The sequence below is a fragment of the Mangifera indica genome, chromosome 8 (genome assembly GCF_011075055.1).
Source record: "Mangifera indica cultivar Alphonso chromosome 8, CATAS_Mindica_2.1, whole genome shotgun sequence".
Classification (NCBI taxonomy): Eukaryota; Viridiplantae; Streptophyta; class Magnoliopsida; order Sapindales; family Anacardiaceae; genus Mangifera; species Mangifera indica.
The window spans coordinates 7617044-7754121 of NC_058144.1; the positions used below are offsets into that span (position 1 = coordinate 7617044).

The window sequence follows — 137078 nt, forward strand, 5'->3', positions numbered from 1 at the left end:
TCAATATTTTAACAACAATATACCCATTTTAGAGAAATTTTAGGAGTCTTTGACGGTTAATAACCATTGTTATGTCGTGTTTAATTATTCATAAGAATAATTTTAATAATACAAAGTAATCAAATAAATATATTCTAATATTCATAAAATTATACATATACATTTTTTTTGATTTATAATCTTGGTACATAGATAATATATTATCATATGATTAGATAATTTTAAATTAAATATAAAATATCATTCAATTATATGATAACATAACTTTAATAATGTCATATAATTAATTATCCTCTTTCTGTTATATTAAATAATTTTAATTATAGTATTTATATATTAACAAGGTTTGTTAGTCATGGAGACGGTGGTGGATTTTTTTTTTAAAAAAAAAAAAAGGATGTGCTCTTAGCATATAAATAATTTTCTTCTTTTCTATGATAGTAGCTTTTTAAATAATATTTTGTTATTATGCTGTCTCTGCATACGGTGTAAGTTTATGTATTTTCAATTTCTGATTAATGTTTGTTTGTCTAGTTACATTTACACTGCAAGACTTGACTTATAGTGGCAGAAAAACTGCATGAATGTGATCCACAACAGTGCAAGCTAAAAGATTTGATTTTATCTTATAACTCTCATTTAATATTACAACTATACGAAGTGAGTCTATAATAATTTTAATAAAAGCTGCAAGACATGACTTCTCTGGTTACAAGCAGCTTCTTGGAAAAACTCATTTGTAAATTTAATAGCTCCATGATTTCCAGGATGACGAAGAAATAATAGAACTAGGAGGATAAATAATATGATTAAATTTATATACAAATGATATGATATTTTTATATAATTGATTAATTTTAAATTAAAAATAAAATAATGATATATTAATATTTATGTTAAGTTTATATTTATTATTTATGTATATAAAATTATTTTAAAAAAAAAATTTAAAAAACTTGGGACACCAATAATCAGTTGTCACTGGTTGCTGGGGACCGGACTTGACTTCTGAGGCATGGTAGAGCGGTGGACGGGCCTCGAGATTGATATGAGAGTGAGGTCAATTGGGTCGTTGTCATCCATGGAGCTGAAATTCCCAGTGGCTTTTTCACACGATGAAACCTGAAAAGGTCAACTTTACTACACAAATTGGGGTCCCGGCTTGGCATTTCTTACATCACTTTCTTCCGTATGCGATCAATGGAAAGCTAATAATTCAGGCAGGTGGGCCTCTTCATCAATGTCACTAATTAAGCCGAGGTCCCAATGAACCCACGAAAATATTTGGTTTCTCACGAAGGATATCTTGACTTATGATTCTTCCGACCTCCGATTGTACAGTTGACATCTAATAATAATATTATAGTACATTGGAAAATATGCATTTGGACGGTGCTCCATATTATATTTATATGAAGACAAAAAGAGTATGACTTTTGAGGAGCTAGCCCCAGTCCAATGTTAATGGCGATTGTTGATCAATTCAATTGTGAGAAAGGCATAACTGAATTAATTATAACCATATATTATAATATTAATGAAATCTAAAAAATCCAATACCATTTTCTTCACCGTCTAAAATGGGAAATTAACCCAAGATTTTGCACTTCATTTGAGATTACTTAATAGATATAGGATCATGAAGGCAGGCCTGCATGAATTTATTAAACACAAACTAGTGGCATTATCAAGTGCTCGGTCAATATTTATCTAATTTAATTCACTCCCACAATCATCCAATAGTTTGTGCACTTTTACCATCAAAACAAACTGCATTGGTGAGATACATAAATATCAAATAATAATTTAAAAAATGATATACATAAAGAATATATATATAATTTTGTATACAAATAATGATATGTTATTATATAATTGAATATTGTTTTATCTTTTAATTTAAAACTATGTAATCACATGGTGACATCTCATTATTTATATAGAAAATTATATATATTATTTATTCATATAACATTACTTATAATAATACGTCTGTGTAATAATGAAATACATAGGTAGAATATCTTATTTAATTTAGATTATAGGATATGTTAAATACTCTAAGTTTATGTTATAATTTCATTTTTATATTATTTAAATCATAAATCAAAAGTTAGTAGAATTATCCTTTTTTTTTTTTTAAATTATTGGAGTATCGGATTTAATAAATTTTTGACATTTTTAATCATATATCTTGACAAATTCTATAATTCTCGTTCTATCCCCAACTAGATTAAATACACAAACCTCAAGGATTATGGTTTTTTGTAGTGAACATGACATTTATTTTTTAGTGTCATCTAAGATGAGACTACAACATTCACTTAACCTCATAGAGATTAGTATTTAATTAACTAATAATATGATTTACAATTTTTATTTCAATTAACAAGGATATTTTATATTTAATTTAATGATTTTACCAATATTTTTATAGATATATATATATATATATATATATATATATATATATATATATATATATATATATATATATATATATTTTATAGTTAATAAGAGATACCCAAATAAAGGAGAAATTTACCGCCCTTTTGTTTTTCCATCTTGACAATCTTCCTAAAATGCACAAAAGTTTTTTACCATGACAATTCATCCATGCAAAATGTGATAGCGAGAACTTATGATAAATACTAAAAGACAAATGGAAAATTTTAAATAAAATGTCATTCATTGATTTCAAATTTTAGATATCAATCACCTTCGTTCATAAATGAATTCATTAAAAATAAATGTGTTTAAAATTATCTAATAATCAAATCAAACCGACATTTGAATGAAAAAATGAAATAAAAGATAAGTTATTTATAATTTCTAAATCAATTTAATTTTTATTTATAATTTTTTCCAAATAAAAACTTTGATTAACTTCAAATTAACGTCAAACCAATTTAGTCAACCACTTTTGAAAACTCTTAGTTAAAAATCTTGACTTTGAAACGTATGATATCAATCATAATGATGTTGTCTTTGTAAAGAAAGAGGTTGCAAATTTGCAAGTGAAATATAAGATAATTTGATAACATAAATACTTATTATTTTAATAATATTTATGCGGAATTAATTACTATGAGATATTTTATTATATTAGTATAACATTAAGTTTTTATTTTTATTTTTATAATTGTATCATAATTTTTTTCATTTTTCTTAGTTGATGACTTTTTAAATTTATTTCTTTTTTTTTTCTTTTTTATAATTGACATGCATCTACTATTAATAAGCACAAACAATATAGTAATATAATAAATTAGATTGAGAGAGAAATATACTATTTAGAAATTTAAATACAGTGATTATACTCATAAATAGAAGAATTAGACATATTAAATATTTAACATAGATGATGAACATTTTAGATTATTTATTAATAATTTATAATTAAATTACGATTATTGATAATTTAATAATTTTAAGTTTTATCAAACATTTTAAGATTGGATTGTTTTTTTAATGATTTAATAATCATTATATCTAACATTATTGGACGACAAAAAAAAGAGAAATTATAACCCAACACTTGGTTCCAAATGGAGCATCTTTTGACTAAAATGTGGTTTAAAAAGGAACAAAAGAAAAAGAAGGAGAAGAGGGACTTATCCAAGCACTTTCCTGGAAGAAGATACATACCTGTGATTGTGGATATCAAGATTCCATATTGGTGGCCGATAAGTGAAGAATGACGTTTTCCAATGACGAATTCTTGAGGGTCCCAGTGATTTCAACTATTTCTGTAAGTATCCTGTTAGATTGCGATCGCTATCTGTGTGTATAAATATAAACATAAATCTAAGTCTATGCAGCAAAAAGTTGGTAGTTTGAAATCTGATGTCATGGGATGTCTAATTCCGAACTTGGGAGGAAAAGAAATGGAGAGAAAACCAGGTTCTTCTTCAACAAAGATAGAGAGAAAAATCATTGAGAAGAATAGAAGGAATTATATGAAGAACCTCTACAACAATCTCAATTCCCTTCTCCCTCACTCCAAGGTTTCTCTCACTCTCTCTTTTGATTCAGAATTAAAGAATTTTCATATTTAGATGTATGTTTAATTAGGATGAAAGCATGTGATGTGTGTATACTAACGAACAATTAATCGGTGATGTGGGTGCAGGAAGCATTGTCACAGCCGGATCAGATAGATGAAGCTATAAATTACATAAAGAGCTTACAGGAAAAGTTGCAGAAATGCAAATTGAAGAAGGAAAATCTAATGGGAAGAAAAAGATCATATGCCTGCACAAATAGTACTGCTGCAAATTCGGCAGCAACTTCAAAACCACCCAAAATTGAGATTCATGAAATAGGTTCTACTTTAGAGGTGGTTTTGATAACCAGTGTAGATAGCCAGTTCTTATTTTATGAGGTTATTCGCATTCTTGAAGAAGATGGTGCAGAGGTTGTGAATGCCAATTGCACAACAGCCGAAAATAACATTTTCCAAGTAATACGTGCAGAGGTAACTAATTAACTACATATGATCTCAGCTCCTAAATTTGATATGTAAAGCTAAAATATTCCTGGGCTTGTTTTGTGCAGATGGGAGATAGAATGTTCAGTTTTGGAGCTGCAAAACTAACTGACAGATTGAACCAGTTTGTACTTGGATCCACTAGTGAAGTAGAGCTACTATCTCCAGAATTATGGGATTTTGGTGTCGATCCAGATTGTTGGGATTTCTAGATCCTCCTGCTATTTATTATATGTATTGAGGATAGAATTAAAATGAATAAAATGTTGGGAATTTCACAATATTTCTAGTATGCGAAGAACATATGTAAAAAAAATAAACCTGGTGGTGACCAGTTTTAGCTTGGAACCAGTTGAAATTCATCAACATCTTACAATAAAATTAACTGCCGTTCTTTTGCCTTTCCGAAAGGCAATCGGTGAATTTGTAATATGGTTACTATTATTGGTGTTGGATAGACATGTAAACTAATTGAAAACCACGGCCTTAACTTGAGTCTCTGATACTTGGATTATGTGTTCTGAAAGATGCCTTGGTAAAGGTACTGATTCTGAACAGTGTTTTGTCCAATTCTGTCATTTGAATGCTCAATTTATGCGGTCAATATTTGCTACAGGGCGACAATATTCCTCATTTCTATACTGAGAACTTTTCAAGAAAAAAGTTTGATCACAATTTTCTAACTTAATGTCTTAAATATTCTTTAGACCTTAATTAGTTTTGTTCACCCTTTTTCTCCTATTTAAGTTTTAGAATCAAAGTATCAATTTTAGCTAGTGTGAAATCTGAAAATAGAATTTTCTTTTTATTAAACAATCCATTTCAATAATTATGATTCAAATCAAAGTTTTATAAATGTGATAGAAGTTTGAATTTAGATTTTTTTTTCTAAAAAATCTAACAATCCATCAAATTTGCTAACTTGATTATGATAATTTGGATTTAGTATTTATGGAAAAAAAAAAAAATTTAAGATTGTAAAATAGATGATGGGTTTGCACTTAAACTAATGATGTCCTTTCTCGTGCATTTAATCATTTTTTTCTTATTTAATATGGTAAGATTAGATTGGGCTAAATTTGATCTTTGGTTAACTGGGCTTAATTGAGGAAGTAAAGTGTAGGCAGTTCCAGTAGATATTACCCATATAATCTTTCAAGGATGCCCACAAGTGAATGATTGAGTTGAATTTATTTTCTATATGATTCTGCATCCCGACAAGAACAACTGGATAAAATAATAGGCACCTTCAACTTACTTTTCGTGGGGAGCAAGTGGTGGTATCCATTGACCCAGAGCCATTTATTTATTTTTTGCTTTTATTAATTGATTTATTATGTTATTTATAATGCTGTTCCATGAAATAATTCTCATTCAACCGTCGATCTTAATACAGGTAAGTTACTCAAAGTCTTTTAGACATTTATTATGGTCTTACGTAACTATACTAGACATTTTACTTTAATGGTATTTGGGCAGTGACTTTTCAGAAGAAAGCAGGAGATTGATCATATGGGAACTGAATTTGTCCAGCATTCTCCATCAATCAATCTTGAAAGTGAACAAGGCAATACTGTTGAGATACTGAAAGAGAAGAACGTCCATCAATTCTATTTTATCAAGTGTTGGCCGTATGATGAGCAGAATGTGGAATCCAGAATTGAGGAGGCTGAAAAGCTGATTGAAAAGATTGATGAAGACGCATTTCATATCAACATTAAAAACAAGAAATTAAAGGTTCGTTTAAGAGATAATATTAGTCAGGGACATTTCAATAATAAACTTTTGTTAATGGATTTAAATTTTGAGCAGTTAGAAAGAGAGCATCTGTGTTTACAACTGCAACGGATATACAATCGCTTTTGTCGCATTAATAATACGGTGGGATGGAATACGGGCCAGCTGGGTCATCTGAAAGAACTTCTGAACCAGCTGACTTTGACAGAAAATTCAGATAGAAGAAGATTATCAAGAGAACACGTTAAATTGGTAAGAGTGAACACTAAAGGAAGCCAAACTCTAATTGTTTTGGTTGATATAATATATATTATTGAAAAGGCCAAAAGACTTATTCCCACCCAAGTTAAACGTGTGGACAGATCGGCCGATTTGTGTATCAGCCAAAAGACTTATTCACACATTAAATTGAAATACGTGTGTCTAGCTAATTTGTGCATCAGTTGATCCACACAAATTAGACGACGCACGGATTTGTGCAATGCATTACACAAACTTCGATCGACAAATCTTCCGTTGGCCTACGGTTGGCCAATGATTTGTTTTCTTATAGGAGATTAGAGGGCACACCGGTATGAAAGGTTGGGCAGAGCTTTGTTGTTGGAGAAAGAAAGTCAAAAAATAAAACTTTAAGAGGAAAATTTTTACTTTTCAAATTTTAAATAGAGAGAAATTGTTAGAGTTTCTAAACCTAGAGGAATATGTAATAAATTTTTAATTTTTAAAATAATTTTAGATAAATGGCATTTAATAGTGAATTTTAATATAGAAGTGAATATTTAAATTTTCAAAAGTTAATAGATATGAGTGGAGTTTCCAGCAAACCTTGGGTGGGAATTAGTCCTTTGGCCTATTAAAAGGTGTTCGGCTATTTATGTATCTTCTGGGGCTAGCTCTGTGTGGACACCACTGAAATAAATAATTTACATCTTGCATTCTAGATGCGGCACAATAAGAATAATTTGGCTACAGAAAGGCAACTCTTGAGACAGATGTGTGAAACTGAAAGCCAGCAGAGAGAAGTTGATTCATTTCCATCACCAGCAAGAGAATTCCGTCAGTTGAGCCAGCATGTAAGTTCAAATTTTAGCTTTTAGATTTTGTTTAAGCCTTCAGGGGAATTGAAAGAGTGACTTCTGGATGAATGATATTCGTTTCTAATAATGGTTAGCAATATCTTATTATATACTATATATATATTTTATGATATTATATAAATAAAAAATTATATATAATTTAATATATATCAAATTAATAAAATATTATAAATAATATATATTTTGTTAATAAAATATGATATACCATATAAAAAAATTAAATTTTGGTTATACAATATGTTTTATGATTTTACTAAATAGTAGTAATAGTTGTCTGCGACTTCGGTGGCAGGTTAAAAGTTTGCATCGTGTAATGCTCCGCGAAAGGAGGAGCAAGCATGTGGATACGACTATCCAATTGCTCCGACAAGCACGGGAAAAAGCAACATTATCATCTGCTCAGAAGGAAAAAAAGTGGAGCCTCGTAGATTTAAGAGACGCCGTACAAGACCATATAAGAGTACCATAATTCTACCTACCAATTGTCGTCTTCTTTGCTTACTGTTATTGTTAACTTTACTATTTGTTTATTTTCGTACAATATCTTATTGCAGTTGGTAGAAATAATACTAGAGGAATTAAAGAAAGAAATTGTGGAAATCAGAGCTGAATATGCACCACTCCGGAAATATTTGGAAGGTATAGATAAACATTTAAGTCCTGTAATGAAAAAATGTGATGAAATAGGGCGGAGAAAGGATGAAGTGAATCAGCACATTCTTAATCTGAAGAGACAACAGGCTGAGACGGTAATTACTTTCTTCTTCTCTCTCAAATCCTAATCTGGTCTCATTGACTGCAGAAAATTTTTGGTAAATAATATTAACATGTTTGCTGGTTCTTCAATCCAGAGATCCAGATATCAAAGATATGTTTCAGTCATGAACAATGCCAGAAAACTTTCTCAAAAGAAAGATGTGAAGGCCCTTGAGGAATTGTCTCTCAGACAGGTTAATTAGACCTGATCTTCATTAAAGTTGATTACATTAATTTTGAACGTACCCTAAACCTGATCTTCATTAAAGTTGATTACATTAATTTTGAACGTACCCTAATTGATTAATCAACTTAAAATCTTGTCACAACTTGCAGGTTGGTATATTCATGTCGAAATGGAATAAAAGTGAAGTTTTTAGGTGTAATTATGAGAAAAGCATGGTGCAATCTCTTCAGATCCGTCAATTATACTGGGATGGACGAATCAGAAACTTGGACAAGGAAGAGGAACAACAACTCCTGTTAAACTGCTAATATGAGTTGTTGTGCCAGAAAATGTGATTATATGTTTGTATAAGTTGCATTTTCTATTTTGGTTTTTTATCTTATTAGATTTTTTTTCTTATCTTAGTTTTGTTAACGTAATTATTTGTATACCGTGAAAATCTGAGAGATTATTATATAATATGATGAGTTCCTACCCTTTTGAGCAATCATATTATAATAGATTGGCGGTGGATATAAATAGCCCAACGCTTTTTCATTATGAGAGTCTATAACTTGATGCCAGAGTTGTGACTGGACTGAACGAATACAGAAGATTTAAATATAATGGACATTACAGCAGAACATGTTTTATTTGATTTCAATAATGCACTAATGGAAATGGAAGCACAACCAATTCTGTTAAGTTATTCAAGTTACAACTAGCAGTTACAGCCTCATTTTCCTTTTGCATGACGAAGAGAAGGAGAAGCCCATGCAGTAGATTGGAAGATGGTTGACACATCAATTTATGCCTACAAATCTGAACTTAAGAAGTCTCCTGATGAACCACCACTTCCGATACATCATCTTGAAGTTGTCGAAGAAACCTTGGGATTGGGGGTATCCCCACTTCTGAAAGATCTTCTAGAATTTGAACTACTTGCGCCATGTTTGGCCTATCCTTCTCATCATTTTGAATGCACCAACAAGCAACTTTGCAAGCTCTAAGAAGCTCTTCTAAAATGGCATTTCCTTCCAATCTGTGATCCAACAACATCACAACATTTTCTCCTTTGTTAACAGCATTAGCAACTCGGAGAGGAAAGTAGTTCTCAAATCCACCTCCTGACAACTCATTGTTTCTCCTTCCTGATATAATTTCTAACAGCAGCATTCCATAGCTAAAAACATCAACTTTGGGTGTGATAGCTTCACCTGAGATCCATTCAGGCGCTAGATAACCTATGGTTCCCCTCATGGTTGTCAAAACCCGGCTAAACTCTCGCCCAAAGAACTTTGAAAGACCAAAGTCAGCCACTTTTGGGTTGTATTCTGCATCCAACAATATGTTATCAGGCTTGATATCACAGTGTATGATGCAGTCTCTGCACTCTTCATGGAGATAAGCAAGTCCTTTGGCTGTCCCAATGGCAATTCTAAATCTACTCTGCCAATTTAGAATCTTGGGACCCTTTAGAAACAAAAGCGTTTCTAGAGAACCGTTTGGCATGTATTCATAGACTAAAAATCTTTTCGAAGCTTCAGCACAAAATCCATATAAGCGAACAAGATTCTTGTGTTGGATCATTCCGATAGTCTTCACTTCTGTGTGAAATTGCTTCTCACTTTGATTTAAACATTTGAGTTCCTTAACAGCTATAGCTATTGAATTAGACAATGTCCCTCTAAAAACATAACCAAAACCTCCTTCACCAATTTTTGCGGCGAAGTTCTTTGTTGCACTTCTTAAGTCCCTGTATTTGAAAAGCACCAAAGAATCCACCATTTTAAATGAATCAGCTGAAGCTGAGCTTCTCTTCCACAGAATTACCAGGACAAGGCCAAACAGAGTAATGCAGGCTGCAATTGTTGTACAAACAACCAAAGTGGTGTTTCTTTTTGCCTTTCCTCTCCTTCCAATCCAATCCGATGCTGCAATTCGAAGATATAAATCTCTTCCAATCTTACTATTAGATGCAAGCTGTTCTAGATTGTAGATATCTGCTTCCCAGATCAAACACCCATTATCATAAGCAAAAGCATTGCAAGAACAGTTGCTCAAACATGCTAATTCACATTCTGCCAGTGTGTCGACTCCTAAAGACTTTGAGCTCCCTGGGAAGCGTATGTTTGGTATCACAAGAAACTCATTTTTCTCCCCACCATCACACTGTAAAGGAACTCTCCTCCCACATCCATCTGTATGATCTCCCAGCGCCCAATCCTTTGGTATTTTTGGTTCAAATCCTTCTAAGCAATCACAAAGATAATCTTTCTGCTGATTGCAGATACCGTTAGGTCCACAGAAAGCATAAACCTCACACTGTTGAGTCGGCCGCGCCCAGAGCAGCTTCCACCCGTCAAAATTACTTCTCCATACAAATTGATTGTACTGTCCGGAGGCATTAAGCACAAATCTAGTCAAAGCATTGGGAATGGCAGACTCATATGTAAAATAGCTCTCATTCTCGTTCGAAACAAATGTGACATTTTTAACATAAGGATCCGTCTGTATTTCAGGAACTTGGGTAAAAATCTTTCCCGTCCACTCCCCACTAGTCCAATACTGTTTAGACTTATTCCACAGTAAGGAGTGAGTGTTTCCCCTTTGGTCTATATGAAGAGAAAAGAGTGAAGGTTCTGGATTTTCTCGGTTCCTCCATGAAACTAGGATTTGTTTTTCCTTTGTAAGCTTATTATACCCAACCTTCGAACCAGGGATCCAGTGATCAGTTGGGTGATCAAAACTCTGCCACAATACACCACCAGACGAATCCAGTGCATTTTTAAGAACAAAGTTTGCGTTATCTAGAAGCTGCGCTATAGAAGAATTGACAGAGTTGGAGGTCAAATTCGTAGACCATATTGTAGCTCCACTCTGGTTGAGCAGTACTAAGTTTCCATCTTCCAAGAGTTTGAATACTGAAGATGAAGGATCTGAGACGGGCGTTTTTCTATTTGCAACCCAAACAACTGTTTTGTCAGGAAATTTGTACCATATGCCAATATAATAGTTGTGAGAGTTCCCCGGAGTAAAGAAACCCAGTTCAAATATTCCACCGGCGGAGATTAACGTCTGGTTTCCTGAAAGAGACTGGCCTGGTGAAATTGTATCGGAACCTTGAGAGGAATGGAATTTGGAAAATGGAAACAAGAGAAGCATCAAACACACCGAAAACCATGTTTTCTTGATTAGTGTAACCATCACGTTGCAGGGAGCTACATCGGCTTCAATTTTGTGTGTTCAACATTATATTATCCTTTAGTTGTCTATGAATCTTAGATATATATTATAGGCCAAAAGACTTAGTCCCACCTAAGGTTTGTTGAATCTTAAATTGGTACCCATTAAATATTGAAAATTCAAACTCTTATTCATGAATAATTAAAATAGTTCCAACAGTAAAATCATTATTTAACCGATAATATATTAAAAAATAATACAATTTTATTTATTTTCCCTCTATGGTTTTAAAATACTACATTCCCCCCCCCCAATTAGGTTTCCATTTCTCCGACACTCTCTTCCTTCGACAACCTTCTCCCTGATAGATCGTCTTCGTGATCAGAGAGGAAAACATCAATTTATGAAGGCATTTTTGTTATTATACTACAAAGAGGTAAATTAGTAATTCACTATTAAACTAACAAAAATACAAACAAAATTAGATGATAGATGAGTATTTAGATTTTTTAAAATTACATTTAGATGTTTCAAAGTTACTAACAAAAAACATAAATAAAATTAGATGACAAATGAGTATTTAGATTTTACAAATAATAAAACTTTATCTCTTTTTTCATTTAGTTTAGAAAACTAATAATTTTTTTAATAATTAAACTTTAAAATGTTACATCTTCTTCACTAGGTTTCCATTTCTCCGGCGCTCTCTCCCTCTGATGACTTTCTCCCTGACGGATTGTCTTCGTGATGAGCAAGAAAAACATCAATTTATGAGAGTATTTTTGTTATTATACTACAAAGAGGTAAATCAATAATTTACTATTAAACTAACATAAAACATAAATAAAATTAAATAACATATAAGTATTTAGATTTTTTAAAGTTAACAGGTAGAACTTTTGTCAATAGTCTAAACCTTGGGGGAGAATAAGCTTTTTTGGTCTTTTTAAATATTTCACCTTAAGCTTTTCATATTATAAATTTTTTTCACTAGGATCCAACCGTGTATATTTCAAGGAGACAAGGCTACTAAACAAGACAAATATAGTTATTTCTCTAACTGTTTGATTATTTAATTTAGGAGATTGTAGTTTATAATAGAACGTGTGAATCAGAAAACTTAAAAAGTTTCATCAGGTGAATTTAGTCTTGAATTAGAAAAGACAAGGAACAGATGGTAGGAATCTTGGACGGGTGAAAAAGGCAAAAAGACTTTCAAATAAAGCAAAAACAGTCATAAAAATTCGGGGTCTTAAAATGGAAAAAAGAAGTAATGGAGTCTTTAACGGGGACAAGTCTTCAGAAAGAAAGACTTTACGAGTCTGATGTCAATGGAAGAAAGTCATGGGTGCACTATGTTGTTGTTGGTGTTGTTGGTGGCATTTGCTTTAATAAAACCTCATTGTATATATTTTAAAATAATTGAAGGGAAAGTTACAGTTTTACGAAACAATCAAATTTTGTATAGGTACTCTTTCCCTAGAGGAAGATCAAGCAGATAGTTCAATTGAGAGGGGCTATACTCCCACATCCATTCATCCAAGTCCGTTTTGGGATAATGATGTTAAAAAATTTTTTGATGTGTGCTTATAATTTTGGTTTTATAAAACTAGGTAATTGAATAGTTTAATAACAATTTTCAGATAAGTTTAAGTAATAAATAAAAATAAGTCCAATACAATAAAATGTTATGATCAACATAGATAACATTAGTGTACACCTTAAGGTTCATTGAACCTTTAATCGGAAGATTTATTAATCTACTATATATTAGTTAAATATCTATTATGAAATCAAGCAGTATAACTTTTCTTATTGAAAATTTTATTCAAAAAGATATCCAGAGTAGAAGACTAATCACTCTTATGTGGGTAATCTCGACAGCATAATAAATTTAGATTGCATAATAGTGTTCTAGATATTCTTATAACCTTAAATAATTGAATTCAATATTTTATATTTTTTATGTAGATTTTGTGGTATTAGAATTTAATCGGTGTTATTTAGTTCATGTACAATAAGAGTCAAACACATTAGGTTGTGAAATTTTAATTTTTTGGAATTAAAATTAAGACTATTTCAAAATAACTCTAATAGGTAACCTAAGATAATAAGTTTTTACAACTCAATTTCCGACACATTAATCAATCCTTCCTCTGGTAAGCAATCAACTCTATTGTAGTTCTTGTATATCAAAACAAATATGAAAACTACATTATGTGCCTACAACTAAGATGTGTAAAGAGAATAATTTATCTTAATAACAAACATACTTGAAGTTAAAATACCTTTCTTCTTCTTCTCTTTTTCCAAGAAAGCTTTGCAATGCCTCCCCTAGTGATTAGAGTTGCCACAAAAGAAATAGACAACTTTTCATTTTCGTACACCACCAAGTGGGCTGTGTATGCTAAGGTACTATATTAGGTTGAGATCATTATTCATTTGGTTGGGTGCAACAATTTTTAAAGAAAATTGTAAGGTATTGTGTTTCATAAAAGGCCAAACGACTATTTCCCACCCAAGGTTTAACGTTTTCTCAAATGTCCCCCCTTTAACTATGGAAACACCAAACACCCACCCACGACCGGATAGATTTAACAAAATCCTAACGGTAGTAAGGGTAAAATCGTCATTTTCGCTATAATATTAAAAATAAACTAAAATAGAATATAATTTTGTCTCCCCAAACTTTAAAAACTAAAATTTTCCCCTAGCCTAAGTTTTAAAAAATCGCAGTTTCACCCTAGGGTTTGGTTTTGAAATCTCCGACGACCTCTCCGGCTCCGTTGCCGATGGCCTCTCTCTCCCGAAGCAACCTCTCCTTCCGACGATCTCTTTCCTCCCATTTGGAGGTCCGATCGACGCCCGGAGACGCCGTGGGAGACGAAGAACTTTGTCGGGAAGACGAAGTTCTTCGTCTTCCCAGGCGAAGACGAAGCCGTCGTCTTCGTCTGGGAAGACGATCGTCGATCGGACCTCCAAATGGGAAAAAAGAGATCGTCGGAAGGAGAGGTTACTTCGGGAGGGAGAGGCCGTCGGCAACGGAGCTGGAGAGGTCGCCGGAGATTTCAAAACCAAACCCTAGGGTGAAACTACGATTTTTTAAAACTTAGGCTAGGGAAAAATGTTAGTTTTTAAAGTTTAGGGGGCAAAAAGAGATAAAATTTTTAGGAGTTAGGGTTCTGTTAAATCTAACCGGCCATGGGTGGGTGTTTGGTGTTTCCATAATTAAAGGGGGGACATTTGAGAAAACGCTAAACCTTGGGTGCGAAATAGTCGTTTGGCCTTCATAAAATCTTGATTAAGACAACAATGTATAGTATTATTGAAATTTATAATTTGTGAGTTTTTATGATGTTAATTGTCAAAGTAGTGCATTATTAAAGCTTACAAAATTTTCTATTTGGTAAGAATACATTATTTAGTTTTTAATGTATTAGGTAAATTTTAGAAATGCACTGATCGTGAATAACTTAATACACCCAAGATGGTGAGTTAGTTAATTACAGATGTTTTTTTATTGAGTAATACTATACATACTCATTTTATATACACAAATATATACATAAATATATACATATTTATACATGTTATCATATAATTACGTGTTGTTTTATTCTTAATTTAAAATTACTAAATTATATAATGATACATATAAGTGTATACATATTTATATTTTAAAAATGGGTATATATAATTTTATTATTTTTCATTAAATAAATGATAATAAGTGGTTTAGAAAGATTATTTATCCAAAAGTGATATTTAAAAAAAAAAAAACACACACACACACACACACACACACACACACACACACACACACACACATATATATATATATATATATCCTTAATGTCCTTGTTACGGCCTTAACCTTATGTATGAGATCATAATACCCTGTTATTTATTTTTGCCTGGAAGTGACTTAATTATGATGCACTAGGAATTAGGTGATGTGGATTGTACTAAAAAACAATTGGGGCATCTTTTATTTATTTATTTTTCTTCTGAATTATTGAGTTGAATTTATTTAGACATGATCGCGCATTTCCACAAGAATAAATGGGCACCTTGAACCTACTTTTCGTGGGAAGCAAGGGGCGTGGCATCCATTGACCCAGAGCCATTTAGTTATTTTTTACTTTTATTAATTGATTTATTACGACATTTATAAATTATAACCCTGTTCCATGAAATAATTCTCAAGCAACGGTCCGTCTTAATAGTGCTAAGTGACTTTTCAGAAGGAAGCAGGAGATTGATTATATGGGAACTGAATGTGTCATTATTCTCCATCAATAAATCCTGAAAGTGAACAAGGCAATACTGTTGAGAAACTGAACGAGGGGCTACAGCCAGATGAACGTGTTTACGTTGAGAAGAAAGTCCATCAATTCTATTTTATCAAGTGTTGGCCTTATGAAGAGCAGAATGTGAAACCCAGAAATGAAGAGGCTGAAAAGCTCATTGAAAAGATTGACGAAGACGCTTTTCATGTCAACAGTAAATACAACAAATTAAAGGTTCGTTTAAGAATGAATATTAGCCTGAAACATTTTGATAGACCTCCTATCAACAGGGTATACAAAAGAAAGAAAAAATCTGGAAACTGATTGACATCAGTGAGTTTCCAAATTTGTCCCCTCTTTTGTTTACCCTGTTGATCATTTCAATAATAAACTTTTGATGATGGATTTAAATTTTGAGCAGTTAGAAAGAGAGAAAATGTGTTCACAACTGCAATGGATATACAGTTGCTTGTTTAGTTTTTTGTTATTTTTGTCAGTTGTGACTTAGGCGAGCTTAAACTATGCAGGTCGATTTGACCCTTTTCTTCTTTGTCCATACATACTTTAGGCTCGGTTCATATATAGGCGACTCGAGTTCGGTTCGGCTCGGCTTCGCTCATTTTTCATTATCAAAACGACATCGTTTTTAATATATATTGATCAAAACGACGTTATTTTGTATAAATTTTTTTTTAAAAAAATCTACCGAGCCAGCTCGAGCTTGATAGAGCCGAGCTGATCCCGGCTCGTTTCGGACTTAATCGAGCCAAACTCGAACTCGAGCTGGCTCTGCTCGAGTCCAGCCCTACTTATCAAAAAATGATGTACAATCAAAGTTTTACAACTCAAATCCATACCTTTTCTTTGAAAATTCTAATATTAGTTTTAATTTTTGTATGCGACTTTTGAAGCAGATTCAATGTTTGGATTTTATAATGCATCGAGGGGCAAGTATAGGTATAAGACTATCCAATTGCTCCAACAGGCAAGGGAAAAAGCTACACATAATGCTCCTCAAAAGGGAAAAATTTGGAACCTTTCAGATTTAAGAAACGCCATACAAGACCAAATAAGAGTGTCATAATTCTACTTGACAATTTGTCGTCTTCTTTTCTTACTGTTATTATTAACTTTACTAATTGTATTTTCATATGATATCTTCTTGTAGTTTGTAGAAATAAAACTAGAGGAACTAAGGAAAGAAAATGTGGAAATCAGAGCTGAATTTGCACCACTTGGAAAATATTTGAAAGTTATAGATACATGTAAGTCCTATAATGAAACAATGTGATGAAGCACGGCGAAGAAAGGATGAAGTGAATCGCCATATTCTTAATCTGAAGAGACAACAGGCTGGGACGGTTATTATTTTCTTCCTCTCTCTTAATTCATAATCTGGTCTCATTTGACTGCAGAACATTTTGGTACAGATTTTTCCATCATTTGATCTATTTTTTTTGGCTCAAATCAATACACGAGTACTTAAAAATTATATGTTTGCTGCTTCTTGAATCCAGAGATCCAGATTTCAAAGATATGTTTCAGTCTTGATCAATGCCAGAAAACTTTTCTCGAAAGAAAGATGTGAAGGTCCTTGAGGAATTGACTCTCGGACAGGTTAATTAGACCTGCTCTTCATTAAAGTTAAATTGATTAATCAACGTAAAATGTTCTCACAACTTGCAGGTTCGTATATTCATGTCCAAGTGGAATAAGAGTGAAGTTTTTAGGTGTAATTATGAGAAAAGCATGGAGCAATCTCTTCAAATCCGTCAATTATGCAGGGAAGGAAGTATCAGAAACTGGGACAAGGAAGAGGAACCATTCCTGTTAAACTGCTAATATGAGTTGTGCCAGAAAATTTGATTATATGTTTGTATCAGTTGCACTTTCTATCCTTGGGGGCAAACATTGAAGGAAAAATATAACGACGTACATTTTGAAAATGCGATAGCACCTAGCGGTTGTTGCTAGCTACTGAAAGCAATTATACAATATAGCTTCCGACAAAGCAATTAACTAGCAGTTAAAATCCCATTTTCCTTTTGCATGACGAATAGAAGGAGAAGTCTATGCTGTAGATTGGAATATGGATGACAAATTAATTTATGCCTACAAATCTGAATTTGAAGAACTCTCCTGATGAACCACGACTTCGGATACATCATCTTGAAGTTGTCGAAGAAACCTTGGGATTGGGGTTATCCCCACTTCTGAAAGATCTTCTAGAATTTGAACTACTTGCGCCATGTTTGGCCTATCCTTCTCATCATTTTGAATGCACCAACGAGCGACTTTGCAAGCTCTAATAAGCTCCTCTAGAATGGCATTACCTTCCAATCTGTCATCCAACAACATAACAACATTTTCTCCTTTGTCGACTGCATTAGCAACCCGGAGAGGAAAGTAGTTCTCAAATCCACCTCCTGACAACTCACTGTTTCGCCTTCCTGACATAATTTCTAATGGCAGCATTCCGTAGCCAAAAACATCAGCTTTGGGTGAGGTGGCTTCACCTGAGATCCATTCAGGTGCTAGATAACCTTTGGTTCCTCTCGTGGTTGTCAAAACCTGGCTAAACTCTCGCCCAAAGAGCTTTGCAAGACCAAAGTCAGCTACTTTTGGGTTGTATTCTGCATCCAACAATATGTTATCAGGCTTGATATCTCAATGTATAATGCAGTCTCTGCACTCTTTATGGAGATAAGCAAGTCCTCTAGCAGTCCCAATGGCATTTCTAAATCTACACTGCCAATCAAGAATCTTGGGACTCTTTAGAAACAAAAGTTTTTCTAGAGAATCGTTAGGTATGTATTCGTAGACTAGAAGTCTTTTTGAAGCTTCAGCACAAAATCCATACAAGCAAGCAAGACTCTTGTATTGAATCATTCTAATAATCTTCACGTCAATGTGAAATTGTCCCTCACTTTAGTTTAATCGTTTGAGTTCCTCAATAGCTAGAGCTATTGAATTAGATAATGTCCCTCTAAAAACAGAACCAAAACCTCCCTCACCAATTTTTGCGGAGAAGTTCTTTGTTACGCCTCTTAAGTCCCCGTATTTGAAAAGCACCAAAAAATCCACCATTTTAAATGAACCAGCTGAAGCTGAGCTTCTCTTCCACAGAATTACCAGGACAAGGCCAAAAAGAGTAATGCAGGCTGCAATTGTTGTACAAACAACCAAAGTAGTGTTTCCTTTTGCCTTTCCTCTCCTTCCAACCCAATCCGATGCTGCAATTTGAAGATGTAACTCTCTTCCAATCTTACTATTAGATGCAAGTTGTTCTAGATTGTAAATATTTGCTTCCTAGATCAAACACCCATTATCATAAGCAAAAGCATTGCAAGAACAGTTTCTCAAACATGCTAATTCACATTCTTCCAATGTGTCCACTGCTAAAGACTTTGAGCCCACTGGAAAGCGTATGTTTGGCATCACAAGAAACTCATCCTTCTCTCCACCATCAAACTGTAAAGGAACTCTCCTCCCACATCTATCTGTATGATCTGCCAGCGCCCAATCCTTTGTTATTTTCAGTTGAAATCCTTCTAAGCAATCACAAAGATAATCTTTCTGCTGATTGCAGATACTGTTAGGTCCACGGAAAGCATAAACCTCACATTGTTGCGTCAGCCGCGCCCAGAGCGGCCTCCACCCATCAAAATTACTTCTCCATACAAATTGATTGTACTGTCCAGAGGCATTAAGCACAAATCTAGTCAAAGTATTGGGAATGGCAGATTCATAAGATAGCTGTCATTCTCGTTCGAAAGAAATGTGACATTTTTAACATAAGGATTCGTCTGAATTTCAGAATTCGGGTAAAAATCTTTCCCGTCCACTCCCCACTAGTCCAATACTGTTTAGACCCATTCCACAGTAGGAAATGAGTGTTCCCCTTTTCGTCTGGCTGAAGTGAAAAAAGTGAGGGTGCTGGATCTTCTGGATTCCTCCATGAAACTAGGATTTTTTTTTTCCTTTGTAAGTTTATTGTAACCAACCTTCGAACCAGGGATCCAGTGATCAGTTGGGTGATCAAAGCTCTGCCACAATACACTACCAGACGAATCCAGTACATTTTTAAGAACAAAGTTTGCATTATCAAGAAGCTGCGCTATAGAAGAATTGACAGAGTTGGAGGTCACACTCCAGAGACAATCAATTCTTCTATAGCGCAGATTGCCTTTTTTAATCATATTAATTAAAAGTGATATTAATTAAAAGTGTAGATTGCTTTTTTTAATCATATTCAAACCCCATATATAACCCCAACGCCGATCTTTAGATCCTATAAATAAAGCAAATCTATTTTATTTTAAGAATTTAAAATGTTTATATCATTTTTAAACATATCAATTTAAGCTTTTCAATTATACAAGTTTTCATTAGGATTCAGCCGTATATATTTCACGAGGCAAAGTTACTAAACGTGATAAAGATAGATATTTCTCTATTTGATTATTTAATTTATAATTTTTGCCTTATATGGTTGGGAAAGGCGGCGTCCTCCTCCTCCTCCTCCATTCATATAAGATCGATTTTGTTGTCCAAGTTTGCGGTTGCTGACTTTGACTCAATAGGTTAATAAGAACCCCAGCCTAGCCACATATGAGAAATGATGAAAAAACCAATAATGATATATAATAATAATAAATAAATAAGTCAATTATTGAATATTCAATGACCCTTCAAGTCTTCAATTGAAACTTCTCGCTACAAGTTGCATAAATATAATAATATAATGGCAGCCGAATAGAAGCACAAGCACAAAAAAAGGCAGAAGAAAGAGATTGTTGGTAAGGAAAACTAATTCCTCTCTCAGACATAAATGATTACATAACTCAACCATTCACACAAGCCACATATTACAAACGCTTAATCTTTTCTATTTAAAAATATTACTGGTTAACAATTTCTTCGAAGACTTATCTTTCTACATGTTCTCTTCATTTTAAGTGTTAGAAAATGAATTAAGATAAAAGAAACTGAAAAAGAAAATCATGCACATAGACGATGACAAATTTATCTGGCTTGACTGATAATTTCGATGTCTACCGTTGATAGTAAGTTTTTCATTATATAACACACTCAAAACAATCTTCCACTTGTACCTTTGCCACTTCATTGGAATCCAATAATCTTCTAGTGTAGTGCCTTCACATCACTAACCATGGAGGCTAGCTGAGGCAATGCATAGCCTCAACTTATCAGTGGCAACAATCTCAGTCAACATGTATGTTGGGTTCTTTAAGAATCTTCTTTAATGACAACATTACATCATTTTGTAATTTATGAATGTGATGATATATCAGTTTAATATATTTCAATCTTGCATGAAACTAAATACTTAGCAAGATAAATATTGTTCTAACTGTTACAAAAAAGTGTAATATTATCTTGTGTCTTGTACAACTCTTTCAAAACATTCTTTAACTAAATTATCTCCTTATCAATTTTTGAGATAACCATATATACTTTGTTTTAATGAGTGAGAGAGACATTCAACTCACAATAATACTACCCAAAGTAAAGACATAACTTGTAATACTTTTTCAGCCATAGAAATTATTAAAACTTGAATTTGCATTGAAAATACCTTGTAAAATGACACTACTTTTCTTGAAACAAAGTGTAATACCTGAAATGCCTTAAAAAGTAAGCGAAAGGTCACTTAACAATTTTCTATTGCTCCCTTCCTAGATCTAATATGTATCTACTAACAACTCCCACTATACATGCGTTATGCTCGGCCTAATACACACCATGACGTACATCTACCGGCTTGTGGCGCTGTTTTCAGAGGTTTCAATGGACAAGGATGTTTTGCAGTTTCTGTGGGCCGCCATTCAGCTTTCTATGCTGAACTTTATGCCATTATCTCAGCTATAGAGATTGCTCATTCGAAGGGGTGGCATTCGTTATGGATTGAATCTGATTCTTTGGCTGCAGTCTTATGTCTTCATAGTGTGCAGCTGATTCTTTGTCACATATTTACAGTACAGGGAAGATTATTTTTTTGCGTATAGGCCAGCTAATATTGGTCTTGAATGTAGTTCTTTTACTTAAGTGGGATTCTACTCCAACAGAAACGTGACTACCCATAGGAATGCTTCTAATCTTTGCATCTTGAAGACAAAACCTACTAAGCAACTTTTTTATGTATTTTTCTTGAGACAATTCGGAGATCCATAAGATCTAATTCTAGAGATTCTCATCCCAAGTATCTACTTAGTTGGATCCAAGTCCTTCATCTCAATTTTCTTTGTAAATTGTTGCTCTAACTTGTTAATCTCCTTCATACTGGACCCAATATATCATCAACATATAATAGCAGAATAATATAATAGCTATCAGATTTCTTGGAGTAACAACTATGATCCATCTCGCCTCTCATGAAATCATTGCCATACATGAATTGATCAAATTTGTTGTACCATTATCAATCGTCAATCAAAAGAACCAATACCTCCAGGTATTAAAATAAAAAAGCCCGTGATAAGGAAATTGCTTCATGGTCCTTCCTTTGAATTTCGTTAGTCCCCATAAGTATTCAAAATTTCTTATAAACAAGTGGCATTTTCTAGCTGACTATGCACATTTCTCAAATATGTCAGTTACATTGTCATGTTCATTTTCACAATATTTACTGCTTTCAGTACGGTTTATTTTCTGGTAATTTAAAGACTGGAACAGCCTACTAATGTTATTTTGTCTTATAAATTACTTTCAATTTCTTTTTATATTCCTTTGAAAAAAAAGTTTATAAATAACTAAGATAATTGTTATAAATATACTTAGCTTATATGGGAAAACTACAATTTTAAACTTACCTGATAAACTTTTCATATTTTTTCTTTTTCTTTTAAAAAAAAAACAATTCGAAAATATTAAGGACCATCCATCATATTATTTTGGTTAGTTTACTACTTCACTCTTTTATGATAAAATTATATTTAATAATTTACTAGTGAGAACAATATTTTAAAATTACACAACCATGCAACTACTTGCTAAAAAAAAATTATTTTTTTATTGGTAAGTTATTAACCAAATCAAGGATTTAGCCCGCAGTTTTTTTCATTTATTCTAATATTTGAAAATTTAAATGCGTGACACAAAGATACATGCAATTCAAATTATTATATTAATTTTATTTCATTATCTCTCTTGAATCTCATGTATATATATAAAGTTTGAATCAACAAACAAGTCAATATAATTATATTAAAGATGGGATTAAATTAATGTAATAAATCAATACTCTCACCCACTGTATCTTTTGTTTCATTTCTTCTGAATCAATCACAAACACGTTTTTTATTATGGATCTATTATAATACCTAATCTTAGCGCTGAATATGTATTACTGCGTAATCTCATTTTTCAATTGCTCAATCATTTCATTTTACCAAATTCAATGTTAGCTAGATTAGTCAACATTCTATGTTTCAATGTATGAACAAGATGTCACTTGTAAATTTCAAATCAAATTTCAGTTGGTTAAATTTCTGCTGGGAAGTATGGCTAGAATTATTTTGGGTATAATAAGTCTTACTACATTATTCTTATGTTAATTTAATATAAACTTATATTAAAAAGTCTTTGTTTATTTATATAACTTCCGGGGCTAGCTATGTGGACACCACTGAAATTAATCGTTTACTTCTTGCATTCTAGATGCGGCACGGTAACTAGTTTCTTCCTCTCTCTCAATTCATATTCTGATCTCATTGACTGCAGAAAATTTTTGGTAAATAATATTAACATGTTTGCTGGCTCTTGAATCTAGAGATCCAGATATCAAAGATATGTTTCAGTCATGAACAATGCCAGAAAACTTTCTCAAAAGAAAGATGTGAAGGGCCTTGAGGAATTGCCTCTCAGACAGGTTAAATAGACCTGATCTTCATTAAGCTGATTAAATCAAATTTCCACCTTAATTGATTAATCAACTTAAAATCTTCTCACAATTTGCAGGTTGGTATATTCATGTCCAAGTGGAATAAAAGTGAAGTTTTTGGGTGTAATTCTGAGAAAAAGCATGGTGCGATCTCTTCAAATCCGTCAACTATGCAGGGATGGACGAATAAGAAACTTGGACGAGGAAGAGGAACAACTCCTACTAAACTGCTAATATGAGTTGTTGTACCAGAAAAAGTGATTATATATTTGTATAAGTTGCATTTTCTTTTTCTTGGGAGCAACATTGATGGAAATATAGAAGAACGTATGTTTAGAAAATGTGGCAGCACCTCTCGATTGTTGCTAGCTATTGAAATTTGCACAATTGTATGTCCAAAGATTTGATAAATAAATAACTTTTTCCCATTCAAGATTTGGTTTAAAAACATTTTTTACCTTTAGTTGGCGGAAATAATACTTTTTATTCAAGATCAAATTTTGTTAATTTTATCATCTATTAATTTAAAGAAACAAAAAAATTCTACTAAATTCAAACGTTTCAAATATAATAATTTAATCTTTAAAAATCTTTTATATCTCATAAAACAATTTTTAAAATATTTTCAAACCCTAATATATTTTAAAACTATTATATGACCCAATAGTTGTAATATAATATTAGTATCTATAATTTGTTGTATTTTATTCAATTATGTAAGCTGAAAATCATTTTTGAAATTATTGGGGGCAAAATGATATTTCAAAAATTTTCAAAAGACTCCCAAACTTTTATATTTTATAACAACCCCCAAAATATTCAAAAAGACCCCAATATGTTTAAAAATTATAGTATTTCCCTAATATATGATTATATGACAAAAACTTCCTTACTATAATAAGAGAGATTAAAAGGGTGAAAGTGAGAGAAAAGAGAAATAAGAAGCTTATTATATGATTTGAATGTTCAAAATGCTATTTTTAATTTTTGTTAATATAATGTTATATGGTAATTTTGAAAAATGAAATAATAGTGATAATATGATAATTTTACTTTTTAATACTGTTATTTTATTAACTCAATTTAATTTTAGATGAACAAATGTTATTTATACTTGGTTCTGGATAGGAAAAAGTTATTTACATAGTCCAAACCTAGGGTGGGAAAATGTAATTCACTCATAATTCTTCTTGGCAAAAACCTTAATCCCCAATATTAATTAAGGTGACATTTTATTAAAAAGGAAAAGCTAAGGGATAATCAAGTTTTAATCCTAAAGTCTATATTATGAGACTTCAGTCTTGTAAATCTTAGAATTCTCCAATTTTTAGTGGTTTGTAGATGGTGACTTTCAGGGAAAAGCAGGAGATCAGATGGGAAGTGACTTTGTGCATAATTCTCCCATTTTCCAAACTGACGAAGGCTACCCTGGAAGCAATAATATTTTAACACAGAGACCCTGGAAAGAAACTCTATAAATGGCCCAACCACTTCATTTTAAGAACTTTTATCATTTCAGTCCATTATCACATCACAAAATTACAACACAGAATATGTTTTATTTGATTTTAATGACGCACTAATGGCAATGGAAACAAACCGATTCTTTGAAGTTATCCAAGTTATAACTATAGCAGTTACCATCCCATTATCCTTTTACAGGACGGACGAAGAGAAGGAGAAGCTTATGCTGTAGACTGGAAGATGGTTGACACATTTATTTATGCCTGCAAATCTGATCTTGAAGTAGTCTCCTGATGAACCACAACTTTGGATGCATCATCTTGAAGGTGTTGAAGAAACCTTGGGATTGGGGGTATCCCCACTTCTGAAAAATTTTCTAGAATTTGAACTACTTGCCCCATGTTTGGCCTATCCTTCTCATCATTTTGAATGCACCAACAAGCAACTTTGCAAGCTCTAATAAGCTCTTCCAAAATGGCATTACCTTCCAACCTGTCATCCAACAACATAACAACATTTTCTCCTTTGTTGACTGCATTAGCAACCCGGAGAGGAAAGTAGTTCTCAAATCCACCTTCTGACGACTCACTGTTTCTCCTTCCTGATATAATTTCTAACAACAGCATTCCATAGCTAAAAACATCAGCTTTGGGTGTGATAGCTTCACCTGACATCCATTCAGGCGCTAGATAACCTCTGGTTCCTCTCATGGTCGTCAGAACCCGGCTAAACTCTCGCCCAAAGAGCTTTGCAAGACCAAAGTCAGCCACTTTTGGGTTGTATTCTGCATCCAACAATATGTTATCAGGCTTGATATCACAATGTATGATGCAGTCTCTGCACTCTTCATGGAGATACGCAAGTCCTCTAGCAGTCCCAATGGCAATTCTATATCTACTCTGCCAATCTAGAATCTTGGGATTCTTTGGAAACAAAAGTGTTTCTAGAGATCCATTAGGCATGTACTCGTAGACTAGAGATCTTTTTGAAGCTTTAGCACAAAATCCATACAAGCGAACAAGATTCTTGTGTTGGATCATTCCTATAGTCTTCACTTCAGCGCGAAATTGCTTCTCACTTTGGTTTAAACGTTTGAGCTCCTTAACAGCTATAACTGTTGAATTAGGTAATGTCCCTCTAAAAACAGAACCAAAACCTCCCTCACCAAGTTTTGCCGAGAAGTTCTTTGTTGCTCTTCTTAAATCCTTGTATTTGAAAAGCACCAAAGAATCCACCATTTTAAATGAGCCAGCTGAAGCTGAGCTTCTCTTCCACAGAATTACCAGGACAAGGCCAAACAGAGTAATGCAGGCTGCAATTGTTGTACAAACAACCACAGTGGTGTTTCTTTTTCCCTTTCCTCTCCTACCAACCCAATCCGAATCCGATGCCGAAATTCGAAGATGTAAATCTCTTCCAGTCTTACTATTAGATGCAAGTTGTTCTAGATTGTAGATGTCTGCTTCCCAGATCAAGCACCCATTATCATAAGCAAAAGCGTTGCAAGAACAGTTGCTTAAACAAGCTAATTCACATTCTTCCAATGTGTCCACTGCTAAAGACTTTGAGCTCACTTGGAAGCCTATGTTTGGTAGCAGAAGAAACTCATCCTTCTCTCCACCATCGCACTGTAAAGAAACTCTTCTCCCACATCCTTCTGTATGATCTCCCAGCGCCCAATCCTTTGTTATTTTTGGTTCAAATCCTTCTAAGCAATCACAAAGATAATCTTTCTGCTGATTGCAGATACTGTTAGGTCCACAGAAAGCATAAACCTCACATTGTTGCGTCGGTCGAGCCCAGAGCGGTCTCCACCCGTCAAAATTACTTCTCCATACAAACTGATTGTACTGTCCGGAGGCATTAAGCACAAATCTAGTCAAAGTATTGGGAATGGCAGATTCGTAAGTAAGATAGCTCTCATTCTCGTTCGAAACAAATGTGACATTTTTAACGTAAGGATTCGTCTGAATTTCAGGAACTTGGGTGAAAATCTTTCCCGTCCACTCCCCACTTGTCCAGTACTGTTTAGAGTCATTCCACAGTAAGAAATGAGTGTTCCCCTTTTGGTCTGGTTGAAGAGAAAAAAGCGAAGGCGCTGGATCTTCCGGGTTCCTCCAAGAAACTAGAATTTGTCTTTCCTTTGTAAGTTTATTGTACCCAACCTTCGAACCAGGGATCCAGTGATCAGTTGGGTAATCAAAACTCTGCCACAATACACCACCAGACCAATCCAATGCATTTCTTAGAACAAAGTTCGCATTATCAAAAAGCTGCGCTGTAGTAGAATTGACAGAGCTGGAGGTCAAATTTGTAGACCATATTGTAGCTCCACTCTGGTTGAGTAGCACCAAGTTCCCATCTTCCAAGAGTTTAAATACTGAAGATGAAGGATCCGAGATGGGCGTTTTTCTATTTGCAACCCAAACCACTGTTTTATCTGGAAATGACTTGTACCATATGCCAATATAGTAGTTGTGAGAGTTACCCGGAGTGAAGAAACCCAGTTCAAATATTCCGCCGGCAGAGATTAACGTCTGGTTTCCTGAAAGAGACTGGCCTGGTGATATTGTATCGGATCCTTGAGAGAAATGAAATTGGAAAAATAGGAACAAGAGAAGCATTAAACACACCGAAAACCATGTTTTCTTGCTTACTGCAACCATCTTGTAGCAGCGAGCTAAATTGGCTTCAGTTTTATGCGTACAATTGTATATTATAATTTAGTTGTCTATGAATCTTAGATATATATTATACTCTTTCCAATTGAAATATGACTTGTCAGAAAAATATTCCCTATCATTCTCAAGCAATATGCTTCTTAAAGTCTTCTCTTATAATGCTTGATTAAACGTTGAGTCTCAATTGTTGACTTTAATTCTCTCTGGAGTGTGAGAAGAGAAAGATACTGGCTCACTGGCTCTACCATATTCATGTATAATTAGTGGTACAACTTTGAACCACCGAATTGGAAATAATTGATTGCTTTTTTTTCTGTCATATTTTAATCATATATAACCCCATCACTGATCTATAGATCCTATAAAGAAAACAAGTCTATTTTATTTTAAGAACTTAAAATGTCTATATCATTTTCAAGGATATCAGCTTAAGCTTTTCATATTATAAAAACTTTCATTAGGATTCGGCCGTAGATATTTCACGAGGCAAAGTTATTAAACGTGATAAAGATAGTTATTTCTCTATTTGATTATTTAATTTAGAATTGATCTCTTATGTGGTTGGTGAAGTCCTCCTCCTCCATTCATGTAAGACCGATCTTGTAGTCCAAGTTTGCGATTGATGACTTTGACTCAATAGGTTAATAAGAACCCCAGCCTAGCCACATATAAGAAATGATGAAAAAACCTATAATGATATATAATAATAATAAAATAAGTCAATTATTCAATATTCAATGGACCTTCAAATCTTCAACTGAAACTTCTTGCTACAAGTTGCATATATGTAATAAGAAAGAGATTGTCGGCAAGGAAACCACTTCCTCTGACGGACAACTGTTTTTAGATCACTCAACCTTTCACACAAGCCACATATTCAAACGCTTAATCTTCTCTATTTAAAAATTTTGACAGCGTAATAAAAGACTTAATCTTTCTACATGTTTTCTTCATTTTAAGTGTTAGAAAATGAATTAAGCGAAAAGAAACTGAAAAATGCACACAGACCACGACAGATTTTTCTGGTTTGGTTAATAATTTCAATGGCTACAGTTGGTATTAGGTTTTTCATTAGCCCTATCCCCTTAACCTTGGGTTGCAGAGGCTACACCCCCGATGACCCCCGCAACCCTGTAAACATGTCCATTAAGCATGATTATATACCACACTCCAAACAATGTCCCACTTGGAGAGTGATCTTCAAGAAACGTTGACATACTCTTATACCTTTGCTACTTCATTGGAACCCAATAATCTCCTAATGCAGTGTCTGTACATCACTAACCATGGAAGCTAGCTGAGGCAATGCATAGCCTTAACTTATCAGTGGCGACAATCTTGGCCAACATATGTGTTGGGTTCCTTATGAATCTTCCTCAATGACAATATTCTATCATTTACCAACTTATGAATTTGATGATATATCAATTTAAAATTTTTTAATCTTATATGAAATTGAATACTTAGTAAGATGAATATTGTTTTGACTGTCGTAAAAAAGTATATTGCTGTATTGTATCTTACCTAACTTTTTAAAAACATTCTTTAATTAAATCATCTTTTTACTAGCTTTTGAAATACTCATATGTTCTACTTTAATGGTTGAAAGAGACATTCAACTCACATTAGTACCATCCAAAGTAAAAACATAATTTATAATACTTTTTGGACTATTGAAAATATCACCACTTGAATTTGCATTAGAAAAACCTTGTAAAATGACACTACTCTTTCTGAAACAAAGTATCATACCTTAGGTGCCTTAAAAGCATATGAAAAGTCACGTTACAATTTTCTAGTTCTCCCTTCCTAGATCTAATATGTATCTACTAATAACACCCACTACATGTACTATGTCCGGCCTAATACACTCCATGACGTACATCTACCTTCCAAATCCTGAAACATATGTTATTCTGTATATGTTTATTCTCCTCTTAGTTGCTGTAGTGACTGCTCCTTAGAGACATTAACGTGACTACCCATAGGAGTGCTTCTACTCTTTGATCTCACCTCTCATGAAATCATTGTCAAACATGAATTGATCAAATTTGTTGTACAATTGTCCCTTCTTTAAGCCATATAAGCTTTTCTTCAAATTATAAAAAATTTGATAACCTTTTCTTCTAATATTATTTTAGATAGTCTACTATTTCACCCTTTTATGATTAAATTATATTTAATTATTTACTAGTGAGAGCAATATTTTAAAATTACACAACCATGCAACTACTTACTCAATTTTTTTTTTATTGACAACTAGCCCCACTACTGTTGCCTTAACGTTACTTGAAGTAAGAAGCCGTAAACTGCTCGAAGTTATTTTAAAAAAAAGTTAAAAACGATGGTATTGGCAAGTTATTAACCAAATCAGGGATTTGGCCCATAGTTTTTTTTCATTTATTCTAATATCTGAAAATCTAAATGCGTGACAAAACTTTAATAATGTAAACTATGGTGAGTGCTCGTTAAAAAAAACTATTTACTTAACGAATGCCAACAAATTTAATAATCACAACTTGTTCTCAACTAATTAAGATAAGATGAAATTAATAATCTTTCTATGTGACTCATTGTCTTACGGATCAATACTCTCCCCCACTATATCTTTTTTTTCATTTCTTCTAAATCAATCACAAACACTTTTTGATTATTGATCAACTATCAAAATTTCAATATGTAATCTTAACAGTCAATGTGTATTATTGAGTAATCTCATTTTTCAATTACTCAACCATTTCATTTTATCAAGTCATTCCTATGTTTCAATATATGAACAAGATGTTATTTTAAATTTAAAACGTTTTCAAACCAAATTTTGATTGTTGCCTTTTTAGTTTCATACAAAATCTTTCGACTATCATACTATTACAAATATTCAATTTATGGGTGAAATATATGATTTTTAAAAACCTTTTTTAATATTTAAGGACAAATTTTTTATTTTTAAAACGAAAATTTTCATCACTTTTTTAGGAAATTTGTTGAAGTGTCATATTTCAGTTGGTTCAATTTCCATTACGAAGTGTGGCTAGAATTATTATGAGTATAATAAGTCTTACTACATTATTCTCATGTTGAATTAATATAAACTTATATGTTGACTAATTTATAAGCCTGAAAATATAATAGGTTAAAAGATACAGTGTACATATACAGGGAGAGACGTAATAATGCAGACATTATTTTATTAATTTGTCCGAAAACTTATTAAGCACGATAAACTCCAAATCATAACAATAAGATATCATTTCGATTATATCACAAATCGATGAATTAATGTTGGTGTTATAAACTCTCTCTGATTTCGGTATAGCAGTGCCTATATTTCTTTCATATGACTAATAAAATAAGCTGATTAACGTGTTTTGACTTGATTATTATCGGACTAATGTATAAAAATACATAATAAGATATTGGCTGATGAATGCGGGGACATGAGTAGATCATCAACCAGACCTAACATAACAACTATCACATGCACATGTCTCTTTCTTTTACCAAGCTCACGTTCAACCTCTCCATTCCATGTCATCTTGCCCTCGGCTGTGACGTTGGATATATAAGTTTCCTCACATTCATAAGCTAATTACATAGGCCTATTTTGAATCTAATTAAGAGACCGCGTCAGAAAAATTCCATGTTTCAAAGTTGTGCACGTATATAGAATTCAATTATATAGAATAAATTTAAGTATAGAATTGGAATTCAGATGCTCAATATTGAGAATTGAATATTGTATCAAGTAATATTTATTTAATAGCCTATGGTGAATGAATATATTGCGTAGTATATGTTATCTTTCTCCCTAGGTGGTGCATGTATGAATTATTGTATATGGGCAGAATGTTTTCTTTGAATAAGATAGGTTAAAAAAGCCGAAGGAATAATTAACACATCAACGTGTCTCACTTGGGATTATAAAGGCAGTCGCTGGAATCAAAACTGTAATATGGAATTCATCATGAAAGAACCTCTAAGCCCAACTGGACAATGCTTGGATAGTTCAGCTCTTTCACTTTCAATTCTTGCTGTTCTTGAATTTGAAGTTCCGATCGATAATCTGCCGGTTATGTCGTTAATCAAGGATGTGTTTCTCCCCATCAACCCACGTTTCTCCTCCATCATGGTACATTTATGAACTCGTGGCGCTTTACTAATATATCTGCTTTTCTTTCAACCAAAGTACTGAAATTTTTAATTTTATGTACAGGTTGTAGACGAAAATGGAGAGAAACAATGGAATAGAGTCGAAGTTGAGCTCCGTAACCACGTAAAAAAGACCCATATTCCTCTCTAGACTTTCACCAGAATTTTATGATAAATGCTTTGATGATTATATCTCAAAAAATGGGATGGAAAAGTTTCCAAGAACCCGACCTTTGTGGGAAATTCATATAATCAAATACCCAACAACCACTGCAGTAGCTGTTATGATATTCAAACTTCACCATTCACTTGGCGGTGGCGTCTCTTTGATGGGAGCTTTTCTTTCATGTTTAAAAAGGGCTGATAATCCTTCTCTTCCCTTAACAGTTCCTTCGGTTCCCTTGTCCTCCAACATAAATGATTACACCAACAATAACAACATACTGAATAGAATGTATAAAGTTTTTTCTGTGATTTATAAGACAGCATCAGACTTCAGTTGGAGCGTTATAAAGAGCACTCTAGTTGAAGATGATAAATCTCCCATACGATCAGGAGGCGTTGGAATTGAGCTTCGGCAAATGACGATGGCAACAATGACTTTCTCTCTTGATCAAATTAGGCAAATCAAGACCAAACTTAGAGCGGTATGATTTATATTCTAGAATATCACATCAACACTGACTATACATTTAATCATCAAAGGAATTTACTTCAGACATTATATAAAATATATAAACTTTAGATTTCAATTATATTTTATGCTAAATTTGTGTAATATAAAAATATATTATTAGGATTTGATTTAAAAATTGCTATCACAAATCACAGCTACTTAATATACGTGTTTATATAAAAGATCAGATCATGGAAGCATGGTTGGTCAACCTTACAACTTTTTCATGTACGATATTTATTAATTTTGTACAGAATAATCTTTTTTTTTTTAATAATGTTATAATAAGTATTTCCATTACCACTTTAATGCTTTTGCGGTTCCTTTTTAATTAGTTTTGTCCAACTACCATGCAAAGAAGTTAAAAAAGTAGCGCAGTTTGATACAAGAATTGGTTCTGTATAAAAAATTCAAAAAGATTTTTTTTATATAAAATCTACGGTACTTTTATATTATTGAAATGTTGAGAATACTGATTAATTTATTATTTTCCCATATCATCCGTATCATATTTCACTTCATACATATTTTCTTATTTATTTAATCTTTGGGCATAGTTTAACATTGAGTTATTCGTAATTTGACGACAAACTGTTAATGATATTATCACAGGAATAATTTTCTTGGGGACGCATTTATACATGCAAGAGATGAGTGAAGAGTCAAGCGAAGCCCAATCTACAGCAGTGATATTGCTAAATACAAGGGTGTTTCGAGGGTATGAATCAGTAAAAGATATGGTCAAACCTAATGCCAAGACGCCCTGGGGGAACCATTTTGCCTTCTTGCATGTTTCCATACCTCACTTAACCGATGATGCCACATTTTCAAACACACTGGAATTTGTTTTGAAAGCACAACAAATCCTTAGTACCAAGAAAAACTCTTTAGCTGTTCACCTCACTGCTCAGCTTCTCGAAACCTTGAAGAAATTTAGAGGCCCTGAAGTACTTGTGTATATTATATAGTGTGGACCTTATATAAAATCTTTAAACTTTAAATGAATTTAGATTCATCTGAAAATTTGTTTACAAAACCAAACTAAAAGGTACTAAACAAATTAAAGTGATGCAAATTCTTCCAAACTAATGTAAAGATAAACTTTTTTTTGTATTGCAGGCAGCAGCTGGATTTATCCATGCAACTTTAAAGAATACGAGCATGGGAATCTCAAATCTAATGGGGCCAGTGGAACAAATGGCCTTGGCTAATCATCCAGTGAGAGGCTTGTATTTCACAGTAGTTGGAGTACCTCAGGTATATAAATATATATCTCATATTTCCACATTACTAGATCATTCGACAACTTAGCCATTTTAAGTTACTAATTCTATATAACATATATGGTTTTGATGGGATAAACCGCAGAGTCTTTGTATATCAATAGTAAGTTATACTGGAAAGTTAAGGGTTACTGTAGAACCCGAAAAAGGCTTTATTAATACCGCCACATTTAAGCGTTGCGTAGAAAATGTTTTTCAAATGATACTCATCGCTATTTCTGAAAGTACTTGTGCCCTTCAAGACGTTAGAGAATGACACAAAAATGTCTTCCCTATTAATTGGCTTCCTTATAAGCTAAATTAAGTTACCGTTGTATGATAAAATTTATGCCATTAGCAAAATAGTCAATTTAATGTTTACAAGTGTATTTGCCTTTGCTATTTATTGTCTTCTATCATGTCCTTGTAAGCTTGAATTTGTTGAATTAGTAAAATCGCAACTAAAGTAATGTTTGTCCTATATAAGAATAATCTTATCAATAGATTGTGAAAGTTGATCTAATTGTAAAGCCATGACCATCCAGATAGATGGAGACGAAAGACAAGTGTTAATGGTGCACATAGATGGGCTCCATTGGTGCTTTTTAATGGATCTGTTATTATAGGAGCTTCTCTCTCAAGTCAAAAGTATTTTACTCCGACAATAGATGGGCTTCAGGAATACCCATGGTTTATGAGATTCAGAAATTAAAGGTAGAACATAAAAACAGGATTTGAAAAGAAAAAAAAAAAAAACTCTCATTCTGATCAAAGCTATTTAGCCCGGAGGTTCCCTTTTTGGATTCTTTTCCATGACAACGATAATTCTTTAAAAAATGAATTTAACAATATTTAGTTAAATGACTATTGTACCCTTTTCCTTTCACGGATTTCATTAACTGGAACAATTTATGCGTGGGTTTTTGGCATTTACAAAGTTAGTGGGAGAGAATTTGTCAGTTTACTAAACCTTGGGTGGGAAATAGTTTTTTGTCCTTTAAAATATATTTTCTTTTATCTGTGCATTGCACTAGTTATAACTGACAAATTTAGTGAAACTATTCATTTTTCCTCAAACTATAACATTTATCTTAATTTTAACGCCTTACATCATATGCATAAATTTCAATGGAAAACAGAAATAGAATGTACCATGCAATATGCACAAAAATGTCTAAAATATGCGAATGGGCTTGGGGCCTAGATGACAAAAATCTTATGGAACATGATAAAGAATGTGTTGAAAGGAGCGACAGAAAGGGCCACTGTCCTTGTGGCTCATCCACCTCTTAGTTGGACAAAGTTGTAGGTCCAAATATACCAAACAATTTAAAGTCGGATGTGAAAATAGTTATTTATAGGGGGAGTAGCGTTGCAACCACCCAAAACATTCTTTTCAATCAGATTTAATGAATGATATGAAAATTAATAAAATTATATGTATTTATTTTTTATACTAAATTTATATATATTTATATGTATCATCATATAATTAAATGATTTTAAATTAATAATAAAATAACTTCTAATTATGTGAAAACAGATATAAATATCTATATAATTTTATACCCAAAATGAGCACACATAATATTACTCTACAAAAATTGATAGTAAGACTTTGAGATTGAATGTAACAACAACCAACTAAATGGATTAGTGTTGCAATCAAATTGATGAATGGTACTGACGAGTTTAGGTCCACCCATGATGTGTCTTCTAACCTATAAACCAATAAATAACTCATTTACAATTGAGAAAATAGATAGAGACAATTAGACACATATATAATATCCTAAAGATTGTCACAAGTTTATTCAGGATCACAAAAAGAATGTAAAGATTACATAATTCCTCTCAAAAAAATTTTTTTAATTGATTCTGAAATTAATACAATATAGTTACACAACATGTGTTGTGAAAGGTGATAATGGTTTGAATCAATTCATATGATAAAAACAATTCGGGTATGATAACGCTTCAAATCATTTATACAATAACTAAGTTTAATGTAGGGCGATTAACATTACAACCACCAAAAATATTCTTTTCCATTAGATTTAATGAATGATACAAAAATTGATAGTGAGACTTTGAGATTGAGAGTAATAACAACCAAAGAGATTTAACATTGTAACCAAATTGATGAATGATCCTGTTGGGTTTGAGTCCACCCATGAGGTGTCAACTTGACCTATAAAGCAATAAACTATCAATGACAGTTTGGGAGACAGTTGGAGATAGTTAGACACATATATAATATCCCAAAGACTGTCACAAGTTTATTTAGAAACGCAAAAAGAATGTGAAAATTATAGAAGCTCTCTTAAATTTTTTTTCACATAATCAAAAATCAACACTATACAATTACACAAAGTCTGTTATGAAAATTGATAATGTTTCAGATCAATTCATACGATAAAAACAATCTAGGTATATATACTTTAATCTGTGTTTGATAACTCTTCAAATGAATTTATATGATAACAAAGTTTGATCTGAAAATAGTTATTTATAGGGGTAATAACATTACAACCATTCAAAATATTCTTTCCAATAAGATTTAATGAATTGTACAAAAATTAATAACGAGACTTTGAAATTGAGAGTAACAACAAAACTAATGAAATTAGTTTGCAACCAAATTGATGAATAGTATTGTTGGGTTTGGTTCACATATAATATGTCGATTCAACCTATAAACCAATAAATTGGTCATGGTGGTTGCAAAGACAGTTGGAGGCAATTGGACGCATATAATATCTTAAAAACTGTCGTAAATTTATTCAAGAACGCAAAATGAATACAAAGATTACAAAGCTCTCTCAAATTTTTTTTTTCATAGAATCCAAAATCAACATATATAGTTACGCAAAGTGTATTGTGAAAATTGAAAACGATTCGGATCAATTCATGCAATAAAAACAATCCAGGCATCAATTCATACGCAAAGTGTGTTGTACAATTTTTTTCATTATTGGTTTTAGAGTCAGGCTGATGTGTGTGTGTATTATGCCTGCAATTTTTTATCAAGAAAAACTCTTTAGTTGTTCACCTCACTGCAGCTTCTCGAAACCTCGAAGAGGCCTTGAAGTACGTGTGTGTATATTATATAATGTGGACTTTATACGAAATCTTTAAACTTCAATTGAATTTAGATTCAACTGAACATCTGTTAACAAAACCAAACCAAAAGGTACTAAACAAATTAATGTGATACAAATTCTTCCAAACTAATGTAAAGATGAACGTTGTTTTTGTATTGGAGGCAGCAGTTGGATTTATCCATGCAACTTTAAAGAATACGAGCATGGGAATCTCAAATCTAATGGGGCCAGTGGAACAAATGGCTTTAGCTAATCATCCAGTGAGAGACTTGTATTTCACAGTAGTTGGTGTACCTCAGGTATATAAATACATATTTCATATTTCCCCATTACTAGATTGTTCGGCAACTCAGCCACTTGAAGTTACTAATTATATGTAACATATATGGCTTTGATGGGATTGACATGCAGAGTCTTTTATATGGTAAGTTATACAGGAAGGCTAAGGGTTGTTGTGGGAGCGGAAAAAGACTTTATTGATACCCCCAAATTTAAGCGTTGTGCAGATAATGCATTTCAGATGATACTCAAAGCTATTTCTGAAAGTACTTGTTCTCCTCAGCACGTTAGAGAATAACACAAAAATGTCTTCCCCATTGTTTGGCTTCCTTAAGGGCTAAATTAAGCTGCTATTGTATGATACAATATATGCCATTAACAAAATACATCAATTTATTGTTTCCACTTGTATTTATCTGTGCTACTTCTTGTCTTCTACCATGTCCTTGTAAGCTAGTATTTATTGAATTAATAATCTCAAATAAAGTAATGTTTGTTCTAAGAATTATCTTATCAATAGATTGTGAAATTTTATCTAAATGTAAAGCCAAGACCATCCAGATGGCAACTTTGGCAAAACACGTAACTTCACATCCAACTTGGGCAAATATATATATTAGTGGGTCATTTTTTATGAGCATATTGTCATCAATTTTGTTGAATACTCAATAAAATTTATAATAGAATTTCAGTTATAACAATGTAATGGAAGAAGCCGATAAATTAATATAAAAAGCGACTAAGTTTCATTTTCTAATGCACGACACAATATCTCACTCCGAATAGGGTACTTTTTTGCTTTAGAAATGTAGTAATGGCTTGTTAGTTGCTTTTAGTAAATCAAAGGATTTGGTTCGTTTTTTAAATCAAGTTGAACTCGAACTAAAAGATATTTGGCTCAAATTATTAAATCGAATCAATAGTTTAAATTTGTGACTCGATTCATCTTAAATTCATAGTTCAAACTAACTTGAATTCATAGTTTGAATTAGTGATTCAAATTTATGGCTCGATTCAATTTGAATAAAAAATTTTGAATATTATTTGAGTAAAATAATGTCATTTTGTTAATGAATCATAAACTTAAGCCATGAATCTGAGTCATACATTTAAATCATTAATTTAAACTATGAAATCAAGTTAAATTTGAATTTAATTAAATTGAGTTATTTTTTATCTAATCAGACTTCATTTTATTCCAATAAATTCAAATCAAATTATTTTGTACCCAAATTAAATTTGAATAAAATGGTGTTTAGCTTTGATGCAGTCCCTATCCATGAGCTTGGGGCCTAGAGAACAAAAGTCTCACGGAGCATGATAAAAGAAAGTGATGAAAGGAGCGACATAAATGAGCCACTGTCCTTGTGTCTCATCCACCGCGTAGTTGGGGAGAGTTGTAGGCCAAATACATCAAAGAATTTAAAGTTTGATGTGTAAATAGTTATTCAAAGGGGATTCAACTATGCTTCAACTATGCAAGTTGCAACCACTCAATATATTCTTTCCAATCACATTTAATGAGATTGAAGTAACAACCAAGGGGACGGAGACAACAAATTTGTTCCAAAGGAATACCTTGAACTATTTTAATTAACTAAAAAATGGTATTTATTTTGTTTTTATATATAATAGTTTTATTGAAAGTCTTTTTTTTTTTTTTAATAGCTCCAAGTCCTACACAATAGATGACACGTTTGAAATATTTACAAATATTTTGTTCAAATGCATACTGCTAATAATTATTTAGAGAATAAGTCCATTTTTTTCCATAATTAATTAATATAGGAACGTTTTAAAATAGTTTATGGTTAGTAAACACTGGTTAATACGTGTCACGGGCTGATTTTCATGGGCGCGGCACAGGCCGCCATAGAGTTGGTTGACTTAGCGCACATTACCACTAAGTACCATACAGGACTTTCACGTAAACGTAAACCTGTACATCTTTGGAATGTTATACATTTTAAGAAAATAACAATATATAAGAGAACAGGATTTTTGTAAAGGAGTCTTAGTTGTAGGATTGATTAATGTATATCTCTAAGGGGCCTTTGTTTAAGGGTTAATAAATATTACTTTAATAATTTATTTTTTGTTACTTACATTATTTTATCTAGTTTATAAAGGGTAACTTGATTATCATATTTACTTGAGTTATTAAAAGAATAGCAAAATAATTTTGATTTTATTATAATTGTATTCTTATTTATTAAAAGAATAGCAAAATATTTTAAAATAATTATACCCAAATTAATATATTAGTATTATTTTATTTATTTAATAATTTTTAAAATAATCTATTTTAAAGATAATCTTTTAATTTTGATAATAAAATATTAACCAAATTAGATGTCTTCTAAAGACATATCTTTAATCTCTTTCTCTTTAGGTTTTTCACATTTATAAAACTTGAGAAAATAAGATATATTCAAATAAAAATGTTTAAAAATTTAAATTTAAATATAATTATGGGAATTATTAAACTAAAAAATAAATATACTATAATAGAATTATCTCAATTGAAAAGGGGGACACAGTTTTTTCTTATTAGCACGAAATAAACTCTTATTTGAAAAAAAAAAAAAAAGAAATAGATTTACTATTGAATAAAGATATTTTCATTATTGCTCCATAAATAGCGAAAATTTGCTGGTGAAGTAGTTAGTACTTAGATATGATTGCTCGGATCGATCTATAGGAATGATGATGCTCTCCAAGGAGATTAGCTTGCTAATAATAATTAAGATTTCAAATTTGTGATTCAATTAATAGGAATAGGATAGTTAACTTCATAACTATTAAAATTAATTGTGAAATCAAACTTTATACACATTAAAGCTCATGAAACAAAATACATTATTAATTACCTATAAAATCCATTGCTAAATGTTGTTGTCGTTACCAAAATTAAAATTTTAAATTCTTACAATAAAAATATAGTAAAAGAAAGCAAGGATCATTCCCTTGAAGATTTTTTATTAGTACATTGTCATAAATCACTCAAAACAAATAAATAAAAGAGATTTTGAATTGAATTTGAATTATAATTAAAAATAGTAAATAAAAATTCAGTAAAATAATCTAAAACAAATAATTAATTAAACAAACCTTGGTCTACGGGCACATCCACCATTAGAACTACGATTGATCATCGACAACAAAAAATATCAACTTAATTATTCAAATATTCGTTGTGGTATTAATTACTTATCTTTCCTTACGATTAGTTAACCAGAAACATGTATTCCAGTTAACCCTTATTGATTAACAATTCGAATACGATTTCGAATTTAATTAAGCAATAGCATTAAGAATTAGAAAGACCAACGAAACAAGACAACACAAGCGTATGACGTTGCATTTAATCTAATTGAATATTTTCCCTAGGAATTACAGTTTCTGACGCAATAAATAATAAATCTCAGTTGCCACTTTGATTAGATGGATTGAACAATTACGGATTCCGCATCTTAACTAGCATGAGAGCATATTAATCAATAAACTAATCGCGCGCCTTAGCAATCAACTAATACAATCATAACAAATAATCCAGAAAAATAATCAATACTTGAATAATTAAAAGATGCATTAAAAAACAAAACTTAATCTCACAATTCTTGTAGTTCCATAGTTTTAGATCCCTTCAACTAAGAGAAAAGAGTTTAGGCACTGTAAACCATCCTAGGCCAGTGAAAATTCCAGAAAAATGTTTCTGCTAATTACAATGATAATCCTCCCAGCAAAATAAAAGTGTATATATATATATATATATATATATATATATATATATATATATATATTTTTTTTTTTTTTTTCCCCTACTCAGATCTGAAAATAAAAGGTAATAATAATCTTCTAATCCAGCCAAATAAATGTGATAAATATCTTTCCAAAAAAAAGGAAAAGATATATATTTTGATATATATCCTTTCCCCAAAAATATCTTTTCTTATCTATCTAAAATAATATAACATCTCTCCCCAGAAGTACTACCCACCGAAGGAGAAAAGTTATAAATTAATATTCGGAACGTCTATTTTTTTTTTTTAAATACTTTAAAATGAACGCATCACTAAAAGTGTTTAGAAATTATTCTAAGAAAATTGAAAATCTTGAAGCGAACAAAAGATGTATATATCCCATATGAAAACTCATCTGAAACATCTAAGATTATGGAGTAATCATATACATGCGCTTAGATACAACTATACAACTATTTGAATAGGGCCAAAAATCAACAGTATCATATGTATATAACAAAAACCATAAGTAACCAACCCCAGTCTAGGTCTATCTTCGTTGACCTGACCATGTCTCGTAGCTACCTTGATCACTCGTGCCTACAATCATGAAAGAAAAGGAAGTGAGAGATAAAAACACTTAGTAATGGGAAAAATTAAATAAACTATCTCCTTTCCTGTTCTAACTTACTCTCGGGATTCAATCTCACATCATAGCCTCTATAAGAAATCAAGGGGATAATCTAGTTCATTATTTACTATTTGGGTCATACTTTGTCTCATTTGGTGTCTATTTGATACTTTCTAGAAACTGATTACAGGGATTTAATACTTTTCTAAGCTCGAGCTCTCTTCCTTTCTCTCACTACACCATTTTTAAATCTAAATTGTGTTCTATTATGAGTATGTTCTACTGCGAGCAGACTTTACTGTGGGTCTATGTCCTACTATAGACGTGCTCTACTGCAGACAGTGTAGTATAAAGTGCTCCATCATAGTTCATAGCATACATGCGTGTCTTATATCTTACTAATTTTACTTCCATATAAAACTATTCATAACTCACCAGACCATACTCTTGGGATGACCCTTAAATCTTGAACCCCAAATTCCTTTTCTTGCTTTTCTTTATTTTCTTCTTCTTCTTTTTTTTTCTCTCCTTTCTTTCTTTCTTTCTTTCTTTCTTTCTTTCCTTTTTCTCCTCCTTTTCTTTCTTTCTTTCTTTCCAAAAACTGTGAAATACTATTCATGAGACTGTTTATTTGGTAGGGTAGTTTTTTATTCATATAATTTAATAGTTCAAACAGTCTCTAATTCATACAAGCTATATATCGTTGAAAAGAGAATTCAAAAAACTTTCTAACAAGTTATAATAGCACTATGATTCATCCGATAAGACAGTCAAAACGTAAGATGAAATTAATGACAAAACAATAAATATCACTCAACTCTTTGTCATGAATAAATTAACACACATAGTACTCCAAATGACAAAACAACATTTTTCAACTTCAAAATCATCATTTATAACATAGAACTAAAGAACCAAAAATATTAAACATGAAACATACCAAAGATAACACCATTTACCTTGTTTCAAGTCAAATTTTTGCAAGTTGGCTCTATCCTCTTTGTCTTCCTCCTCTTATCACCAAAACCACCTTAAATTAACATCAAAACACACTAACATATTCATATAATATGCATCAAATATATATAAACATAGGTAAAGGGAAAAGAGAGAGATCTTTTGGTTACTAAGGCTTTCAAAGTGCTTCCTCTTATTTTCCTTCCTTATTTATCTTCCAAAACTCTTTTAAATCACTTACTTTTCTTCAAAAACACAGCAAAAACAGGAAGAAAACTACCTTCTTCTGGAAGAGACGGGAGAAGATAGAAAAAATCTTAAAATGTTTTTTTTTTTGTCTTTTCTCTCTTTAGAGATATGGATATATATATATAAAAATAAAATTTTGCTCTCGTCATTTCACGTGCCCATGCCTAGTTAGCATCACAGATTTTGTTAACTAGTAAACTTGCTCAAATTTTAGTCTTCTAGGCCCAAATTCAACTCCGAAAATGTTCAAACTTCCTAAGTACAAAAAGATAAATAATTTCATTAGCTTGAATTAAATTTTCACACAACATAAGAGAATTAGAAATCAAAATAATAACAATTAACAACGATTGATCATCGACAAACTTTGGTCTACAGTCACATCCACCATTAGAACTGCAATTGATCATCGACAATAAAAAATATCAAATTAATTATTTAAATATTCGTTATGGTATTAATTATCTATATTTCCTTACGATTAGTTAACCAAAAACATATATTCTAGTTAACCCTTATTGATTAACAACACGGATACGATCTTGAATTTAATTAAGTAATAACATTAACAATTAGAAAAACCAACGAAATAAGATAACACAAGCGTACGACATTGCATTTAATCTAGTTGAATATTTTCCCTAGGAATTACAGTTTTTGACGTAACAAATAATAAATCCCAATTGTCACTTCGATTAAATGGATTGAACAATTACGGATTCAGCATCTAAACTAACATTAGATCGTATTAATCAATAAACTAATCGCGCACCTTAGCAATCAACTAATACAATCATAATAAATAATCCAGGAAAATAATCAATACTTGAATAATTAAAAGATGCATTAAAAAACAAAACTTAATCTCACAATTCTTGTAGTTCTATGGTTTCAAATCCCTTCAACCAAGAGAATAGAGTTTAGGCACTATAAACCATCCTACGCCAGCGAAAATTCCAGAAAAATGTTTCTGCTAATTACAATGATAATCCTTCCAGCAAAATAAAAGTGTATATATATATATATATTTTTCCCTTACTCAGATCTGAAAATAAAAGGTAATAATAATCTCCTAATCCAGCCAAGTAAATGTGATATATATTTTCCTAAAAAGAAAAGAAAAGATATATATTTTGATATATATCCTTCTACCAAAAATATCATTTCTTATCTATTTAAAATAATCTCTTTTTCCAGCTAATAATCAGCTATTTTCTAGGAAGCAAATATTGATTTTTGTGAAATATCTCAGCTAATCTAGACTTCCAAATTTGAATTTCGAATTTTGCTCTTGTCATTTCACTTGCCCATGCCTAGTTAGCATCACAGATTTTATTAACTAGTAAGCTTACTCCAATTTTAGTCTTCTTGGCCCAAATTTAGCTCCGAAAATGTTCAAACTTCCTAAGTGCAGAAAGATAAATAATTTCATTAGCTTGAATTAAATTTTCATACAACATAAAGAGAATTAAAAATCAAAATAATGACAATTAACAATGTTATCATCCATTTTACAAAAAAAGAATTATTTTCCCCTATAAAGTATGGTGCAAAGACAAATTCATATTTGTAGGATTTTAAAAATTTAAATATTCATTCATCTTTAAATTTTTGTTAGAATATTTTATTATATTTAAGAATAAAATTATCATTTTACTATTAAACTTTAAAACTCTAAAAATTGATATTACTTTGTCTCTTTGATTTAAAAAATTAATAATTTTTCTTATAATTAAGTTTTGAGAAATGACTATTTTTCTCCTAGGGTTTGGAAACTAATACAACAAATGAATGGCATTTGGATGACGAAAGAACTGCATTTTTTTATCTGACAAAAGAAACGTCATCTAGATGATGAAGGACAATGAAACATTGTCTTTTATCGTCCAAAGGACGTTTCATCTGAATTTGACAACAGTGGTAGAAGAAGAGAGAGATGATGATGACTTAGGGTGGAAAGAGACAATTACCAGAGACAAAGATGGTGGCCAGAGAAGTGAAAAAAATCTTAGGTTTGAGAAGAAAATGTGACTTTTTGAAAATTAAAAACATTAGACAAAAGTAAAATTATTAGTTTTTAAAACATAAAGAAAATGTAAAGTTATCTTTACATTTAACTTAAAATTCTAACAAAAGTTTAAGGACAAGTAAATGTTTAGATTTTTAAAACTTTATCATATGAGTTTGGCCTTGCATCAGACCTTGGGTGGTAATAAGTCTTTTGGCCTTAATTTTACTGTGTGGATTAATTATTGATACGTGAATGGAATGTGGAGCAGTGTTTGATAAAAGTTTGAATAGTGATAGTCCAAATTGCATGAGAAGTTACCTAAATTCATGACGTACGGGTTTGAAATATAACAAAGAGAATAAATCGATAGGTATATCACATGATTTCGTGAATAAAATTTTCATTGTATTTAAGTAAATACAATGGGCAACACAATAGAATACAAATAATATGTAATAAATTGATACGATCTCTGAGCAAAAATGATGCAACCAAATACAAAGTTCGAATAATTATGATTATTATTATTATTATAAATATTTTATTTAAAAAAAATTGTATACATCAACATAAATAATGAGGTTCGCGTACTGGGGACGGACTGACTCGACTTCCTGGGATTATAAAAGCAACCACGGGAAACAAAACTGAACTATGGAGTTCATCATGAAAGAACCTGTAAGCCCAACTGGACAATACGTGAGCAGCTCAGCTCTTTCACTTTCAATTCTTGGTGTTCTTGAATTTGAAGTTCCCATTGATGATCTGCCGGTTATGTCATTGATCAAGGATGTGTTTCTCCCCATCAACCCACGTTTCTCCTCCATCATGGTACATCTATGCACTCATGGCGCTTCATAAAATAATTTTCTCAACTTGTTACTAATTGCTCTTGAAAATAACTAAAATGTATATATCTGCTTTTCTTTCAATCAAAGTACTGAATTTTTTATATTTACCTACAGGTTGAAGACGAAAATGGAGAGAAACAATGGAAGAGAGTCGAAGTTGAGCTCCATAACCACGTAAAAATACCCATATTCCCCTCTGGGCTTTCACTAGAATTATATGATAAATGCTTTGATGATTATATCTCAGGTATAGGAATGGAACAGCTTCCAATAACCCAACCTTTATGGGAAATTCATATAATCAATTACCCGACAACCACTGCAGCAGCTGTTACGATATTCAAGCTTCACCATTCACTTGGCAATGGCGTCTCTTTGATGGGAGCTCTTCTTTCATGTTTACAAAGGGCTGACAATCCTTCTCTCCCCTTGACATTTCCTTCAGTTTCCTTGCCCTCCAACATAAACGATTACAATAACAATAACAATAACAACATACTGAATAGAGTGTATGAAGTTTTTTCTGTGATTTATAAGACAGTATCAGACTTCAGTTGGAGCATTATAAAGAGTACTCTAGTTGAAGATGATAAATCTCCCATAAGATCAGGGGACGTTGGAATTGAGTTTCGGCCAATGACGATGGCAACAATGACTTTCTCTCTTGATCAAATCAGACAAATTAAGACCAAACTTGGAACGGTATGATTTATAGCTTTTCATGCTTTTCTGGAATATCACATCAACAGGACTATAATCATTCAATCATCACATAAATTCAGTTCAGACAATATATAAAATCTATAAACTTTTGATTTCTATTATATTTTATGGTAAAGTTGTGTAGTATAAAAATATTATTAAAAATTTAATTTAAAGTTTACTATCACAAATCACAGCTACCCAATATACGTGTTTATATAAATAAAAGATCAGATCATGGAAGCATCATTGGTCAACCTTACAACTTTTTCATGTATGATATTTGTTTTTTTTGTACAGAATTATCTTAATTTTTACTAATGTTTTCGTAAGTATTTCCATTATCACTTTTAATGCTTTTGCGATTCCTTTATAACTATTTGTGTGACTTGTCTAACTACTTTGGAAAGAAGTTAAAAAAAGTTGTCCAATTAGATACAAGACTTGGTCTTGTATCAAAATAATTATTTTTGTATGACTGGTCACACGAATTCTTTTATATTATATGAACTAATATCACGTTTTCACATCCATGTCATATTATCTTGTTTTATAATAATATTATTACTTATTAAGTTAGCATACCATATTCTTTTGTATAAATTAATTTATATGAAGAGTTCTTTTATATAAGTAGTATTATTCAAACTAGACCTGATAATTCATATTAGTGGATTGTGTTAATTTAGATTTCGTATAATATCATATTTAATAATTTAAATAAATTTACGACTTCAATTTTAAAATAATATAATTAATAACGAATGAAATTAATAACTACTTGTCAAATATTTAAAAAATTTAATTTCTATGATAAATGTAACTATTATAAATATTAAAACCAATAAAAATATATGAATATAACATATCAAACATAATAAGTTAAAATTAATAGTACTTATAATATATCAACAAAAAAAACAAATAAACTAAAAATAGTTTTTTACAAGTCTGTCAAAAAAAGTTATTACATTATAATAAACATTTTTGGGTAATGCAAATTTCGTGTTGATTTATTTGTTGATTAGAATTAGGGAATAAAGATTTTATGGGTGGAAACTCTTTCTGTAAAATAAAAAATAAAAGATATTAAATATTTCTTACTGTTATGATGATATGCACTACCTGTATACAATTTTTGGGTTAGTTCAGGTCAATTCAAGTTGACTTTATATCAATCTAAATCCGATCTAATTTTCGGAGAGTACGCAAACTACTTTTTATGTCAAAAGTCAATCTTGACCCACTTATTTTCTTGTCATGTTATATCGAATTTAACAGACCATATTAGATTTTGTCAAATTTAATCCAAACTAAAGAAATGCAATTTTAAAATACCATATCTATACTTAGAAAATAACTGACTATATAAATTATATAATCTACAGTACTTTTATATTATTGAAATGTCGAGAATATTAGTTTATTTTATTTATTATTTTCATAGATCATCAGTATTTCATATAATTCATATTTTCTTATTCATTTAATCTTTGGGTCTAGTTTTAAAATAAATTTTCCGTGTATGACAGACTGTTAATGATGTTATCACGGGAATAATCTTCTTGGGAACTCGGTTATACATGCAAGAGATGAGTGAGGAGTCGAGCAAAACACGATCTACAGCAGTGATATTGTTAAACACCAGGGTGTTTAGAGGCTACGAATCAATACAAGATATGGTTAAACCTAATGCCAAGACGCCTTGGGGGAATTACTTTGCCTTTTTGCATGTTCCCATACCTCAGTTAACTGATGTTAGAGTTAAAATATATGTGAGAAGGAAGAAAAGCAGGAAAGGACCTCATGAGGAGACAACTGGCAGCATGCTGAAAGGGACAGATGGAAGAAGGCAAGAAAAAGAGGAGACAACAGAATATCATTCGCCCAGAAAAGGTATAATGCAGAAACGGTTAACAGAGGGGACCAACAACACACTAGGAGCTGAGATGGCAGTGCAAGATTGGAGAAGCATTTATGAAGAAAAGATATAAGGGAGAAAAGAAAGAGGAAACAGGAGAGAAGTGTAAGAAGAATCAGAGGGAGGGCCAGCTCCAGAGGGCTGGAAAGTTATTTGTTTTTTATCTGTGGTTTTGTGATCCCGATTGTATCGTCTTTTGCAATTTCTTACTTTCGTTGTATTAACTTTGCGATGGAACATCAATAGAAGACTGAATGTTATTTTATAATCAATTCCAGAAGAAACAATACAATATTTACTTTCTTTATTTGTTTCTCTACATCACATGCAATTTCACATTACATTAGTGCTACAACTTGTTTGTTGAGGGTTCTGGCTAAGACTGGAACCGTCTGTAGGCGAAATACCGCAACCGTCCAGGCAAGATTGATCGGAGAGGAAGTCCACGTGGATTAGCGCCTCTGAGATCACCAGGTACGTAACAACTGATGATGCTACACCTTCAAACCCATTGGAATTTGTTTTGAAAGTACAACAGATCCTTAGTGCCAAGAAAAACTCTTTAGCTGTTTATCTCACCGCTCAACTTCTCAAAACCTTGAAGAAATTTAGAGGCCCTGAAGTATGTGTGTGTGTATTATATTATAATGTAGCCATTATACAAAATCTTTAAACTTTAAATGTACTGAGATTCAACTGAATCTTTGCTAACAAAACCAAAATAAAAGGCATTAAACAAATTAATGTGATACAAATTCTTCCAAACTAATGTGAATATAAATGTTGTCTTTGTATTGCAGGCAGCAGCTAGATTTATCCATGCAACTTCAAAGAACACAAGCATGGGAATCTCAAATCTAATGGGACCAGTGGAACAAATAGCTTTGGCTAATCATCTGGTGAAAGGCTTGTATTTCACAGTGGTCGGCACACCTCAGGTGTATAAATATATATCTCATATTTCCACATTAATTAACTTATTAGTCTATAACTCGACCACTTAAAGTTTGTTAATTATCTGTAACATAGTTTTGATGGGATTAATTGCAGAGTCTTGGCATAACAATGGTAAGTTATAACGGAAAGATAAGAGTTGCTGTGAAAGCAGAAAAAGACTTTATTGATATCTCAAAGTTTAAATGTTGTCTAGAGAATGCATTTCAGAAGATATTCAAAGTTGTTTATGAAATTACTTATGCTTCTCAACACGTTAAAGGATGACACAAAAATGTCCCCATTAGTTGGCTTCCTGAAGGGCTAAATTAAGCTACTGTTTTATATGTCATTAGCATAATATTTTCGTCAATTTATTGTTTCCAAGTGTGTTTATCTTTTCTACCTATTCTCTTCTATTATGTTCTTGTAAGCTTGTATTTTATGAATTAATAATCACAAATGAAGTAATGTTTGTTCTATATAGGAATAAACTTATCAATAGATTGTGAAATTTGATCTAATTGCAAAGCCATGACCATCCAGTTGGCAAGTTTGGCAAAACCATGTAACTTTACGTGCAACCCGGGTAAATAAATAGATCATTGAGTTATTTTTTATGGGCATATTATGATCAACTTTTTTGAATACCAAAAGTATTTTATATGCAAAATTTGGGTTTATTAAGCTTGTAATGGAAGTGCACAATAAATTATTATGAAAATAGGCTAAGTTCTATTTCCCCATATATGCACCATGTAACATTTCATTCCAAATATCATTATTTTGACTGCACATAGAGAAAAAAAAAAAAAAACCAGTATAATGGTTGTGAAATGTTGTGCCATATATGTTAATATGAAAGTATGGATTTAAGTTTGTTTGAAACTTTTATGCTTTTGAATTTCTAATCAATTGATTAACAATATTCCTATGAAGATCTTCTCTATTACTTTAGAAATGTAGTCAGAAGAGATAACAAAAGCGGTTGCCGTTAGATGGTCCGTTAGTTGCTTTCAATAAGGCAGATGAAGTCATTTTATTTTGTCAACACGACTGATGTTTTCATTCTCCTCCTTCCTGAATCTAGTTGCAAGGGTTAGTGAAGGTTCTTTCTTGAGCTCTCTATGTTTATGCTGGAGTAAAATTTGATCTAACGGCTCAACGTGTGTACTTGTTTGTTTATGTGATCAGGATTGCCAAAGTGGATAATTTCTGAGTGCATAAAAACATGCAATAATATAATCATATGTTGAATATTGTTAAGTGAATAGATTTTGCTAAGTGTCCCATACACTTTACTTCAATGTCTGCAACTTTTGATGGGCGTTACATGTATTATTTTTTTTTTGTAATGATCTCGTCATCATACGGTGATGTTTAGACAAACACTAAGATGCAGTAAGAACCATTTGAATATTGTAGTCCACACATGTACAATGTGTTGTTTTCTATCATGTAGTAATTAAGCACCTTAATTGCTTGGCCCTCAAATTTTAAAATATAGGTGAAAATACTTATTCTCACCCAAAGTTTGTTGAGATGACAAAATTTTACTCATTAAGTTTAAAAAATTTACATGTTCATCTTATTATTAAAATTTACTATTAGAGTATAAGAAGGTTTAAAAAGTGACAATTTTTTCTTTAAAGTTTTTTTCTCCTCCTCCTTAGCGATCATCTTCTCTTTGGCCATCAACGTTTTCTCTCCCTCGAGACTTTTCTCTTTCTCCCAATCTCTTATATCGTTGCATAATTAGACAAAGTTGTCAGTCCAATACATCAAATAATTTAAAGCCTGATGTGAAAAAAGTTATTATAGGGGGAGTAATGTCGCAACCACCCAAACTATTATCAAATTTAATGAATGATACAAAAATGGATAGTAAGACTTTTAGATTGAAAGTTACAACAACCAACAAAGGGGATGAGCGTTGTAACCAAATTAATGAATGGTACAAAAATTAAATTAATGTGAGAATAGTTATCTATTTGTTTAAAAGGAATACCTTGAACTACTTTAATTAATGTTAAAAGTGGTATTTATTTTGTTTTTATATATTATCTTTTTTTTTAATTGCTCCTAGTCCTTCTCAATAGATGACGAGTTTGAAATATTTACAAATATTTTGTTCAAACTGCATACTGCAAATAATTATTTAGTGAAAAAATCTTTTTTTTTTTATCATGACTAATTAATATACGAATAGAGGTGTCAAAGTGGCTCGGGTTGTGGCCTGGCCTAGCCTTTAAGCCCATGGGCAAGCCCAACCAGGCATGATAATGTGTCTAAAATATTAAAATAAATAAATAAATAAAAATAATTATAATTATAATTATAATATAAAAATTATAATTTTTTATAAGAAATAAAAACTTTAAATTTAAAAAAATAAGTTTAGTTCTTTGAATCAATATGTGAGACAACCAAAATTTAAATTTGATTGAAATATGATATTGAACTTTTATTTATAATAAATGAAGAAAGTTAGTGTTTATATTTTTTTTAAATATATAATGCTTTTACAAAAATGCAATATATAAAAGTGCAAGTGTAAAAATATCATATCAGTAGTGATTATAATAATTTAATCATCACATCAATTTAGTTCTGACATTATAATAATGTTAGTGCTTCTTAAATTATCCTAATCATGCCATATTTTTTTGTATAAATTAATTTTAATGAAGAGTTCTTTTATACGAGTAATATTATTGAAATACTATATCTATAATCACAAAATAATTGATTATAGAAATTCGGTAATCTAGAGTACTTTCATATTATTGAATTGTTGAGACTATTGATTTATTTATTATTTTCATATTATTTATTTAATCTTTGGGTCTAGTTTTAAAATAAATTTTTCGTATTTTGGCAACAGACTATTACCGATGTGATCATGAAACTAATTTTCTTAAAAACTCAGTTATACATACAAGAGATGAGTAAGAAGGAGAGTAAAACACGATCTACAACAGTGGTATTGCTAAACGCTAGGGTATTTCGAGGCTACGAATTAAATCAGTAAAAGATATGGTCAAACCTAATGACAAGATCCCTTAGGGGAATCATTTTGCCTTTTTGCATGTTTCCATGCCTGAGTTAACCGATGACGTTGCATCTTCAAACCCATTGGAATTTGTTTTGAAAGCAAAACAAAACCTTAGTGCAAAGAAAAACTCTTTAGCTGTACACCTCGCTGCTCGACTTCTTCAAACCTTGAAGAAATTTAGAAGCCCTGAAATACGTACGTGCGTATGTGTGTGATATAATGTTGACCTTATACAAAATCTTTAAACTTTAAAAGAATTGAGACTCAACTGGACCTTTGTTAACAAAACCAAACCAAAAGGTACAAAGCGAATTAATTTAATACAAATTCTTCCAAACTAATGTTACGATAAATGTTGTGTTTTTATTACAAGCAGAAGCTGGATTTATCCATGCAACTTAACACAAGCATGAGAATCGCAAATCTAATGGGGTCAATGGAACAAATGGCTTTGGCTAATCATCCATTGAGAGGCATTCGGCAAAAATATGTAACTTTGCATGGAGCAAGGTCTCGTTTCAGTTTTTAAAAGCAGTTTAATTTAAGTTTTAATTATTTAAAATAAAAGGAGTTTTATTTAATTATGCGAATTCCACTTGCGAAACAAGGTTAGGTGGAATGGAACCAAATACAGGAAAGCCATAACTTATAACACAAATGTGGCTGTTACCAAACAGTCCAATTTTCGACAGTATCTTCACTAGGGCTTTAAGCCCGTTCCCTTTAAATAACAACGTTTCATGTTTTAGGAGCCAAGAAACTGTCTCATTCTCTCATCCCTGTCTCTCACGGGCAGTCAGTCTGTGAGTGAGTTGTCGTTGATTTGCAATGTACTATGAAAATGATGAAAGTAAAGTGCGGGTGATGATCAATTTCATCTGATCAAAATCATATATTTTCGCTACGTTCTTTCTGATTGATGTCTTTGATTACTTTTTAGTTTCAATTTTTACTTTTATCACGTGGGTTTGCTTAAAAATTGAGACATTGTGCCATCAAGATGATGAAAATGGGAAAATCTTAGGACACCTTCTGACACTGTTCCACCTACGGTGTGTGAGAAAGATTTTCATTTCTGATACTTGATGTGTTCTTGTCATTTCCTTTTCTGGGTTTTAAATTTCTTGTTGAAATTTGGTATTTCTGAATTAAATTATTGTTAATTGAATCAAGTTATACTCCCGTGAACAATATTGTCAGGTAAGATGACTTTGTTCCGGAGCATTGTTACCATTCCAACCTATGGTCTCTGTGTGTTACTGAAAGAACTGCAGGTATTTTCGATAACAGCATTTCAGTCAGTGCATTTTGACGCTCACAAGGTGCTTGACAAAATTCCTGCTAAATAATATTAATATTGCTGGAAAAAACACTTTAATTCGGCTTCATCTTTTTTTTCCTCAGCAGCTCAACAATACACATGTTTGATGTTTGTTGCTCTCTTGTTCTTTATATAAAAATTGTATCTTGTATACTGAGATATAAAGATGAAAATGCGGAGGAAACTAGTGAGGGTGACAAAGGATTTAAAATATATATCTTAAGTCCTTATATATTTAAATAATACGATGTCATTTCTTATTTATATTATAATTTAAATTTGAATATATAGATTTATTAAGTATTGCTATTTTGTAATGTCCTGTTGCCATGTTGTGATCATAAAAGCACGTAGTCTAATCAAGGGCCTAAATCCTAATTAGGACCAGTATTGACATTGACTTAAAATTACATGTCACCCTAATTTTCAGCCTGTGCTGTATCCGATTGTCAGCCTCGTATTTAGTCTGGTTCGATCACATCTGTTTTGTCTCCTTCGAAGCTATACACAAAATCTCTTTTAGAGTAATTTTGAATTATTTTTAATTTAAAATTATTTAATCATATAAAAATATATTATATTTAATAATTTATTTAAAATTACTTTTAAATAATTTTTATCGACAAAAAATATATTTATCATCATAAATTTGTAAATCATAGGAGTGACTTTGTCTTTCTTTTTAGTTTGGGGATTTTTTTTTCTTATAATTAATTAATTACTGAAATGTTACGTATATTATCATTATTCTTATCAATTTAATCTTGCTAAAGAGGATGTGGAAATTTCATCAAGATTTGATTATAAAATGGCAGTTCTTGTTCTTTTTTTGTATAAACCCCACAATTTACTGGTTAATGAATCAGGAAGCCTCTTATAATTAAGCTAATACGCAAAAGAAAGGTGTCATATACTCAAAGTCCTGTTCGAAGTTAATCCTTGAGAAGATTATCTTAGCGAACAACATATTAGCAACCAGTGACTAGTAAGAAGTTATTTGAAATTTAAAAGGTCAAAAACTCTAGAAATACCATCTACTTTCTGGAAGCCTAATAACCAGACATCCAAGACTACATATATTATAACCTTTATAATGAATAAATTTCCCATCATCACGATAACTGTCTCAGTCTATGACTACAATCAATCATGCCAACGATAAGAATCGTAGTCATATCTCACTGCCTTCGCTATTCCTGAAAAATCAACCATCCATACGGTTGTGGGCTACACATTGCACCACCAAAAGTGGCAACATAGATAGTTGGGCTTCATTTGCTGCTATCTGAGTGCTCACATAATGACTTAATAATGCTATCCTGGTAGCGCTGGCAGGGGCACTAAATCCTCCATAGGCAACTCATGAGAGGTCTCATGCCTCTTGTATGAACTCTTCATCCCTTCGAAGGAAAATAACAGGCAACAAATACAATGATAGGTTTGTCCCATGTCCGAAACGTTGTAATACCCACTTGTGCGTAAAACGGTCAATTATGTCTTTTCACTATAGTTTGAGCTAATGATGTTATATAATTAAGTCATATTTCAGCTAAGTTAAAGAAATTGTGTAATTAAGTTGTTGATCGGTTATGCATGAATATGATCATTCGTTCATAATGTGTCAAGTTGATGAATAAGATAATACGTCACGTCATATAGGATTTAATTGTCGAACTAACATTCACCAAGGCGAACATCTCGTCCAATGTTATTTGATTCATATTCCACAAAAGGAAGACACTTCCCACACTACTTATCCCATTTTAATATACGATACCACTTTCATCTTATAAGCGTTATCGTTTATGGCAACTGGAGAACCTTTTTGGTAAGAGGGCATGAAAGAAAATAGGGACTCCGACATTGAATCTTCTGATATCACTTTTATCTGATAAACATTATTTAAATTTAAAACTTCAGTTTGAAACTGTTCTCGTTGAAAAGTGCTTTGTCATTCTCTTGCTCGTTAATGAGTATTTCCACTTGCAGCTTGATGTATCATCTGAAAAGCATTTTCTATGCAAGACTTCAACTTGTGGGCGTCAATGAATCCTTTTTCTGCTCCCACAGCAACCCGTAGCTTTCCCATATAACTTACTATTGATATACAAAGACTCTGTAATTGATCCAATCCATTGAAGCAAGTAATGATAACGGGGATGACAACCAAATTACAGTGGTTAATTATAATAGTAAAATAATGAAAAATCAATTAAAAAAAATTACCTGAGGTGAGCCAACCACCGTGAAGTATAAACCTTTAACTGGACGATTAGCCAAAGCCATCTTCTCCGTTGGACCGATTAGGTTTGTGATTCCCACAGTCGAGTTCTTTAAAGTGGCATGAATGTATCTAGCGGCCGCCTGTGCCACAAAATATTTCCAGGAAACAAAATTCCTTCAAAATTAGTGTACATCTTCCAATCTCTACTTACTTTTTATAACATTATAACTCTTCACCCAAAATGAAACTCATTTGCCTAAAATTTAGACATACCTCAGCGCCTCTAAATTTCTTCAAGATCTCCAGAAGTTGACCGGTGAGGTGAGCAGCCAAGGAGCTTTTCTTATTACTCATAATTTGTTGTGTTTTGGTGACAAATTCCAATGGATTTGAAAATATAGCATCAGTTAACTGAGGAATAGTAACATGTAAAAAGGCAAAACGATTCCCCCATGGCGTCTTGGCGTCAGGTTTAGCCATTTCCTTCACTGACTCGTAACTTCGAAACATCCTAGTATTAAGCAGCACCAATGCGGTAGTCTGCGCTTTTCCCGAATCCTCGCTCATTTCTTGCATATATAACCGCATTCCCAAGAAGATTACTCCCACAACAACATCGTTAATCGTCTGTAAGTTACAGAAAAATCCTTGAAAATCTAAAAAATACAATAAAATCGAGAAGAAAATTTAGAGCTCGTGTTGACCATTATTATTACTATAGATGATTAAGATATTTTTCTTATTATATTATAATTAAGAAGGATGTTTCTAGCTTAGCTAGTTTATGAATCAAGAGCCGAACCATACCGCTCCATTGTTGGCCTTAATTTGCTTGATGTCGTCGAGAGAGAAAGTCATTACTGCTATGGCGATTGGCCGAAACTCAACTCCAGCATCACCGGATCGTAACGGAGTTTGATCATCTTCGACCAGGGTACTCTTTGTTAAGCTCCAACAAAAATCCGTCACAGTCTTAGAAACCAAAGAAAAAAACTTCGGCACACTCATCAGTATGCTGTTATTGCAGCTACCATTAATCCTGCTGGAGGCTAACCGAACAGAAGGAAATGTCAATGGAACAGTGGGATTATCAGCCCTCTGTAAACATGAAAGAAGCGCTCCTATTAAAGAGAAGCCATCACCAAGTGAATGGTGGAGCTTGAATATTACAACACTGGCTGCGTTGCTGGTAGGATAATTGATTATATGGATTTCCCATAAAGGACGGGATTTTGGTAACTCTTCCATTACTATTTTGGCGACATAGTCATCAAGATGTTTATCATAAGATTCCGGTGAAAGCCCGGCGGGGAAAACAGGCACGTTTACGTGGTCTGTGATCTTCACTTCAGCCCTCTTTCAGTGTTTCTCCCCGTTTTTATCTACAACCTGTTGATAAATTGTCATATATAGCTTATATATACCATAATGTATAATTTTACTTAAATAGTTTAATTTGTATGATGTTTGAAGGGTAAGTGCTTGAATATAATGGCGATAGAAAAGCAAATCAGTGGCATAATGGCCCCCGAGATAAAGAGTATTATTACCATGATGGATGAGAAACGTGAATTGATGGGGAGAAACACATCCTTGATCAACGGCAAAACTGGCAAATCATCAAGTGAGACTTCAAATTCCAGAAAAGCATAAACGCTAAGAGAAAGAGCAGAGCTGTTTAAGTATTGCCCAGTAGGGCTCACAGGCTCTTTCAGCTCCATTTCTAATTTTGCTTTCTTAATTATTGAGCTTCAAGTATGACTCCTGATTACTTATACACACACATATATATATAAAATAATCGCAGCCCCAAGTGGGTTCGCATTTACGACAATTTTTACTTTTAAAGATTTATCAACTTTTATACACTCAAAAAATCTATCAAGTTGTTTTGTCTGTCAACTATAACTTGCAAAGGAATATGTAGGGATTTTAGCGGTGTAAAAATAATAAAGATTTAGAAAGTGGATGAATTTGAAACTCTTTTATTTGGTATATACTTTTAGGACACTATCAATGTCACGTATATAAAATTAAGATTTCAAATTTGTGATTCAATATTCATAGGATAGTTAATTTGATAAGCTAATTTATTAATTATTTATAATATGATTAAAGGGCTGTCAATATCAATCATTCTAAATATTAAAATTAATTGTCATATAGATTTGGATTAGCATATATACAAAATAGAAATCCAAATATATATGCATATTCAAAACCCTAATCATGTAATGGTGATTGGTCACAGCAGCTCATGAAACAAAAGACATTAATTAATTAGCCATAAAATTGATTTCATTATATGGATAAATTACTGATATCATACATGTATTGGATGGAGATGACAGAAGACAGACAGGGGCATGTGATTGGTAGGTTTGGGAGATATTTTATTTCCGCATACAATTAAAGGCATCAGCTACTTTAATTGAGAGAAGTCGTATCGCATTTATGAGATTGGACTAACGCGGTTCAAAGAAGGATCCCTGCAAACAAACGCTTACTCTTCCCAATTTGTCACCGCAGGAAAGAGGGCCGTGTCTGTACGCCTTATCTACCTTGATCTCATTTTGTGGCTGATTCTCTTTTGACGTCTAATGGTTTAAATAATGTGTCCTTTTGGGTGACGACAACCCGTACAAAGGTATAAAGGCCGTAGGAAGGTGTCGTTTTGCATTAATGCTAATAGTAATTTGTACTGTGCCTTGATAAATATATAAACCAATGGCATGCCGTGCATGCTTGCAGAGATTAAACCTTTAGCGTTGCTATAATTATATGCATTAATTTATAGCTTGAAAAATGAAATTAATAAAGGCTTGTTTGTGAAATTGATTGTTTTTAAAATGTTTTTATTAAAATAGCACAACTAGGCTAGCGCATCAAAATTGAGGGTTTTTTTTGTGTGAATTACTTTTCCCACCAAGGTTTAGTCTTCAAACAGTAATTAATATAAATAATATATTTTCACCTAAAAATCAAGCATAAATAATAACTTCCCACCTAAAATTAGACTTTGACAATAAAATAGAAATACAAAAGAGTAAAATTATTATTTTATTAATATTATTTTATTTTTAAAATTATTATATAATTCTAAATTAACAAAAATTAAAAACAAAACATTTTATATCTAAAATTATCAAAAAATCATTTATTTTTTTTTTCTTTTAATCTCATCCTTTCTCCTTTTAGTGTTTTCTTCGTCCTAGAAGACAGACGGTTAAAATAAGTAAAACCTTGGGAGAGAGAGATTACCAGAGGAAGAAAAAAAATCAGGAGGGAAAGAATGCCAAAGAAGGCACTAGAGGGAGTGGTTGAAAATGAAAAATAAATCTTAAGGAGGAAATGTTACTTTTTAAAATTGGATACGAAAGAAATTGTTAATTTTTAGGGTTTATAGTAGAAAATAAGATAAAATTTTAGTTTCTCTTTAATATTACTAATTAAAAAATAATTTTACCCTTTAAACAAATGAATTTTATAACTGATAAATTAATATTTAAGTTTTGAAAGTTAACGATAAAAAGTTGAAAAAGAGTAAACCTTAAGTGAGAACAAGTACTTTGGTTTATAATAAACCAAAAATTTTATAATAATTAAGGGTAATAAAGTATTTATAATTTATGCATTTGAGTCAAATGCCTTTTGAGTTTGATTTTTAGCCAAAAAGTGTAATTTATGACAGTACAAAGGTGAAAAAAAAATTTTTTAATCAAACCTCTATGAGAAAATGTATTTTACTCTGTCATATTCATAGTTGCTCCTCGCCACCGCTCCCACAGACCCACTTGTATTTCTGAGGGGATGAATCTTCGCTGGGGTTTTAATATTGAAAAGGCAACTAGTACACCAATTTGACAAAACAGCTATATATATTACCATTAAAAATGGCTAACTTCATAAATCTGTCTAATGATTAACTCTTTTTTAATCTAATAGATAGTTTGAGTAATAAAAAAAGAGATTCTATATATATGAAAGTATGGTTTCAAGTTTCTTTTAACGACATAATATAACTAAACTTTTGATTTACTTGATTTAGTAATTATGAGATTGGTTACTGATCGAAGTTTATTTTATACGATTAAACAAAAAAAAGGGTTTGCCTTATTTGGTTTACCAAACAATAAAAAAAGATTAACTCACTCTTGCGTAAAATTAAGAACACATACCGCGGCTTGACTTCATAAATGGGTCGAGTATCTTCTGAAATGCATTCCCTATGTAAGACTTCAACTTCTTGGCATCAGTGATTCTATTTCTACACAGACATATTTTCTGTCAGGCCGATAAGGTTTGTGATTCCCAAACTCAAATTCTTTAAGGTGCCGAATGCATGTGGCATTCATAAAAAACTATTAGTAATTAGAGCGTGGTGATGGAAGCAGGACGCCTAACAGTTTAAACGTACCTCTAAATTTCTTCACTATCTGCAGAATATGGCCGGTGAGGTAAACGACTAAGGAGCTTTCCTTGTCGTTGATAGTCTGTTGAGCTCTCAAGACAAATTCCAGTGGATTTGAAGAAGCACCACTTTAAAGGAGGTATACGGATAAATGCAATGCAAAAGACAAAATGATTACCCCCAAGGTGTCTTGGCATTCGGTTTAATCATATTTTTCACTTATTCGTAGTTTCAATGTGAAATTATTGATCGTCCTTCTTTCTTATTTGTTTTTAACGTTTTAATTTCTCTCACCAAATTAATCCAACTTATGAGTAATAATATATTTAATATAAAATTTTATCTTATTTCCAAATAGTTTAAAAACTTTTAAAATACTTTACTAATTTTATTAACCCGATTTCATTTTTACTATAAATAAAAAAATAAAATTTTAAATAAATATTAAGAATAATTCAAGTAATTATAATTATATGGTATAACTATATGTAATATGCAAATATTTCAATTGGTGTTGATACTTCTCCTTTAACATTCTTTTAATTTGTTCCTAATAAATTCTATTAAAATAATATTTTTTTAAACAATCAAATTAGTTTAGATTATTTTCATGTCAATCCTAACACATACCATTTTAGTTTTAAATCGTGTCAGGTTAACTCAAATTAACTTTTATATAAAAAAATTCAATTATAACCTTTTTTTTTATATCATATTATATTAAATTAATAAATCATATTTAAAATTGTCAGCTCTAAAATATAGTTTAGAGAAGAAAAGTTTTTGATAATTACAAATTGATGAGTTGACTAATATGTTTTAAATTAAGAAAATTTTAGGGGTCCATGAAAGAGTTCTAGGAAATTTTATTATTTTTTAAAATTGTAATATTGGGAAAAAAAATAAATTAATGTTTTACCAGGTGGCTTCCCACCACAAGAACACGTAGTATAGATAAGCCTCAATGTATGACTTTGAGTATGAAAACAATGAGTGCAATAAGGAGAGAGTAAAAAATTTGAGCTCCTACGACGTAACTTAGCTTATAAATACGCCCCTTCTCTTTGTATTTGGTTCATCCGGAATCACTTCTCTCAATTAGCTTTTGCTCTTATTTCTTTCTCCTTTTTAAATCTGTCTCTCAAATCTTCTTCCTCATATATTTATTTTGTTATATTTATAACACGTTATCAGTATGATTAACTCAAGTATAGTTTAGTTATCTTTCAATTATATTATTATTTTGTTCGTATATTACAAATACAGATATCACAGTTATGATACAAACTATTGATGTTTTAATTCTCATTATCTTCTATTTCAGTTTTCATTTATATTTATATTATATTTGCAATCCAAAGTTGGTAAAATTATGAATCTAGACATAAAGTTCGGAATGTTATAAATCTAGATCCGAAGTCCTAAATATTATTTGTAACCTAAAGTTTACAAAATTATCAATCTGGACCTAAAGTCTTAAATATTATAAATTTAGATCTAAAATCTTGAATATCATTTGTAATCCGAAGTTTACAAAACCATGAATTTAGACTTGAAGTCGTGAATTTCAATTATAACCTGAAGTTTGCAAAAACATAAATCTAGGTTAGAAGTCTTGAATATTATTCGAATATTTATATTTATTATAATAATTGTATCTGATTTACAATCTGAAGTTTGTAAAATTGTTTTATATATATATATATGGGCTCGAAATTCTAAGTTTCATCAAAGTCTATATTTTATACTAATTATATCATATTTATAATCGATTTGTAGCTCAATTTAGCTCTCTACTAACTCGTCGCCACTAAACAGAATCAAACATATATTTTATTACCTATGTGGGACTAGAGATTTGAAATTATTTTATTCTGTCAAATCCCCTAAAAGTCCTAGTTTGATTAGATTTACAAATACTGATTATTTTTCTGACCCCCATAAGGTTTTTTCACATATATGATATATTTTTATTTATAATGACACAACAATATTCTAACTCCACTAAACAGATTTTGGTTGCAATGTCTTCAAATTATTTAGAGATTCTAGCACTACATGAAGTGAATTGAGAAAGCATATGGTTATAGTATATTATCCATTATATTTGAAATACATGCAGTCTTCTTTCTATAATAGACACTTTTTTCATATTATATGAAGACAATGTAATATATATTACCCAAATTAGAGGTAGATATATTGAAGGAGACAAAACCAAATATATCTCACCGAAGTTTTTTACACTCATGAGTTTCAATAGAGTAGAAAAATTGATATCAAACAAACATGTTCTAATGAGAATCTTACAGATTTGTTCACCAAGACATTACCAATATCAATATTTAAAAAGTTAATATATATCATCGATATGCAACAGTTTAACAAATAACTAAATTAATCTCATTATAAAGAGAAAGAACATTTATTAGACAAAATTTTGAAGTTTATCACATATTAGATAAAAATAGACACGTCAATTGGGCCGGGTTGAATGGAGGCACGACACGAAGCACGGAAAAAAAGCATGGCACAAGAAAGCCCGGTTTGGTACTGTAGCGTGCGGTGCTAGGCCCATGGGCCTACTGGGCTGGGCCTCGGGCTTTAATATTAAGCCCGTGGGCTAGCCCGGTCCGATACTGTCTAGATATTTTTTTTTTAATTTTAGCTAGCAGAATTTCTGCCTTTTGCCTTCTGCCTTGTGTTTCTGCCTTCTGCCGCAAGACAAAAGCCTTGGCCTTTATTTTTTTTAATTTTTTAATTAATTTATTTATTTTATATAAACCTATTTAATTTTTCTTCATTTTCACTTTCATTTACAAATCTTTAATCTCAATTATTTTATTATATTTTCAATCTCATTTTTTCTTGTTAATTATCTTTCAGAAGATATCTGAATTTATAAATAATAATTCTTTGTGTTTATAATTTTATTTTTATTTTTATTTTATCATTACAAAATATTACAAATAGATCAAGTATCAAATGAATTCAATCCATTTGAATATTATTATAATATATATTTATTTATGTTTTATAATTTGAAAAATAATTTGTTTAAAAATTTTAAATAATTTTTAAAAAAATATTTAAAGCCCGGCCCATTTAAGGCCCATTTATATATGGGTCGGGCCTTGGGCCTTCATATATTAATGGGCCGACCCGGCTGAAAGCCCATCACTGTTTAGGCTTTAGGCCCGACCCGGCACGTTAGCCTGATGGGTCGAGCCTGAGCCAGCCCGGCCCGGCCCATCGACACCTCCAGATAAAAATGTGCATTGTACTTTTTTTTTTTACTAAGTTTTATCCTACTGAATTTTTTTATTAAGATTTTTAATAAGGTAGTTTTAGAATGTCCAACCCCATTTTACAAGACATTAAATTATTACATTCCTTTGTTTTGGTTTTTATTCCATTGAGTTTTTTCTTAATAAAATTAATATAATTATCTATAAATGATAAAAATTCAAGAGAGAATGTTATACACTAAGGGGCTTCCCACCACAAGAACACTTGGCATGGATAAACCTCCATGTGTGACTTTGAGTATGAAAACAATGAATGCAATAAGAAGAGAGTCAAGTGGGCTCCTATGACAGTGGTTTAACTTATAAATACCCCCTTCTCTCTATATTTAGTTCATTCGGAAATCACTTCTCTCAATTAGGTTTTACTCTTTTTTTTTTTCCATTTTAAATCTATTTCTTAAATCTTCTTCCTTGTATATTTATTTTGTTATATTTATAACAATTAAAACCCTTTTTTAGCTTAATCGAGTTTAGATTTAAATTCTTCCCATTAAATGATTAGTGGGAAAGAAAATAATGGTAAAACCTGAAAAATTCTAATTATTATAAATATCATAATATATTACAACCTTTTTTAACTTCCCGTGATTTTTAGTAATTTCTAATATAAATGACATAAAAACTATTATTATAATCACCAAAATACTATTTTTCACTTAAGGTTTGTTGAAATGATGAATTTTCATATTTTAAATTTTAAAAAAAAAATTAATTTTTTGTTGTTTTCCACTTTTATTAATAAATTCCGGTAAGTGTAAAAATCAAAAATTTATTTTATTTATAAATTTTTCTATTTTCCTCTTTATTCATCTCATTCTTTTAATTTTCTTTTCTGCTCTTATTATTTTTATTTTTCTTTTCCCTTTATTGTTTCTATTTTCCCTTTGGATCAAAGGTTTAAAAATTTATCATTTTCATATAATCTTTAATTTTCTACCGTTGCTCAAGAATAGTAACCAGCACATGTCACGAAGCTCTTATCAATAAACAATACCGAAACATCGCAGATATCAACCTTAGCAAACCAATCGAGCCATGATGAGATACAACACCATGACCACCACCGACACTCCCAATATATAATTGTTAAAGATCTTTCTTATCTTTCCCACTCTCCAAATCTTTCTCCTCAAACGGTAGCCACAAGACAAACAAATGTTTCAACATCACTCTAATCTTTTTGTACTATTTAGTAGCATTGAAAGAGTCTGGCGTGACAAAAGTGGATAACTAGACTAGTTGTCGAGCTCCGAGTGGGATTGTCGACGGCAACGCATTAGATAGCTAAAAGCTTAAATCTTTGAAGAGTCATCATAACAATAGATAGAAACAAGAAAAATTTCAAACTGGGTGCTTAGAAAGGCCAAATGACTATTTCTCACCTAAGGTATGCTGAATTTTTAAAGTTTTACCCTTTATCTATAGAAACACTAAACACCCATCCATGACCAATTAAAATTAACAGTGGTAAGGATAAAATCGTCATTTTTTCTATAATAGTAAAAATAAACTAAAATAGAATATGTATTTGTCCCTCTAAACTTTAAAAACTAAAATTTTCCCCTAGCCTAAGTTTTAAAAAATGGTAGTTTTACCTTAGGGTTTCGTTTTGAAATCTTCGACGATATCTTCAGCTCTATTGCCGACGGCCTCTCCCTCTCGAAGTATCATCTCCTTCCGGCGATCTCTTTCTTCTCATTTAGACCCCCAATCGACTTCGGAGAAGTCGTGGAAGACGAAGAACTTCATCGAGAAAGACGAAGTTCTTCGTCTTCCCAGTCGTCGTCGTCTGGAAAGATGATCATCTTCCCAGACGAAGACAAGACGACTGGTCGTCCTCTGGGAAGACGAGTCGTCTTCATCTTGGAAGATGATCGTCTTCCTAGACGATGAAGACGAGATCGATCGATCTTATCTTCGTCATCTGAGAAGACTATTTCTCTTCTCAGACGACGTCTCTCGATGCCGGATAGGTTGGGGTGGAGTTGAGGGGGGCCGTCAGTGGAAGAGAAACCGTCTGGAAGGGGAGACGGCGGGCGATGGCATCGGAGAAAGTGAAAAGGTTTGGAAACTAAACCCTAGGGGAGGAATGCGATCTTTTCAAACTTAGTTTAGGGATAAAATGTTAGTTTTTAAACTTTTAGGGGGGAAAATGAGATTAAATTTTTAAGGATTAGAGTTCCGTTAAATTTAACCGATCATGGGTGGATGTTTGATGTTTTCATAGATAAATGGTGGAACTTTGAGAATTCAGCATACCTTGGGTGGGAAATAGTCATTTGGCCGCTTAGAAATCAGGAAAGAGAGACTTGGGAGTAAAGAAAAAGAGGGTGGCATTTGTTGAAGTTCTTATTTTTGTATAACAAAAATAGACACGAATAAAAATTTGACATTTTCAGTAAACCTTTGTAATTTCATCTAACATTGTGTGGGCTAAAATTATATGACCTATCATAAATGATAAAACAAATTTTTTATTTAGTTTTTTTTTAAATGACTTTTAAAACAAATATTATCATAAAAATGTCATTAGTGCTATGTTACATTTTTTGTGCACAATATTATATACAAAAAATGACATATTATTATATGATTATATAGTTAAAAATTAAAAATAAAATAATAGTTAATCACATAATGATATATTATTATTTATATATAAAGTTATGTACATTATTTATATAAATAATTTTATTGTTATTATAAATAATATAATATGTTTTTTTTTTTTTTTTGATTTCTCATCATTTTTAAATAAATTTAATTAAATATCATAAGAAAAAATACCATTAACTATTTTTTTATAAAATGGATTAAAAGGCTAAACTCAGTTTACTCAAATCATAAAATTGACAAAGAACAATACACTTACAAACCATCCCGTTCCCATTCTCAACTTCAATAATGAACGGTTCGATCATGAACTAATAATCTCCATGTTCACAAAAAATTAAAACACCCCCATTAAGCTACCCAAAACCACACTTGCTACAACACTAAATCCCAAAAGTGATCCAACAGAACTAGCTAAACCCACTGACCCACCAGACTTTGGTGGCTCTGCAGGAGTAGACAGCGGAGTTGGAGACACCTCTGGAGGTGACAAAGTAGGATGAGGCGCAGGAGATAGAGGTGGGGCTGCCGCTGGAGAAGGAGACGGAGGAGCATGGCGGTGGTGGTGTCTCACAGCCATAACAACAATGATAACCTTTTGGCCTTTTTTGCAGTTGTCAGCAGCATTGCCACTGATGAAGTAGTATGGACCAGAGCGATTGAGGTGGAAGATTGAGTCCCCATCTGATAAGGATTGTATTGGGTTTTTTGTGTTGCAAGAGTAGTAATCATGATTGTTTACCACCAACACAGAGTTTGATTCTTTGTTGTACTTAAAATCTACACAAGAAGCGTAAAAGCAATAATCAGAATAACCTAATTAAAACAAAGAATTGGAAACAACAGAAAGAGAGAGACGTGGGTCTTACAAAGAGTATCATTGACTTGAAACCTCATTCTTTCGGCCCAGTGATTGTAATTCTCGGAGGGATTTAAAACCCACCCATCTTTGCCACCAACATAGAACTTGTAACCCTGAGAAGAGCTAACCAAACCCAACAACATAAGAAACAAACAGCCATAAAATCTCTTAAACTCCATTTGAAATCAACTCAAATCGAACAACAGATAACTTTCTTTCAGTTTCAGTAGTATTACTTATAAGAGAAGCAAGCAACAGGAAGTGAAGAAGAGATGGAAAATAAGCGAGTGGTTAGTGTTGTATTTATATAGAAAGTGATGAGATGGTTAACGTTGCAGAGCATGCAAAAGGCAAAGAGCTTAATAAGAAAGGTTAGCTAGAAATGAGGTGTAATTTGTTCTTAATGAGCAGACGGTTTTGAACGAGGGAGAGTGAACCATAAGGGCCATTACACGTTGCGACCAGTGAGAGATGCAACGGTTATCAGCGTTAAAGAATCTTTTAATTATCATCATAAACGCCTTTCATGGCTGTTTGTTCTTGTTTTTCCATCGACTAGTTTGAATACAAATTGAATAAGGCAAAATAATTTCTGTGCATTATTGTTCATGTAAATGCAGTAATAGTAACAGATCTAATTTCAGATGGTGTTGCTGATTCAGTGGGATTCTGCTAGCCATATATATAATTTATAATAAATGGGTCAATCAAGGTAGAATTTCATTCCAATAATAAACACTCTTGTAATTTAAAGACTTACTATAATACACTACTACTGATTTTGTTTCTACTACCATATATAATTTGTAATAAATGAGGCAGCTAAGAGAGAATTTGATTCCTACTATTATAGGGACTCTTGTAATTTAAAGGCTCACTATAATAAACTACTATAGATTTTGTTTCCACTTATATTATTCAAGCACATATACATAGTAATATCAATTAGAGATTAACCTCTAAGAGTAAATTAAATATTAAAAGAGAAAATTTTATATATAAAGGAGTATGAATTCAAATTTTTTGTAGTGATATATTAAGATTAAACTCTTGATTTATTAGACTCGGGGCTTATTCTATTCATTGTAGTTGGTTTCCGCCCAATATGACGATCTCACTCTTGTGGGTTCCTTAAAAATTAAAAAAAAAAACTAAAGATTAACCTTTATGATTAAAGTGCGTGGTTAAAGTTTAGAAATTATACTATACCTAGTTTATCCAATAACTCCTGATTGTTTATTGGGATTTAATGATATAACTATTTCCATTGTTATTTGTTAAAAGATGTTAATTGTCTTAGAAATATTTTATCATCTATGCATAAATTTTTTAAATAATGTAATTCTAGTCCTTTCTGGTTTTGTTTGTTTAAAATTTAATTTTTAAGTTGTAATTAAGGTGGCCTTTGGTTGGTTTTGATTTTGAAGTTGGAGATTCTTAGGTTTACTCATTTAATTTCTTGAATCAAACAAATTAATGGTGCATTCGAATTGAGTTGAACCTAAATATAAACTATTTCAAGTTCAATTCAAATACATGATAATGAGTTCAAATTGAATTTAAACTGGTCGAAAACATTATTAGAAATTATCAAAGGGGTGTATGGTGATATTGATGGGATGAATGTGCTATCTATGCATAAATAGTATCATCTGCAAAATTGATATTAGCATCAATGAAATAAACAATATTATTAGAGAATTATTTGAATTAAATTGTCGAATTGAAACTCTAACTCAAATTTGACTTAAATTAAGTCAAATGTCAATCGAACCGAACTAATTAATTGAAGTCCACCACTACACCAACCCTTTGAACTATTAAATAAGACTAAATGACTAATTTCCACCCGAATTTTGGCAAACTAATAATTTTTCATTCTTAAGTATGAAACTAATTTTAAGGTACAATTATATTATTTGAGTTTGAACTTTGAAGTTAACATGAAACATCTTCCCTGTCACGTAATCTATGCAGAATCTGTTTTGCGTCAACCATCTTTCCTTAACTCACAAACCATGGACGGGATTTAGGCAAGAGATTTACTGTATTGCCAAATATAGAAGGGAAGAAATGGACAGAACCCCAAGCATTAACTTCTAACTAGTTGACGTCAACAAAGACATCCTATACCTCCACAATAGTAAAATGAGGAACAATCCCCTAATTTCTGATGGGCAGTCTCAGATATATACACTGAAACAAGAGTAATAACGGCCCTTGAAATCATAGAAAACATAATAAACTGACATATAACACCAACTGATTTAATCAGGTTGAATCCCAGTAGGCACAAAGCCACATACAAATGAAAGTTGAGAAATGGATTTACCAGTCAACACATTCTGAAACAAAGTCTCCAACATAAAATTTACCAAGTCTGATATGATCAAATTCAAGAACAACTAAATACTTTTCACATAAATTGTAGGATCAAAACAAGGCCTTTCCTCCCTAGCTGGAAAAATAACCTCACCAGCATGGTTCATCGAAGCCCTTCTTCTACCTATGAAACGGGCCCCTCTTTCATTCTCTAAAGAAGACGAAACTAATAGATGGATAACTATCCAATTTGCTGGCCAGTTCTATGAATCGGAATCTTGTGTTGGAGGGGAAAAAAGCCAATTGATTCGATTTCTAGAAATAAAAAAGAAGTCAAGGAAAGTAAACACGAAGAACACAAAAAAGGGTTGAGAAAGTGCTGAAGAGTGTGCTGGAAAATATACTTTATTGATTGTCTTAGCTTGTGTTACATGTAAGGCCTATTTATATACATATGCCCCTACTGATAAAAATCCTAGAAGAAGTATAGAAAAACCATTGTACATATAAATATCATTAGCCTGGAAATATCAGGCCAGCAAACAATTTCCAGAGGTATAAAGCAGTATGAAAGCAACTAGAGGTAAATAGAATTCTGTCTGTAACTCTTAGTTGGTATACAGCAGTTAATATAAAAGCTATGCAGCGGCTATAGTATAAAAGCAAATAAACTAATTCGAGGTTAATATTAAAGTTATGCAGCAGCTAATATAAAACGCAACCGCTTGGTCTCCTGTAATTCTGTCCGTAGCACTGTGACTTATGCCCCTCTACCTTTTCCTTCCCTGTCAAGCTCCAACAGGATAATGAAGTTTTCAGTTTTGCTGTTTTCTTTAATTTTGGATGTTAACATTGGAAATTCTCTGATAGTCTTGCAACAAAAGTCAACTGCTAGAGTTGCAGTGCTTACGTTATGCAAACCTTCACAAACACTTTTTAGGATAGTATTCAAAGCCAAGAGCAGGAGCATTCTTAATATTTCCAGTGCCCGAGAATAGCACCAAAAAGCTGTTATTTACATTTATATATAATGGATTTACTGTGTTTCCTCATATTTACTCGCAGGATTGCATTACAGTTAAGCAATCACCTGGAGCTTATAAAGCCTAACCCCACAGATGAAGTAGACAAACAAAAGAAAGACGCAGAGTTTGCCTCTGCTGCCTTAGGAGCTGACGTTGATTTGGTGGGAAGGAATGCTCAAAGGGAGAGTTTCATGGGCCTGAGTGATGTTATGCATTGTGGCAAAATGTGAGCCTCGGAAAAGTTGAATGTTTTCTTGGGGTTCAAAGGGTGACAAAATTCTTCCCTTTATAGTTACTTAGGTCATGTTCCAGAACTTAACTTATTTGAATCTCCTGTTTAAGTTTTACTGGAAAGATTCATACAAAAATTCTTATACTTAGGTATTGTTACCATTTTTCATAGAAAAGTAGTTGCTAGTATGAGTATTTTTCCTTTATGTGCATGCTATTGTGTTGACGCGACTCCATTTTTTCTCCCCTGAAGTTGAACTATTCTTTCCAGGATGTTAAACAAACTACTTGAATTTCTTGTGGACTCTAATTTCTTACTTCAGGTGCTTGTGATATCAACTCGAGCTGGTGGGCTTGGATTGAATCTTGCAAGTGCCAATCACATGGTCATATTCGACCAAACTGAAATCCTGCCCAAGATTTGCAGGCTCAGGACAGGTCATCTCGCTCTGGACAGAAGCGGCATGTTGTGGTATTCCACCTTCTCTCTGCCGGTTTTCTCGGGGAGCTTAAATATACTTGTCTGGTCTGGTGTACAAGCAGGAGTTGTCATATATTGCTGTTTCAGGGAAATTGGAAAAATGATATTTTGAAGAAGACCAGGTACGGTAATCAGTTCTTTTTTCAGTGGGGATGAGGATGAGCACAGTGGTGGAGGCATGGGGAACGTCTGTGAGCGGAAGAGTGGCTGATTTTCTCTAGCTTTTTTGAATTTGTGTTAAGATTTTTTTCATATTCTTGAATTTATGTGGTAACCCTTTTTCTCAGGATTCTAAGGAATTGCAAGGCAAAGCTATTTGGGTTGTACAATACTATAAGTACCTATTTTGAGTATATAAACAAATATATATTTATGTGTGTCATTATATAATTGAATGTTACTTTTCTCTTAATTCAAAATTATTTAATCACAAATCATATGATGATACACATAAAATATATACTTATTTGTATGCATAGTTTTACTGTTTGGGCTTTGCAATTTATTTCGTGATCTTTCAGATGAGCTTTGTACCAGTGCAATCATCCAGTTACATCAAAAACAGGGACAAGCATATGGGCAGTGTCCATTAGCAGACCTTTGTGATAAATTTTGAGACCTAATGGCTGCAACAAAATTAAAAAGAAATGACCATTGACATTGTGTACATGTGATGTTGGTTCTATGTTCAAAGATCTGCTGAGTGATAGAGAAAACCTTATTAGGACAAAATCAAATTTAAGATAAGCAAATCAACAGATATGACTGAATGTCGGTATGGAGCTTGGCTTCAGCACAATAATAAGCTAATAATGTTTACTAACAACCTGAACCTTCACATATTGTTTGTTTATGCTTATCATAATGAAGACATTGTCAATAATCTACCTGATATTCAAGAGGAATTAGAGCTGAGAGATAGCAGCTCAAGGCAGCTCCAAATACCCATTAAGAAGAAAAGAAAATTAGATGATGCAAATGGCAAATGATACAGCATAATTGCCCCGTTCATGGGTATGGGAGAGGTTGAATTTAGCTAGCAAGTGGGTAATATCTGCTAGTCCGTTGGAGAGGCAGAAAGTGCTTCAAGATTTCAAGAGAAAGAAGAGGATGGTATTCTTGCAGATTGTAAACTGAATTGTTGTAAACTCATCATTGTATATTATCATAAAGATGCAAATCTTTTTTTAATATATTTCAGTGTTTCTTCTTGCATCCGATAAAATGAAAATTTTGAAATAATGATTTAGTGAACAGAATGAAGATGTCAATCAAGGAAGCTACCCGCAGTTTTACGTCTATCCCAAATGGAATGATCTGAGCAGCTAAAAGGGAGGAAGAGGAAGGGGTTTCGAATTGTTTTGGTGCCACAGCTACTTTCTTTGCATCTTAAATCTGGAAACCGACATTGGAGGTTGGGTGCCAGAAGGTTGCAGTAGTCAAAGCCATGATGACAATTTGAAGTCAAAGATAAACAAACATCAACAATGTCAAAAATAATGCACGGGTAACCAATACGTTCTCTGTAATGGTATGCATATTGGGAGTGTGCCCTACAATTGAGCCTGTAAAAGCTTGCAAATAATAAATTATGTTAAAAATTGGTAAATTTCACATACTTGCATTCCTTTTGTTTCTTCATAAACTGAGGAACGTTGAAATCCCTGAGCTGATATAGGTAAAGGAAACACACCTTGCCACTGTCGAATCCTGCTTTGGAATCTGGGCAAACTCCTGTCAAAAAAGTGCGGTAAGGGAACTTGGAGGACTGGCCCTTAAACGCATGCAAGAATGTGTATTTATTATAGCAAACAAGATAATAACTTCTTGTTGACATAGAAATTCCAACAGAAATGTAATCATAAGTAGCCAAAAAAATAAAATCAATTCTCTTTCTTTCTAATTTCCCCTTGTTTACATAAACTTCAAATACCTCCTTTCTTGAGAAAGGTACTAATCCAACATTCTTTGTCTCTTCAGGAAGCACTAAAGAATTCTCAGCACAAATGGATTTCACACTGTGTGCTAAAGCTTTGCCGTTAGTCACGGCATCTGAAAGGGAGAAAACAAAGAGATCACTTTATCCATACACAAAAGCGGGAATGGTAACAACAGTTGACGTGCAAAATTATACAAACTAGCTCCCTAGTTTATTTCTAATAAGCAGTGAATATTATAAGACCTAGTTGGATTGTAATAGAATAAAAAATATAGTTTTGCAATCAAATTGAGGGATAAAACAACAATTTTAAATTAATGGGTACATTATTAATTAAATTCAAACTAGTTAACATTGTAACTTAATCATGTGGAAAATTGACTAAAAGAGGAAGAAACCAAGAAAACTGGTAAGTGGTGACATTAGAAAATCAATAAATCCATCACTCGCTTGAATAACTGAACTTGAGTCCAAACTTCTAAGCAAGCAACTAGCAGAAATTTGAAAAAAGCAAGAACCTGCCTGATTCAGATGTCCTGTCAGACTTTTCCTCCAGATATTCTACCCTTATCTTTACAAGACCCAACTGTGTTGAATAACAAACATTAACTACTAGTATAAAACGAAACAACACAAAAGCAACTGCTAACCAGTTTAGTCAATCCAAAAGGAAGTTGAAAATCGTCAAAACTAAATTCTATGATGATCAAATTATCAGCCTTCAATATTTTAATTCATATGAATGATTTGGGTTTCTGAGTGGTCTGATTGAGGAACATCTAATACATATTCATGCCTCAGAGTTGTTAAATCCTTGTTCTTTATAGAGTAGTGTCATCCATGCAAGTTAAGCGATGTGCTGTTTTCCTATGATCATTTAATGTATGCCAAATTGCACAATGCTGCTCCATTTTAAGATTCAGCAGTTTCTGCACTAGTTGTGATGAAGGTACAATATTTTGAAGCTTGGAATGCTAACTATAAATACAACAAGCCGTCAAAGCCGAAGGGAATTTTGTTTCCTAATTCTCTATGATCACATATCATCTAGCAAAAAAAAAATTGTGTATCTATGAATCATCAAAAGTCCCAAATGATATATCTATAAATCTAGCATCCTGAGTTCTTGAGACATTGAAGTGTTTGTTTCATGTGAGAATATGTTTCTATCAATCATTTAAGCACCCAAAAATAAACTATGTCAATGTAACAACACAATAGAAAGTGAAATTATCATTTCATCTTTACTATTTTATATTTCAAAATTATCATATAATTTTAAATTAACAAAATTTAAAATAACATTTTTAAATATTCAAATTTCCTGTTCATTTTACCATTGTCTTTTCTTTCTCTTTTTCTATATATAGAGATATTTTTATAGTATAGTAAGATTATATACCAAGTGGTAAACTATCATTTTTTAAAATATTAAAGATTTGCTTAAAAATTTTAAAGGGTTATTGGAAATTTAAAAAAGTTTGAAGATTTTTTTGAAAATTTTAAAAAATCAACCTATCACACTAGTTAAAAAAATGGCAACTGTAATCTAAAGAACTAAATATAATGTAACATGTAATGAGTATAAATATCATATTATAACTACTGAAATCTAGATAGTTTTAAAATATATGATTTTTAGAGGTTAATTTATAAGTTTTTAAACTTTTTTTAGTATTAAATTATTATATTTAAAATATTTAGATTTAGTAGAAGTTATATTGTTTTTTAAATAAAATTACTATTTTTTTTCTTTACATAGGTATTTTTTAATGAAGATACTATTTATGTGAATTAAGGGTGGAAAAGGTTTTTTCGCCAAATTTCGGGTGGGACAGTGTAATTTACTCTTTAAATTAATTAATAATGGTCTTACTTATTGGCGTATGAGATGCGGTACTGCGTGAAGCGCGTGTTTAACTTGAACTATTATTCGCCAAAGCAGAGTCTCCCTCTCTTGCACGCTGACCTTCATTTACCGAACAAAAGGCACAGGAACATGTCATTTTGTCAACGACGATCGACAAATTAAACAACCATAGCTTAGTTTGAGAACCAACTCCCCGAGCCCGCCTTCCGTGACAAAATATTTCATTGTTTATTAGTTAGTTGCTTATTAAATTAATAAGTTTTGAGTCAGTTGAGTTCTCACTTTCGATCATCTGACTCATGTTTTCTGCGTTTGTTTGATTGTTACTTCAAATGTTTAATTCTGCTTCAAGCAATACGTATTCTTGATAGGTGAGATTGCATCATTTTCTCCCGGTCTTGTTGTTCAAGATCATCAGTTAGTAAAGCTACGTACTGTTTCGGACTTGAATTCGTTTGTTTTTCAACTGGGGTTTGATATGGTTACCCGGCAAATTTTGGGTTCTATGCGGTATCAAAGGAGGAGGAAATTAGGGTTTTTGGTTCGGGTTCTTTTTGGATTATGCTTTGGTCTTGCAATTTTAAGTCCTGTTGGGGCTCTCAGACCGTTAAGGGAGCGAGCTCGCTCGTGGGGCGATGAGGTTGGTACTTTCTATATGCTTTATTTGGGATAGTGCTATATTTGTTTTCTGTCTTTTTCTTTTAGGAGAATTTAGGACATAGATCGTTAATTTCGATGTGAAAATGCAAATTGGTTAGTTTTGTTGTTGACCATGTCAAATTAAATGGTTTGTTTTGAGTTTGAATTTGAGTTTTTAAGTTTGCTGCCGTGGTGAAATGGGATTATACATTTCATTTTAACTTAATTTTGGGTATGACTGGATATGTCATAGCGGGCTGTATTTTATTCTGCATTTGTGTGAGTTTCTAGTTTTGATGCCATGGTGAAAATAGGGTATAATTTCATTTTTGTTTGATTTTTATGGGTTCAACTCGTTATGTGATAGTGGGCTGTCTCATTTCACATTGTGGAGTCTGGTAGTACAACAGCATAATTTTGCATTGATGCTTTTGGTAAGAATGGTGAGAGGTTGGTGAAATTATAGTTTACTTTCATTTTTTCTCTCATATAGTCTATTATAGCATCATTTCTATCATTCAGTATCACCTAATTGCTTAAGAAATTCCCTGGTTGAGTTGTGCAGCAAATAATGGTTGATAAATCTTATTTTTGGTAACGTTTTTCATTTGTTCATTGCTTTATTCACCAGTTATGTTTAGATTTTTCTATCTTTATGATAGCTGGAGGAAAACATCATTTGTCTGAGAAATCTGAATGAAAATAAACTCATTCTGTTACTTGCTGTTGATTCTTTTTTCAGTGGCTTTTTGTTAGAAAAGATGAAAATGAATTGGGTCCATTTTCTCCATGGAACATAACAGGAACTTACCGAGGTTTGTAATATATATACTTACCGTTCCTTGCTAGTCTTTAAATGTTGTTGAATACATTGTCTAATGAACTAGTTTTCCACTTTTTGGCATTGCATTTACATTTTCATCATAAGTTGCTTTTATTCAATTTCAATTCACTAGTAGAAACTGAAATATAATTTGTGTTTTTTTTTTTCTTTGAAATCCTGGATTTGGAAATCTGGGCTCAATATTATTTGATGACTTGTACAGTCATGAAAACATATTAGATTTGATCTTCTATTCTGCTTCATTCTTGATCTGACTACTTGTATATTTGCCCATATGAGTTTCAGGAGCCTGGAAATTTCTAGATTCTGCAAATATCTCTTCCAAGTTTCCTGATTTCAGGAAGTCAAATGGAAATTCCATCATTGAAATAGTTAGCACCCCGACAAAAATAACTGGTGTACATTATGTTCAGGTGAGGGAATTGAACCACTGCTTATGTTAACACATCATTCATGGTTATCATGCAGTTTATAAGTTTATAATAGCTCTTCCACATTTCTTAGCCATTCCATACTTTGAAATAATATTTTATTTAATGTTTGTACAAAACAATGATTAAAATGGGCCTTGCGACAGCAATTCGTATCATTCAGAAGCTGCCTTTGTTTCTTTGATATGGATATGATTACTAAATTTTATGTGTAACAATTAACCTCTTGGGCTTTCACAAACATGGATTTCGCTGTAATCATTGGATAAATATTGCTTAGTCTTTCGTAATTAAGAAAAAGGGGTCACATTACATGATGGAGACATGTTCTGATTATCTGAAGAAGTTGTGTTCTTTCAAACTCTTGCACCAGTTATACTATTATTTTTCATTCATGTTGTTACAGGGTGTAATTATATTCCATGATGTATTTGATAACGAGCATAACGTTGGTGGTGCTCAAATCAGAGTAGAAGGTGTATATATATGGCCTTTTAGACAGCTCCGAATGGTAGCGAACAGGTAAGTCACGTGAATTTTAGTAGATTATTAGCTTTTAATTTTTCAAGACAATGTACATTAAAAATCCATCCTAGAGCATCTATCAAATATTCAATGCAGGGTTCCCACTTTTCACTTGTCTTCCCATTAATTTAGTTATTTTAGGTGGTTTTCTAGTTGCATTTCAAACTCTAACATTCTACTATACACTATTGCAGTGGAAAAGAGGGAGATTTGTACCAAGAAGAAGAATATATTTTGTCAAATCCATATCATTTGGTAACATTTTTTATCAAGTCAGTGGTGATACTTGAAATTCATATTCGTGCTGTAGTATATGGTTTAGAATAACATACCTTGCAAAGGTGGTTGTGAATTGACCTTATGAGTTTAATTAATTTGTTTTGATATTACTAATTATCATAAACTGGTACTGCATAACTGGCATGCTCTGATGTAAATAGTACAGTGTTGAACTTGGGTCATATATATTTGGTGGTGTTGGTTTTTGTGGGATGAGTCTGTTTTTAGTGGTCTCTGAATCTGTTTTATGCTTTTTGTTTTTTGTCTTTCTGTTCTAGAATTTATGGGAATAGAGGTTTTGTTCTAAATAACCTACTGGATTATGGGCTATTCTTTCGAATCTTAGATCCTATTTGACAATACCTTACTTTTTGAGATGTTTAGATTTGATCATGATATCAGTATTTCTTTAAATATTTTTATTGATAGTGCTGCCAATTCTTTGAACAGCTTGGAGTTTTCTCATCTCAGGTGTTCCAAGAATCTCCGCGAGAGAAAATATGGAGAAGGAAAAATTGTAATACTTTCTACTTCACTTTGACTTTTATGCTTTATATACTACCACCTTAATTCTTATATGTTTTTGGTGCAGCACCAATTTATGAAATGGAGAAACATTGTAATGTGGAAATTGCTGCACAAATTTCACATATCTCATCCTCACAACATGGTATATGAGTTTCCTCTACATACGAATACATGCTTTACTTACCTTTTGAGGAAGAAATTGTGTATTGCACTCTGTTGAATGTTTTGAGTGAATAAGTACTAAGTCATTGTTATTGCTTACACTCTTACAGAGAGTGATCATGATCGTGATCGTTATCACATAGAAGGACTAATGGAGAGTCCTGCAGTGGATGATGATCGGGATTGCTTCTCACCTTTACTTATAAATGCTACTTCTGTCAACACTGAGGTCTACTATAACAAAGCAGTGAACTATACTTTAATGGTCACTTTTGTATCCTTTTCAATATCATTGCTCTTGTGGCTCATCACTGTGTTGTTCTCTAGTTTTGGATGAGTTCCTTGACATTTTTCGCGCAGGTTTCTTTCCTTCAGGTTCTTTTGTTAATTCGGCAGATGGAACATAGCAACACTCAATCTGTGAGAAGATTACTCTTTACATTTTTCAGTGACAATAATTTAGGGATCTGCATGATGTCATTTATAATAAGAATACTGCTTTTTTCATTATCTTGTTTTCTCATGGTTTAACCATGGTAATATGGTTCTGATCTGCCTTTATAAGGGTGCTGCCAAAGTTTCAATTTTAATGGTAGGGCAACAGGCTATCATGGATGCATATCTTTGCCTTTCACATCTGACTGCAGGAATACTAGTTGGTAAGTTAAGAAAATTAGCAGCGGAACTTTGTTGCTTTTTCTTAAAAAAACAGTACAATATCAGTTCAGCAATTCCATGGAGACCAAATATGTATTGGTAAAGATGAAACTTGTTCTTTCTGCTCTCACATAAACATTAGCTTAAATAATACATGTGTTGCTCTTTTATTTGTATTCATTTACTATTTTTTTTTCTTTAGTGCACACAATGAAGTTGTGGCTTCTGTCATTTCTCCTAATTTTTCCTGTACCTGCATACTAGAAAACCACTTATTATTTTCTGATTTGTTCAACTGATCATGGAAAATTTTTCTTTTGATCAGTTGTTGCTAATAATTGGTTATTTTCCATCAATTAAGTGGAACTTGTTTTTTGGCCTACAGAATCATTGTTTAATGCTTTTGCAACGGCTGCATTTTTCAAGTTTGTAGTCTTCTCAATTTTTGAGATGAGATATCTTCTTGCTATATGGAAGGCAAGTCGACCCATGAATAATGGCGAAGGTTGGGAAACCATGAGGCGTGAACTGTCAGTTCTATATAGTCGTTTCTGTAAGTGCTATCATTTTATTTGAAGTTTTATTAAGTTTTCCAATGCTACATGTAGGTCTCTACCTTCCACATCAGCTACTACCTGATTTTTGGACCAAGTTTCATTTATAACATTCAAAGTGTGATGGAGTGTTAAATCAAGAAGCCTCTCAGACATATTATTTAGAATGTTGAAAGCATTCACCCTTGAGCTCAGCCATAAGCATGAGAAAAAAAAGTCACCCTTGAGCTCAGCCATAAGCATGAGAAAAAAAAGTCTGTTTCACGACCATATTTAACTGTCTATATATACATTTAATGATCCAGGCATAAGGTTGTTTACAACTTATGTTGAACACTCAGATTTTAATTATATAAGTAGTAGCAGGTATACTTGACATTTATTTTCAAGCTTAAAATGCTGGACTATACGGGAGAAAATTTTTTATTATTATTATTTATGTGGCATTCTAGCCCTTTTATACAGGTTTTAGTTATAATTGGAGATCATAATGGAAATAAGTTTTTTACTGGTCTCCTGCTTATTTTTAACTACTCTTTCCCATTCCTAAACATTTTCAATATGTTGATTGAAATTCGTTGTATTAAATTGTCATGCAAATTTGATCCCACTGTTTGTTGCTATCCGCAGATGGGATCCTTTTGGGAGGCATTCTGGTTATGTACGAATTTCACAATTTTCTGAGACCTATTCTTCTCCTTTTGTACTCATTTTGGATACCTCAAATAATCACCAATGTTGTTCGTGATTCAAGAAAATTTTTGCATCCTCACTACATTTTAGGCATAAGTGTTACTCGGTTGGCAATCCCATTATATATATTTGGATGCCCTCACAACTTCATGCGCATTGAGCCTGCTTGGAATTGGTGTATCTGCTTGATTGTATTTATTGGGCTGCAAGCTTCAATTCTTCTTCTTCAGCACTGCCTTGGATCTCGATGGTTCATTCCTCGTCAGGTTGGAAGTAACTCTGGCTATTTTCCTCATGCAAAATCTTTCTTCCATTTCTTGGTTATCATTTTTTGTTTACACAAATATATGCATCAAGTTACTGTTTTTACAATGCAGCATAACTACCATTCAGTCCAGGTATAACGTAAAAATAATTTATTTTGTGCTCAATGGGTCCTTTATTTTCCATCATCCTTGGGGATTAGAACTCAGTTTTCCTTGCAAGGCAATTTTATGTGTTTGTTGTTTACACCTGTTTTCAGTTAAGGTGTGAGGTGTGCTTTTTTCCAATTAATGTTCTTAACAAGAAAAATTTTTAAAAAAATTAACTACATTGCTGTGACTTTCATAACTGCCTAAAGCTTTGTTCCATGATTTGCAGATCCTACCTGAGAAATATAGCTATTATAGGCGCTTTGATGAGAATTTAGATCATTCTACGGACTGTGTCATTTGCATGACTACCATTGATCTTACACAGCATTCCAATGATTGCATGGTATATTAGCAGTATTTTTATTCTATAATTAGTTGCTTTTGTAGATCTTTTTATTGTTTTTGGTAGTAAACATAAATTTGCAAATTCTCTAACAGGTGACCCCATGTGAACATTTTTTCCACTCGGGTTGTTTACAAAGATGGATGGATATAAAGATGGAATGCCCAACTTGCCGGCGTCCTCTACCACCAGCCTAGAGAGATTATTTCACTGTCTATATTTACATAGGATCAATTGTCCTGCACATTCTACTAACTTTGGTAAATTATTCGACACAAAGTCTTTCTACTATTTTTTGGCAATTTGGTATTGAATTTAAGGGATTTGTCAATTTGTGAGAAGTGAGTCAGTTTTTTTGTCTTTATTTTTCCCATAATTTGTATCTCATTTCACATATAAAATCTGCATACTATAACAATATCAAATGTAAATTTAGATGTCAATTAAATTGCGTTTTATTGATTTCCATGCTGATTGTTAGTCACATTTCTACTTTTTTGTTTTCAGGTTGGCGAAAAGCCCCACATTTTGCTGAAATACATGCTTAGAAGATGGGTGGAGAACTCCATAAGCAATTTGAAAGTCAGCATATCTTGTATTAATTGTATGATATGTAGCATAGGGATTTGTTTTCAATGAAATTTACTTTGACATGATTAATTTTTTCTTTCTTTCAAAATTTTTAGAAGAAACAAAATGTTAACAAGTTCATGTAGAGAGCCTTACTGTAAATAATAAAACCCATTTGTTTTAATCGAATATTCTTGATTAGTCAAACCTTGAAACAGGTTAAACTAACCACTTCTAACACAAAAGCCAAATTACTTGCCAGACAGGCGAACATAGGTGCAGCTGTTGGCATTGCTGTTGGAAGCAAAGCAACTGAACCCAAAAAGAGTCCAGAATTACTAACTCCACCGCCACCATTGCAGTGTTGCCCAAAGCTCTCAACAGGATGCTCAAGCACAGGCTGACATACTTTGTTGCTTTGCTGCAGCAGCGGTCTCTCTGGCAAACAGTTCCTGCCATCATCAAGCACTATATGTTTTGATGTCAAGTGGTTGCAAATTCTCCCCTCTTCACAGAAGTTAGAAGAAAATGAGAAGTTTGCCGAGTTTGGCAAAACACAGCTCCGTCTGGCACAATACCACTCATCATGTTATGAGCAAAATTTAGTTGCTCCGATTGAGCCAACCCTGCAATGCTATAAGGTCTAGGACCAACTAAATTGTTGAAGCTCACATCCTGCACTCCCAGTTTGTAGAGATAACCAACTTCTGGAGGCAAACACCCTGAAAAAGTAGTGTTGGCCACTAGCAGTTCCTCTAAAGTATCAACCAATCTGGCAATACTTGGTGGCAAGCATCCGCCAAAGTAGTTTGCAATAACCACAACAGTTGCCGAGTTGTTTGCACCAAAATTTGGTGGAATCACATTCGTCAAGCTATTGTTATCAACAAATATCGCATCAAGTTTCTTATTGGCAATTTAAAGAGGTAATGGCCCTTCAAACTCATTGAAACAGATGTCAGAGGAAAATGACCAACAAATCTGTTATTACTAGGGTCAAGCAATGTAGGAATTAAAGACTTGATAAAGTTTCCGGGATACTTCCACAGAAGCGATTGCTATTGAGATGGATACATGCAAGGTCAGAGAGGAGGCCTAATTCATCAGGAAGAAAACCAGCAATGTCAGCTCCACTAAGATCAATGCCAGCAGCGACTGGGATTTTGGGGTTATAAGGAGGAGCAGCACAATATATGCCAGTGTAGTTGTGTACTGAGTCAATAGGATCAGGGTGAATAACTGTTTTCCATGCTTGGATATCGATAAAAGCTTAGTGAAGTTTGCCGTTCAAAAATCAGGGAGGACTTGTGAGAGGAGCGGTGATGGTGATGAGTGGAAGAGTAGCTGTGCTTTGCAGCAGGATTGTTTGAAAAAGAAGAAAGGTATACATAAACTGAAACTACAGATGTAAGGAGGCCGTGGGAACTCAACTCGGTTCAATACATTATTGAATTATGCTAGAAGCGAGCATTGCCTAATTGCAAAAGAAATTTGCTTGATTATTATCAACAAATGAACTGAAAACTATGGTCTAGAGCACAAGCAAGAATACCCAAAATTCAAATAGTTATTTAATGACTATAACAATCTTTTTAAGTCAATTCCCTAAATAATGGGAAACATAAGAAACTCTATTTGCTCATCCAAAATTATTCAAACTTAGAGGAGCACCATCCCCAACCTGCATAAATACATTAACCACCACCACCTGATCCATATTTCTTGCCAAAAACAATGACCTGCAGCTTGTCATAACCAGCAAGTACACCAGCACCTGCAACAGCACGCAGGATGTTTGCACCAGCACCCTTGAAGAGTGATTTAGCACCTTCCTTCTTCAAAATCTGATTAAAGGCATCCAGAGAGCTTTTGTACTTGACAGCTTCTCCAGAGGTCATCATCATTCTTCTGCGTACTGTGTCAATGGGGTAAGAAGCTAAACCAGCTCCAATGGTGATTCCCCATCCCAGTAAAAAGCTAGCTAAGAAACTATCCTGTAATCACCAAAATTTACCATATGCACGCATACAGCTTAGCAAATAAACACAACATTTTGAAGTTCAGAGTGGAGCATATTTCTAGAAGCACCTGCTCTTCTGAAAATACATCAATCTCTAAGCCTAATTCTAACTAAAAATATGATCCGAAAAGAACCTATAAGCAACATCAATTAACATCAAATATAAGTAATAGTATCTGAAAAGTGACGAAAGGTTGATACGTATGATGCTGCAATAAGCAAACAAAATGAGCGATTCAAAATCTTTACATACCTGCAAGCCTCCAACCAGTACCACAGGTTTCAAAGAGTCATACATTCCAAAGTAGAGCCCACGGTACACAATAATCCCAACACAAGAGATGTTGAATCCACGATACAGCCCTGCAATGCCATCAGACTTGATTGTCTTCTTGTAGACATCAATCAAACCATTAAACTGCCTCTCACCCCCCTTCTTGGCTGCCTTAGCATCATTAGCCAGACGAGTTCGTGCATAGTCCAGAGAGTAAACAAAGAGAAGCGATGAAGCACCAGCAGCACCACCAGATGCCAAGTTGCCCGCAAACCATTTCCAGTACCCATCTCTGTCTTTCTTGAAGTTAAACAGTCTCTTGAAATAATCCTTGAATGCAAAGTTCAGGGCCTGGGTGGGGAAGTATCTGATAACATTAGCTGTGTTTCCTCTCCAAAGTGCAATGACACCTTCATCCTTCATAGTTCTGGCAAAGCAATCAGAGATTCCCTTGTATGGTTCAGACAGTCGTCCAGACTTAATCATCTCATCCTGATTCTGGATCAAAAGCTTAACACGCTCAATTGGAGCAGCTGCTGTCTTGGAAACAGCTGCAGAAACTCCTCCCATTAGAAAATCCACCATAAAACCATAGGCACCTTTCTCTGAAGGTGCTTGTACATGTACAGGAGAAAGAGGTGACACAAGTGCCAAGCCATTGCCCTGACTTGCTGTCTGAAAAGAACTTTGCAAACCTCCATTAAAACAACCAGTCACAATGTAGTTACGGGTGTGCAAATTGGCAGAGAGCTTGTTAATTAAGTAGGATTGTCCTTGAATTTTCTGAAACACCGATGGATGGTGTGATCCATCAGCCATGTTGGAAGCTCAAGACCGTGACCTGTAAAGGAAGATATGTTTAGAAAATTTTCACATCCAACAGAAAATTTTAATAATTTTTACACGGTGCACAAGAGTCGATCCATCACCAGAAGACATATATGGTCCATCCCCTTTAAGCTGGAAGGATGACCTAATAACACATTCTGGCTTGGATTAAATAATACCATCGACCCCTTATCAACAAAAAAAATTGCACTCAAAGGCAGGATTAAGATCTTTGTTACAATTCCTCCACACCTCCACCAGATCAAAGGCATTCAGGTTTGAAATGAATAATTCTATTCTCATCTGTACACATCATATTGATAAGTTCACTGTTTCAACAAACCGTGCAGGAAAGGATTTACGAATTACCAAGTTCAACAAATATTGTAGAGAGAAAATTTCATGGTCTCAAATATTTTGATCATCTCTCTCGTTAATTAAGCTCATCTAATGATCAGTGAAACTCACATTATGCTTGTAGTTTGCAAAATCCCCTACGAGTGATTAATATTCAGAATTTGGCTGTGGAGTTCACTTACAAGAAATTGGAAATTATTGAGCAGCTGCTTGAAATCCTAGTGCACGAGAGTTTTCTAGGCTACTAAAGTAGTTGTAGTTTCCCATAATTTCTAAGATATTTACAATTATTTCTCATCATTTTAACATTGGTGATAGATTATTTGGACAATAAAACTATGTGCACTTAAAACGAGTACCAAATTGAGTATGTCTCATTATATGATTGGGTGATCAAGGATGATGAAACGACCAGTCACACAGCGACTAATCATCATTGCTTAACAAATTTATCCTCATTATAACTTCATCTAGCATTGCTCATATTTGGATCAGAAAATCAATTGTTAGGATACTTAAATAAGAACTTTCACAGGTTCCAAAAAACAGAAATAGTGACACAAATTAATTATTTTAACTATCATAAAGGCAACCAACCATGATCTTTAGCTGATCATTTTCAGATCGTTTAATTTTCATCAATTTCCTCTAGTTTCTTGTCAACCAAACAAAGAGTAGTTGCAATATTAGCAGATAACTGTGACTACAGATCTAAACAACTAAACACAAAAAAAATAAATATCCAGCAGTGCAAAAAAAATAAATTGCAACGACTAACAGATGACAAGTTGAATATACACAAAGAACATAAAAACGGCATTAGATCTATAAAAATGAAAATGATTTAAAGAGTAAAATGAACCTGAGTAGGTCGCCCAGAGTGAAAACTCCTGAAAGTGAGGAAAGTAAAGCGCGAGATAATAATAGATATTTAAAGACAACATTTAGGGTTTTCTAAAAGACGGATTTCTCCCTGCTGAGGTTTTAAATTACTATTGTCACGTGGGCCGTAAAAAAAAAAAATTTGTATAGATACTGACATGAATTTCATTTCATTTTAGTTAGTAAATTAATATCCAACCCATGGTCTGGCAAAATTTGGTAATACAATAATTTTAAAATGATAAAATAGTTATAAATAATATAATAATTTATTTTTTTAATTTTTTTATTATTAGAGTTAAATTGTGGGTAAACTTGTTATTTACTCATTTTATTTTACTATCGTTGGCTGTATTAATGTAATGGACCAAGATCGCATAGCACAGAAGCAATCAAGAAAATATTTTCGTTTTCTACGTAAATGTGAGTACATTACATTTTAAAATTCTGACATCTTAACAAGGAAATTGCTCAATTCACGAAAAAATTATTCCATTCAGGGCCGTTTGGTTGAAAGAAATGAAGGGTTACTGAAATTGAATAATCTTCTAATACTATATAAAAAGATAATCTTATTTTAAAATTCTTATTCGATATTGAAATATTATGAAACAAATTTTGAAGTTATTATAATTCTATTTTGATTTATTAATTTTTATAACAAATAAATCTTCATTTTAAATAATATTTTAAACTAATTATACCTAAAAATATCTAAATAAAATAATATTTTAATATTTTTTTATTACATCTAATCAAATACAATAATTATTTATACATACTCATATTTATCTATCTTTCTACTTGATAATATTTTATTTTTAATAATAAAACATACCCAAAACTAATAGCCTTTATGATTCCTACCTCAATCATCCCATTGAAATTGGGAAAAAAGAAAAAAAGGGGGCAGTGAATAGAATTTACGATAAAACAATCGATACAAACCAACCTACATTCAGGAGGATGGTATGTCAGTTTCATGTACAAAAACTCAAAAAGAAATCTTGGTCAGACACATAAATGAGGTTACAACTTCTCCTACATTATTTGTTCACTTAGCATAAATTTTAGATAACATGTTTTACAATTAGCGATTAAAAGGAGTTCCAAGAATGCACATGTATATTCAGATAAAAAATTGAAATGCGGCGCTTCAGCTTCTGAATAGGTGAAAGAGTAATAATACCATGAAATGGAAGCTGAAAGATGATTAAGCAGAACACAAGGAAGCCTTCTGCCTTGCCAGTAACTCTTTAAGTTTCTTTATATGCTCAGTATTAGAAATCATGTAATCCTGGAAGGACTTCCTCAATTCCTGCAAAACTTTTTTGTCACGGCCAGGGCTCATGTTAAGTAGCTTTGAGAAGAGATTCTTCCATAGTTCAACATTCCAATATCTGAGATTTTTTAATATAAAAAAGTCAAAAGAATTTTCCATGAATAGATATAGATTGCATGTGAATTTAACACATCTCTTGTTAAAAAAACAAATGTGAAATTTTTCCTCCCCTACCAAAATGGATGACATACGCATATACAGTTAAAGGCTCAAAAAAGTTGTTTACCGTCTGAACGATGACTTTGGTAGATAAATGAAGCTACCGTCTGATGATGCTTTCTTTTCAACTTCCATATAAGAGCCGTGCAGCATCATGTGAACAACAACACACAAGCCATATGTGTCTACCTGGTTACAGTGACACAAAGTGAGCTGACAACACTGACATGTATTTTGTGGTACAACATTTAGTTGGGACTGACCTGAAATGTCCATGGCTTCTTCTCTTGCATTTCTACACAGCGAAAGCCAGAAGTACGACAATCTCCCTCAAATTCTGTGTTTTTAGGAAAAAGATGCAGGTCTATTCCCCTTCCCCAATCAACAAGGCAAAGTCCCTGCCCAATGAGCTTTTAGCACAATTATAAAGTAGGAGATAAAACCTAGTCTCTCATGGTACGAGAATTAACCTGATCATGCCAAGGGCCAGTCCGGTCATGAAACTCGTGCAATGTAAGTTCATCCCTGCCAAAGAACAGGTAATCAATCTCAATTACTAATCTCTTAAGGATGCTATTTTCAAGATGTAGATTAAACTAAAGGACACAATTATCAAAATGGTAAGAAAGAAAGTTGGGCCAAAACATCATTAAATAAAGAAAATCTTATCTCTCTCACATATGTAAAAGAAATATCTACAAAAAAGATACAAGAATTTTCAAGGATACTATGAAAGCGATTTTTGGCAAGACCCAATGCTTCCCACAGTACAGTCCAAGAACACCAGCTAATATAAGAACACATAGAAGCAAGTTCATTAATTGCATCGCCTTTACTTTATGTAGACTTTGACGACGAGAAGCAAAGAATTCTGTATGATGTATGATTTCCATGTTTATGCCTAACTCAAGCAAGTAGTTCACGCGCAACAAATGAGGTATAATCACCTTAAGTGCAGTAAATCTTCACAGAATGTGAATATACCTACATTATGAAGATGCATGCGTTTTGTTTTGCAATAGTTCCATGATCATAAGATGCGTACTAGTCTCTGAATTATTTCAAGTAGTTATACAATTATAACCCCATTATTGCACTATGGAATTTCCATTAAAATATAGTTTTTACCATTTTCTTAGACAAGTTAAAGAAGGTTAGTCTACTCCTCCTAGATATCAAGACACTTCGTGTCAAACTTCTAGAAAAATTTTGATAAAGAGAAATGAAATCAGGGCATGCCATTTTCAACAGGATAAAAACCCAAAGGATATACTAGCATCATTGGATTGCCAAGCTTACAAAAAAGTGTGGAAAGACCTAAAAAGTTAAAAAATGATTTTACCTTGCATAGCGAATAAGCAGATTATCAGGCTTGAAATCACCGTGAATGATGCCTACATTGTGCAAAGATTCCAGGATACAGAGCATCTCTGTGGTGTAATAAATGCATAAAACCTCTTCCATGGACTTGCCAATAACAACATAAGAATTTATGGCATCCTGCACCAATTTGCATTATATATATTGAGTACAAAAGATTTGTCTGCTATGAAAGCTGACAAATGCACACTAAACGACCAACCTGGAGAGTCCCTTGGGGCAGATAGTCACAAACAAGTATGCTGTAGTCTGAATAAAGATGAATTCTGTGTGCAAAACCGAAGTTTGACCTCTGATAAAATTAGACACTCTATAAGTGGTTTTCTCAAAATTATAGAGCAAGGATAATTAATGAAAACGCAAGACATACTTCCTTGTCTGAGATGCGCTGATCAAGCTGCCGATACATGTAAAACTCCCAAGGGAAAGCAGGCTTTTGTATCTGCTAAAGACTTTCAGCTATTAAACAAAATCCAATAAGAAGTCTTCTCTCGGCAGTGAGAAACAGGGAATGGAAAGCAAACTACACCTTTAAAGCCACAACATCATCAGGATTACTGTTGACACAAGCTTTAAATACTTTAGCAAAGCCACCCTGACCTGCACAACCCTTGATCTGGTACTTCTTTCCACCTGGGTATCATAGCGTAAGCGTGAGTATGCATGAATGAATGAATAGGCTGACCAATGTGCATTCAAGCTAAGAAACACAACTATATCAGTGGCCTACCTTTGTTCCAGTATAAACATTTACACTAAAAAATTGTTAATCCATTCATCGTTTTATATATGAACCTAATAAAAATCCTACCATCTAGACTCTGAGATAGACTCACAGGATCTGCACATATTATGAACAAGAAAAATATGCAAAATTACATCATTTTAACATTTCCATGAAGAAAGCAGGACAGATTTTTACTCTGACACAAACAAATAGTGAAAAGACTCTGCATTAATGAGTTTTACTTGGCCTTTCCTTTGTTGAAGTTTTCATAATACAGATGTCTCCTCTATGCATTTAATTGAAAATTATTTATTAATCTTCCCAACCGATTTTACAACATTAAACTCTAGTTCAGTTTTGCTTGAGATAGCAAGTAGAACAATTAAAAAAGCCTCCTCTCATCATCACAAATAATGTTACCCTAATTTCAAAACAATTGGAAAATTTTTATGTAAATATAATGAACGAAAAATGCCATAACAAAGAAAATCACCTATCTCAATTATTTTATTCCTTGACGAATTATTCAGAGAAGATAAAGCTACCTTTCCTGGGTAAGCTTTGTTACTTGGATGGTAACCCTGAAATAGAAGCAACGACAGCTAGCATTAAAAATACTATTGATCAGGCAAAGAGAGACTCGTGCTAAAAGTAATGGTTAAATTGTCTCACATCGTATTTTATCATTTGAGGATTTATCTTCTTAAGTAGATCTTTGACGGTGCAGATAGCCCATGGGTTAATAGTACTTTTTCCAGACTCGATGGATTCATCAATCTGCCAATACAAAACAATGCAAATAGATCAGTTTTATCTCCACTTCATTAAAAATATTTGAACAAGAAACACTTCATAAAACAAGGGAGTATCTCATAAGCAAAGAAAAGACAACGTTAACAATAAAACTGCATGGGTATTTGAGCATGGGATAAAATTCAGTGATTACTGGTTCACCATAATCCTCAAAAGAATTATGCCCAACCAGTATGTCGACTTTCTTTTATCACTGTTATTGACATAAATGATAAAGCCTGTCTGAAATGTCTGGTAATATTTATCTTAAAGCCAAATAAATTATACATATACTAACATACCTTCTGAAGTGAAGAAGCATCAAGTCTTTCAGACATTCTATCAAGAAATAGGGATTGTGCCTCCTTCAACTGCTCAAGAGGTTCCGCTTTCCTGTTAGCCAATAATAACAGGATTAAAGATGTGGCAAAAACCCATCAAGCAAAGCAAAAAATCACAGTTGAGAGTGAAGAGACCTTGAAATACCCATCTGATAAACCATATGAGCATCCTGCCACAACCCTTTTGCTTCAAGAAAAAACGCATACCACTGATATAGACAAGAGTGACCGATACATATCTCAGTCTCCTCCATTTCTTTGAAAACCTTTTCAAAATCTTTATTGCCCTCCAACTACATAAACCCAATTAATCTATCAGATAATTTTAATGATATATAAGAAGTTTTAACTCATCAAAAATTTCTAAATCCACAAATAATTCTCCTTCAGTTTTAGTTTATAGAAGATTGTTCCAGCAATTATCGTTTCCGACTCTTACAAACACTTTCATATCTTCACTAACCGACAAAACCCCAAGTGCATATGTATATATATCAAGCAATTAACATGTAAAGCAAGTTACAACAGCCGATACTAATTTAATCCCCCACCCACAAAAGTAAAAAACATAACAAAGGTATCAAATCTACAAATACAAGAACACGCTTTTAGATAATAAAGCAAATTGAAATTCCTTCCCATCTTAACTCTTTTAAGCAGGCAGCGAACCACACGAATGCGTCAATTTATTTCAGCCCACAAAAAAAGTTCAAAAAATATATATATTTCAAGCAATGACGATATAAAGCAAAATCAATAACTAAGATTGCCACAACATGTACCTCACCCTCCTATACTCTTAATAGCTTGTGACCTCCAAATAAAAGACAAGCAAAAACAGATTAACAAATTAACTATTGAACAGAATGCTCAATCAATTAAGCGTATAGATTTAATTACGTAGAGAAGCCAAATCTTGAGAAATCTGAGGTCGTTTTTGTAGTGCGAATGGTGCTTGAAAGTAGTGATACAATCTAATAAGAGCTTATCGAGATCTGTAGTAACAGAATGGTTTCCAGAACACCACTCATCCAGTGCCTTTTTTATGGACCTAAATCCACCCAAAGAAATTCATGATTATTAGAAGTCTGTTTATGTTAAAAAAAAAAAAAAAAGAAAACAGATAAAGAGAGTGTATGCTCACAAAAGCCATGGCAACAGAGGGTCTTGAGCAGCGGTGTTGTCCTCAAAGCTGGGCAGAACAACGGCCATATCTTTTTTCTGTCACTATTACGGGAGAGAAATTCAGTTGATGTGATTCAAAGAGAGATCCGGAGCGCACAGACGAAGCGGGAAGTTTTTTGCTTTTCAAATTTTAGATATTTTCCATTTTTAAAATGCACCCTTAATGGCGGAACCTCTTTTTTTTTTTTATCCTGAAGACCGTGGATCTATAATTATTAAACACGTATAATAAGATTTCACAAATATAATAAAAATCTAAATCTAAATTTTTATCTTAAAAATTATAATAAATTACACCTTTTTACTATTCCACTGGGGTTATAAATTTACAATTTGCTTGTTACTATTTTGTCTACTTTTATGAATGATTGGCATTTTCCATCCACTCTTTGGACTTAATATACTTATATAATAGAATTAAATTTATTTTAATATTAAAACTTAACTCTTTTTTAATCATATTATATAGTTTTTAACCTATTTTTATATATTATAATATATATATATAATATTAAACTTAATATTTGTTTTTTCATCATTATTATCCTTAGGCTTCTAAACTTTTAAACTTATTTTTATCTAAAAATTAGTTTAATATCAAATTTAATATTTATTTTACCATTATTCTTATTCTTAGATTTGTAGACTTTTAAACTTATTTTCATTCACATATTTTATTTAAAAATTAGTTTAAAATTAAAAAAAATTATGTATACAAATCATCAAAGTAAATAGCATTCTATTATATTATTTGAATTTTTTTTTGAAAATTTAAAATTAAAATTTTGATATTTCTTTTAGTATTAATGAGTTTTATTATGTTAACTCGTAAGTTGTTGTAGTGGTTATTAATGTTTTGTAATTAATTTAGTTTTATGAATAATTTATTTACATTATAATGAATAGTTTTTTATATTAAATGGGTGGAAAATAAAATGTTTGATTTTTCTGAAAATAATAAATGAGTAAGAGTAGAGTAAAACATAAAAGAGTTAAAAAGTTTTAGAATCATTAGAAAAGAAACTAATGACGTCAAAAAAGACATCAACCATGTAAGGAATTTGCAATTGTCGGAAGACAAATAAATAAAGATTATTTTTTATTCCGGTACAATATGAATTAGGGTATAATATGTAAAAATCTAAATAAATGGTAGTCCCGTATGCCATATAGGATTGGCATGATGAATTTGTATAATGGAGAAATTATCAAAATATTAATCTGTAAAATTATGTTTGAATGATTAAGAATAATAAAGTATGGTTTTATGAAATGAAAAACATGATCTACGGTAGAGATTTAGTTTTCATAATAGTTAGAAATTTAGTCACAGATAGTGCTGCACGATCGTATATTTGGTGATTAATGGGTGTACACCCGTTAGATTAAAACATACCATTATGCATGCCTGCTCTAGTATTCATTGACAAGACCTGTTCCCTCCCACCCCAGCTGGCCGAAGCAAAAAATATATGAAAGGCCAAACAAATGGGCCAAAACGCGCATACAAGAGGGCTTAGCATTTGTTAATGGCGATGAATATATCTCGAATCATTTATTTGTAATTTATTTAACAATAAAATTAGCTGTATAAACAATAAAAATTTATGTATAATTAATAATATATTATTATTTAATTAAATAATTGTAAATTAAAATTATATATTATTATTTATGTGTAAATTTGTATTTATTATTTATATATATATAGTACTACTGATTATTTAAATTTCAAAACACTGCTCTCAGCTTATCTTTCTTAATGTTTATAATCCTTATTAAACAGCAAATTTAGAAGGTCCTCGTGTTTATTTGGGTTTAAGTGCTCATATGATAAAGTAATTTTATAAATGGTCAAAACCCTAGTTTAAAATTAGTAATACGAAAGATATTATTCTTAGAAGTGCATTTACGTCAATCAATACGACGACGTTTCCAAAGACAAAGTAGAGAAAAAAAAAATTAATTTATCGACAAGGAGTTGTGCTGTGTGGGTGTCTGCTGCCGAGGGGAGAAGAGAGGTGTCTCAGTCAGCAAGCGCACCATTAACAATGGTGTAGGGGCCACCACTCACGAGATGATAATGAGACCCCGCCCCAACTTACACTCCAGGTTTCCTTGCGCATACGGAAATTATTAATAAAGTGAGGTATTTTGTTTACAATTTATTTCTTTCTCTCACCTCCCCTATATACAACAAAACAAAAAAGCCAAAACGGAGAAAAAATGAGAAAGAAATGGAGATGGACTTGTGGTCCTCTTCTCTCTCTTTTCAAGTATCTTCCTCTCTGTTCCGTTTTCCCTTGCTTGCTTATTACTTTTCTCTCCTTGTACTACCACTTCGTTTTTTTATTTTATTATAATTTCTCTGGCTGGGTTTCCGTTTCTCCTGCCCATCACTGCACGGTTTTAATTCCTTCGCTTCTTGCTACGAATTATGGATGCAAAAGGGAAGAACAAGGTGGGAAAAGTAGTAAAAATAGAAGCTGGGGAGTCTGATGAGGAGGGATATTGCGAGCAGTACAATATGGCAGAAGATTATCATAGTAGTAGCTGCAGGAAAAAGCGAGGAGTTGTGGTAAAGAAAGCCACTTCAAGTGGTGCTGGAGCTGGAGGTGGGAGTGGGAGGAATTGTCAAGTGGAAAAGTGTACGGCTGATCTGAGCGATGCTAAGCAGTATCACAGGAGGCATAAAGTGTGTGAAGTTCATGCAAAGGCTCAGGTTGTGGTTGTAGCTGGGATCAGACAGAGGTTTTGTCAACAATGTAGCAGGTTTAACACTCCTTTACTTTACCTGCTTCTTGTTTCTTTCCCATTTGGATTTTTTTTTACAGTGTATGTAGTTTATGAAATTAGCCCCATATCAAAGCTGCCGCTCCTGAATTGTTCGTTTTGATGGATTGTTCAGAAAAATAAATTTCATTTTCAGAGTTTATTTGGATTCTTTTTCACTTCAATTCAACTCTGTTCACAGTTTCTATTTTCTTATTTTATTCAAGAAGCATATGGTAGAGCATTATAAATTTTGTTTCCTTAAAGTTTAGGATAATGTTTCTATTACTTATACATCAGAAAATTGTTTTTCAAGATTACCTTATGCCAAAAGGAATATGATAATAAATTTATTAGGCTCTTCATATATTCGAATTGTATGATTCTAGCAATATACGAATATGTTTTAAAGTGCCTTTGAATCCTTGCAGGTGATTCTATGATATCTTATTAAATCTGGTGATCATGTTGAGATCTGGATTTTAGTGCATATGTCCTTTTTAAAAGTTGAAATTTTTAGTGTTTAGAATAAAGATGGAATCAACCGACTATCTTTCGGTTTTAGAATTCATCAGATACTTATTCTATTCTTATCAGAAACCATGTGACAACTAATGGATCAGTCATCTATTTGAAGTTAATTATTTTGTCCCTAAGTCATCTATTTACTATGATTTGGAACTAATGTGGAGCAGATTCCATGAGCTATCAGAGTTTGATGAAAGCAAAAGGAGTTGTCGCAGGCGCTTGGCAGGACACAATGAACGGCGCAGGAAGAATGTGGCTGAATCAAATGGGGAAGGCTCAAGCCGCAAAGGGATAGGCACTCAGTTAAAAGATATGGTCAGTGGGCAGGTTGATGACGAGGGAAGAATCAAAATAGCTATTTAAGAGAATGCCAGTTACAAACGTTTCCAAGTCAGATAACTGTTTGCTCTTGAGGATGCTCTCTCTCTTCTGTCACCCAAGGGATGCAATAACAGGGATAGTGCTTTTAAACATTGTGTATGTATGGAAGATTCTTAGTATTTATGCTGTATACAAGCCATTGGAATCGGAACATTCATTTCATGGTGTTAGGATTTCTAGCTTATCACAGCCTTAGGTATATAGACTATCATGTGGGTTCGCCATTTAACTCATATGTGCCACTTATTATAATTGCTTGTAATTCCCTGACCCTTACTGAGTAAATTGGTCACTGTATTATCTAATGAGGGTTTTAAGAGCTATTATACTGAAGTATAAGCAGATGCATTTAGCTTTTCAGTATTTGAGAATAGCCCTTGACAAGATTTTGGAGAGGTTATGATAAATATGCCACTCTGGTTTTATGTTAGTGAATCTATTGTCTCATGCCTTTATGCTATTCATATGACATGAATCGGCTGTCAAGAAGGCAGAAAAAACAAAAGAAAACTCACGGTCTTATTACTGGTTGCTGAGGAATATTGTGGTCTCCCACAAAATCCTGAGATGAATGAATTGCACATGGCTAATCTGCTCCTTGCGGAAAGGATCTATTGTCATTTTTTTCAGTTTTGGGGTTACTGTTTAAGGCCTTCTTCAATATTGATTGTCTCTCAAACGTAATTTATCCAGTTTATATAGTCCCTGTTGCTGCATGACAACTTATAAAATTTGATCTGAGTGATGCCAACGATCTGTGACTTTTCATGTTTTCTCTGACTGTTGATGGACCCAGGCATGGCAAAGCTGCTTTTTATGGTCCAGATTGCAGTCCAAACTGGACGCAGACCTGTTCATGCCGTATAATTTCATGGTTTTTTTTACTAAGAATTAAAATTATGTGTACAAAAAATAAACACAAACTTCACTCATACAGATTTTAAATTAGTGATAAAATAATATTAAATCACATAATAATATATTATCGTTCGTATTTATTATTTATACATATAGTATTACTTTATTATCAACCTTCAACTAGCTCACCCTTAGCCAGTTGGCCCCACCATATTAGTTTTCAAATCACAAAGAGTAGTATTATATGCATAAATAATGATATGTCACAATATAATTGAGTTGTTTTAAATTAAAGATAAATAATAAATTATTTTATAATAATATATTATTATTTATATAACAAATTATATATATTATTTATATTTATAGTATTATTGCATCACGAATACATGAAAAACAGCTGGTTATATTTGTGATAGTATTTGCTACATTCCTGGGCTGTATATGCCAAAGATCTTATGTGGGCTTTTGGGCCAGCCGCAACTCCAGCATGCAATTGCTCATGTTTTGGATTCAGTAAAGACCTTGTTCATAATGTGGAGTAGGCTTTTCACATTTCTATTAGGCCGATCGACTTACTCCCACCAATTGTAAAATTTTAAAAAATTAAAAATTAATTTTTTTATTAAAACTCTTTATTATAGTTAAAGATAAACCACTATTTAACAAAAAATATTTAAAATATTAAAATTTTATTTTATTTTTCTCTTAATTTAAAAAATTAATAATTTCTCTTCACAAATAGTTTTAAAAAATTACATTTCATAGGGTTTATTTTTTTCGTTACCACTTTCCGGTGAACTTCGTCATCTCTAACTGTATTCTCTCTCCTTCTTAGCTTATCTCTCGTCTCCCTCCTTAATTGTCTTTGTCTCAAACAAAGACAATTGTTTTCGTCTGAGACAAAGACTAATAGTCTTCATCTTTGATAAAGACTTATTGCCATTGTTTGATATGAAAACTATTGTTTTTATTTTAGACAAAGACTCATCATCTTTGTCTAAGATGAAGATGATTTTGTATTCGTTTATGACAAAGCTAACCAGGAAGGGAGACAAGAGACCTTGGGAGGGAGAGAGAACACAATCAGAGATGGTGAAGTTTGTTAGAAAATGGTGATGAACAAAAATAAATCATAAGAGAAAAAAAATAACTTTTTAAAACTATTAATAAGATAAATTATTATTTTTTTAAATTAAAAGAGAGATAAGATAAAATTTTAGTTTTTAAATATTTTTTATTAAATGGTAATTTTACTTTTAATCTTAATAGAAAATTTTAACAGAATGATAAAAATTTAAAATTTTGAAACCTTACAGATAAAAGTTTGCGATTGGACCAAAACTTGGGTGGGAATAAGTCTTTAGGCCTTTCTATTACTTCCATTTCAGGATAGAAGTTAAAATTGCCCATATATACAGAATCCTGTTTTGAGTATAATATTGATAATAACTTTAGTTTCATATTTGTGTCTTAATATATAATTATAATTAAAAGAAATCAGCAAAAAGAGGTTCCTATTGTATTAGATCAAATTATTTTTCAAACTGGAACAAGATTATAAATAAATCACAATCAAACCCATCTTCTTACATCAAATTATTTAAAAAATATTTTTTAAATACAAATTATAGAGTAAAATACCAATGAAATTATGCGATATTATTTAATTAACAAATAATTACCCTCAATAATCTGAAAATGTTGGAAATGACAAAAATAGAAACAAGGAAGGCTGGCCGCCCGCCCAGCCAACAAGCGGTTGCTTCCTTGAGAGTTGCCGTATGTAACATCTAATTCTGCTCTCTTTCTCTCGATATTTATTTATTTATATAATTATTAAAATAAATAAATTAACACACTCGTCGACAGCCGCACCTCTTCCTCATCATAAATCTCTCTTTTTCTCTCTGCTTTTGTCTTCAACATAAAACAAAGAAACCGAAAAGCCAGCAGAGACTCCTACCAAATCTCTCTTTCTCTTCTTCATCAATGCCTGCTCAGAGGCGGTCTTTGCAAGACGATCATCTTCCTTACAACAGCGATGACCAACACCAACAAGACCCTGCTCACCACAACCTCCACGCCAAGCCATCACTACATCTAGATAGCAAACAACCACTCCAGCACCAAGAAAGAGACAAAGACATTAATTTGGAAGAAGAAAAAATCGAAGCTTGCCAAGATGGAGATGAAACTGAAGATGAAGATGACGAGGGTAACACAACGTGGCTCCTTTCATTTTTTCGTTCACGTGTGTTTGATACGCACACACCACTTGTAACGTAATTAACGAAATTGATTCAAGATATCTTATTTTTCTCAGATTCTGAAGCTACCCCATCTTCTACTTCTCAAGATAAACCTGAGTACTGTACACTCTTCCCCTTTCTTGTGCTTATTATTGCTACTTTGGTAACTGGGTCGGTTTGATTGTTTGCTGTATTCTCAGCATTTCTTCTGGTGTAGCGCACCACCTTTTGTGATTTGGCTTTTCTATGCTGAGTTTGATTTTGGGGTTCACAAGTTTTTGTTCTTGTACGTTGCCCATGTTTATTGTAACTGGCTCCCAAATTTTCGGTTTTTCGAAAGTCCTTCAGGAGGAAAATTTTTCATGTATATAATACAGTAGAAGTTGGCAGGTGCATAATTTGGTTGTAACATATTTCATGAATCGGTTGCATTGCGAAGATTAAAATTTCTTGTCTTTTTATTTTACATTGTTAGTTTATATGTCTATTTGTTCGAGCGGCTGTCTACTTATTTATTTTCCTCTAATGTTAATACTTACTTCTAACACTTTTGTCAATTAAAAGAAAGTCCTTCGAAAATCTAAGCCGTAGTCTTATTTTCTAGTCGAAGAAACATGTTTTTAACTAATATGTTAAGAATTTATTTAAGCAGTTCAATTTTTAGAATTGACATGAATGCATACTTCCCATCCTTTAATAACTATGTTTCATGTTCTATTTGGCTGTTCAATTTTCGTTTCAAGACTGTATTTATTAATATATTATATCTGGAAACAGTGCAACTACTTTGCTTTCCTCTTGCATGTTTGTAAGCAGAAACTGATCAAATATGGTCATTTCTTTTGCATAATCTGTTTCTGAGAATTTATTTAGTTTTTCTGGGTTAGAGTGTAGCCTTGATTCTGTGATATCGTGACTTCCAGTGCATCTATCAGAATGCACCCTTGTTGTGGGAGCTGATTTTGAATCATGCACTATTCTGAATTAGGATGGAGTTATGTTTTGAAAGCTTGATGAACCTTATTTGCATAGGGAAAAAATAATAATGCAAGGCTTGTCAGCATTGATCAGTTACGATAATTTTGGTGATGATTGTGCTTTGCTAGTAGAAAGAATAGAGAAGAAATTAGAAACAATTAGATGGAGCTTGATTATGAATCATAATTGATTCTAGATTCACCATTCTAAGAACAAGGGTGCCCTGCCTTTTAATCTATCTACACTATCGTTGGATTAGGTGGTATGAATTTTCCTCCTGGAGTTTGCAAATTACTATCTCAACTGATAGGGAAATGTAAGGACCATTTCGCCAGTAATGATGTCACTGTGAATGGGTTAATTGGGCAGTATGAAGTTTCAATAGAAGATCATCGGGAATCTGAGTTAGGCAAAAAACTTTGAAATTCTAGAAAGACCTAACCATAGGAAAAATAATAATAATAATAATAAAAGAGAGTGATTGATCTTTGAGCAATACTATGTGTACCCACTTTGGGTACACAAATGTATACACACTCCTATGTGTCATTATATGATTGGTTATTGTTTTATTTTTAATTCAAAATCATCCAATCACATGATGACACATATAAATGTGTACACATTTGTGTACCTAAAGTGGGTACACATAGTTTTATTGTTGATCTTTAGCCTATGAATGGTATTGGCCTCTAGCTTTTTTCTTTTGACTTTACTCTTTGATGAATGCCTTTTGTTTTCTATTATAAGTGCAATATCATGTCTGGTAAAAAAATTTCCTTTTTAATCCACTAGATGTGCAACTTTTATACATTTTTCATGTTTGTAACTGAAGTACAGCTGATTTATCCTTAAATTTTGAATTATGCAGCCTTGATTATTTTAAGGTACAATATTAAAAAATCTTTTACCCTGCTGCTTTCATCTCTGATTGTGGATTAGTCAACTTAATCTTCAAACTATAACAGGGGCACTATATTATATCTGGGAATTACATAGATTCTTGGATATCCGATCACTGAGCCTTTCACATAGGAATGTGATTGCTAGAATTTTGCAGCATCTTAAGTAGGCAGCAACATATTGTGCTTTGGCTTAATTGCATTGAACTTGTAATGCTTAAAAAAATGCCAGTTCTGTATAAACTAACTCTGATTCCATGACAGTTGCTTCATTCTCACCTCATATGGTTTCGTATTTGTGTTGGCTTAATCTTGTACTTCTTAAGTTGGCCACAATTTTAATTTTGCTGATTTTAGTAGTCTGAGCCACCAGGTCAACTGATGTCTCATGGTAATGTAACCTCCACTCAAGGGAACACGGATCCTTACTCTGTTGCTCCTCTGTTGGGAAATTATACACATTTCCTACATTCTAGTCTTACTCTGAAGTAATATTTCTCTCAAATCTAGTTAAATTTCTTCTGTAATGTATAACTGCAGTTAAGAGGTATATGTATGCACTTCCTAACTATAAATTTCTTATAGCTTGTTTGATTTGCATGTTTGAACGTAATTGCCAATGATAATATATAAAGCTCCAATCATGTTCCAGTTCTGGCTTTTGTTGCAGATTTGTCTATGTAGAACTGCCTGAAATTCGCAAAGATGTGCAGTGTCCAATTTGTTTAGGTACCTTTTTCCTCGATCCTTCCACATTTCTTGTTTTTCTTTTGGGTCTTATCCTGTGAAATTATTATTGTTAATTCTTTTCAAAAGACGAGGGTATCTAAATGTATCATACGTGATATGTAAGGTTGGACATATATTTTACATAGAAAATTTTGTCTTCTGCAAATGGAGAAAACCAGAATGAGGATTAAAAAAAGTCTAATACATAACTCTTTAGTGGACAGGACTGTCCTGGTTTTCAATTATTCTGCATAATATTCTCTTAAAAATTTACGCTGATTAACTTATAATATTTTAAGTTCCATTTCCATTCAAAATTTTATGATGTGTAGACTGCATATAGCACAGTAATGCTCATATTGCTTGACTGGTTTTCCAAATAGTGTTCAAGGAGCAAAACCTGTATGAATTTTTCAGTAGCATATTTTTTGAAGCAACTTTGAGTTTTACCCAGCTTCAGTGTGGCAGAAGATGACTTTTTTTTTCTCAGCTATCTGGTACATGAATGAAATGCAATGAGAAAATATTTCTACAAATATAATTGAATTTTGTTATTTTTTAGTTTGAATGTAGTAACATCAATGCAATCCTTGAAGGTTTAATTTCTCAATTTTATGTTCTACGCTGAATTCACTGTGCTAAGATAATTGAATAAAAATTTTTATGATAAAAATGTATCAACTTAACAAATGTTTTATCAGAACAATAAAGTAAAGTTGCTGAAGAAAGACAAAAATGAGTTAGACTGTGCAAGCTTATGTTGTAGTACTGATCAATTTGGTAGTTTTCTAGGATTTTGAAATTTAACTGTAAAGGTCAGTGATGCTTATATGCATTTTGCTTGCTCAGGGATCATAAAGAAAACACGAACTGTGATGGAATGCCTGCACCGTTTTTGCAGGGAATGCATAGACAAGTCAATGAGGCTAGGGTATGCGATAAAAGATCGGCAATATCACAATTTATTTTTTTTGTTCAATGTTCATGCTATTTTCAGACTTAATTGTGTGAATGAATCAAAATTTACAGATTGTTTGTTCATTTGAATTTCTTACCTGAATTGATATTTAACTGCAGGAACAATGAATGTCCTGCTTGCCGCACACACTGTGCCAGTCGGCGTTCTTTGAGAGATGATCCAAACTATGACGCCCTAATTGCTGCTTTATATCCTGACATTGATAAATATGAAGAAGAGGTATCAGTTGCATTCCTTATTTACTCATTCATATGTTTTCCATATTGTTTTGCAAATTGAAAAGTAATGTGCCTAGTGTTTGTCCTCAGGAATTGGCTTTTCATGAAGAAGAAAGAACCCGAAATAAGCAGGTCAGATGCCATGGTACACATGTAATCCTACATGCTTGCAGATCTCTGCATTTATGTTTGATTGTTTGGCTTGCATTCATTGTTTCTGTTTTAAATTTTAGTTTAATAATTGTGAATGCTGGGAAAACTTTCATAATAGGTGAATTAGAATATCATGAATAAATAAACTAAATATTTGGGTATCAAGGTGAGAATACAATTCAGTTGGTGGGCTGAGCTTGGCTTGAACTCAGTTCAGTTTGTTTACTGTCCTAAGTCCTAGATACCGAACTATCCAGCCATCTATTCTCATTGCTTGGAATTCATTTTTCAGATTGCATTCCATGCTTTTGCATGGGAAGATGTTTAGATAATTGGTTTAACTTAAAAAGCTCTGTTTGATAGATTCAAGCATCTATTGCCCAAATATTTCAAAGACAATCAGAAGCACTAGTTAAGAGACGCACACAGGGTAAAGAAACACTTAATGCATTTATGACAAGACCACAGCGAAATTCTCGTAGTGTTCATTTGAGAACAAGAAGAAACTGCCGAGGCACTGAACACCAAGGATCGGAAGACAATGAGGATAATCATGATGAAAATGCAGGCAAAGAATCATCTTCTACTGATGAGCTCTGTACAGAAGTTCCGCCAAGAAAGCGTAAGAGACGACGAGGAACTTGGCCATCCCAGCCTTCAACATCAGCAGCAAACTCAGATGGTGCATGCTTTGAGAATGATTCAGCAGAAGTGGCCAGAGATAGTAGAGGAATATCTCCTGGGCTTGTTTGGAACCTGGAAATGCTTGCTTGGGGCAGGGGTGGTGCTCGGAGTAACACGCGACATGGCAATGCTAGTGTTTGTAATAATAAGAGTTTGCGAAGTGCCCGCTTAAATAAGCTGGTAGAATATCTCCGGGGGTTACATGAAAATGATGATGAGGTAACATAGGATGCTGTGGAACTTTAATTGAGTATAAATAATGTCAATCATGGTGCTCACAGTCCTCAATTGTATTTTTGCTGAAGAATCTTTCAGTAATCTCTGGAATGTCCTGATCTAATTTAGTGGTTTTTGTTTTGCAGCTAGATGTTCATCTCAAGCTTGTTTCTTTGGATGACCAAAATACGGCAAATTTGCAGCAGCCTTACCTTAGTTGTCGGCCAACTTTGTCAGTTAAAAACCTTTGTGAGGTGAAATTCCTCTCCCACCACTTCAATTCTTTAAAACAGCTACTTTGATAAAGTAATTGACTGGGTTTTGGAAATTCTACCTACATTACATTCTCCACTTCAATATCTAACAAAACTTATGCTTTTCCCCTTTCTTGTCTGGTGCTCATAAAAGCTTCTTGTGGATGTCCACAGTATGTCTCACTCCAGACCCCCTTGCAAGCTGAGGAAATTGAAATATTTTGGGCGAAAGAGCAACTCGATACCAGTGGCAACCTGTCCACCCCAAATCCTTCAACAGATGCCCTGCAGATTTTGGAAGGCCAAGAAACTTTGGCAGGGCTAAGAGTCAATTGCACTTCCAATAGGGATCATCTGGTGAGCATAAATTTATTGACGTTAATTTGTGTATCTTGCTTTAGCCAACATACAGACATCTCATAATAATTGTTTTAGAACATTTTTTTCATAACCCAAAAACTATAAAAATTGAAAGTTTACGGTAATAAAAAAACATGCTTAGGTCATAGATTTTCAAAACTATGCAGATAATGATTATCTGCAATCGGTTTTTTGGTGCCTCTAACTTCATCTGTGTTGTCTTTCAGATTTTAGCATATAGGCGGAAACAGAGTAGCTAGCAAAATTTTTGGAAGTTACAGGATAAGGTCAGACTAATTTGTTTGATATATGGAGGTTTCAAGTTCATCAATTGAGGCATTGTTTTCTGGTCTTTGATGTAAATTTTCTCCTGTTTGGAGAAATTAACATTGTAAGCTTATGACTGGGACAATTTCAAATTGCACTTAAAAAGGGAAATTTCTGTGAGTTTATTAGTTTGGTCAGCATCTTTTTGCATCAAAAGTTGTATTTTCTCAGGAGTTGTACAAGTATTTTTTTTCACTAATCATTACTATTCTAGATACGTCGAGGTGTGGGATTATTTGGACTACCCTATTCAACCAGATTATAATAGTCAACAAATTATTATTCAACGGACTCTTTTCTGCTATTTGATTTGATTTTGATGATTCTTTTAGTTGCTTTGATAGGTGAAATTGCCATGGCTTGTCAGTAGAAAATCTTAACGACTAGCGTAAAGTTAATTTCAGATTTGGTTGCCTTCTAGATATAGATTTAGATTGTAAAAATTATGGAGTTGCCAAGAACTGTGATTCATAAAAATTGAAATTGTGTACATAATACATCATCATAATACATATTCTTTTACAAGTTCAAGGGTTCTTGAACAGCTCCCAACTTTGAAGAACTACAATCTATTCACCTATGAGGACTGGCGCTGGAAATTGCTATTGAACGCAACATTTTTCTCTGGTTTACTCGAAATTGTGGTGACTTTGGTTTGGTTGATTCTTTAGAAGACCTCTGTTTTGACAATCAGACTCAGGCAGAAAGAATGAGGAAGACCAAGATACAGAAGGAAAAAAAAAAAAATTTATCTTACTTCTGTGGGCAAAAAGGATGGTCAAAATTAGGCACTGGTCTTGCATGAGGAACCAATGTCCTCCTCAACTGTTTCGATGCCTTCTCTTCCTCCATCTGTGGATCAAAATTTAAGGCAAACATTAGTTCTATTCAGATCAACAATGGTAATTCTGAATTAGCAAAAAAAGAAAAGAAGGTAATCCTTATAAATATCAGGATATATTCATACCATCCTCGCAGCCTCTCTCCTCTCTGTATCTCTTATACATCATTTCTTTCTCCTTAATCTGTAAATTAACTTTATAAGTATGTAGTCGACCAGTGATCCACCTAATTGTATTCAATTATAATGAAATATATTTTACCTTTTGATCAAATTCTGCTCCCTCCAATCACAGCGCGATACTCTAAATGAAGACTAAAGCGCTTGACTTCTGTTAGGGGTATGCGTACTTTCTCTGGGATGGGATTTGGATCTCTAAAAGAGAAGACATACACTCTGAATTTAGAACTTAAAATCCTTCATCTGTTTCATGTGCATTTGCTCATGAACTAACTTACTCTTTCAGGATTGGCTGTGCCTTGGACATCCTCATCTGGGCTTCTTCTTTCTCCTTCCTCCTCCTTTCTTCCATTTCCCTCTGCGTTTCCTCTTCATGTCTCACTAGACTCTTTAATTGAAAAGGTTCTGGTTTTGTGCAATGCTTGGGCTCTGGTTTTGGTGGAATCTGCATATAATGTGGTGGTCAAACTTCATATTTGAGAGTAAAGCTGACATGAAAATAGATGGAATAAATTGTTGGGCTCTGTACCGCAGGATAGTTGTATAGGGGTAAGGGTTAGCTTTGGGAATCCTAGCTCTTTCCTCTTCCAATTGTTTGTGCACAACTTCCACCACAAATTTCCTCTCTTTCTCAGCCCCTCTTTCCTGAGGCCATGAAGCCACAAGCATAGAAAAAAACCCATTAAACTCATCATAAAAGATTCCGTTGTCCCCCCATCAATCATGGAAATTAATAAACCTATCTCAGTGTATAAATGGAATGGATTTGGTTTTGTATTCCTTGGAAGTGGATTGTCATATCCAGGTAGTAAGTTCAAAGACAACTGAAAGAAAAAAGCAAATAGTATGAATAACTGCCATCGATGTCAATATGCTCTAGTAAATTAGAGAGGGTGTACACAATTTTACTGTACCTGATCAAGCATATCAAACGCAGCAGCAGCTATCGGGATCCTCTCATTTATATTAAAATGAAATTCTTGGGGTTTGGTCACATGTTTCTTTGTGTAACAAAAAATCCCCAGTTCCCCTTTGCTTTCTAATATCTAATATAAAAGAGAATTAGCCATAAGCAGTCAAAAGAACTGACCAGTACGCAGAAAGTAAAGGAGCCCTACCTTTTTATTGAGAGGCTTTGCCTTAAACTTTGGAGCCTTCTCAAGTTCTTCCAGCTCAAGTTCTGCAGAACTTTTAACTGTTGGTGGACGGGCTCTCTTTAATCTATGAAGTCCAGCAGCTTTAGGTTCAGTGAGGCAAGGTTTCCATTGTTTCTGCTGTTAGAAAGTGAAGAAAAGTAAGTACTGAACCAGTTCCACAAGGACAAAAATATGAATGGTACCAGGATAGCTCAGTACCTGACGAGACACTTCTGTTGAGGCCACCGAAGACGTTTCTGCATTTTGGTTGGCTCTCACCATCGTCTGCAACTGGAACTCCTGTGGCAATTAAGAAACAACAATAATTGTCATTGTTCTTTTTCGTTCATCAAGTTATCCACAGTATAGCTTACCTGAAATTCTGTGGGTTTTGGTTACTTCTTGGTGGTGCAGGTAATGTAGGAGCTTCCAGAATCTGTAATGGAAACAAGAAGAACAAACTGGTTAAGTAAACAAGCAAACTATATTAACAGATATGGAGGAAATTAAACAAGCAGAAAACAGTGCCTTTTTGTTCAGCGGGCGAGCTCTGAACTTTGGAATCTTAGCCATCATCTCTTCCTCAAGCTCAGCTGTACTCTTAACCTTGACTGAGCGGACTCTGAGTAGTTTCCAGGTTCCCTGGGCCTTGTCAACGTCAGTGTAGGCTTCTTCTGGATAATGGAAGGGATTTTTAGGAAACAAACAATGGTGAAAAATTTGGAAAATGTGATAAGTGCAAGAACAAACAACATGGGCAGAAAGAGTCGGAAGACATGCAAATTCACTTCCAAGTATGTGTGGCAGTGACAAGTCTCTAGTACTAGAATCGAACTTTTTCATCATCTCAGCCATTGAAATAAAGGGTGGCACTGCTTCCTGCTCGCGAACATAAACCTTCATGATAGAAAAGCATTCAGTGAGACAGTCTGCCATCAATCCTGTGAATATTTCACAATTCTAAGATAGCTCAAACACAAAAAACCTTTCTATCCTTGTCGTTAGATTTTTTGGCAACTGTGGTGCAAAAACTGGAACTGCTATTAGTGAGACCCAGTTTTGACTTGCGGAGCAAATTGTGGGGCTTGACATCTAGAATCTAAGATTGAGAGAAGCAGACACCCCAAAAGGAAAAAAAAAAGTTAAGGACAAGATTGCCAAACAAAAATAAATTTATGAGGTAAAAAAGAAAAATTATAAAAAGCAATATCAACTGAAGATTTATAGTCACCTATGACAATCTAAAGTCACCTGTCTGGATCTCCCACCGTCAAGCTTTTGCCTCTTAATGGCTTGGTTTTCAAGAGCTAAAATGGGATTCCCTGCTGATTTTTTTGCATTTGTATCTCTGCTAGTATGAGTAGAGTGAAAGTCAATAGCAAAAAATCAAAACAGATATCAACACACACTATAAAGACAAAATATATAGCACCATCTTAGTTTGTGCTGACGGTAATTGATTTTTTGGCTTCAGTGCTGATGGGTTTTTAAGTATACTAGCCATATCTGTCTGTTGCTTCTTAAGATCGATCGCACCTTTTTGAGATGGCATCAATGGTTGTGGGGTGCAGAATTCATCTTCCACCTGCACAGAGGATTTACTCTTCTCTTTGTCACGAGCTGGTACCATATTCACAATGTGAGATGTTCTGGCCAAGAACGCTCAAATCAGCACAAAGAAAAGAAATACAGAAAAAGGAAAAAGAGTTTGGATTTACATAAAGATGTACTGGCAGTTCTCTTTCTAGACAAACCTTTAGTTAGAAAAAAAAAAAATAGAGAGTAACAGACCTTCCATTCTCTTGCATGGATTCAGTTCCAGCCAAATCTTCACAGGCATCCTTAGCAGCAGAAACCTGAAAGGAAAGCAAATCTTCTCAGGCTTCCTTAGCAACAGAAGCCTAGACCCAAATTTTTTTTAAGGCGTAAGCTTCGGGTTTGCCCATTCAAACCTTAATTTTTTTGTTCATATCCTATTCACTAAAATTTTCAGATTTATTTCGGGCTACCCATTTATAACTTCTGAAAATTATATGTCATAAAGTTCGAAAAAATAATTGTCAACTATTATTTCATCACAAGTGAATAATTTCGGTGTTGATTCATTCATTGCGTCGCCTTTGAAATTAGACTACTTGTAGTTGGTATCTTCTTATATCTATAGTAATTGGAATCCATGAAATTTAGTGAATTTAGTATTCAAATACTTGGAAATTCTAATAAATTAATCCTAACACAACCTAAATATGAACATGTCACTCCTAAATCTGCACTATTCGTGTGCTAGTTTAATAATATGGAGTAAAAGAATACATTTTAATTCTCATCAAAACATAGTTCGGCCATCGGTAAAAAAAAAAAACTCATCAAACATTTGTCATCTCATACATCTTTTTTGTGTCCTTCTCTTATTGCTTGGAGTTTCTGATGGGTTGTATTATAAACCAGTAACCAAGCTTTGTAACCAGATCAGGAAAAGAACTACAATGACAAAACAAGGCCAGGGGCAGCATGTCAGGTGAGGCTGCTGTGCAATTGCATTTAGAGCATGGTGAGGGAAATGCAGCATTCATTGCAATGCAAGGGGTGTCTATCTGCAAGTTGAGGTGCAGTTGCTGGATCTGTAGTTGATCGCTTCTCTGAAAAATGTTCTGCAAATTAGAGTTTGTCGTATAACAAATATACGACCTTTCAAGTGTTTTATATCCCTGACAGTAAAAATGGATTAAAAAAACTTGGTTAATTAAGGAAAAAATTGAACCACAATAAGCTATTTCTCTCTTTCCACCCTTTGCTATTGGTAGTTTTAGTTTGAATGCGTTTGAAGTATTGGATTTTCTGACTTTTCGTGTTACCCTTCAGGTAACATTATAACAAGAAGCTGTGGGCTCAATCAAAGACAAAAGATGCTCAATACCAGCAAAGCACTTGATAGATGAGGCTGTGTCTAGGGAAAGTAAAGATGACATATCCTGCATGGTTGTTAAATTGCATTGAAAATTTTCTTTGTACGGGCCAAATTTATTTTGGCCTCTCTTCAATGAAGGAAAAATGTTAATGGATTTACTGTATTAAGAAAGAAACACTTGTATACTTATACTTTGGGATTCTCAACCAAGCATCATAAGAATTGACTGCCTCAACTTGAAACGCCTCTTGTCATGCTAAATTAATGATTTTTGCGAACTGTCCAGGTGCAAAATGTGTTTTATTATAATTTGCCTCTTGTTCATGTTTTTAATCTTTTTCTTTTACGCCCTATCATTCGACCAAAGCAGTTGACATCTTGGAGGGCATGTGTTAATCGCAGACAAGTACTTATGTTTTTGCCTCAAAGGTTTTTATATATAATATATTATAGCTCAAATATTAGCCGATGAACTACTGGTGATTTTGCTGATAAATTTGACTAATCTGGCAATTATGAGATAAGTTTAGCAATGAATCTTTGTTGCCATCCATCTGTCTGAATCATCACTGAGAGATTTATTTCTGTTTCATTTTTGAATGGGAATTGCCCCTTGATTAAGGAACATGATAATCTTGGAAAGATTCTTCACACTTGCCTTTTATGATAATCTTAAGGTCCCTACTTGTTTTACTTATATTTGTAATTTAAGTAAAATCCCCATTAATATTATATGCTATGGACAAGAGCAAGGTAATACACTTGCTTAAAATACCCACTTGGGTTTTAGGCATCTGCTGTTATTTTGCATGAGACAGACTTAAAAGGAAGGAAGAATTGACGACCTTAGGAATGCAAAACTCATGTGCACACAGTGAAACTTGCCTGCAGAAGATGACTTTACCTTGCTGGAGTTTCATGTGTCGATGCAGTGGCTGGAACAAGTGGTTGGTTTGGTAGGTGGGTAATTTGTTATCATGCAATATATGTTTTCCAGGAACAACTAAAAGTTGTTGATTTCCCTCAAAACATGCAAGAAGGGAGCATAAAGTTGATTCAACATTCGTGCAATATCCTTTCAGTTCGATTTAACATATATATGTATATGAATAAAGAATCATACTTCTTTTAGTCCCTTCAATTTGAGACCGTGAGAAAATAAAACAGGATTAGGGTAAATTCAAGAAGAAACCGAAAACGTTTCTCTTATTTTATATCCTTCATCTCTGCTAAAAATGATCAAATTTTTTTGTGGCGTGACGTAGTTGACTGAACTCAGGTGGTGTTTTTCTAATTACCCATTCTTTATCAATATGGTTTTAGTTTTGGCACTATTAGGAGAGAATATGTTGGGCAGTTCAGGCGCTTGCCAAATTCCAACAGTCCCTGTGTTTTTTTCTTTTCGAAACTGTTACCTTGCTTACGTTACGTACGGCAAAACGTTGCAGAAGATAACCGTTTTGTCATGTTGTTTACAGTGTACTGGGCTGGGCCCAGATGAAATTAGCTTTTGCTTGCTTCTTCATTTTGTCGCCATTGTTGAGCTATGCTTGGTAATTTTGTCTTACCCTTCTATCTAAAAGGGATAACAAATATTTTTCGCTTGTTTTAGAATAATATTATATATTTATTTATTTTAAATATATAAATTATTATATATTTAATATGTGTCATTATATTATTAAGTGTTATTTATTATTAATTTAAAATCATTTAATTAAATTATAACATATATCAAATATATCTCAAAATAAATATATATAGTTTTACCTATTGTTTTTTTATCAAAACGAAATGTTATCTTCCTTAATTCCTCCTTCCATCCAAATGCAGAATATATCGCTACTTTGGTTGACCTAAATAGAAAAATACAAAAAAAAAAAAATCTCTTTCTTGTTCTATATCTACTGGACACCACGGCAACTTCTTTCTTCCTTCATTTCTTCTTCACATTTTACTAGAAATTGGAAAATAAAAAATGTTTTTCCAACCGAAATGTGGCAGACAATGCGATAAATCGCTAATAAAAAAATTGCATACAAATACGAAGTTTTATTGGATCAAAAGTTAATAAAATTGATAGAATATTAAAATTTTTAAAATAAAAACTTAAATCCGAAGATTTGTCGCACTTATAAAACTTTAATTGACCTAATTATGAGTGCATTTCGGATTTACCTATCCAATAAATATAGATAAAGTTTCCAATTTAAAAAAAAAAAAATTGCAAAGTCTTGCAAATAAAGTTGTAGTTTCTGATGAGAGGACATCACCATAGAGATAAAAAAATGTTAATTTGCCAAATGAAGAATCAACTTTTGCCCACTTCTACGAAAAGAATTGAATTTTGAACCGCTTTAATTTTTCCCGTACATATATATATATATATATATATATATATATATATATATATATATATATATATATATATATATATATATATATATATATATATATATATATATATATATATATATATATATATATATATTTCATATGTAGAGTATTTTGTATGGAAAAAATAATTATTCATTTTTTTCTTGGCTAGCGTTTTCTATATAAAAGAAATAGAAGAAGAGATAGTAATATAATTTCCTGGTCTTTTAGTCATACATGAAATCTTATCCAATTTTATTTAATTTGGTAACTTGTGTAAAAAAAATCTGAATCTCCTTGGATTTGGAATCTGAAGAGATTTTGTAGGGAAGTTAAAAGTAGCAGAGATTCATATTCAAATCTTATTAATAAAACCTAATTTAAATAGGTGAATTAGATGCTAATCACTGAAAATTAGGTTTAAACAGTACCAAAGAAGCAGTATCAGTTTGCTTAATGAGGACTGTTTTCATTCAGACTTAGCAAAATTGATGCAGTATAAAATTTCTGCCACTTAAAAACATAAAACCAAACAGAAGAAAAAGATTAGTTGAAGAAGACAATCTCGAACAATCAAAGTGAATCCAAGTGTTCGAAAATGAAACACATAGCAAAATCTTGCTTACCAATGTTTTGCAAAGTTGCCACATATCCCTTTCTGCATGCTCATCCCAAATTATATTATGCCACGCTTCTCTAAGCCCCACACCCCATTCCCTTCTTTCTCTCTAACCTATTTAACTAGCTCTTCTCTTGCTTCCTTCTCCTTCAACATACCTTCTTCATCACCATTTCCATTTTTATTCATTCTCTTTTCACTTTTCTCATTTCTACTGTCATTTCATTTTATATCTATCTTCTCTTTTGTTTTCCATTTTGATTTTTTCAGCTATGACCACCATTTGTTTTGATCAACATCAAGACAAACTTTATCATCATCTTCTTTCCCCCAAAAGTCCCACCAAACCCTTCAAGGATATTGAGGTTCCTCCTAGGAAATTTCTTCTAAACAGCAAGAAACTGTTACACCATAATCATCATCCAGAAATCAATAATATGTTTTTCCCTGAGGAATTTACCAGTCTTCACAAGTTCTTGCCTTTCAACAATACTGATGCTGATTCTGACGCTGACTCTGATTCCGATCCTTATGCCTCCGATCATTTTCGCATGTACGAATTCAAGATCCGTCACTGTACTCGTAGCCGTAGCCATGACTGGACTGACTGTCCTTTTGCTCATCCTGGCGAGAAGGCTCGTCGCCGTGATCCTCGAAGGTTTCATTACTCTGGAACTGTTTGTTCTGAGTTCCGTAGGGCAGGTGGGTGTAGCCGTGGAGATGATTGCGAGTTTGCTCACGGAGTCTTTGAGTGCTGGCTCCATCCTTCACGATATAGAACCGAAGCTTGCAAAGACGGCAAGAATTGTAAACGAAAGGTGTGTTTTTTCGCTCACTCTACTCGTCAGCTTCGCATTTTGCCGGAGATTTCATCACCTCCAAAGTATAGTCACCCTCTCTCCGGCAATTCTCCATTGAATAATCATTGTTGCATGTTTTGCCATCATTCTGTAAATTCCTCTCCAACTAGTACTTTGTTGGGTATGTCTCATTTGTCACGGTCACCGTCTCTTTCACCGCCATTGTCGCCGGTGAATCAAGGATTCTCACCCATTTCTCGGTACATCGAGCGTTTGACAAAGTTCAGTAGTACAGCCGATGCGGCCATGAGTTACAAAGATGTGCTTACTGAGCTGATGATTTCTTTCGATGCAGTGAATTTCAATGAAGTTTCTTCTCCTTTGTCTGTCCCAAGTGGTAATAGCATGAACAGTAATGGTCCTTGGATTGATGCAAATTCTTTTAACATTGAAGATCAGCAACAGTTTATTCTTTCTCCTTCAACTCCAAACCCATCAGGATCACTCAATCCTTTTGGTGGGGATTGTTCAACCAAACATTTGCTTGATGATCAGCAGATCAATGACATTAATGGTGGGCAACTGGGTTGTCCGGATCCTGATCTGGGTTGGGTGAATGAGCTCTTGATGTAGATGAAGAAGATGTTTCATGCATGCCTGCACCAGCCGTATATACATATATATATGTGATTTGGTGTATAGTATCATTGTTCTTTATTGTTTTGCCTGTGCTTAATTTCCTTGTTGATGTCTTCTTATTTTTCCAAGTATTTTTGTTGTTTAAAGCTCTCCAAGGTCTGCAGTGGAGCAAAATTTGATATCTTTGTTTCATATACCGACTGTTTTTTAGCATTTTGTTGTCATCTCTCTGTTAAGTGGTGAGAGATCTGATCTTTGTTTCAATGTACTAACTTGAACTGTAAGCAAGGTGTGATAATGAAGAATCTTTCTCTTTCTTAATCCCTTTTCTTGAATGAAAGTATGTGTATACAAGTGTCATGTTTAACCTAACTACCAAGTCTGAAGATCAGGATTTTGATATTTTTTAAATCCACCAGTTGTTGGCTTAGCTTTTATTGAAGATCTTGTGGTGATACGTGGCTGACATGCAGAATTGTGACTAGGTTTCGAGAATATCACAATACTGGAGCAGATTTTCAGATATTTTTTTTAAATTTTTATCTGGACGTTTACAGATGCAACAAAAATATAAAATATACCAATTTTGAAATTACTGAATTTACAAATTATTGATGGAATCTGAAATACAGTGGTAGAAAGGGGAGGGGATAAAGGTTTAATACGATATTTAATAGAAAGAGGCAACAAGGATTGATGGGGTTAGGTGGAGGGGGAGCAGCTGCTCTGCCCATACTAATTTTAGGTTAGATAGGGTCATTGGGGTCCCCTTCCTGTCTGCTTTATTTCATTTGTTCACACACGTCTCATCTACTTCTTTAATCAATTCAATGCAATTCCATCCCATTTCCACTTGGGACACTTTGGCCCATACTTTATGTGCGTTCTTTGTTTCACTTCAACATCAAAGTATGGCCACATGCCTTCTCCAAATTGTCTACATGTACCCATCTCTATTTCTTTCTAGGCCAAACGACTATTTCCCACCCAAGGTTTAGCGTTTTCTCAAAAGTCCCCCCTTTAACTATGGAAACACCAAACACCCACCCATGGCCGGTTAGATTTAACCAAACCCTAACGGCTGAAAATTTTATCTCCTTTTGCCCCCCTAAACTTTAAAAACTGAAATTTTCCCCCCGCCTAAGTTTTAAAAAATGACAGTTTCACCCTAGGGTTTGGTTTTGAAATCTCCGGCGACCTCTCCGGCTCCGTTGCCGACGGCTGCTCCCTCCGGAAGCAACCTCTCCTTCCGACGATCTCTTTCCTCCCATTTGGAGGTCCGATCGGCGCCCGGAGACGCCGTAGGAGACGAAGACTTCGTCGGGAAGACGAAGTTCTTCGTCTTCCCAGAAGAAGACCTCTGGGAAGACGACCGTCTTCCCAGACGAGGACGACGGCATCGGCTTCGTCTGGGAAGACGAAGAACTTCGTCTTCCCGACGAAGTCTTCGTCTCCTACGGCGTCTCCGGGCGCCGATCGGACCTCCAAATGGGAGGAAAGAGATCGTCGGAAGGAGAGGTTGCTTCCGGAGGGAGCAGCCGTCGGCAACGGAGCCGGAGAGGTCGTCGGAGATTTCAAAACCAAACCCTAGGGTGAAACTGCCATTTTTTAAAACTTAGGCGGGGGGAAAATTTCAGTTTTTAAAGTTTAGGGGGGCAAAATAGATTCTATTTTAGTTTATTTTTAATATTATAGCTAAAATGACGATTTTACCCCTACCACCGTTAGGGTTTGGTTAAATCTAACTGGCCATGGGTGGGTGTTTGGTGTTTCTATAGTTAAAGGGAGGACTTTTGAGAAAACGCTAAACCTTGGGTGGGAAATAGTCGTTTGGCCTTCTTTCTATTTGGAAAGAGAAAATCACAGGGAAAATGGGAGATTGTGTGTCAGTGAATAAGGCCAACTAATTGACAAACACCCAGTGCGAGTACCGGGAAATATCACCTTTGCTTTAGAAATTTCTATCCACCGAATTCAGTTATTTGGATTAAGATTATGCTGAATGACAATTTAATTTGCTACCTAATTTTTGTTTAAACTTCTTGTTAACTATAAAGTTAAAATCGTTATTTAATCTATAATATTAAAAAATTAAAATTTTATTTCATTCTTCTATAATTTTAAAAACTAACAATTCTCTTTTCAAAAGTTTAAAAAGTTATATTTTTTCTCTAGAGCTTCATAACTTTTATTCTTTTCCTTTCTTTTTCAACGATATTTTCTACCCGATTTCCCATCTATCCCCACATTCCAGACAATGATGCAACCACCATTCTCCGACCAAGAATGCAATGAATCATCTAGATCTATCAGTCAATGAATGCGTTCCTTCCCACCATCTTTGTTACATTCGCGGCCTGAGAACTATTCAAATTTGAACGGATCGACATCAGAACATTTGTCTGATGATGAAATTACTCTGATGGAAAGGTCGACGATAAGAGAAAAAGATGGTGAGAAGGTTGGTCAATGGCAGAAACAACATCTAGTCATCGGAGAAAGAAGAAAAAACCCTAAGAGAAAAAATAAAATTTTCAAAATTAAATTTTAAGAGAAAATGATTAGTTTTTCAAATTAAAGAAGAAAATAATATAAATTTTTAGATTTTTGGATTTAATGGTAAAATAGTGATTTTACTTTTGTCTCTAACAGAAAATTTTAATTAAAGTTAACCCATAGATAAGTATGAGTTTTTTAAAATCTATAAGTGTATATTTATCTTTGTATTAAACCTTGGACGGAAAATAATCCTGTGCCCTTAAGATTATTCATTTAAACCCTACATAATTAGTAAAATTACAAATTACAAATTAGATTTTTTTAGCCTTTCGAAAATATATAATCAATTAGAATGCTTTGAATTCAAAATCAATAGCATTACAATTGAATTTGACATTCCATTAAATTCTCCCATTTTTCTCTACCTAAATTTCACTCGGAAAATTCAATACTACTGGCAGAAGTATAACCCACATCTACCCGTCACCCAACCATATAATTAAAATTAGAGACATAAAAATCCTTTATTTAGTAGGTTTAATATTATTAAATTGATGTGGGCATTTATGTTACTTTGCCAACAGCCATAGATTAATTACGGGAATAGAATGCTCTCATGTGGGAAAACAATATTAGCTTAATCAATTTTACCCTTGATTTGGATATACACCAGAAACAATTCTTTATCCCAAAACAACCTCTTAATTACTCCCTCTATCTTGTTTACAATAATCTCGTATCCATTATCATGTATTTTAGTATGTTAATTACTTAATTTCAGGTAATTACGTATTTTCACTACATAATATAATGCCAAAAATGGAGGCGAAGGTCGCTGTAAACAAATAATTTATGGAGTATGTGAATGTATAACCTATGAAACAAAGTGGTATCACAAACTACAGCTCATCAAATCTGACCTACACATTCTCTATCAAATGACTAGGAAACTCAGTTATCCTTACAATTTCTCGAGTAAACAGAAGACAATCTGGATGGTGACTGTAAGAAGTCGAAAGGGGTACCTCGCCCGAAAGACCTTCTGGTTTTTGGAGAGTCAGATAATAGAGGTTCATAAACTGGACTTCTGCTATTAGGTTGAGTAATTGATAATGGTGAAATGTCTTTCTCTAAAGATCTTGGTTGCGGTTCAATGGTACCCAGAGACAAAATGGGACCACCCATACGTTCAGCCTGCTGAAGTATGTTGATTTTACTTGGTCTGTAGGTGTAACGAAAGTATTTCAGAGCCATGATTGGACCTATTCCTGCTCCAACTATGAGCTGTAATGGAATAAATATTTTTAGTCAGTTTATAATCCTCTTGTGAAAACAGATTGGAATCCTTTTCTACCTACAGTGCATTTATGGGTGAAAACTTACAAGCATAGTTAACCAATAAGATGGTTGGCGACACAATCGAAACATAATTGTGTACATCCCAGATGATGGAATAGCACTGAAGATCCAGTTGATGACAAAGAAGGCAGCTAAATTCCCCCATATGGCAATATGTTGGACTGCGGTAAAGGAACTGCATGTGACAATCAAAACTCAGAAACTGTTAGTGCAGGTTAATCATTTGAGAGAAAGGATGAGTCATCAAACTCTCCTCTCCATGTTGCCTACAAACATTAATAAAAGCTACTCAAGCCAGTGTCGATAAGCCCATAATACTTTAAATATAAAAAAAATTGTTGGTAAACAAAATTTTGAGATGGAAGCTTACTTGGTCTCTAATGCCACAACAAAGGCCTGCAACCATATACATCCGGACAGTGCTACCATTGAAACCTCCTCCATTTCACTTTTTTCATAGGCAAAGGCGTGTATGCTGATTACAAATACAACAATTGCCTACAATCACCCCAAGTATTAAATGACGATACAAGCAGCAGATATTACAAATTACAGCAATCGAATCAGCCATCAATCTCATGATAAAGCAAATCAACTCATCAGATGGGAACTGAGCTACTTTAGTATGAACTGAGAGAAGCTCACAACAGGTGGTCATGACTTGACAATTTTCCGAATTCAAAGAGCTACAGCCATTTACTTGGGCTTCCCAACTATACCATTTCACAGAGAGATTGTAACACCGACAAATCCCATGTCAACAAAATACCGGAGAGATACTAGGTATATATAGACATCCCACCTTTCTTAGGGATGCTAAAACAAGACTGGTTAAATAGTTTGTGAACTCTTAAATTATTAAAACATGTTTTGGGCAATAGAGTCCAAAAAGTAAAAACATATGTGTATTCAAAACGGATAATATTTTGATAGTAAGCTAAGGTAAGATCAAGAAGTTATAGAGATGAAAGAAATACATCAAAATTGAAAAGATCTACTTAGAAGTCATGCTACCAAAAAAAGGTGCCAACATCTTTCATTTTAGATCAAGTTTTCCATTCAGTTTCATTACCCAGGTCCTCAAACTATTTTCAACCTTGCGTCTTGATATTCAATTGGTTTCTCATGTTTATTCAAATTAGATATGCAAATTGGATGTATCTGCAGTTCTAACCAATTTCAATTATGCAAAATCAAGTTTTGCTGATATAATAGATCTCTGGAATTATAAAAAAACCGGGTTAAATATGCAGGAACAAAAAACAACAGCTGGATTCACAACAATATCTTGAAATGTAAATAAGAAAGCAGACCAAATGATAGCACTCACATGGAATAGGGAACGGCCAAACCATCCAGCAAATGTACTAGGATTAAGAAGCCTGTTTCAATAAAGATCCTGAGTCAGATGTATAATACCTCATACTAGTAGTAAAGAAAGAACTAAAAAAAACTTGAGACAGCATACCTTCCTGCTTGGCAGTAGAATAAAATTTGAGGATGATGCATCACAGTTCCTTCAGTAAGATCTTTGTCAAGGACACTGACCAGAACAGGAATACTAGTATAAAAGACATTGTAAGCCATCAAGCTAACAGAATTGAAAAGACTAGTTCCAGAGACACCTGAAATAAAAGAGAAGCTGAATTTGGCCTAATGTCAGTATATCAGAAACAAACATAACAACCAGATTTTGTCAAGGAGAACCAACATAGGAAAAAGCAATATAATGGAACTCACAAGATCTGGATAAAACATATCAGGAGGGATTTATAGAACGAATATTGGGATAAAAATGCTGTACGGTTGTAAGAATACCGTCCATGGACAAGTATCAATCTTTTTAGAAACCTGAACTCTGTAATTCAGAAAAGCATTGTTAATTAAAATTTCATCCTAAAGCCCAAACAGAGCATTTTTTTTTTTTTTACTTTAAAGTATTCACAAAAATAAATAAAGCATGATAAAAGCTGTCAGATATAACATTACTCTGTGGGCTTGAGGTAGATAAATAGTATCACATACACGTATTTGTTAAAAAGGAAAAAAATATCTCACAAAATCACAGTTACAGTATTTTATGGCATGTATGAGTAAATGCAACAGCTATTTCTCACAGATATTGTTCATTTCCTCTCCCATGAGAGCCCAATTACTGCCATCTCATCTTAACCTTTATGTGGAACCCCATTGGGAATATGCACTCCACTCATGGGTCTATTGCCATCAGCTTAAGCTCGATTAAAGTCTGTTTCAAAGTACAATCGATTCTAGGATGCTTCTAACTTAACCACTTACAACCCCTGCTCATATCAATATGGGAAGTATTTTAGACCTATTGAGACATGACCTAAGTTTTAATTTTTCAAATAAGCTTGAGCAAGTGATCATGGGAGTACAAGTCACAAGTGAGAAACAAGTACGCTTGAGGAATGTTTCACAAAAAAAAGATTATGCAATTTGATTTCCACAAAACATTGCCTAATATGAGATATAAGTAGACAAAATTCTAGCTATCATGGAAAAGATAATCTTTAGCATAAATGTCTATCATCATCATCATTTTGTCGTGCAGATGATCAGCCATCCCTCTTGTTCAGGTTCTAGAATATTAATCAAGCAAACCTTAGTTTTAAGCAACTTCTTGAGGTTTAGCAATAATTAATAGAAAACATTTCCTCTTTTTAAGGTTTTCTTTTAAGCAACTTTCCCTTTTTCTAAGGGAAATAAATAATGGAGAACTGGGGAATAAAGAAAAAACCTGCCTTGAAACTTCCATAATGTAGAATACATGCAAACAACAGAACTCTGTATCTCCTGAGTGCATGAAAAAGAGGAGACACAAAGTAAAAGAAAAAGAACAAGCTTACTTCCAATACTATAGTCAGCAGCTCTTGCAGCCTGCAGACCTTCTCTCCCACTAATGCCAACCCCAATGTCAGCTTGTTGTATCATTCGCACATCATTCCCTCCATCCCCAATCGCTAATGTCCTATAGTCGCATGATTTTAAGAGTTCCACAAGCTGCATGAGGAAGTTTCACATTCATTAAGTAACAATCCATCTTCACAAAGAAGGACATTGCAAACATATTCAATCAATTCACATTCTCTCTGATTGGAGGAAAGAGCTGATCCTTTCTTCAGCCAGTGACAAATCGGAAACTATACTTAAAAATTGTCTATCCAGATTAGCTTTTTCCCTCAATATGTGTAAACAATCTAACAGAGTTCATTCAATGCACACTTATGGGTGGTTTCAAACCCTCGATGTCTTTTACTTCAACTTTAACTTCACTTTATTGACAGCATATAATTTGTGTACCTTTTATACCATAGTGAAACTTGATATAAGTTAATTGGAAAAAAAAAAAAAAAAAAAGAGGAAGACCAACATGTGAGAACTGGACACATATAGATAATCTTCTAAACCAAAAAACATTTACTCAGAAGCCACATAAAGTATGACAAACTTGAAATGTGAAAAGAACCTGTGCTTTTTGTGATGGTGTCACACGGCAACATATTGCAGTTCTTGATAATATTGCTAATTCAGTGAAAGTTTTCCGGTAATGCTTCAGGGCAATCTCAAGGGCCCAGCCGTCGACAACAAATGCCACATCCTGTCAGAGGGAGGAATAAGAAAAAAGGAAATTGTTTAAAGAAAGTCATATTTAAGACTTCTGTTGGTTGAAATTAGCAGAGTAATAATAAAAAAGTAGCAACAGACTGAAAAATAATTATCGATGTCACATTAGAGATGATCACATCAAGTGTTGTCTCAATACACAAAATACAGCAACAGTGAGCAATATCAAAGCCCATATAGCTTATGCTTCACCAACACTCGAGTCAATTTTGATAATACTGGTTGGTTATAGAAAAAGTGAATATCAGAGCGGCAATCATTAATTAGATTCTCTATATATGGTTTGAATTTCCTCTCTCCAACTTATATTTCCCAAAACCTGCATTTGCTTTATGTCCAGTGTATCCTTCTTCTACTTCATTTATCATATTAGATTCAGAAACCAACAATGCTCCCAAAACATTAAGTAACAACTTTATATGAGACTCTGCATACACATCTATCCCAGAAAAAAAATTCATATCTTTACATTGTACAAACGAAAGAACTTTCAACACAAATAGATGCTTCTGCACACAATTTTGTCTAACCCTATAAAATAGCTGTAAGAACACCTCCCCAAGCCACTAAAAACCACAAGACTCAATACATACAATTCATACAGAATTTTAAAAAATTTAATAAAAACACAAAAATTTATTTCCTGAAATTAAGAGAAAATACGCTGACATGAAGTTTCCAAAGTATCAATAAAGGAAGCAAAATAAGCAAATCTGAACCGGCAATCAACATGTGTACTTACCTTGGGCTCTGAAGTTGTTATCCTCATTGTAAGCAAAACTCTCTCTAAACTTCTAAAAACTTCATCCTCAGTTTTTCCATCAATCAACAGAAGCTGGCCTTTTGGTTCTGTTAAGAAGTTGGGAGGGAGGAAAAAATCAGTGACACATAATTTAATGTGAAAAACACTTAATGTGACACCACTTGTCAAGCTTTCAAAAGGAACTTATTTCATGTCATACCATTAGCCTTAAATATATGCAAGAATATCATGTAGATGGAAATAATTTAATAGAAGAATAAATTGAAGCTCTTTTGATAAAGGACAATCATAAATTAGATTCAAAATGTATTTTTTGGGGAATAAAGCACCCGCATATCAGCATAAACTATATAAAACATCTTAATTTAATGCAGCCAATATAAATGAATAAACAATCAAGTGTAAGCTAGAAAAAGCGTGTTGCTTTATCATTTGAAGTGTGTGCCTTAATTCTTATTATTCATACTTCAGTTTTCTGGATAAATTAAGGAGCCTATGGAGCTTCAGCATAACTTATGTTAACATTCAGCTATAAGGGCATATGCAAATAGATAGAATTAGAAAATAGCCACACAAATAAAAGAAGTATCACTAAATAAAGCTTCAACATACAATGTAACCACCTCCTAAAGCTTTGGAGCAAACTAGGTTAGTGCTTTTACTTGCAAGCACATTAGTCTGAAGACTCACAAAGAGAGTGACAAAACATAAATAAATAAATAGAAGAAGACGATGACAACCATTAAGAAATTTAAGACTTGAAATACCATAAGTGAAGAGGGGTAAAGGAAGTCGATTTCAATGTACCAGGGGAAATGAAATTGCATGAAAGAGCAATTTGAACAGCAGTATTCTGCTTATCTCCAGTTAGCATCCAAAAATTAATTCCTGCTTTTCGAAGCGTCTCAATTGTTTCAGGCACACCATCCTGAAATATATTAGAAAGTAATTCAATAATTTTTTTGTAATCATCATACTGCCAGAAATGTATTAGCTTAGACAAAAGTGAAATCAAGCAATATTAAATTTTGCACTAAAATTAACATTTCTTAAGGCCAAAATAATAGCAAATTTCACCTGTAGACGGTCCTCTATTGCTGTAACCCCAAGAACTTCAAGATCATGTTCTAATCTCTGGCAGACCTCAGCTATTCTCCACTACAAAAATAAGGTGACAAGAGGAATTCAAGAGTGATTATTAAAAATAGGCAGGACGTCTGCAAAAACTAAATAATTAAATCAGACAAGATTTGTGCCCTTTACCTCCCTATCAACTAATGTGCTACTAGCCTCTTTAAACATTAAAGACCACTCTGCATATTCATCTTCTCTTAGTTCACGCCAGGCCAAGCATAATGTACGAAGCCCCAATTGTGAATACTGTTCTACAGCCTCAGTAAAAGTCCTGGTTTGTTGCCCTGAAGTAAGTTTTGGTATTATCAAACACATTGAAGTAGTAGCAAAAAATTATTACATTTATAACAATTTTATCTTTTTCTATTTTCTCTCTCTAAGATGGAAAAGCAGAGTATTCTAAGCACAATAATTAGCTAACTCACATTAATAAGCCATCTCAAAGAATTTTTTTCTACACCAAATAATATAGAAAACACATCACTTAGGATCGAGAACAGAGACAGTTGATAAGAAGGTACAGAAAATCTCATTCACTTGTTCACACCATCAACAATAATGATTCACCCTGAATTTAATTAATTTTTATTGTGAAAAGAAGGATATGACCCATGAACACGGAAAGGATGCAAAGCAGGTTGCCTATGCTCTTCAATTTTGTTTTACCCATTATATAACCATTTGAAGAACATATTCTATTGTAGTTTCATGTCTCCTTGCCTTCAGCCACCACCTCCCATAGTCCCAACAGATGTTAGCCTTGTAATTTACTACAGTCAACACAGGAACATTCTTTTAACATATAGATCAGAATGACCTCTGCCTCATATTTGTCAATGATTAAATTGTTTCTGGTTATGACTCCAGATATAGCATATTTCAACTGTATATGAATAGTTAAATACACCACCCAGAAAACAGAAAGGACATTAAATTTGACCCCAAATATTTTAGTACATAAGTGATTTCACTGATCAAATGGCCATGAGACCATATCATTTGAGTTTCTCATATAATTGGTCACCAAAAAGAATTTCTACGTCAGTAATCATCAAAACCAGGAACCCAAGTTTGAAAACTTCAGATAAAGCAAAAAAATAGCTCCAATAAGTAGTTTACCAGCATGAACATAAGGAAGAACTGCTTCATCTGCACCTTTTGACAGAAGGATGATCTTTCCACTCTGGCAATCTCTCACCACTACTGACATTCTTTTCCGATCAGAAGTGAACTCCAGAATTTCCAATACTTCATATTGCAATGCTGAAGCATTAAACCTGATCTCTGTAAAAATTTCCAATAGAAGAAACTGTATCATCACCGCTAACATTATTCTTATCTGATTGACAATCAAAAGCAAAGGAGTTTTACCAACAATATTTGCATTCTTATTGACAAAAACCATATGCAACTTAGCAGCAGCATGAACAAGAGCTTCCTCATCCTGAGATTGTGCCTTGTACAAGATATCACCAGTATTGCTATGGGCAATAAAGAATCAAACCATGTCAACTACAAGTTAGTACAAAAGAATTTGATAATAAACCATATGCTATGGCTTAAAGCAGAGGAAGGATTGCTATATCAAGGCCAGATTCAAGCAAAAAGAAGCTACAATCACCTTTGTGTAGGTATTACAGTATTACATACTGCCATAACCGTAAGAAACTGGATAACATCAGGAGAACCACTTGAAACAGCATTGAGCAATCCTACATCTGTGTATCAATGGTAATATAATCAGAAGCCTATTTTTACATGTTTCATAGGAGTGATCCTCGAAGTAGCAATTAAATATACATGCAATTCAGAAGATCAATATTAATCAGAAACACAACATGTAAAAGTGAGAAAGGGGAAGGCATTATACACTCAAAAGAAACAAGAGATGATAAGAACCTTTTAAGGCATCTCCATCCTCATTCCCATAGAAATGGCCACTGATACAACATCTTCTAAAGATCATTTTATTTTCAGTTAAGGTTCCAGTTTTGTCTGTCAAAATGTACTCAACTTGCCCCAAGTCCTCGCTTATTGCTGTGCTGCCACATGTAACAAAGACCTCTTAAAGATATATTCATAAAAAATCTCTGCAAATAGTTCTAGATGTAGGTCCCTGATCATTCTTACTTTGTTGCATGGGATGGGGTTCCTGTTTCAGGGTCAATCATCTCAATGTCCCAATCAATAAACTTTGCATATAAGCTCTTCACAAGATCCAGAGATACCTGTCATTTAGAAACAGTTTGCTTAATTGTACTCTAAACAAGATATGGAATTCTTGAAATTTAGAGTCAATCTCGTAATGCAAAAGAATAAAATCAATTAAGTATCAACAGTAAATAGAACAACAATTTGAAAGTAGAAATTGATTATTCCAACATGTAGCACAAACACATGTGATGAGAATGATTACAACAGCTTTGCAAGTGTTCACATTATGACATTAATACATGAAATTGGAATATTTTTAACAATACTTTTTAGTCTATCGTTCACAATTTGCATAATCAATAAATCTATACATCGAGCCAAGCAGAACTTCAACCTAGTAATTCATCAGGAAGACATTCAAGTGTGTTTTTTCCAAGCTCATTTCAATATTTAAGGTCTGATTATTGGGTGAGGCAGAGTTTCATAACATCTTTCCATACAAGCACACAAATATTATTTTTCAAACATACCTAGCATGACATAAAAAATTAAAAGATAATCAAGTTAAACCAAGTGAAAAATGTTGGAATGTAAAAGTACTAGCAAGATTACCTTGATGGATATGGGTATCATAATGGAACATAGAAGCTCAAACCGCAAGGGAATGACTAGTAGTTCATACCATGGGCCTTCATTTGGGTACAACACATACCATTGCTACAATAGATAAATTGTATAAGTGGCTATAGTATCAAAATCGTCAGTGCATAATAAGAAAAGATATCTAAAAGAAACTATTAGGATCTCAAATATAAGGTATAAGACTTGAATCCCACATCAGAAAGTATAAACTTCTAATGTGAGATTTATATGATTTTGGACTCTCCAATCTCAACAACGAAGTTTTGAGGTGTGATTTTTTCAATGTTCATATCAAAAACCCTTCTACAAAGCTAATCTAGAGAACAAGACACAAGAAATGATTCTAGATAAGGATATGAAAATCATATACAAATTGGGCGGATAAATACATAAACCTATACTTAAACAAGAATTTTGAAAGATGTTTTCAAAATTTCCAGCCTGATTTCCAAACCAAATGTCAACTAGTGTTGGCCCAGGTTCTGGTGTTTCATTCCAGATTATCATTTATCAAAAGTTCTACTTGCTTGCCATAATTGAATGAGAAACAAAAACAACATTTATTTATTGATTTCCTTATTTTGATAAGAAACAGATATTCTTTAGTATAAAAAAGCATTACAGAAATGCGGGCCAACAGTCCTCTAGGTAAGGAAATCCATTACAGACACAAAAGCCAATCCGCAATCATCCAACTATAACTATGCAATTTTCCTAAATTAAAAAAAAAATGATGGAACACCCATAAACTCATTAGAAATCAAAACCAAATAAGAAGCAGAAGATGAACATATACATATATATATATATCCCTATCCCATAATATATTAACATCTACCTTACATTTATTCCATAAAATTACATCAATTGCATGTTAGAGAAGATGTTTCCAACAATTTAACTAATTGAGAAACACAAGCTCAAAAAATCTTACTTACCTTTCTTGCTTCTGTATCCTTCCAGACATTCCCAGCTACACCAAGAACCAACACAACCACGATTTGGAAAACAAAAATAGCCCCAGTCAACTTGTCAATCATGGCATCAACGGCTGTAAGCTTTGGTTCAGGTATGCCCCTACTCATTCCCAGCTTGGTTTCATTGCCTAAAAAATTAGAATAGATAATTCAATGATTGCTGCAACTAATGACAAGGCCATCACATTGATAGATGTGAACTAAAAAATATATGCAGCAAACAAAAGATTTGATCACCAATCTTTAAAGAAAATATAAAGACGGTCAGGACACCAACAGGCACAATATTCAGAATTAAGCTTCAATGACATTTAGATTTTTCACATTGATAAATTTGGCCACAACATCAATATATATTATGTAATTACAAATTTATTAGAAATAATTAAAGGGAAAAAAAAACATAAATTTAGAGGTAGCTTAAAGCAGACATAAATAAATTTAGAGGTAGCTTAAAGCAGACATAAACCAATGTCAAAATATTGACCCCAACTACAGTTAAAACCAGTGTGAGTCAACCCAAACTCATCCCAGAAACAGGCATAGGGTGATCAACCTGAATAGTACACATTCTGTACCTCCCTGCATCATAGATGTCTGTACCAAACGATAACACACATAAGGTAAATACACTTTGCTTCTTTAATATACAAGCCTTAAAGTACCAACACTATATATATGAAACTTTAAACAGATCATAAAGAACAAACTAGTCCTTCAATTAGTTTTGACCCAGACATTTCATTTAAATTAGAACTTGCCCGTGTAGACAGCTACTCCACAAGCCCACTCTGTATTCCGAAGATAACACGACTGAAGAATTGTGTTTTTAATGGTCAAAGGGCACACATCATTGTCGATAAATGGTGGAAAAAGACGAAGATTTGCATCAAATCTTCTAATGTCCTTATCTGGACAGGGACATTCAATAACACCCTGATCATGTTAGATAGAAAATGAACTGTCATGATGAGAATAAAGCTAGAAAGATTACAAAGAATATTGGATTTATACTGACTTAAAAAAAATAACTTGCCTTAATTTTGTGTAACAATTCAAAATCTATTCCCATGCAAGTAGCAGGTGTGGCCCTTGTCTTCAAATCAATTTCACCATCCAGGGCTGCAGTCTGCACAATAAATTATCAAGTTAACATTCACAATCTTCAGAATATAAAATTTAAATTGGTTAGATACAGAGATATACTATTACAAATTTTATGGTTCCATCAAAAGTAAGAAGACTTTAGGCTTGTTCTATTGAAAAAAATGAACAGAAACTAGTACAATGGCTGTAAACCTGAACAGAAGGAAACACCCAAGCAGTAGAACAATGGCACAAATCTGTGTATTACAATGGGAATACATAACAAATGCTCACAATAAAACACACTTGTATAATGAATATGCAATAAATTACGATAAAATCATTATCATTTTCATTTGAATGAAGAATAAAAAACCGCAAAACTTGAAACTGGTGAATCCTGTGCCGTATAAACAAGTTCATATTAGCTTTTAATATTTAGAATGTATATATACCTCTACATAGCAAACACCTTGCGGGTCAGAGGTACCAATCAGAACAAGATCACATGGCACTTCATCATTCTCACGAAGCCACACTATATTACCGACATGAATATCTTGTGCTTGTATCTGCAAAATTAGCAATAATGTACAAAGAGATAGAATCTGTTAATTTTACAGGATTTAAAGATAAGAAACAGTGACAGGTCAAAAGATTTATCATCTTACAAAAATTTGGATAAAAAAACTTATAGGAATTTAACATGCAATTGCAATAAACTTCAAAATCCATCTACAATTAATTATACTATAAACTTCAGAACCAGAAAAAGTGCTTTCTATAAATAGTTCCTTTCATTTCTATGTTTATAGGCTCCTATGATGGTTATCGCTACATACCTAACCAAATGCAAGTCATTATAATTTTACCTCAATCAAAAATCAGCTCAACACGTGTAAATAAAGAAATGTCCCCAACAACATCCACCATATGCACATAGCAGCCATTTAAAGGAAATGCGTATGAAAACAAATTCTTGGGATCGATAGAAGGATTCTTTTATGTTAACAAAGAGGATGTAATCCACTCCTTGCAGGGTAGAGTTCAACTTCATTCAATGTTAATTGGGAGAGAATCTGAGCAAGGCTTAGTTTTGATAATTGGGATTCAAAAATTAGTCATCGAAAAAAGAGAACTCCTTCGAAAAAAATTGATAAATCAAATAAATACTTCAGTAACAGACAAAGCCACAACAATTTTGAGTCAGTTCCAATGTTCCAGATCTGATAGTTATATTCATGAGCCTTAGAAGCAAACTACCAATTAGTTAATGACAAAATCATTATAAAATCTATAGGAACAGAACTACATCAAGTATACATTTGATCAACTGCTAAGAGATTGAGCAAAGTCTTCTTACATGTTTTTTGATGCCTTGTTTAACAATCCAAACTTCTTTCTCATTTGCTTTCTTGTCTGACAAATATCTATTGTAATCATCCCAAGCTTCTTTTGATGCTGAGACCGCAAATATAAAAATTAGTGGACCCCAAGTACTTGCAGGGTTTACTGGAGTAATAAGTGACCACAGCTGCAGGCAGGCAATCAGCAAGAAATACTGGTTCATAAAACGGCTGGAGAAAAAAAAAAGTTAGTAAAGGAGAGGTAGAGAGAAGGATAAAATAAAGAGAGAAGGAAATAAATCTCAGAAATTTTGAAAGTACAGGCATAAACTCCAAACTGTTCAAGAACATAGGTTTTATATATAAAGTATGCTCTTGACAATCAAACATTTAACAAGCAGAAACTACAACAATAGAATGATGATGTTGAACAAGATCTTAACATAGAAATTAGACTAATATCCTATGAGCACCAGGCAAAGATTTCAACTAACAAGAATAGAATATGAGAGCCAATAAGATTAATAGAGTCAAATCACCTGAACTGCTCCCATAAATTTTTTGGTAGAAAGTTCAGCAATGTATATTTTCTGTTTGATAAGCGGTTGTCACAATAAAGATCCTGTGATGCTTCATCATCATTGATGTAAACATATCGCTTCATTTTGACTTAGAAGCAAACAACAATGGTCAACACATTCTCTCAAAGTTTGCCACAAAACTCAACTGCATTGAGGTACCCTGCCAAGGAATGAAATTCAAAGTTTTATTGCATGTCAAGGGAAAAATTTAGAATACAACTACTTCGGGCATATATACCATCAGTAATGTGGCTGACCAACACCTACAAAAGAAATTGTCAGCAAGATTAGCATCAAATTTTTTGTGAGTATGATATCTTTAACTGAAAAAAAGCACAATCAAAATTTAAAGTTAAAATTAAAACTAAAACTATAACACCAATAATAATTTGAAAACCTTATTCTATTGCATGACATGAGTTATTGAGACTCAAGAACACAATCAACATTTAGAATTAAAACTAGCCCTCCAGAGATAACATAAAGAGCCATTTTTGTTCCGTGCCTTAAAATTATATGTGTTTTCAAAGTCACCAAAAAAAACAAAAAGCATATTTGTGAGTACTGTATAGTCAAATTTCCCTTAAATGTCTCCTTTCATTGGGATATCAAGATGATGTTCTCGGTTTCTAGTTTCTGAGGGAAAACAAACCTAAACGGCAAACCTCACACATTGTTAAAAATGTATTTATATTAAAAAAAATGCAATGAAGAACAAAATTCCAAGCGTTTTTGTTCTAAAAAACCGAGAAGTTCAGCTCAATGGAATCACACAGTTGCAATGCCCTCAGCTCGAACTGAACAGTCAGGTCTCAATAACCCAATCATCAACAATTCAACAGAATTTACAATAAATAAATTCATTAAAACAGACACCAGCACTAGAAAAAAAACAACTCAGTTCATCGAAATACGCAGCAAACTGAATCAATTTATTACTTGCATTTGCATTTATAAATTATTCAAGTCTCGGAATGGATCCGAGCTAATTTTATAGTTTGCAAACAGTTTATTCCAAAATTTAAGTGATAATTATCACTCAAAATCTTAACAAAGGATAAGGATATTTCAATGTCTCGATTTCACAACTAACATATATTGAATTAAATAGAATCCAAATTTAAAGGAAAACCTCCAATAAAAATCTTCATCGATTAAAATAATAAGAAATAGCGAGATATTTTACCTGTTAATCGATTGTTCTTCCTGAAACTTGGTCGATGGTCCGGAGTTCTTCCTGTCTGTTTCGCTTTCAAGAGAAAGGAATGTGATTTGGTAGTTGCGTTACCAGCGTTTTTGACTCTTTCTTACGGTGAAATCTAGCAAGGTCTGGACCCACTTTAATACTCAGATCACGATTTTACGCCTTTTTTTTTTTTTTTTACATAACGGTAAATTGTAGAATTTTTTTGTTTTATGGAAAACATAAGCCTCTTATTACTATATATTTAGTCTTTTATCAAGACTTACTTAAAAACTCAGAGCGAAAGCTGTCTTAAAAAAGATTTAAAAAAATCTTTTTTATACTTAAAATTTGGTCTTTGAAATAAAATTCAAATAATTTCGTTTACACGAAAGGACTATTTCCTACCCAAGATTGGTAAAAAGGTAAAAATATACTAATGAAAGTTTAAAAACCGAACCATCTATCTATTTCTAAATTTTTATAAAAACTATCTTTAAATATAAAAGTAAAATCATTATTTTAATAATATTTTTTAAAAATATATAATTTTTTTAATTTTCTTTTATGTTTTAAAAAATGATATTTCATTCTAAACTTTAATTTTGAAAAGTAATTTTTTTTCTAAAATCTTTAGATTTTCTTCTCTTTAATAATGTCGACAACGACAACACCATTTCCTTCCTTTGTTTTCTTTTTATCATTGTCGACAACTCCAATAACAAGCAAAGAAACTCTTACCAATGATAAATCAAAGATAAATAATCAGTTATAATGACAGATTCATCACGTTTTTGTCAAAACAGTTGTAGTTTGCCACATTTTTGTTGCCTTCTATTGTTGGCTTACCCATAGTTCTAAACGTCGTCGCTAATTCTAATCGACGAAGCCAAAATCATCTAGATAAAGACTTGTCTTCTTTGACAAAGACGAGTCCAAAAGAAAGGGAGAGAGATGGTTGAACGATGCTGGTTGATGGAGAGGAAGTGATTTTGCTGGAAAATTGAAACTTTATGAGGGAAAAGTGAATTTTTTAAAATTTAATTTTAGAAAAAAATTATTTGTTTTCCAAACCAATAGAGAAAATGAAATATAATTTTAATTGTTTTAATATTACTGATAAAATAATAATTTTACTCTTAACTCTAATAGAAATTTGTTAAGTATGTGGAAATAGATTAAACCTTGTTTGGGTATTTGGATTAGGTATATTTTTGTCCTTTCACAAAACCTTGGGTGGACAATAAGTTGCCCTTCCATCGATTCTTCTAAAAAAATTCAAATGTATGCGGTGGATGCCTTGGTAATACTTAATACGAGAGTGTTGATTAAACCAGGTTGGGCACGTCCCAGATCCACCTAAAATAAATCCTTCTCACAACTGGGCTTGGCTAGCAATCCATGACTAAAGACCTTTCGGACTGGCTGCAACCAAAATCCAGGCCCAAGCGAATATGGAACCCGGTAGCTGATTGAATCGTTGGTTGCAAAGCTTAAGCACAGTTCTTTCAGAACGTGAAAAATAAATAATAATTTTTTAACTTTTACCTATTATAAAATCAAATAAATATATTTTAAATTTTAAGTAAATTAAATTATTGGAAGGCATTTTGCCTTTGTCTTCGAAGAAGACGGTTAGGGGAGCGCGACGGAGAGAAAAGCGAATTAGGAGGAAGAATGCTAACAGTAATAAAATAGATGTTTATTAGAGAAGAAGAAATCGAAACCCTTGGAGAGAAATTAACTACTTTTCAAACTTTAGATAGAAGAAAAATTATTAAAATTTTAAAATAATAGAGATATTATGATAAATTTTTAGTTTTTTAAAATATTTTTATTAAATAATAATTTTATCTTAATAATAACACTAAAAATTAATATATGAATAAGTATTCAAAATTAATAAATAAAAACTTAGAAAAAGAGTAATATTTGGACGAGAATAAGCCCTTTGGCCTTAAATATTATAACAGAACATTTTAATCCATTGCAGTATGTAGAACGTGGCACTAAGCATCTATTAGATTGACAAAAGCTTATAAGAAAAAAATATATAAGATGGCCTCATATATATTACGCGTATTTGTTCTCTAAGGAAGATAGCTTTTATAAATTCCAGCTTCTAAGTATTTGTTAATTAATTCTAAGGTGTTTTAATGAGATTTTTTTTTGCCATTAATCTAAAGTATATACTTTTAATTGAACACAAAATTATATAATTATACTAATTATATCATCCCGATCTAATATAAAAAAGACTGTTTTCTTAATAAACATAAGATAGATTATACGTTGTTAAATAAATTTTTAATTTGATTTATATGTAGATAATGCACCTAATTGTTCTCTCTATAATTTTTTATTAAATAATTTTTTTTATTGGGGATCAGATTTATATAAATTTGGTTAAAAAAAATGAACCGTTGTGTAACCAATTTACTTATAATTATCACAATAAGATAATGAAAACAATGTTGTGTTGGTGATTTGAATTTGATATATAAATGAATAAATAAATAAATTTGTTTCCCGATATGACAAATATCACTGATATTTCATATTAGCTTTCAGAACATGAGAATCTGGGAATATTCCTTTTCGTGAAAACTGGAAAAAAGGCGGTGGACTTCATAGTTGGCGGTCAGTTAACTGACGGCGTGTCGTTTTTCCTGAAATCACACGTACCTACCCCTATTTGAAAAGGAGAGGTGTGGCAGTAGCCGCCTACGGCACCACACAAAATGTTGATTCAGTTGGCGGCAGCTGTGAAGTGAAAGATGATGACACGTGGACGCAAACAAATTGAGAGAGGCCCACTGCTCAACAACCGAAAATGACGTTTGACCAAATACGGTGAGTGCCCTGTCCATCTCTGACATACCGACACGTAACAAATTCTCCGCGGCTTCTCTGCGCCGTACGCATAACAACCGCCCCTTCACGTGTTGCGATAGTTGCGTGAGAGCCATGATTCCATTTCCTTATGGGTTGGGCATTTCATAAAGCGGTTGCTCTACATGCGTCTCACCTCAACTAAAATAATCGGAAAAACTGACTATTTTCATTAAATATCTATGACCTTCGGTAAGATTAAGACCTAATATCTTACCAATTCCTAATTACTTACGAAGATAAAATTAAAAAGCAATATTTTTTATAAAATAATAATGAAACATTAAAAAAATTACGTATTGGATGCAGTTCTTATACTTCTTCTGAACGTAATTGAGTGTTAATATACGGTATTTCATTCTTATACTTGAATTTTATTAATACGTAGATTCACTTTTTAAGTTAGAATTCTTTATACTTTTAGAGAAACTAACTAGAATCCAACATTTCCCATTTGTTTTCTCTTTCTTCTTTTGTTGGCGTTTGTGGGCAAACTTTACGGCTGCAGGTCGCGATTGTGCGACAGCTGCGTGCGTACAATGCCGCCATCGCTTTTGCAGATTTAACTGATGCACTTTGTGGTTTCGGAAGTGAAACGCAAAGAGCAGAGTCACAAATTCAACGACAAATTTTATCAATCAAACTCAAAAAATTAATAATCCAAACAAATTACAAGAAAAAATGAAAAAAATACAATAATATATATTGACTATGACTCCAAACCAATCTAGTGCATGGCTGTTGGAGGCCTTCTGCAATACGATTACAAGGACTAGATTTCGTGCCACGTGGCTTGCATCGGCAACACCTAGTAGTCAATTGACTTCCAATGCCTATCAATGGCAAATCCGACCACTACAAGCCCTCACATAGTGGCCAAATACAGCCACAAAGCTTTATTCTAAAATGGGAGAAGAGGGAAGAAGGAAGAGAAAATAGAATAAGAAATAAAGGTCAAAAAGAGAAAAAGAAGAAAATTTTAGATTTGACAAGTATGTATAAAAGAAAATCTGATCAGAAATAAAAGAGAGAGGGAAAGTAAAGTAGAGAGATTTTATTATTCAAGATTGTTTTTGTTGCTGCTTTCGGGAGGGTTGTTAAGGATTGAATTTGGGAAGTTCCTGAGTTGGCGCGCCACCAGGAGGAAATATGGGAGTTTCGGTATTTCCTGAAGCACCGCTGAGACCGGTAGTCTTGTCATCAGCAATAGGATCAAAGTCATCTTCTTCATTCACACTGGGAGCTAAAGCCACAGGGGGAGGTGCGTCGCCAGGGGATATGCTGGGACTGAGAGTCTGGTCATCAGCAATGGGATCAAATTCTTCTTCTTCATCCTCAGTGGGAGTTACGTCGCCATGGAGAGGAGGACTCGCGTTATCAGCGGGAAGATTATCGCCGGTGCCACCCGCAGGAATGATGGGAGTATCGGGCGTACCAGGAATGCCATGCTTATTCCGGGCAATTAGGCGTGGCTTAAGAGTAGCTGAAGAAAGATGGAAAGTTGAGAGAAGGAAGAAGATTGCTAAAATATAAAGGAGCAAGTATTTAGAATGCGACATTTTGAGAACTCAGATGATGAAAACTCAAGGAGTTGAGGATGTATATATAGTTGTGTGCTTTTCTTTTTTGGGAGTTTGATGAGCGAAGCTCCATTGTTGTAGGAGAAACATGGCTAGTCCTTCATTCATCTGCATTTTTCTTAGCTAAATTCCTTACTCTCAGAATGTGTCATAAGGAATGTTTTAATTGACCAGGAAAGGAACCACATATCACTTTTAAATACTCACCAAGTAATTATGTAAAAATGAGTTTTATTTCATAATTATCACTCGATTTTTTTTTAGATTTTAAATTATTTTTGGATTATTTGAATTGGGTGATTGCGAGCTATATGGATTTTACATTAATTTTTGTAAATAATATATATATATATATATAATATTGTTCGTAAATAAATGAATATCGTCAAGTCTTACGTTAGGTTATATTAATTGTAGTAGAATTGTGCAATATGGCTTGGTCACAACAAATTCTCATATTGTAATTTAAAAATATGATCTTAATATAATTTTTGCAAATCTCATTATTCAAACTTCGTTAAATTTTCACATTTAATCATTTCAAGCTAACTATATATTAACTATAACTCTAATCTACTATATGGTCATTAGAGTTATGAGAGTTGAATCGTATCTCCCTTCGTATGTCGAAAATTTATTTTTTTATATTATATATTATATTGTAATGATACAATTTTAAAAAAAAATTATAATTGAAATATCATTATTTTAGAAAATATTATAATTACTCATAAAATTTAAATTTTTTTCATATACATATTTATTACATCATCATTTTATCTATAAAGGTATGTTAATTTGAATTGGTAATATATATCATATTATATAATACATTTATTATATCGCATTAGTCTAATATACTTTATGATACGTATTATTTTTCATTTATATTTTATCGTATTATAAAATATTTATCACATATGATATTAAACAAATAATTATGGTGAAACTTTTTTATAATACAATCATTAAGAATTAAATTTGGTGACACGAGGCTTGCATTGGCAATATCTAGTTGTAAATTGGCTTCTAATGGCTATCGATGGCAAATCGGACCACTGCAAGCCCTCACATAGCAGTCAAATACAGCCACAAAGCTTTATTCTAAAATGGAAGTGGGAGAAGAGGGAAAAAAGAAAAGAAAAGTGAGTAAGAGAAAAAGAAAGAAAAACTTAGACTTTGAAAAATAGGTTTAAAAAATATATGTGTGTGTGTGTATGCATTACAAAATTGAATTGTCTCATCAATATCAAATCAACCGTATTAAATATATTAACCTTTGTATTTAATGATTAACCTCACAACTACTAAATTATAT

At 32.8% G+C, this 137078-nt stretch overlaps 15 protein-coding genes, 2 non-coding genes and 4 pseudogenes across 22 annotated transcripts; 10 read left to right on the plus strand and 11 right to left on the minus strand.

Moving 5' to 3' along the window:
- Window positions 1-3800: 3800 nt before the first annotated feature.
- On the plus strand, window positions 3801-4921 carry LOC123224393 (transcription factor bHLH162-like). The gene is made up of 3 exons (XM_044648036.1): window positions 3801-4007; window positions 4133-4477; window positions 4558-4921. The coding sequence occupies exons 1-3, from the start codon at window positions 3816-3818 to the stop codon at window positions 4699-4701; spliced, it is 681 nt and encodes a 226-aa protein (XP_044503971.1). The 5' UTR covers window positions 3801-3815; the 3' UTR covers window positions 4702-4921.
- Window positions 4922-7753: 2832 nt separating this feature from the next.
- LOC123222377 (proton pump-interactor 4-like) lies at window positions 7754-8686 on the plus strand. The gene is made up of 3 exons (XM_044645106.1): window positions 7754-8072; window positions 8175-8273; window positions 8416-8686. Exons 1-3 carry the CDS (start codon window positions 7989-7991, stop codon window positions 8572-8574), a joined length of 342 nt encoding a protein of 113 aa, XP_044501041.1. The 5' UTR covers window positions 7754-7988; the 3' UTR covers window positions 8575-8686.
- Window positions 8687-8878: 192 nt separating this feature from the next.
- On the minus strand, window positions 8879-11452 carry LOC123223482 (G-type lectin S-receptor-like serine/threonine-protein kinase At2g19130). Its single transcript, XM_044646644.1, has one exon. It carries the CDS (start codon window positions 11450-11452, stop codon window positions 9074-9076), a length of 2379 nt encoding a protein of 792 aa, XP_044502579.1. The 3' UTR covers window positions 8879-9073.
- Window positions 11453-17832: 6380 nt separating this feature from the next.
- LOC123223483 lies at window positions 17833-19919 on the minus strand (annotated as a pseudogene).
- Window positions 19920-25202: 5283 nt separating this feature from the next.
- On the minus strand, window positions 25203-27796 carry LOC123224400 (G-type lectin S-receptor-like serine/threonine-protein kinase At2g19130). The gene has a single exon (XM_044648053.1). The coding sequence runs from the start codon at window positions 27751-27753 to the stop codon at window positions 25345-25347; it is 2409 nt and encodes an 802-aa protein (XP_044503988.1). The 5' UTR covers window positions 27754-27796; the 3' UTR covers window positions 25203-25344.
- Window positions 27797-31720: 3924 nt separating this feature from the next.
- Window positions 31721-37536, plus strand: LOC123223484 (annotated as a pseudogene).
- Window positions 37537-45468: 7932 nt separating this feature from the next.
- LOC123222764 (wax ester synthase/diacylglycerol acyltransferase 4-like) lies at window positions 45469-49716 on the plus strand. Its single transcript, XM_044645708.1, has 6 exons — window positions 45469-45660; window positions 45795-46382; window positions 47915-48129; window positions 48778-48925; window positions 49104-49241; window positions 49354-49716. The coding sequence occupies exons 1-6, from the start codon at window positions 45484-45486 to the stop codon at window positions 49522-49524; spliced, it is 1437 nt and encodes a 478-aa protein (XP_044501643.1). The 5' UTR covers window positions 45469-45483; the 3' UTR covers window positions 49525-49716.
- Window positions 49717-53124: 3408 nt separating this feature from the next.
- LOC123224613 lies at window positions 53125-53214 on the plus strand. The gene has a single exon (XR_006504021.1). It is a non-coding gene; the product is annotated as a small nucleolar RNA R32/R81/Z41 (small nucleolar RNA).
- Window positions 53215-53285: 71 nt separating this feature from the next.
- On the plus strand, window positions 53286-53378 carry LOC123224611. The gene has a single exon (XR_006504019.1). It is a non-coding gene; the product is annotated as a small nucleolar RNA snoR31/Z110/Z27 (small nucleolar RNA).
- Window positions 53379-55278: 1900 nt separating this feature from the next.
- Window positions 55279-57653, minus strand: LOC123222762 (annotated as a pseudogene).
- Window positions 57654-66331: 8678 nt separating this feature from the next.
- On the minus strand, window positions 66332-67342 carry LOC123222763 (early nodulin-like protein 1). The gene is made up of 2 exons (XM_044645707.1): window positions 67038-67342; window positions 66332-66948 (listed from the first exon to the last, which is right to left on the minus strand). The coding sequence occupies exons 1-2, from the start codon at window positions 67207-67209 to the stop codon at window positions 66506-66508; spliced, it is 615 nt and encodes a 204-aa protein (XP_044501642.1). The 5' UTR covers window positions 67210-67342; the 3' UTR covers window positions 66332-66505.
- Window positions 67343-74926: 7584 nt separating this feature from the next.
- On the plus strand, window positions 74927-81728 carry LOC123222810 (transmembrane E3 ubiquitin-protein ligase FLY2-like). Of its 2 annotated transcripts, XM_044645776.1 has the most exons (15): window positions 74927-75538; window positions 76280-76352; window positions 76667-76794; window positions 77219-77334; window positions 77532-77592; window positions 78067-78133; window positions 78209-78286; window positions 78417-78580; window positions 78667-78726; window positions 78872-78965; window positions 79349-79516; window positions 80148-80476; window positions 80853-80969; window positions 81065-81229; window positions 81477-81728. In XM_044645776.1, the coding sequence occupies exons 1-14, from the start codon at window positions 75377-75379 to the stop codon at window positions 81164-81166; spliced, it is 1719 nt and encodes a 572-aa protein (XP_044501711.1). In that variant the 5' UTR covers window positions 74927-75376; the 3' UTR covers window positions 81167-81229; window positions 81477-81728. The 2 variants fall into 2 exon arrangements, with proteins under 2 accessions (XP_044501711.1, XP_044501712.1); XM_044645777.1 differs by lacking the exon at window positions 80853-80969.
- LOC123223487 lies at window positions 81705-83226 on the minus strand (annotated as a pseudogene).
- LOC123222811 (ADP,ATP carrier protein 3, mitochondrial-like) lies at window positions 83089-86021 on the minus strand. Its single transcript, XM_044645778.1, has 3 exons — window positions 85881-86021; window positions 83813-84674; window positions 83089-83533 (listed from the first exon to the last, which is right to left on the minus strand). The coding sequence occupies exons 2-3, from the start codon at window positions 84650-84652 to the stop codon at window positions 83234-83236; spliced, it is 1140 nt and encodes a 379-aa protein (XP_044501713.1). The 5' UTR covers window positions 84653-84674; window positions 85881-86021; the 3' UTR covers window positions 83089-83233.
- A 788-nt stretch (window positions 86022-86809) lies between these two features.
- On the minus strand, window positions 86810-91966 carry LOC123223123 (mitotic checkpoint serine/threonine-protein kinase BUB1). Of its 2 annotated transcripts, none has more exons than XM_044646209.1 (14): window positions 91786-91966; window positions 91542-91692; window positions 90777-90934; window positions 90603-90693; window positions 90181-90285; window positions 90002-90089; window positions 89311-89414; window positions 89152-89223; window positions 88984-89073; window positions 88744-88901; window positions 87872-87926; window positions 87665-87799; window positions 87469-87590; window positions 86810-87226 (listed from the first exon to the last, which is right to left on the minus strand). In XM_044646209.1, exons 1-14 carry the CDS (start codon window positions 91851-91853, stop codon window positions 87181-87183), a joined length of 1443 nt encoding a protein of 480 aa, XP_044502144.1. In that variant the 5' UTR covers window positions 91854-91966; the 3' UTR covers window positions 86810-87180. The 2 variants fall into 2 exon arrangements, with proteins under 2 accessions (XP_044502144.1, XP_044502143.1); XM_044646208.1 differs by having other exon boundaries at window positions 86810-87300; window positions 91786-91963.
- Window positions 91967-94012: 2046 nt separating this feature from the next.
- Window positions 94013-95812, plus strand: LOC123222675 (squamosa promoter-binding protein 1-like). The gene is made up of 2 exons (XM_044645572.1): window positions 94013-94598; window positions 95294-95812. Exons 1-2 carry the CDS (start codon window positions 94264-94266, stop codon window positions 95487-95489), a joined length of 531 nt encoding a protein of 176 aa, XP_044501507.1. The 5' UTR covers window positions 94013-94263; the 3' UTR covers window positions 95490-95812.
- Window positions 95813-98153: 2341 nt separating this feature from the next.
- On the plus strand, window positions 98154-104704 carry LOC123223833 (putative E3 ubiquitin-protein ligase RING1a). 3 transcript variants are annotated; one of them, XM_044647232.1, is made up of 10 exons: window positions 98154-98583; window positions 98692-98734; window positions 101168-101226; window positions 102076-102157; window positions 102304-102424; window positions 102514-102576; window positions 102940-103479; window positions 103623-103730; window positions 103885-104087; window positions 104318-104704. In XM_044647232.1, the coding sequence occupies exons 1-9, from the start codon at window positions 98358-98360 to the stop codon at window positions 104053-104055; spliced, it is 1413 nt and encodes a 470-aa protein (XP_044503167.1). In that variant the 5' UTR covers window positions 98154-98357; the 3' UTR covers window positions 104056-104087; window positions 104318-104704. The 3 variants fall into 3 exon arrangements, with proteins under 3 accessions (XP_044503167.1, XP_044503164.1, XP_044503165.1); XM_044647229.1 differs by having other exon boundaries at window positions 98173-98583; window positions 103905-104087; XM_044647230.1 differs by having other exon boundaries at window positions 98192-98583; window positions 102514-102555; window positions 103905-104087.
- Window positions 104705-104865: 161 nt separating this feature from the next.
- On the minus strand, window positions 104866-107016 carry LOC123223488 (protein TPX2-like; the record flags this gene model as incomplete). Its single annotated transcript, XM_044646648.1, is given in 14 exon segments — window positions 104866-105093; window positions 105175-105269; window positions 105385-105400; window positions 105402-105442; window positions 105521-105544; window positions 105546-105633; window positions 105717-105894; window positions 105975-106085; window positions 106184-106262; window positions 106353-106484; window positions 106557-106712; window positions 106794-106874; window positions 106949-106971; window positions 106974-107016. Coding segments are annotated over 14 exon segments (1170 nt in total), but the record flags the coding sequence as incomplete, so codon positions are not given.
- On the minus strand, window positions 107004-107701 carry LOC123223834 (protein TPX2-like). The gene has a single exon (XM_044647233.1). It carries the CDS (start codon window positions 107508-107510, stop codon window positions 107040-107042), a length of 471 nt encoding a protein of 156 aa, XP_044503168.1. The 5' UTR covers window positions 107511-107701; the 3' UTR covers window positions 107004-107039.
- Window positions 107702-112585: 4884 nt separating this feature from the next.
- LOC123222992 (zinc finger CCCH domain-containing protein 2-like) lies at window positions 112586-114237 on the plus strand. Its single transcript, XM_044646035.1, has one exon. The coding sequence runs from the start codon at window positions 112750-112752 to the stop codon at window positions 113908-113910; it is 1161 nt and encodes a 386-aa protein (XP_044501970.1). The 5' UTR covers window positions 112586-112749; the 3' UTR covers window positions 113911-114237.
- A 3010-nt stretch (window positions 114238-117247) lies between these two features.
- Window positions 117248-131426, minus strand: LOC123223638 (phospholipid-transporting ATPase 2). Of its 2 annotated transcripts, XM_044646906.1 has the most exons (26): window positions 131292-131426; window positions 130344-130368; window positions 130064-130265; window positions 129542-129755; window positions 128634-128750; window positions 128129-128221; window positions 127854-128028; window positions 127054-127220; window positions 126086-126190; window positions 125450-125547; window positions 125219-125361; window positions 124941-125037; window positions 124691-124800; window positions 124439-124603; window positions 123449-123603; window positions 123263-123343; window positions 122993-123113; window positions 122165-122271; window positions 121265-121396; window positions 120645-120798; window positions 119515-119632; window positions 119243-119416; window positions 119105-119156; window positions 118145-118272; window positions 117799-117949; window positions 117248-117699 (listed from the first exon to the last, which is right to left on the minus strand). In XM_044646906.1, the coding sequence occupies exons 3-26, from the start codon at window positions 130186-130188 to the stop codon at window positions 117367-117369; spliced, it is 3315 nt and encodes a 1104-aa protein (XP_044502841.1). In that variant the 5' UTR covers window positions 130189-130265; window positions 130344-130368; window positions 131292-131426; the 3' UTR covers window positions 117248-117366. The 2 variants fall into 2 exon arrangements, with proteins under 2 accessions (XP_044502841.1, XP_044502842.1); XM_044646907.1 differs by lacking the exon at window positions 119515-119632 and having other exon boundaries at window positions 119243-119399.
- Between the last annotated feature and the right edge of the window lie 5652 nt (window positions 131427-137078).

What these genes read in the sequence shown, in the direction of transcription:
- LOC123222764 (XM_044645708.1), top strand. Translation starts at nt 45,484, where the DNA reads ATGGAGTTCATCATGAAAGAACCTGTAAGCCCAACTGGACAATACGTG. An exon ending in TTGCATGTTCCCATACCTCA is followed by an intron (nt 48,130 to 48,777) that starts GTTAACTGATGT and finishes TGAGATCACCAG; the next exon opens with GTACGTAACAACTGATGATG. An exon ending in CAGTGGTCGGCACACCTCAG is followed by an intron (nt 49,242 to 49,353) that starts GTGTATAAATAT and finishes GATTAATTGCAG; the next exon opens with AGTCTTGGCATAACAATGGT.
- LOC123222810 (XM_044645776.1), top strand. Translation starts at nt 75,377, where the DNA reads ATGGTTACCCGGCAAATTTTGGGTTCTATGCGGTATCAAAGGAGGAGG. An exon ending in CTGGTGTACATTATGTTCAG is followed by an intron (nt 76,795 to 77,218) that starts GTGAGGGAATTG and finishes ATGTTGTTACAG; the next exon opens with GGTGTAATTATATTCCATGA. An exon ending in ATACTTTAATGGTCACTTTT is followed by an intron (nt 78,581 to 78,666) that starts GTATCCTTTTCA and finishes TTTTTCGCGCAG; the next exon opens with GTTTCTTTCCTTCAGGTTCT.
- LOC123223833 (XM_044647229.1), top strand. Translation starts at nt 98,358, where the DNA reads ATGCCTGCTCAGAGGCGGTCTTTGCAAGACGATCATCTTCCTTACAAC. An exon ending in GCAGTGTCCAATTTGTTTAG is followed by an intron (nt 101,227 to 102,075) that starts GTACCTTTTTCC and finishes TTGCTTGCTCAG; the next exon opens with GGATCATAAAGAAAACACGA. An exon ending in CAGTTAAAAACCTTTGTGAG is followed by an intron (nt 103,731 to 103,904) that starts GTGAAATTCCTC and finishes GGATGTCCACAG; the next exon opens with TATGTCTCACTCCAGACCCC.
- LOC123223638 (XM_044646906.1), bottom strand. Translation starts at nt 130,188, where the DNA reads ATGAAGCGATATGTTTACATCAATGATGATGAAGCATCACAGGATCTT. An exon ending in TGATACCCATATCCATCAAG is followed by an intron (nt 125,548 to 126,085) that starts GTAATCTTGCTA and finishes TCTAAATGACAG; the next exon opens with GTATCTCTGGATCTTGTGAA. An exon ending in GGATGGAGATGCCTTAAAAG is followed by an intron (nt 125,038 to 125,218) that starts GTTCTTATCATC and finishes ATTGATACACAG; the next exon opens with ATGTAGGATTGCTCAATGCT.
- LOC123222675 (XM_044645572.1), top strand. Translation starts at nt 94,264, where the DNA reads ATGGATGCAAAAGGGAAGAACAAGGTGGGAAAAGTAGTAAAAATAGAA. An exon ending in TTTTGTCAACAATGTAGCAG is followed by an intron (nt 94,599 to 95,293) that starts GTTTAACACTCC and finishes AATGTGGAGCAG; the next exon opens with ATTCCATGAGCTATCAGAGT.
- LOC123224393 (XM_044648036.1), top strand. Translation starts at nt 3,816, where the DNA reads ATGCAGCAAAAAGTTGGTAGTTTGAAATCTGATGTCATGGGATGTCTA. An exon ending in CCCTTCTCCCTCACTCCAAG is followed by an intron (nt 4,008 to 4,132) that starts GTTTCTCTCACT and finishes ATGTGGGTGCAG; the next exon opens with GAAGCATTGTCACAGCCGGA. An exon ending in TCCAAGTAATACGTGCAGAG is followed by an intron (nt 4,478 to 4,557) that starts GTAACTAATTAA and finishes TGTTTTGTGCAG; the next exon opens with ATGGGAGATAGAATGTTCAG.
- LOC123222377 (XM_044645106.1), top strand. Translation starts at nt 7,989, where the DNA reads ATGAAAAAATGTGATGAAATAGGGCGGAGAAAGGATGAAGTGAATCAG. An exon ending in AGAGACAACAGGCTGAGACG is followed by an intron (nt 8,073 to 8,174) that starts GTAATTACTTTC and finishes TCTTCAATCCAG; the next exon opens with AGATCCAGATATCAAAGATA. An exon ending in AGGAATTGTCTCTCAGACAG is followed by an intron (nt 8,274 to 8,415) that starts GTTAATTAGACC and finishes CACAACTTGCAG; the next exon opens with GTTGGTATATTCATGTCGAA.
- LOC123223123 (XM_044646208.1), bottom strand. Translation starts at nt 91,853, where the DNA reads ATGGCCGTTGTTCTGCCCAGCTTTGAGGACAACACCGCTGCTCAAGAC. An exon ending in TGCCCCAAGGGACTCTCCAG is followed by an intron (nt 88,902 to 88,983) that starts GTTGGTCGTTTA and finishes AAATTGGTGCAG; the next exon opens with GATGCCATAAATTCTTATGT. An exon ending in AGAAGCCATGGACATTTCAG is followed by an intron (nt 87,591 to 87,664) that starts GTCAGTCCCAAC and finishes CACTGTAACCAG; the next exon opens with GTAGACACATATGGCTTGTG.
- LOC123222763 (XM_044645707.1), bottom strand. Translation starts at nt 67,209, where the DNA reads ATGGAGTTTAAGAGATTTTATGGCTGTTTGTTTCTTATGTTGTTGGGT. An exon ending in TCAAGTCAATGATACTCTTT is followed by an intron (nt 66,949 to 67,037) that starts GTAAGACCCACG and finishes CTTCTTGTGTAG; the next exon opens with ATTTTAAGTACAACAAAGAA.
- LOC123222811 (XM_044645778.1), bottom strand. Translation starts at nt 84,652, where the DNA reads ATGGCTGATGGATCACACCATCCATCGGTGTTTCAGAAAATTCAAGGA. An exon ending in TACTGGTTGGAGGCTTGCAG is followed by an intron (nt 83,534 to 83,812) that starts GTATGTAAAGAT and finishes TGGTGATTACAG; the next exon opens with GATAGTTTCTTAGCTAGCTT.
- LOC123222992 (XM_044646035.1), top strand. Translation starts at nt 112,750, where the DNA reads ATGACCACCATTTGTTTTGATCAACATCAAGACAAACTTTATCATCAT.
- LOC123223834 (XM_044647233.1), bottom strand. Translation starts at nt 107,510, where the DNA reads ATGGCAGACTGTCTCACTGAATGCTTTTCTATCATGAAGGTTTATGTT.
- LOC123224400 (XM_044648053.1), bottom strand. Translation starts at nt 27,753, where the DNA reads ATGGTTGCAGTAAGCAAGAAAACATGGTTTTCGGTGTGTTTAATGCTT.
- LOC123223482 (XM_044646644.1), bottom strand. Translation starts at nt 11,452, where the DNA reads ATGGTTACACTAATCAAGAAAACATGGTTTTCGGTGTGTTTGATGCTT.